The following is a 144179-nucleotide window of genomic DNA, read 5'->3' as shown; positions in this document are numbered from 1 at the left end:
ACTAGTTACGTTAAAAACTTCTCAGAAGCTTTACGGTACATGTTTATATTGGAAAGGTGACGGAAATCGTCATAAATGTTATGAGGTTCCCACACATGGTAGTCTTCAATAATTATACTAGTCAGCTGCCATTACAGTACTCCATGTCTTCGTTCTCCTCTTGTCCATCTTTGTCGTCTGTGTTATCGGTTCATCCCGGATGACTACATCCTCCCGAGCTTCTATTACCTCTCCTGGGATGATATTGAAGAATATTAGCGATAGACGCCTCTTCTCTTTTTCCTCGGGGTCCTTGATCGTACACGATCTTCAGAATCCCTTGATGCTTTGCTGTTTTCAATACTGAATATGGGCCTATAAAGTGGCACTTTGAATCCAACCCCTTTCGGACCAGCACCATGTCTCCTGGTTCAATATCGGGCATCGTAGACTGGTGACGTTTGTTCAAGATCTTTTTTATTGTTTTACGAAACTTTTCTTTCTGGTTCAACTGCAGTCGGCCTAGTTGGAACAGATTCATTTTTTTTTAACTTTTTGTGCGCAAACAAACAGGGACAAAGAAGAGGAGCAACACAAGGACGAGCGCTTTCTAAGAACTGGTTTTATTATCGAAGAACTTCCCGCTTAATTACCCGCAGATCTGCGCGATCTAGTCAACAGAGTTCGCCTATATAGCGCATATAACACTTGAGATAAAATGCCGTGGACCAAAGCCACCCGGTCAACATAAAAAACAGCAAGACGCATGTAACAAGCACTTACGATGAAAATGCGTTAAAGATGTGATGACAGAAGGGAATTTTCCTTATCCAGCAATGAAACAGAAGGATGGCTGATGCATTTTTCTTTTCGTTGGGGCATGTTTCTTTTTGCAGGGATGGCTGATGCCTTGGAAGTTGGGGCATAGAGCTAGGAATGGCCTTCAAGTCCCGAAACACCCTTTCTGCAAAAGGATTCGCCTCTGGGAGATAGGGTGCTGGAAAACGCAGCTCGACGCCTCTTGCTTCATCCCAACGGCGAAGTTTTACGCTTCTGAATGCCGGTCGATTGTCCGCAACGATGACCTTAACATTGAAGAGGATATTCCTCTCTAGAAAAGAAGTTACGGAATTTGCATTCTCCTTGGCAGCTTTAGCAGCCACAAAATGCTCCTTCATTGCAACTAGCAATGCTTACGTCTTTTCGACTCCTTCGCGCTTTTTTTTGAATTCAGCAAAATCAAGATGTAGTATTTCGAAAGATACATTTGAATATACCGGCGTGACCATTTTGTTTCCACTTGGCCTGAACTTGACTTTGCAAAGTTGACAGTTGTGACAGGTTTTTGTGTTTAGCGACATCTGTCTTCATGCCTTTCCAAGTGAATCTTTGCGTTAGTTTTCTGTAAGTTTTAGTGAATCAGTCATGGTCTCTAGACTCCGGTCTGTCGTGGTAGAGTGGCAGTATAGAAGGTTTTTCTGTTTCGGAGACTTCTAACTTTCCGTTTTGTATCTTCATTTCTTGCGTTCCTTCCCACAATTCGCTCCTATTCACTCCTTCGTGGGTAACTTCTTTTGCTGCATAAGGATAGACAAAGCATCTGCGTCCTGGGGCGTTTGTCCTGCACGATGCACTACCTCGAAAGTCTACTGTTGAATTTCACTCACCCATCTTGTTACTCTATCTTTTGGCTGTGTGAGTTGCCAGAGGTGAGTTAGGGCTTCATTATCCGTAAAAAATTTGAAGCTTCTTTCTTCCAGATATCTTCTAAAATATTTGAGGACCATGACTACGGCCAATGCTTCTTTTTTCTGTCGTAGCATAGTTTATTTGGACCTTGGTAAATGTGTAAGAAAAATATCCTATCACTTGTAGTTGTTTCGCAACAGGCTTGTTAACATGTCTTTGATAAAGAGTGGCTCCCGTACCATAATGAGAGGCGTCAGTGTACAGATTAAAAGGCAGGTTAAAATCTGGGAGCGTCAGGACAGGGCCTGAAGAAATAATGTCAACAAGGTCTCCATAACACCGCTTGCAGTGTTCAGACCACATAAATGGGGCCTCTTTTGGGTAAGGGCTGTGAGACATTTTGTCTTTGTTGCATAATCCCTTATGAAGGCCCGGTAATGTCCGGCAAAGCTTAAGAAGAGAGTGCAGATCAAGGGGCTTGGGAAGACTCTTGATACGCTGAACACTTTCTTCTTTCGTCTTCCCATCAAATATTCTGCCGAGAAAAACAATCCTCTGGCAGAAGAATTCACTCTTTCTGACGGTGAGCTTAAGCTGTCCCTGCTCAATGCACCTAGAACCATTGATGGATGATTAATGTGGTCAGCTCAAGTTCTTGAATAGACGAGTAATGTCGTAGACATACACACTGCAAAATTTACCAATAAATTCTTTGAGCAGAGAGTTCATCATTTTCCGGAGCCATGCGCCTGTGTTTTCTCGGGCCAAATGCAGCCGGTTATATTTGCAGATGTCGAAAGGCGTAATAAACGCACTGAACATCTTGGTTTCCTATTTGAGTGGGCTTGCCAACACCCTTTACATAGGTCTATCCTGGAAAAGCACTGTTAGCCACCGTTTTCATAAATTATTTCGTCAATTCGTAGCATCGGGAAAGAGAACAAGTATGTTTGTCGGTTGATAAGTCAGTAATCTTTACACAAGTGATAGGATCCGTCTTCTTTTGGTACTATGGTAATGGGTGAGGCAAACGGAGAGGTCGAAGGTCTGATGGTACCAGAATCCAACATTCCTTGTAGCTTCTGTTTAAGCCATACTTTCTTTTCATAGCTTAGCCCATGGCCTTTCTTCCTCACAACACTTTTGTCTCGAAGTTGCAGCTGTCGCGGGAGGATAGGCGCCGACACACAAAAGTTCCGAAAATTTCAACGAAACCTCCTCAGAGTTTCTGACTGTCCTATCCTATGGCTGAATGAGGCTGGAATTCTCGGTGGTGATGATGTCGTTCTAAAGTATGTTCATCTTGAATAGTTTCATGTCAGGACAGCATAAAAGAAAACCAGACTCCACTCCTGACATGACAAGTTTCCTCACGGTGACCTCTAGATCTCTTAATTCCACTTTTGCATCCGTCCATTTTGCTAGCTCTCGACAGTTTCCGTCGTAACCTTGAACTTTCAGAGCTCTTTTGGAAAAGATTTCGTCTTTGTCAACTCTTTTCTCATTAATCAGACTGACCGAGACCTTGTATTGATGACCGCGGGCATCTCGATATTATTCACGATAATTAGGACAAACAAAACGTTGGATTTCACAAGGAATATTGTCTCCTGCGCCTCAGATGTCCTGATCTTCGCGGATTTTCCGAACACATTCTTAGCGAATTCCACTTGACTAGGGATGTGACAACTCATGTTGGCAGAGTAACCGTCTCTTCTGTTCTGCGTCCATCCCCTTTTCGGTTTGTGTTGCACTCGCGTATTGACGGATGTTGAGGCCAGGATTCAAACGACGCATACTTTAAACAGTAGAGCAGCTCCTCGGAAGTGGACGGTGCCTTAACCTGGGCTTGTCTCTGGCAATCTTTTGTCTTCCCGTGTAGTGACACAACACAGGAACCTGGAAGCGTGGGATCCGCCAATCGCAGTAGACGCCTCTTCTCAAGCAGTACAGAAAATTGCTGTCTCTCTGCTTGTAAAAAATTGTTTTGTCCCACAAGTAGACTAGGTTCGATTGAAATGCCTGAAAAAAACTTTATTCCCCCGTTTCCCAGGTTTCTTTCATATATCCTGTGATGCGCAGATCATGCCACTTTTTAGCGTTGCCACATATAGGTATAGCCGCATGTTAAGTATCCGATAGGAGTCGCTTAACGAGTGATTCCGCTCACACGCCTACTGCGAAAAAAATCCAGCCAGAGAGCGGCACCAGCTGTGCCACCATCAAACATTTCCGGCTTCACTGTCTCTCGGCGTATCGCACCAGCGGCAAGTGTACTCAAAATTGTTTGCTGTTGTTCCATGCGCTGCATTTTCGCTTGAATTAGTCGTGCCTTGGCATTTACTATGCCATCAAGATGCGGCAGTTCGTTCTGATCTGTATCGCCTTGAGCGATACACTTATTTGCGATCTGGTTCCTCAAGACTCAAGTTCTGCCAGTTCTACGTCAATATTGACGATACCTCTTTCGGTCACGTCTCTAATCGGTGCCTTGGCTTTGTTGGGGATGGTTTCGAGTAGGCGTGGTGTAGTCAGTTCTTCCGGCGCCCCAACGAAGTTCTCACGTTCCAAAGCATAGCCCGTGACGAGGTCTTGCAAGGTGGGAGGTCACCCAGATCTGGATCCTATCGGCTGTGCCAAATGCAAAGTTCCCACACACGGTAAAAGTCTGCAATACTTTAATTATACTAGTAATCGGCCATTACAGTCCTCTATGTCTTCGTTCTCCTCTTCTTCTCCATCTTTGTCGTCTTTGTTATCGGTTTATCCCGGATCACTACAAAGGTCTAGCTTCGTGCTTCAATATTTCAAAACGGACATTTAAGCCATAATTATTAGCCTCAGATTATGTGTTGAATTTACCTGAGTACCCACGCAGCACTGCGAAGCGCAGCTCGCGGTGCAACCCTCCTTTGACGTAGGAGGGCGGCTTAAAATGAAGCTGGGCTATGCGGGACTGTGAAGCGGTGTTTGTGGTCCCTGCTGCTAAAGCGACTATGCATCCAATCGAGAATGTCGCAGACCGCCAATTGCAACACGATCGTGAGAAGGGGGAAGTGCGACGGCAGCTTCTTTTTTTTTCGTTTTTTTTTTTTACACCGCTCTGCTACGTCGAAGCATGGTTGCACTGTGAGGCGCGCTTCGCAGTGCAGCATGTGTAATCAGGAAAATTCAACGAATAATTTGAGGCCAACACTTTCCGCTTACGTGGCCCTTTTGAAATGTTGAAGCAGGAAACTAGACCTTTATGACGACAGTCTTCGAGTTTCCAATATAGACATGTGCCGTAATGTTTGTGACTGAGAAGTTATTATAATTAGCTTAATAAGTGAATTGACTGATTTCGCTTTCCTTGCAAATGATGTCTGCTTGGGCACGTAATCAATCGGTAACGACGTGATTCGAGTAACCTTCATGGGCTTTCTTTTTTTTTCCAGAGTGTTCGAAGTAACAAAAAAAAAAAAAGAACACTGTATATGCAGACGTCCTTTACTATAGCGTCAATGAAATGAGGCAAGTGCAAGCAGATCACTGTGTCACGGCTACAGGATTAAAAAAAGAAAAAAAAAAGTGCGGCCTGCCGCGTCTGGCGGGCTGCAATAGGAGCGAACGTGACAGCAGTAATTGCATTCCTGGCCGCTTGGCTGGGCCAAACAGCACTAGTTGCGGCTAGCAAGATGCGTCGGGCATCGGGGTTCTATGCACATTTCCCGACATGTTTTGTACGCTGGTCGCAGACAAACAGTCCCGGCTGGTGGTGCCACAGCGGAAGACAGCGTTTTCGATGCACGTGACAGGCCGGATCCTTTTATATTATTTTTTTTATCCAGCGGCCGTGGCAGTGTAAATTTTTGTGAGAGCTAAACGTATACAGCATGTGCAGTCGCAGCTAAAGAAGAAATAAATAGCAGAATGTGTGTCAAAGGGCAAAAAAATAAGACATGGAAATGAAAAATTTATCCAATGGCCTTGCTTTTTATGTGGCCCTTGTTTACAGCACCACTCCCCCTACTTTTTTTTTTTCCTGAAGCGAGAAGCAGCTGCCCAATTAATGATGAATCAAGCTTTTGAGGACCTCTGCGACAGCGTAATTAAATACAGTGTCGAGTCTTATGGTGACAAATACCTAGAATTCACCCCTCAAAGAATGCATGCACACGCTCTCACGAAGTCCGAGCAGGTGATAACGGCAAGCACATAACAGTCAGTGCTCCAGGATACACGTCCAGGAAAAGGTGCCGCTGTTGCACCTGGCTTGCACGGATTCGACACAGCAGCCGCCAACTACGCCTTGAAGGGCATCATCACGGACGTCAACACGGAAAACAAGTTTAACGTCGTTGGTTTGGAGTCCGGCAGAAAGCACAACCGGAACACCGCATTGGAAGTGTGCGTAACGCCTCGAGATGCGGTCCCGCTATAGCCACACGTGAGAGAAAACGGGGTAGACGACCGACAACGTTCTGCAAGGGTTGCGCAAGTGCGTTCCGGCGAAGCCGTATCCGAGGGCTCGAAAACCCAAGTGAGCGGCTTTGGAGGAAGCTATGTTCGCGAGTTGGGAATAGCCAAGCGGAGCTGAACTAGTCATTTCTGACAGGAGAGGAGTCAACGGAGGAATATACGAGTGAAGCGAAAGGCTAATGGGTATGGGCCGACGGCCGTTGCCTTCACCGATTCAACGAGTCAAGGCCACGACGGAGAGCTTCTTTTTCGTGGAGTGGGAGGTGTCGGGGGGGATATGCGATAGCACGTAAGCACATGATTGACTGCACGTGCCGACGGCTTTCCCCGCTCGATCGCGACGCAGCTAAGAGTGCGGTCGACCGCTCATTCAAAAATCGGCGAACCATCGCGCATGCGCAGTGAAGTACTCACGTTGCAGCGACGGCAGCAATACGTGGAGAAACTGGGGTACCAGCGCAGCAAGCTCGGTGGCCGTGCCATAGCGAAGTGTAGTGTCCATTGTGTTGGAACGCTTTCGCGGACATTTGTCCGACTTCAACTTATTTATTAATTTATTTAATTACCACGTTTCCTCTTGGTACTCGAGGGTGGCAAAGTATTCTGTTCCGGGAACCCGAACCGAAGAGACGACGTTCAAATGTAAGTGCCCTTTTGCGGAGCCTTGACTGACGTCCTGGCTAATTCTGCAAACTTCGACATTTTGCTGGATTGATTGATCGCCCAGCTGGAGGCAAAACGATTGATCATCAAGAATACAGAGCTAGGTATAAGGAAGGAAGGAACCTATCATTCCCTTTATATTGATATCATAATAAGCCTGGTGCTCTCATTTCTCATATTCTCAGTGCTATTACTATGCAGTAATGAGAACGTGCTCACACTTTGCATCCTGGAAGGCACCGAATTGTGATTATGTGTTAGCGAGGTAAGGGGTTTCGAAAGAGCCAATGCGTTCAAAGGGAACGAGGTCCTACCCTGTGAGAGTTATAATAAGACAAGGGAGGAAAATGTAACCCCATCTGGGAAATATTTATTGCATTGCTGAAATAGCAGACAAGAGAATTTAAGCAGTGGCGAAGGATTGACATGACTGAAAATGACCTGAAAGCGAGGAACCTGGAGGCGGTCGGTGTCCATGTTAAATGCATGCAGGGGGGTGGGAGTTTTCATGAAGTTATAAATGGAGGCAACGTCTAGCTTCGTCTAGTATATTGTCGTTATTATTGTAAAAGAGATTTCATTACCCGCAAAAGTTATTTAAAAAATGAAGCCATCTTCCTCAAAATGTTTCTGCGCGAGGATAACCTTATTCGGCGAAATTAAAAAAGAAAGCGACCCACAAATTTGGTGCAGCGTAATAAATTGTGCATTGTACACTGAATTGTACAAGCGAAGATGGACCTTCGTATTCATAGTTAACAGGCCTTATTTCTCGGCTGTCATATTTCTCCGCAGTATAAGGCACAAATATATTTGAAAGAGCGATTTTCCCATCCACTGCCTCATTTAGCGCTTTTTTTATGTGTCCAGTTTGGCATAATATACTGATTAACAGCCAGCTTTGTAAAAAAGAAATTATTGTCTCTGGACAATCTCCTTTCAAAATGGTTCACCGATAAAAAAGCAGTATTTCCTGCAGCCGCTTCCGGCGTGCGTCGAACATGGCGGTAACGTCAAAAGCAAAGAGCTGTTAGCAACTGTGCCTTTAATGAAAACTGCCAGCACAAGTCCTGCAGAGCTGATACAACAGTGCTTGCTACGAAACATGTGCGCGTCGCAGCAGGGAAACTTTTTTTTTTTTCGTCTGGCACCTCTGTGGGAACGAAAGGTACGGTTAAGAGGCATTTGGTCCGCGCATTTAAGCACGCCAGACTTCCAGCTGAAGCTCTTTTCCACATTTGCGCCCGAGGGCTGCGCAACAGCTTCGGCGGCGTAGCGGAGCGAGCCAAATTTAGAGTTCCAATCGGACTCTGTATGCATTGTGTGCCGCATTGTGTTCACTGTGTGCCGTTCAAATGCACCGCGCTAACATTGTGCAACGTTCCAGCCTAGATGAACTGCGACGACTCTAATTCAAACTTTGCAGATAAGCCCGCTTCGTCATGTCGATTTCTTCAGCCACGAGAAGCGGACGATCGTCACAAGCGCCCCAAGAAGGGACGCCTTCGGCCGGGGACGCAACTGGGTCTATGGAGTTCGAGAAGGTGCTCGAGGAAGTCGGTGGCTTTGGCCTCTTCAACAAGAGCGTCATGACGCTGGCTCTGGTGATAGCCACGGGAAATGCCGCAATGGCCTACTTCTTTCACGTTTTTTTGCTCATCGCGCCAACCAGCCAGTGGTGCTTCGTGAACGGCACTTCTCTCGAAGACTTTGCCGACCTCACGGCGCTGCCGCAGAAGCGCTGTCAGCTTGTGAGCCTGTCCGACGACGGTGCAAATGTTACCACGGTCGACGGCAGTGCCCACACATGCCGAACTGGATGGAAGTTCAACCCAGACGAGTTCTTCACATCAGTTGCGATGGAGGTGCGTGAGTAGTTGCAGTGATACACATGTCCTATTCAGATCCGAAGTCAGTTGAGAACATGATCACTTTTCAAGTGGGTGCACGAAAAATGTATGTGCACCACCTTTCTTTTTAAATCTCACACTGCGTTTCTTTTCGCAATTTTCTAAGTTGGATAGCTGCGAAAAGTGTAGCAATAGCCCGAATGAAAATAAAGGTGGCGTGCCCTACATCTCTGCTAGGCAATGTATACTCTTGCGCGACACGGATAGCGCACAGATCATTTTTAAAAAAACATCTCGCCTGATACAAACACCTTACCTGTATGACAAAATTGGAGTATTGCGTTTATGGTCTCTTGTATATGGGTTGTAGTGGGTAAATCGAGGTAGATAGGTCGGCTACACCGTTCGTGTCTTTTCTACAGCGTGTGCCGTTGTAAGCAATAGCTTTGATCTCCCTGCCTGGAACATAAGGCGCCGTCACGCGGCAACGCCATAGACTAACTGCTTAGGCTTTCTACGCACAAACTTAGCATCCCCCCCTCCAAATTGGTCTATACCCTATCTTTCCGGTCTGAAGGCTCACAAAGTCTAAAGAAAAATATGTAACGCAGATAAACATTTTTTGAATAAAAACAATTGCTAATCTAAAGGAAATAATTTGAGTATGAAATGTAATCTAATAGCAACAGTTTTAAGTGCGACCACAAGATTATTAGGCCTGGAAGCTAAGGTCACGTGAGCGCAAATCGTCTGGTCCATGCCCGTGCAGGTCAACCCTGTATTGTGTAGGTCGTTAGGACGTTCATGGTGGCTCAATGTTTTCACCAATTTCTTTTTTTCGACTGTGCCCGACAGGTAGCAGTTCATTTTGCTTGTAATCGCAGCCGATGGACGGTTGAAGTCGTCACGGGACAAATCTTAAAGGACCAGAGCTGATACCTACGCCCGAACACACATTGATTTCCTGCAGCCTCCTCGTTGAGAGCCTTCTTGTTTTAACAAACTTGAAAAGAAACAATAAGCTTCCACATTTGCCACGATCATCATGTATATTAGTCGATATGTTATTGAGGTAACGGTTTGAGTGGCAACCATGCGCTGTTGAAGCACAAATCCTCTGGAGTACCACTGCATTCTTTTTGGTCATTTGCTTACGAAGCAATAACTTGTCTTGTCATTATCATTTCATACCTTGAAAATATATTATGAAAATATTTCTGTTTGCGCCCTCTGTGACGGACATCTATTGCGGGTTTCAAGACGGACGGAAAGCTCGCGGATATTTCTTGACAATCTGCTCTACGTCGCATATTTTGGACTGCCTTATTATTTTTCTTAAGGTTATTACATATTCATTTATTCATTCCATCTCCGATTACATGTGACGGCTCTCGCTAGTTTCTTGAGGAGCAGTTGAAGTAGATAAGAGTTTACCTTTTTGATGCTTGCCGGCAGATAATAAACCTACCGGTTAATATACCCGATGCCACAACGGCAACAGCGTGTCGTGCTTCGATATTGGTAGATTATGTTATACGACAGTGCCTGTCGTTGCTTCTATGTCTAGTACAGGTATAGTATATTGTTTTTAACGGCCTTCGTAAAGAGTGCTTAATGGCCTCGTTCGCCATGAATGAGTAACCACAGCCCACTACTGCATGCATAATTCAGATTTTGCAGTGGCAGTTACGTCTGCCTCTATCATTCTGCCTCATACCTTGGCAACAACATTCATTTTGCCGAAATACGCAGCATGGCATGTACAATTTTTGTAGTGAAATGGTAATTTGAGAGATTTCATTGATTATTCTTTAATGGCCATGACGTTTTTAGCGTTGCCTTCTGTCATCATCTGACATTTTCTCCTCAATGGCCTTAATGAGGAGAATATCTCGGCCTCGTTCGCCATGTAGTAAGCATTTCGATAAGCAGTGCCTCCGACAGCAGCTTCACTTGAGTGAAGCTCGGCATGTCGAAACACTACACCAGCCGGAATGAAAAGTGCATGGATGTGTCTATAATGTCAAATACAGGGGTTTATGTCGTGAAGAGGCACCTTTATTAAGGGAGGCGCGTTGTTGTGAACCACTCAGAATTAACTTAAGCTAGCTTTAGTATTCAATGTCACGCATAACACACTATCTGCCAGACATGGAGGGTTGAGCTGCAAGAAAAGGCACAGAGGATTTGGCGGCGCCATTTCACAAGTACTGTTTGCAGTTCTAGCCTTGCGCAGCACAGCGTCTTCTCTGTGACGTTTATTTGTCTTTCTTTTTGCAGCATGGCTGGGTATGTGCTGAGAGCTGGAGAACGTACACCGTTCATACAGTTTTCTGGGCGGGATCAATGACGAGCTACTTTGTCTCCGGATTTCTGGCCGATAGGTATGGACGACATTCACAGGTGTTTGCCATGACACATATTCCGGAAGTGAGGCGGTTTTCGCAGCCTCCTATTTTGCGCAGTTGTAGTTTTTCTTTTGCACGTGAGGCTGACTGACGTCCGTGAATAGCTGCATTTATGAATTTCATTTCATATTTTATTTTTCACGACATGTGTTCTGTAGGGTTATTAATAGCCCACCACCATATTTTCCACGCACGAATACAGTCATGCGAGAAGCTAAATTTGCTGTAACATCAGCGGAGCTTCGATAAATCGAGGAAAGAGTCCTGGTAGATCAGTCACCTAAAACAAGCAACATGCAAAGAAGAGTGGAAGAGAAAGAAAGCACATCTCGTTGTGCTGATGCTCAAATAATTCCTGATCATATCTTTAGGGCTAGTTTGCATGGCGATGCAAATGTTAGTAAAAAATGAATGAGCTGGATACCTCTTTTTAAAATAAACTTGTCACACGACGAATATGAAATTCACTTTCCGTGAAGTATTCGCTCACTTGCTACTGATTGCCTATTATCTGCCAATAGGAAATACCAATACTAATTAATCATACATTGCGATGAATGCTGAAAACGGCACGTTTTTTAATTGTCGGCTACCGGGTTTCTGCTGTTAGAACAAAAAGAAGTAAGAATATTAGTGTTATTCGCACAAAAGGCGCGAATAGCAATGCTGCATGGTTGACTGTCACTTGTTTTGACTTACTTCTATTTGAAAACTCTCCTTTACGTAAAGTATACAATATTCGATTCCGCAAGGCTTAAGGCTAAAGTGAACCTGGAAATTTTGGCTGCTTTCGATAATGTATTCGCGTAGCGGCTTGAACGCACATTTCCTGGCGCATTGTTTTCGACCATAGTGCTTGACCGTAGCAGGTGATTTTCTTTGCAACTGGTTTTATCCCCTTTCGCAGCGTTGTTCACAGTAACATTCTGCATTCGTGACAACCATAAGAATTCAGCACAACCTTCGCCAACGAAATCGCAACGGCACCTCTCCTTTGTATTACCTCCGTGCTTAAAAGCCACTTCCAGATGGATGCCGGTATATTCAAATAAGTCGACCTATCCCGTGACGTCACAGAAGTGGCAAATGCCATTGGCTGGCGTATCTATAGAAATTATCTTTGAGATGGACAGCGGTTCATTTGCGACTGTATTCTTAAGTTGTCATCGACTATAGCGGTCTGTTAGTTATTGAAGGACAAAGGGCGACGGGTAATGAACACAAACTCGTTCGCAGTCTCGTCGGAAGTAGCATTATTTCTTTCGGTGCTCGGTTGTCATCAGATGTATTATGAATCGCGAAGGAAGTCACTCAACGTTACGCTTAATGTGGATCTTCGGATTTTCTGCTCCTATGGTGGGCAGCCATGTAACAACTTGATATTATACAACGAATGACTGCTGAACACGGTGTTTCTCGTTCACTTTCAGATAATACTAGAAATTTCTGTTTTACTTTACTGAAAAGTAGAGGTGGGACAATATCAATTTTAAATGCGTAGCGGTACATAGCATTTCGGTCGAAAACTTCCCAATACAGGCCGAGAATACGCATTTTAAGCCCACTGTGTGCGCGGTTGATAGCTGCCATCCGGAGTGGAGTGACAAACGACCCATTGTCCGCGGTAACAAAAGGCGCGCGCAGGTGCAGAGCATTGTACGAGCTCGTCTGCTTTCGCCGTTCCCCATACGTCACACGCAGAAATGATACGCTAAACCTTGATCGTAAATTCTAGGCCTATGCTGAAAGGGCAGTGGCAAGCAGTATGGGATGCCATGGTAGACACACGACTAGTAAGGATGGAAGGTGAATATAAGGGGGACCCAAATCGAGGGGATGCGCCACTCGTGCACTTATTACGCATGCACTCGCAGCCATTCCTCCTCCGCTGCCGATGACGGCATTAACGCGTTGGTTATGTCGCAAACAAATTAAGCCGAACCACCCTGAACGGGAACTGTCGAAGAATTGCGTAGCATTATATGGCGATCGGCGTGGTGCGGAATGTATATGTTCGGCCATGTAAATATATGCATCTCTCTGCTCGTACTTCTGACGCATATATCTATAGGAAAGCTGTTGCCCCAATTTTTTTTAGCCAAATTACGACTGTAAATGCGAAGTCAACATATCCATTCTCAGCGGTGGAGCTTTCTTGGACCGGCCCGGCTTTATCTTCCGGTAGCTCTGCGGCACGGCACTGCTGTCAGTTGTTGAAGATGGCGGTTGTGCTTCGCACGTTCACGGCATACGAGCAACGAAGTGTAATTCATTTTCTATGGAGCAAGGGGCGAACGCCCATCGAAATCCACAGGGAAATGCAGCCCACGTATGGGGAAAGGTGTCTTGCATTGAGAAGTGTGAGGTGGTGGTGTTGTGAGTTCGCAAAAGGTCGTAAGACTTGCATGACAATGAGCGTTCGGGGTGGCCGCGTGTTTCGCTGACTGACGACAATATGGCACAGGGGCATCTGAAATTTAGTGCTGAGATGGGACAAATGTCTGAACCGGTGCAGGGACTATGAGGAAAAATATTGTAATATACGTAGAATAGTACGTATATTTGTAATTACCTGTCTGTGCCTTATTTTGGCTTATAAAAAATAGGGACAAATACTTTCTGATTCGCCCTCGTAGTTCCCGTTCAGGGTGGTTCCGCTTAATTTGTTCAAGTACGAATGAAATACGAATAGTAGGTACCGAATATCTATTCAAATAACTAAATCCAGACGCATATACTCACAACAGAAATATTTTTCGGAATAATAAGGTGCAACGCCTGTACTGACCCGTGCAAGAAAGACAGCAAACTACCAGGAACAGAGGATCAATTCTAAGCAGAAAATCATTCATTGTCATTAAATAATTGCGCAGTTTCGGCCAAAGCGCGAGACATTGCAGGCTATAGCAAAGTTTATCGTCGTGCTTGAGCTCCTCGGACGTTGTCGCAATTGAACAACGTGTTCATTTGGGCTGTTTGGTACATCTTGTCAAACCGCAGAAAGTTGAACAGCGTGACATAGGATGACGAAAAAAGGCACAGGAGAAAGCACTGACTAACAACCAAATGCTTTATTCACATAAGTGGCATATCAAGACGTGAGGAAAGTAAAAATAAAGTGTTTCGCCCGAAAGACGAAACATCGATTGCGATAGCAAACTATTAGACAGCTGTGCGAAGTAAGGATAGCAGTTTTATCGGCCATATAATCGTGTAAACATTCATTTACTAACTGAATTAAGAAGCATGGTGTCACGCGCACACAGTAAAGCATAAACACATCCAACTCGATGACCGCGGACAGCCGCTGTCAAAACGCTGGCGTGAGGAAGCGCGGCAGCGGCAGCGAGCGAAGTGACCTTTGTGCTGCCTCTCGCTTAAACGCAAGCTTAGCGGCCAGAACACAGCGAAGCTATCAGCACTCGGCGCCCCTAGACTGTGTCCCCATCGCAGATCGCTTTCAAGATAGGGCCCGCCATAAGCAGCCCCTGCCGGAGTGGAACGCCCCCCAATCACCCTCCCCCCTCCGGTGCACCAGTGTACGTGTTCACAGGTGAACACCTACACTGAGGGCTGGGACCAATGCAGTCGCTCTGCACGTGCGCACAACTGGATCATATGAACGTATTAATGGGCCACTATAATCAGCAAATGGCCTTCAACGCACAAGTTTAGAACACAGTATACGGAATTCTCAAGATGCTGGCGAACCAATGGCAAAACAGAGAAACAACTAAATATTGAAACTGCTTTTTCTTTCCCTCCATAACTCTAGGTATCATCGAATGATAGCGCATCATTTGGTACCCATCTGCACAGCTAAGCGATAACAGTATAACGTCTTGATCCACCTTTTGTCTTCTATATATATCCGGTGATAAAGGAGCCGTAGCCTGCTGTTGCAAGGCTTGTTTGTCTAGGATCCTGCACGGTTTCTGCTATTATCGTCCGCGGTTCAGCAGACAAAAATGTGCCGCATGAAACGAAACATTCACAATGTAGTCCTGCGCCAAAACGATTTATGCTCTTGATTTTATCATCAAACTTCATCGGTCAGTAATAAACAGCAGGGACAGCTGTGGCGGTACTCTGAAAGCAAAGCTATCCGGTTTGTTTCGCGAGATTCGTATCTATTGTTACTATTAATTTTTCGAACAATACAAGGCATTGACGGCGGGTCAGGACAAAAAGAGATGATTAACCTTTTGACGGGGTCCTGCTCGCGCTGGGCGCGACAGCAACAGCGTTGATGTTACAAAAGAAAAAAAAACTTTTTTTCATATATGTGAGCCGCCAGAGTAGAACGCATTCCACCAGGTGCCTTGCACGTCATGGAAGACGGCGTGTTTGCACCCCGCCTTCCTCCGTCGCGCGCGCGAGATCGAGCCAACATCATCGGCTCACCCTTGCACGCTTTCACTCGCACGCACAGCGTACGCCGCACTGCCACGATTACCACCGACGCCGACGAGGACGGTGGTAATGAGTGTCCTGAAGTGTCCACATTATTACTATCACAATAAGAACCGAAAACAGTTTGACAGTAGGGCAGGCACGTGGACACGCAAAAATTGACGATTTGTGCTTTCTTTTCCCGTTCGTGTTTGTGTAAGATTCATGCGTTTATATGTCACGCTTGTACATAAGCGGTTTCGTTGTTAGTCAGCGCTCTGTGCTGTGCCTCTTCCTGTTGTGGCATGCTGTTTAAAATTTTGATGTGTGGTAGCTATACTTGGTTGCGACGTGCTGGCGCTAAGCAATAGAGTGTAAAACAGGGTTAGTTGATTTATCATCTTAGAAAGAGCAACGCAAAAGCAACTGCAACGCAAGACAGAGAAGTACACAGGACAGGCGCTGATAAACCAGTCAATTGTTAGTTCAGTGCCTGTCCTGTGCACTTTTCTATCATGCGTTGCCGTTCTTCTTGCGCTAAGCGGCACGCAAGGCAACTCCTACTGTGCGGAAGGAACAGCGCCCCGGCAGCTGCCAGGCGTCCGAGAACGCTAGCGTTATGAGCGCCACCGGTGGTGTTGCAGGCATTGCAACTCGACGCTGAACGATAAAGAGACCGGTGAGAAACAGCCGTCGCATTAGACTCCGCCTAGAGAAAAATTAGATCCTAAAAATCACTGGTACCGTTACCCGTGAAATTCCATCAGTTTCAGATTGGGGGAGCTAATGTTATTTTGCATTTCTTTATTATTTAAGATAGCCGGCATACGCGGTGATTACATAGTTTTATTACTGTTCTTTAAGCGCTGCAATAGCCCAAATTCTCATGAATAAATGAGTCAAGACCATAAAATGCGGTCAGAGCAACGTTGGCGTTTCAGTAATATAACATCAACCTATCATACGGAAGCGTCAATACCAACCACCACATTAACGGCTATGTCGACTGCTGCAACAACACCGACCACAAAAAATTTGGAGGACGCTTAACCTTCATCTTTAAGAGTGGAACAGGATAGATTTCAAAGCTTTCTGACTGCTTGTCACGCTTTCCGGCCATCGCAGCTTTTCTTGCGGTTGCGCGACGGCGAGCGCGATGGTGCTGTCGCAAGGAACCGAGCGGGCCGCGCCGTTCGGAAAAGGGGTTTCTGTTTGAGTTTACGCGCAACAGAATTATGTTTTCTGGTATATTCGAATTAAACTCCGACGCTATCATTTCTGTAGGTTGTGTTTAGGTCGTACTTTACGACTTCTCTGCGTATTTTGCGTTGAGGAGTTTGTTTAGTTCAGTAACGAACTTGCGCCACGCATAGGGCCTGCGTGGTTGTGGCTCGGAATGATTTTAGGCGAAGCGACGTCGATGTCGTTTTTTTCCCCTGTGCCCATAGAATTGCGCAATTGCTACAGCAATAAAACTGCATGAGTAGCCTCTAAACAGCATTAAAGCCTCCATTGCAAACAAGTTCTCGAAATAATAATTACTGTTATATGACTTCCTTTCGATAAACGCTAACTAAATGGTTGCCGAAAAAAGATGAGAAATTCTGAAAAAATTCCGAGGACTTCTAAGTACTTATTATTAGTTGTGACAGACGTCAAAAGTGACAGACGTCAAAAGCAAATCACAGGTTGTCATGTAGGCTTCCGCCGCGAAACCGAAAACAAAGCTTGCATTGCCCATGTTGTTTCTTCATGGCTTCGAAAACGTTTGTCGTTGTCACCCTTCTGATAATTTGCGATACCTTGTTTGGCAGATGGAAAACAGTCGGCTGTTGAGAAACGTTTAGTCAAATTCGAATATTCGAAAATAGTGCCTCTTGAATAGTGCCTACCGAATAGTGCCTCTTGAAAAACGAAAAGCTAGTGTGCAATATTCGATTCGTATGCGAAACTTCGAATATTCGCCCATCCCTACTGAAACGATTTTGTGGCGTGCGTTGCGCATCCGTCTGGGGGAGCAAGACAGAAACAGCGTCCCTGTCACGATCGCCGCTTCTCTAGTTGCAAGAAACCTTGTACAAGTTCTGTTCTCCACCTTAGTGTTCCATATGAAATCTTGCCATAACGTCGTGTCAAACTATCGATCGTACGTGATGTGCCAGAAAGTATTTATGTTCTCTAAGCCACAGCTTCAGTTCTTACATCAGGAGGGCCTGCATATGCTTTCTCTTAAATATTCGTATATGACGCAGGACAAGCTGTTCGAGTTATACAATACATAAGCGTAATATTTATGACATGGAGTCTAACAGTCTAAACCCTCATTATGTATAATAAATAAAAGGACAAACCGTACAACATGCCACGTTGAAATGGCAGAAAAACCTAGGCCTACGCGAACCACTGGTAGACTGTGGCTGCGATGGGTCAAGCTCGCACGCACTATGGCCATAACTCCTTTTGCCGACTTGTGTTCCTTTCTCAGCTTGTGTTCCTCGGTTCTCTGACACTGTAAAGTGAGTTTGTTCTATTTAGTGCATTTTCTTTTCCTTTTTTTTTTGTCATGTTGAGGAGACCTTGTTGGCACTTCCTACGCATTGAACAGACAACCGGTAACAACACGGATAGAAAAGACACGAGAAACCCATCGAAAAGTCTTTGAAAAAACTTATTCCTGCAGGAACACTACATTTGCAGGGAGAAATCGATCAGATGACTTTCACGAATAATTAATGGTCACAGGAAGAACTCGAGCACATGACCTTTAAGAATGAGAGACCATGCGGCCACAAAAACGGCCATCCATCACGAGACACCTTTGCAAGGGTTGCTCATTCAAAACTACACCAACCTCTAAATCTCGTCGTTGTTAGTTTCCTACACGACCTAAGTGACTCGAAAATACCATGAATTAACGCGGATAAATTGGTATTTCTCTACCATCTGCGAAAACTAAAAAAAAAAAAAAAAATAAACAAGTCGGTGACGTTGGTGGCGGAATGTGTATGCAGAACTCTTGCCAGAGCAGCATTATTTCACGTTGGCAACAATTAATGCCTAAAACATTAACAAAAGCATATATACGTAAGCCGCTTTCCTCGGAAAACATAACTTATTGGAAGTCAGAAAGATGAAAACATTTGAAAAAAATATAGTGGGAATAGAAAAACGAAACGGTCTTGTGTGGACGTACAGAGTAAGGCAGCATCATGCCCGTAGAGCGCCGGGAGATCCCTGCGTTTAATGTGTGTGCGTTGTTATGTAGGACATGCCATTTATTACACGCCCACACAAAGGCACTCGCACCTGCGAAGGGAGTTTGTGTCATGGGCACATTCGTGACTCCAGATCCAATGCGTCATTCTTTTTTCGTACACAGGCCAGACGCTCGAAGCTAAGCGTTTCAATGGAGTTGCTTTTCTGGTTGGGCTAACTAACTATAATGTTAATGACGCGTCCATAAAAAAAGTGCTATTTATTAAACTCTTCCTTAAGGGGTGAAGTTCTCTCTTTCCTCGTCAGTTAAGCGAAGGATGGTGGAACAGCTGTTGCCAATTCTTTGCGTCATCCTGCTCAGAAAAGGCATTTTAGCGAATATCTGCGGCAACCCTGTGCTGAAGAAGCATGACAGCTGTCTCGCAAGTAAAGCTTAAAACTAACGCACGCTGTCATAATAATTATCATCAGTATAATGTAGGCAAACCGAGCAGTCATAGCTGCGGATGCAGACGACGCCATCGGTCTCGCATTCGCTGTTTTCGTTCTTTGCTTGCGTTTACTTCTGGCGGAGTTTAGAATGTGCTACCACTGTGTGGTCTTGATGTTTGTGCCGTTTGAGGAGCAGTTCTGTATTTCTCCTACTATACTGTGGCGGGGAGCTCGTTGAACTAGGCTCAATCAAAAAGCAGATTCGAATAGTATTCGGTCACACATTGTTTAGCATAGTTGTTGACGGTGCCACTTTGTAGATGCCTCGTAATACTCGTACACGTGCTCAACCGCTGGATAAACGACTACTTGCAGGAGAAAAAATAAAGGATAGAAAGGCAGGTTAATGGCATAACTGGTTAATAAGTTCGTATTATTGGGGACTTTCTTGTTACCCTGTACAACTGGAAGAGCAAGTTCCGTAGTTGGTAATTCACAGAGCTTTCACATGACCCAACGCAAAATTATATGTAAGAGAAACTCCCTGCGTTAAAAGTAAAGAAACCTCCGTGCTCATTGTTGCCTTGCTTTAGTCATGCGATCCTTTTCTCCCTCTTTTATTGTTTGATTGAAAAGATGGGAACGGGCAAGCGCCTGTCGCAAGTTGAAATGGCAGAAGCGGCTTCGTACCGCGATGTGCCTTGAGGGAAAAGCATTCTGTTAAAGTTTAATTAAAATATCCTGGTAATTTTTATCCTGAATCCTGTATTGATACGCTTAAAGTCGGCTCTGCTATATTTGTTTACAATTTCAGGCAATATTGATGCCATGTGGCGTATGGCCTTACGCTCGACGCTGCGTAAAACGCGCTAATCGCTTCCCCAAATCAATTTTTTTGCTGTTCCAAGATGTGCTCCAAAAGGGCAAATGGCCGTTCCACTAAAGCTTTTCCGGAAACCACTTTATAGAATATTTTTTGTTACTACAGATATGCATACAGTGGAGACGTTGCCTTTAAGACGATTGATGTTGTTCGGCGTGCTCTATGTCTTTCATGACACCAAGAACACCATTCTTCAAGGGTTGGTATTAGTTTGCAGGATTTCGATTTCGTAGAAAACAATTTTTGTTGGCTGAGACGCGCGTTCGTTTTATAAGTGACCGTGTTGGTACGACGAAGACAGTTGCTGGATACCGTGTATCATCCATTCATGAGCGAAACTACTTGGGAGGTCGAATGAAATTTTATCGATTCTCTTGATTATATACGCTTCGCAAACCCGCAAACTAAAGGGATGTAGTAATGAAAGGCACCAGACAAATTTTCATGGTGTGAGGTGTAAGGCTGTGCGCTTTTACCCCACATATACAGATCTATACAGCTTGGAAATGACAAGCTTAACAATTACGTGCCGAGGCACGCACGAATATTCTGCAATAGCGTCTTTTATGTCTCCCATTTTGATTTTGGCGCTTGAGAGCGAGATGCGCCATGAAGTCATAACATGCTAGATCACGTGGGCTTCAGGTCAAGTGGGCGGATCGTATACGCCTGAACTTCATATGCCACCGTTGCACCGCCTCTTCGCTTCTGAACAGTTAAGAACGGAGTGACTAGACACGCAGTGTGGTGAGAGAGAAATACCGTACATTACAATGAACTATTGCAACCATGCAAGAACACTCAGAAGCTGGTTAACGGAAACAATGTCTTCCACAAACGACTCATGCACTGTTTCGATATCAGGCAAGCATCATTTGTTTGCACGATATCAGCACAACGAGAACACGATTGCGACGCGAGCTCCACTTAGCTTGCGTTGCTTCCACTTGACCAAAGGCAGAAAATATATACGGTTGTTTACGGCTCAACTGCGCAAATCTGCATGCTACTCGTAAGCAGTTTCTCGGTATTCGGGTACCTGCACTCGGTGCTGGGATCTGCGCAATCGACTTGTACGTGCGCACAGCTCGATCATTTGAACTTATTAATGGGCCATTGGAATCACCGAATGGCCTTCAACGTGTTCTAAACATGTGATTTTAACACGGATTTCTCAAGATGCTGGCGAACCAAAGGCAAAAAAAGGAACAACTTGATTAATTAAATATTAATTTGCACCATGAAATTTTTTATTTCTTTTGCTTCCATAACTCTAGGTATCATCGAATGATAGCGTATCGTTGAATACCCATCTGCGCAGCTAAGCGATAACAGTAAAAACTTCTTGGTTCACCTTTTGTCTTCAACATATATCAGGTGATGAAGGAGCCGTAGCCTGCTGCAGCATAGCTTATTCGACTAGGATCCTGCCCGCTTTCTGCGATTATCATCCTTGGTCCAGTAGGCAGAAGTATGCCGCATGAAACGAAATACGAGTAATGTACTCCTGCGCGAAAACAACTTAAAATAAATCCCATGCTCTTAACCTTATCAACGAAATTTGTTTCGTCGGTCAGTTGAAAACAACACGGCAGCTGTAGCGGTAGTCTGAAAGCACAAGTATCCTGTTTGTTTCGTAACATTCCTGTCTGTTGTCGTTAATTCTTTTGACAATACAAGGCATTGCCCGCGGGCCAATGCAAAAAGGGGCAATTACCCTCTAGACGGGGACCTGCTCGCACTGGGCACAACAACAGTGCTCCTGTTAAAAAATAAAATATTGTTTTATATATATGAACACTATACGTAGTTATTCCTATCACACAAGAATGTCAAAATTTTCATCACATAATTTCCTGTTACACCATAAAGAAGCACTAATATTAACATTTCACACATTTAGTAGACATTTTTTCATGAAATTGTACGGAAATGTCTAACAAGTAAAATTGGCAAACGTCACGATAAGTTCAATATGTATCAGAGACGATAGTACACACATTTAGCTGTAACCGAACTAAACCTTATGTTTTACTCGATTTCTTAAAAATTGAAAAGTGAGACAACATGAAATTTGTAATCTTGAGCAGTTGCACTTGTTTTGCTTTACGCTGGAAGCAATATGCAGTCTTACTCACATTCGATATTGCTAAAGCTTATGACAGCGTAGCGCATGTCGTTTTAATAAAAACACTCCAGAAAACAGGCCTATAAAAGTATGTTATAGTGTGGATATACGCATTTTTAAGCGGCAGAAATATTTACTTCTCTCAGTGCGGATTGTCATCTTTAAAATGAAAACAAACTCAAGGCTTCCCTTAATGTCAGTCCCATCATAATTATTGCTTAACGTTTTCCTAAGCTCTCTCAAATCTCAATAGGAGATGCAGGTGTATGATCACGCCGATCAGATAGTGTTTTTTGCTGCATCAATAGACATACATACTCTCTACCAAATTCTGCAGGGCTATACGAGTAACGTTGAAAAGGGCTTGATGGCATTAACCTCTCTTCTAATGTCAGCACAAGTGCGATCCTTGTTTTTCCTAAAACCAATCCCGCACACATTTCGCCGGTATACCGACAAGAAGTTTTCCCACAGGTGGAGTCACTCCACAGGTGGAGTCACTTAAATATTTGACAGTTATGTACATCGAGAAACTGAACTCGAGTCCACACACAGAACGCTTTGCATCCCAAGGGAGCACGTGCAGTAGGCGCGCTGCGTAGTCTTTGCAACAGTCGCTACAGATTGGGCAGGGACGTCCTTGTAATGATTTATTGCTTGTATGTTCGTCCAATATTAGAGTTTAGCTCCGTTTTACTCTCAGGCTGACCTGCTTAAAAAATTCACCCCCTTGTTCTTTTACAACGAGAACCATTTCGTTTATGTCGTGGTCCCCTTAAATTTCTCGCGATGAACCTTTTATATCAAGAAGTACGCATGCCTTCTCATTCGATTTCATAATCTACTCGTGCAAACCTTTTCAAAGGTCTATGCATCCCACACAGGAGATCTCAGTAGGCTTTCATTAATGAGTCAGACTTATGTTTTAAAAGATAAGTGGCCTCGTTTACGGTGCTTCAATTTTTGTTTTGTGAATCTCTGTTAGACAAGTCGCAAGTTCATCTTTGTGAGATAGACTAATTAAGCAGCGCTGCTCTGATAGCTAGAATTGAGTTCGATTACATTTTTCCAAGTAATGCCAACATTTGCCCTTTCAATTCCTAAATAGTATCTTAAGTAAATACATTGCCCCACTAGAAATAAAAGCTGTGATATAGCGACTGACGCTTCCGTTTGTGAAGAGAAGGCAGGTGTGGGCATTGTATTGCCATCTCTTAATTATCATTTCAATCCCACTGCCTGACTTCACACCTGTATTTCAGGCTGAATTATCAGTAATTATTATAGCTTTACGTAAATTGCCATCATCGTTGTCAGCAACCCTAATTTTAAGAGATTGTCTCTCTGTTCTTTCCCAACCATTTCTACTTCATCAAACGCACTAGAAGTGTTAAATTTGTTCGTCCCAAGACATTTACGCCTCGTTCGTAAGGTGTGGGTGCCGGGACAGAAAGGTCTAATAATAACTTAATCTGCTGATAAATTCGCAGTAGCATCACATGGTGGCCCGATAATCCCTATTTTAGCCTAACGAATAACTTTCACAAATCTTCATCGTCTACCTCTGAATTTTGGCATCTAAATTCTTTCATATAAAATAGATGATATTCTACTAGAAAGGCTAAAGTGTCGCTTACGAGACTTCGTTGTCGAGCCTCCGAATAAGCTGTTGTCGTCACCGGCGTGGTCTGGCGATTTCAGCATTGTGTCATTTCTGTAGCAAGAGGGAAACTCTGGAACATATCTTTTTAGCGTGTCGCCGTTTTAACGTTCAGAGACAAGTCGCGGGATCGAATTCCGGCCACGGCGGCCGCATTTCGATGGGGACGAAATGCGAAAACACCCGTGCACTTAGATTTAGATGCACGCTAAAGAACCCCAGGTGGTCAAAATTTTCGGAGCCCCCACTACGGCGTGCCTCATAATCAGATCGTGGTTTTGGCACGTAAAACCTCACAATTTGATTTTTAGGTTCAAAGAAAAAGATTGTCAGAAGAACCATTACGCAAGCTTTACTTGATGTTTACTCTCTTGGTGGTCCTTTCCTTTGGCGCTTCCAAAATGGGTTTTAGCCATTTGAACGTTTGTGATGCCCTCTGCAACTTTTGTGCGAAACAAAAACAATTCAATGCTTAACTTTCCGCTCTATTTCCCCTTTTTAATTGCAATTTCGAATTGTTCACTATGAAGTTTATATCTACGTCACATAATTTTTGCTTAACACAATTTCAACTTACCGGTTTCATTTAAATAATATTCGTCAGAACTAGTATACGTATATTTTCGAATCTTTGCACCGCCCGATTCAGGGCCGACATTCCCGCGTGGGGCACACCACGTCATTGAGGAAGAAGAAAAACTTATTTACAAGTGCCAGTTCAGTTATAGTAGGGTATGAGAAAAATCACAATGTTACATTCTTTGAGCGCATAGCCACGTCGCTGTGATGTCGATCGCCACGTGTGCGCTGGCTTGAACCTGCTCGCACGTGCCCACTTTCAATTTAAAACAGAAACAAAAAAACGTTTTAATGGTTTCCTGACGCCCCCGCACACTCCCATTATAAGCTGACTGAGTGCATAGGTGCCACGTGCCGCACGTTTCACAGCAATGAGAATTTTTACCACTACCCTTCCAAAAACGTGCATCGAATCTATGTACGCAGGAAATCTTCTTTTTATTTTTTTATGCTGCCCCTGTAATGTAGAAGGTCACGATGAAAACAGAACACCGTGTGACGTGGGGATCTGACTCATCAATAATCTTAGAAGGGCTCACGTGCCCAATCTATCACATACCTCTAGAGACTGTTCTGGAGAGTGGGACTTGGATAATGATCGAAAACAAAGGTCAAGCAGGGATTTTATTTACTTTCACAACGGGGAGTTGTGGATAAATGTTTACCAAGCGTCTACGAGGTGACGTTTACTCCAGATTTCCGGGACGGAAACATGAACATACAGACTTATGAAGCGCATCGAAATGTTTCACGTGCGAAGAGATCGATGTCATTCGAACGTGCGAAGCGTGAGTTCTTTCCTGGTGAGAAGACTGGCAGCATTGGTTTCCTTGGTCAAGCAAGGCAGCTTTTCAGAATGCGCTCCGCCACTGGAAGCCCATCCCTGTAAGGTTAACTTCGTAGACGAGAACCCTAGTCCCACTGTTTACCGACTATAATACTGGGAAGCCTTGTCGAGCTCGAAGGTGAGCTTCATTATAAGTTTTTGGTGCTACATTTAAAGCAGACGACAGTTCGGGTGCCTGGAAGTTGGCGGTGCAAATGTGGAAGCTGATCCGGACACCGATTTTAATATCGCCGAAACGGAGCGGGGCGATGTCACTGACAAGTATTAACAAAAACAAGTTCCACTCAAAAAGGATAGAAGTTCAATTCGCACAGAAGCCCTTATAGGATCGGTCGAAGTAATCAAAAGTGAAGAATGGAAGTACTGTCAGCTTGAAAACTATAGATATGTGTATGCACACATGCTGTGAAGCATGTGCATCAAGATAAAAATCCTTATAAAAAAAAAGCGAAGGTAACCTTGCCCCATAAATGAAACGTAAGACACGTATTATTCGCAGATTATTCTGTGGCGACATAAAGCTTAGTACTTCACCGTAGCTGGCAGTTATTGCAAGTTGCGTAGCTGCACTAAAAAACACGAGGAAGATAACGCGCGCATTGCATTGTGCCCAATTCTTGCTTAACCAACCGTTAACAATTATCGATGATATAACCAAAGTTTGTTACTGTGATTTGTATTCCCTATCTTTCGCAGAATTGGACGAAGGAAAACAGCGTTGCTGCTCATAGCAGTGGGTTCCATTTGCAATCTGCTCAGCGCCTTTTTCTCAGATTTTCTTAGTTACACGGCTCTGAGGTTCTTCGCCGCCGCAGGAACGTACCCGGTGACGACAACGATATTCGTGTTGGGTAGGCCTCAGTTTTCCCCGTAGTCTCTCTTTCGGCAAGCGCCTGTCTCTCTTTCCTCCTTGCTCTTTATTCTCGCTATGCCCTGTCTTTGTCCTTCTCTAAAGCAAACCGAATTTGACACTCAGTTAAATAATTTTGCATTCACGGGCGTGGATCTCGGAACAAGGCCCAGCCCCATGGTGAGGTAGCTCACTGCGTGTGGCGCAACGATTACAAGCTGAGCGAAGCTGATAACAGCTACGACCCTACTCTCGGCTGCCGAAAACAGGCAACGACCGACTTTTACGTTTCCATGACGTTGGCATTCCCTCACGGCTTGACGTTGTGTCGAGAGCCACACCCCTGAATGCAAAATTAACTGCCCGAGTTTCAAGTTTAATTATGAATATGCTGGAAGGCAAGCGCTCCAGAAGAATTAAACAAAGTGAAGTTGACCTCAAACATGATTGTCCTAACGCATCAAATACAAACATGTATAGTAATCGTGAAAGCAAACAAATAATAATTAAGAAGCTTTTGTTTAGTTATTCCAATTTGTCGCGATAACTGCGTCCGACAATGTGCATAAACTGCCCATGCGAGCAATTTCTGCGTAGTTAGCATAGCATTTTTATTAAAATTAGCGTTACTTTACCTTGAATGCCCTGTATATTTGTGCGTGAATGGCAAGAGCAATAAACTTACAACGCAAAGCAGCTGTGGTGATTTGTTGAAGGATAAGGAAACAATATCGCTGTTAATTTCTTTTGTAACGACGCTATTCCGAAAATAATATTTCAAGACGGCAGAATGAAGTCGGCGGGCTGATGTGTATGCGTTAATAATAAGCTCTCTTATGTTGAGGTGAGAACAAAGGTTGAGATGGAACGCATTTTCACCAATGAGTTCCTCACCTGTGGAATTCCGCAATTATGCAAATTCCTAGTAGCTGGTAAGGTTGCGTGTGACCACCTGCTAAGTTCTGTGCATCAAGAATTAAGGTCTGTGGCACAGATGATACAACACTCCGTAATTCTCACCAGACCGTAGTGTTATGCAGCGAAAAAAAAATGCCCGTATATGTAAAACAGCTTTGAGAAAAACAAAAAGGAAAGAAGATAAATATACAGCTGCAGCAACAAAAGTTTTAAACGAATGAACCTTGCATAACGTGTCGATGGGCTAGCTGGCGAATTTACTTAGATGTATTTAAGATGCTTTGCATCGATTCAATTGTTTTTATATTATCGCTGCGGCTACACTTACGTAATTGTCAGTAAAAAACTGCCCATTAATACATGTAAGTCGAAGGTTTCAAGTGAGGTTAGACTTGAAAGAAAGTCGCTGTTCCACCCGAAAGGCGAAGCATCGATTGCCATAGCAAATTAGTAGATAGCTGTACAAAGTAAGAATAGTAGATTTATCGGCCGTATAAATTTGTTAACATTCGCTGACTAACTAAATTAACAATGATATAATATGCAAACGCGACTGAACGAAGACGTAGAATGAAATAGATACACATATATAGCGCTGTCTTTGTGTATCTTCTTTCTACGTCCTTGTTCAGTCGCGCTTACACAGTCTATCATGGATTGAAGTCAACTAGCCGGCCAACGTGTTTTAACTAAATTAACAAGCAAGGCGTCACGAGCGCGCAGGTAAACATGGACACATCTCGCTGAACGAGAAACTCGCTGTCAAAATGCTCGAGTGAGGAATCGCGGCAGTAGCAAGTGTATTGACCTTCGTCATCTGTCGCTTTAACGCGAACGAAACGTCAAAAGCACAGCGCATACGACGCTACCGGCACTACGCACACTCTGCAAACATCGCAGATCGTTTTGAAGATGAGGCTCGCGCGGGCGCGCACTTTGGCCATGTCGCAGATCGCTTTCAAGACACACGAGCGCCGGCAACGCGTTTCTACGGTGTCCGCCATTCGGGCGCCCAACACCGTAGTAGACGCCGCGGATGTCTCCACTCTGCACGGAGTCGCAGGCGAGAACATCGAGCCGTGGAAGAACCCCCCTCCCTCCCTCTCCTGACCTCCGGGCCTCGCGTGCGACAGGAAAGGGCACGCTTCTGGCACGTGTTCCTCGCTTGCGTACGCGAAACTGAACCGCGTTAGTTCGCCGGCTCACCCTCGCATGTTTTCACTAGCGCATACAGCATACGGCGCGCGGCGACGGTTTTATTGCCCTTGGACTTTAAACAGGACCCCGCTGCGACGACGATGCCGACAGTAGAAATGTGCCTAGAGTGTCGAATTCAATAATAATACAGCCACCAAGGGAAAAAATAAATTTCAGTTACCTATAGTGAGCCTTCGTGTAGTCCATGCTGCAAGGTACTTGCTTCATCTTCACGTTGATGTGTTACAGAGACTGAATAGAGAGCAACAGAATAGAGTCAGGTCGATGCTTTTAAATATTCACACGTAAATTACTCCTGCTCAGTGTCCACCTCTTCGTCTGCACATTCGAACGGTCTCATATGTGTCTTCATATCTGGCCCTGGACCCGGAGAACGGCAGCCAGTTAGATTACGTAAATGTCTGATCGAGCTTTTGAAGAAAGAAAATGCTGTGGGCTCCGCAGAAAAATGTTTTTGGCCGCACTGGTGCTTTCTTTTCCTTGGCCTGTCATACTAGCTAAAGTAGATGAAAAGGAATTCTTTGCGAGTCAAACGCGACATAAAAACAAATTGGTTTAAAAAAATAAACATTGTTAATTTACTTCTCCTGCAGTAAAGGCCTGCGTGGGAAGTTGTCAATCCCCTTTTTTATGTTGGTAAGCGTTCTTTGAATGCACACGTACAGCTGTGCACAGCAACACAGTCAATTGTCACCGACGCCAGGAATGACCACTTATAATGTTCCACACCGAATGACAGCATTAGTAGCGTTACGATGTCAACGCGAGACCCATAAATGTTCGTTTGTCATTGCAGATTCACACGAGGCCACCGTCGGAATTTGGCTACAGTGTGCAATCTAAACAAAATATATACCTGATTCCGTCACATCTGTTTCCTAATTTAACAATAGCCGTGGCAAGTTCGAAGGCATCCATTAGAAATACTGGGTACTATAAGAACAAGCAACTAGTTGGTCATTCTATATACTATTCAGGGAAGCAGTGCTCAAGACTGTTCTTATCTGTTGTTCTTTTACGTGTCGTAAGTGCATTCTGCGCGTCACCGACGCAGTCATGGAGTACACCGTAGCTGAAAGGAGGACGCTGGTCGCCTTCGTATGGAGCGTCGCCTGGACTGCCTTCGGCGCGCTGTCACCCTGGTACGCCTACCTGGTGCAGAATTCCAGGACACTCATCGAAACCAGCGTGTGTTTCAGCGCTGTCCTCTTTATATTAACACTGTGAGTGATCCACGCTTGCTGTTGAATCCCCGCTTCAGCCGTACGCAGGCGTAATACGCTTAAATTAGGCCTGTGCGATGATAACGTTGAAATCATACAAATATCAGATTTCAGCTGCTTTGTGGTAATCGATTATACACCGATCCAAGGCGTTTGCAACGAAGATTATTCTACGATAATCGCTGTTGCTTCGGCGTGCAGGATTAAAGCTATCTCGCTTGAACACTGAAGCAATGGTTTATTGGACCACAAATCCTAACGAAGGAAATCTTGCTAACCAAACAATATGCTTCAACTGCGCAGCCAACAGCAGACAAGTTCAACCTTAAATCAAATCGTTTACTTTCATTCTGGTCAAGTACCTGAAGGACTGTAAGAAGTAGCGACCAGTTCATAGCCCCATAATAAATTTAGGAGGAAATTTCGTAATAATTTCACAGCCCCGTGATAAATTCCTGAGTGTAGATATCGCTCCTATAGAGACACACGTGTGGACGAAAGCGATGAAAGGGTTCAGATTCAAAAGTAGACTGCACAACTTCGATTCTTATATCCACGATACGCTCAACTACATTACGCGAAGTGCGGCACATTTTCGTCCCGGAAGAAGACACAGATGGGAAAACATCGGTCTTTCCACACTGCACAAGTCAGCCAAGCATAGGAACACAGCCATGAGCACTGCCGGAAGGAAGGAAACAATGAATCCTGCGCTCTGCGATTCTGTAATGCGGAGATATGCGTTATTTCAACATTTTTGTTTGTTTCACCTGGCGGCTGTGCTACCGCTCACCTGAAATACTAAATCCCTTATAACCCCATATGCTGCATACAGTTACAACGTCACTGCTTAAGGTATTCTGGCTGATCATGCGCGTAGCTTCGCTTCTCGTTCTTTTCATTTTGCCGATTATTTTAAATGCGTAAGCATCTCTATTTCGACTCACCGAGGAAAACCGTCGTTGACGCTTGACGCCATCACTCCATAGCGAAAATGGCATATTGATAAAAATAAATAAGCGAAATAAGATGGCTATAAGCGTAAATGAGCTACAATGAGTTCCGAGCCTGCGACTTCTTGATTGAAAGTCAGGTACCTTAGTCACTGCGCTACCAATCCGTTACCGCAAAGCGGCGCAAAACCACGTGTCTATCGTGTTTCGCAGACGAAGCGACGCGGCCGCGCAGGTGACGTGATTTCGCCACTGCAACAAACGTGCTACTTGCATTTGTGTACTTGGGTTTCTGGCGAAGGTTCAAGAACACGTTTGACCCCCCAATTTATTTGTTCGTTTATTCGGATGATCTGTTGCTTTATTGGCAATCAATTTATCGCGGATTTGAGATATAGGCAACTTCGCCACTTTATTATCGTACTATAGATAATAATTGAGCCTATATGATTCCTGGTAATTAAGACATTTTACTCGTATACACACGCCGATGACCCATTTTGTGCCGCTTGAAATTCCTCGTATGTCTCGCTTAGATACTTCAAATTCTAATCGAGCAATTTAGCTGTAGCAGGTGCTTAATTTATGCGTTACTGATAGCGTTTACGGTTTATCTACAAGCGTCCCCTAAGAACCTTCTCTAGGAGGAAAATTTGCATACTATTCATTTCAAGATGCGACGCAACTGGCAGAAAATCACAGAACCTTTATGCTATAGATTACGGCGCTCATCGACTTCAATGACATTGCAGCAATAAAGCCAGATGAGCGATTTGTCCACACGTCTTCGGTTTGCAGGTGCAAACGGTACGTTGGGTAGTGTTCTGTTCCTTTATGTTCGAAAACGCGGCAAAAAGTGGAGTATAGGTAAGAATTTACAAACACTCCAATGTCATCAACGCGAAAAAATTTGTAGATCGTGTGTATGCATGATTGAATTCATATTCTGTGTGTATGTGCGTGCGTGCGTGTTTGTGCGCGTTACAGACATCAACAAGGAATATCTAGTGCACCAGGAATCACCTTGCTTAATGCAGCTGAAACATTGGCGTCATGGGCGATGGAAAACTTTCAAGATGCTGTCGTGTCTAGGGCTAAACATGTTTTCCTCACAGTTTGCCTATGGTTAAACGGGTACTCACTAGGGTCATTCACTGCCCGGGCTTTCGCTCTGAGTTAATACTTTCCACAAATTGGTACTCATGGCGTTTATAGCTACTTTCTTGTTTTCATATCCTCAGGTGGCTTCCCGAGTCCTCCAGCTGGCTATTGTCGGTAAACCGCAATGAAGAAGCTTTCGCCACTCTTCAGAGGATCGCGCGCATCAACGGCAAGGACGTATCTCAAGAAAAACTGAGCAAGTTACTACAGGTGAGTTAATTGTGCTTTAGCTACAGGCCCGTGACCATACACGATAACATTTAGGTGAGGTGTTGCTACGTTAAGTATTAGGAGAAATTTGGTGCATGGCTTGTCACGTGACTTCTACCTAAATACCAATATAATTTTCCATTGGTCAAATATAGCAGTCGTATACGTTCTTCCCCAGCAAGGGGTAGCCAGCCAGTACTTACGCTGGTTATAGCCTCCCTTTCTTTTCTTCCTGTTCTCCTTTTCTCTATCACTTTATGTTACATTGGTAACGTTTTGGAACTCGATGAATTCAATTTGGAGTATGTATGGGAAAAAAAACGAAATCAGGAAAGAAACAATTTATGATAACTCAAAAGGAAGCTCATTACTTCTCAAAGTGAGAGCAGGACGCCTTAGAACACGAACTTATAAAGCGAGATACAACAAGGAAGAAAGAGCATGTGCATGCTGCGGTAAAGCTAGGGAAACGACGGAGCATGTTTTATTAGAAGGTGAAGATATATGCCCAGTGGTTGATTTAGGCACCTCTGGCCTCCTTGAAGCCATTCGGTTCAGCGAGAGCAGGGGGACAGTAAACATGTCCGCAACAGAGATTAGCAAGCGGCAACTGAAATATTGGCAGAAGAAAGGTAGACAAATGACAAACGGAGGTTTACAAAAACAAAGTTCCCAATAGAGTTTCAGAAAGTTTAGTGATGGGAATTATTCGTGGTTTCTTTTCTTTCTTTTTCTTTAACATAGGTGGGACATTAGGCAATATAATAACAATAGCTTGGTAGCACAACCTACCGCCCCGTTCCAAAGGGGCGCTCATAGCATCCATTCATCCATCCATATGCGACCAATAAGTGCGTATTTGCACTAGATATTTGTTCTTAATAGTCCCAATAGGTTTGTTTGGTGCCACTAGGGTGCAATAGGGTTCAATAAGCAGGAGCTTTTATTGCCTAGTTATTTTTATTGCGAAGCTTAGGTCGCACTTCAGCCCGTTCCGTGGCGAGGCGGTGGTAGGCACCATTGACCTTTAGCGTGACCTCGCTGCGTGACGTCACACCTCGTGACCTAGAGTGACGTCACACCAGCTGTGTAAAAACGGGGCCCCATCTCACGCCGTCGCGAGGCGAGGCGGTAGCCACCAACGGCGGCCTAACTCCCGCTCCTCTCACCAGGGGCGCTACGGTCGGTGTGACGTCACACCAGCTGTGTAAAAACGGGGCCCCATCTCACGCCGTCGCGAGGCGAGGCGGTAGCCACCAACGGCGGCCCAACTCCCGCTCCTCTCACCAGGGGCGCTACGGTCAGAGTGACGTTACACCAGCTGTATAAAACAGCTCCGCTCCTCTCGCCAAGGCAGTCATACAGCCAGATGTTACGATGGTGCCTACGAACAAGGCAGCTCGGCAGAATGCAAAGAGGAAGCATCAGCGAGCTACGGAGACGGAAGAACGAGAAGAACGACTTTCTAAGCGGCGTGCCCAGTATGCAGCTCGGCGACAACGTGCAACCTCCTCTGTGGAAACAGCAGAAGCAAAGGAAGAAATTATGAGTTTGCCCGACAGTGAGTCCGCACCGTCGGCCAATCGATACTGGAAAATTTTGTAATGGGCACGCTGGTGAGGGAAATGTTTGTCGGCATACACGTATTCGACGGATGACTTCCTCTTAGATTATTCACTGTAAGCCGTAAGACTAGCATAACCCAAGACTACCACCAGCCATACTACCAGCTGATCCGAGAATAACACACTATTGCTTCGCAATCACCAGGCTTAACCAAGCTAAGCCACGGCCGTTTTTTGTTGGACCGATAGGTACTGGAAATATAGGAATGACGCAGCGGAAATGCAGTTATCCGCGCAATTTCCTGAATTATTTCATTCTAACGATTGGAAAACCATAAGATAGCGCGGTCTGCAGGGACCGCCTTCGGGACGGACTCCGGTTGTAACGGAACGGGTTATGACGTTTCTGCCAGGCGTGAAGAAAAAAATATCGTAACACCGTCACTGTCATATTATCGTCGAACTCGTCATCTTCCTTCTGTCGTCATACACAGGCTTGCGTCCAATACAGCTGCTTGATCTGCACAAGCACGCTGGTTCATCCAATAACTATTCGAAAAACTTCGAACGTTTAGAAAAAGACAGCTACCTGCAAAATGCTTTGCATAATTACGATCCCCACAGTCCTCGGAATTTGCATTATTATCCCCTCATGTGTTTTCGTTACAATGTTTGCTGTTATTTATGCCGTCGATTCGCGATTTTTGTGTGCGGTCCCTAATTGCACAGGAGCACCATTTCGGCACTCTTACGGCGAATACAGCCTGAAGCGTCGGCCACACCGAACCCGAAGTAGAACCGGCATAATGTATGCCTAATGACTGCGATGACACTGCCCATAAATTGTGTGCTGACTTATCATGTAATCCTCCTTGGACGTGTTCTATTACTGCAAATGTTTGCCTGGAGTACGGAAATAGACCGCATGTTGTAATAGGCGATGTGTTGACGTGACTTGACGTCAACGATCTTTTGGAAAGGTAGACGGGGTGCCATGTGATAAGCAGCGACATATCAGCATGTACTTCAAGTTTGTTACAAATAGTTTCAGCGCTTCGTAGCCGCAGTGCTCTTTCCTTCTTTTTGCTGGGGGAGGAGGGTGTCTTTCTGTACGGCGTATACCCTAAGCTGTAAGAAGGCTCGTAACAGAGTTGTGCCACAAACAAGCACAATTCTTAACCCTTTCATACGCTACTTTCCTTCACCTTGCTTCACCAAACCTTGCTTTCACCACATTTCTTGCATCTTCAGAATCATAGACAGTGTACTGTTGCAGTAACGATTAAGAATTTTCAGTTGTTTAGTGAGTTGTGTTAAGATCACAGAATGTGAACTTCATGCGAACACTCACTACAGGAACATCAAATATGAGAGTATAACATATTCCGCGTTTGTAAAATATTGAAAACCGCTTATCCAGCAAGTTGAAAATTATGGCTGGTGCTTGACATTCTGAAAACCATTGACAGAAGTGAACACTCAACAACCAACATACTGACACCGAGTAAAAGCACCGAAGCGTCTGCTTTCTCACTTATTTTGCTAAATCCTTCTGTACATTATTCAAAATTGGCTCCAATAATAAATGTTTCGATATGTACAGGCGACACATCTTAAATATCATTATATTGTCACGAAGACAACTAAGACGGACTCGTCGAAACCGAACAGCCTTCTTTCAATGATGGCCGACACCCAAAACACCCCGGTGCACAACTCCGCCCTTCGTCGCCTTCTCTATGGCGACCGGTTCCTGTAGTGTGCAGCTGACTTCTGGTGATCGGGACTCGTAGTGGGCAGCTTACTTCTCGTCATTACTCCCCACGTGAAAAGCGACCTTCCCGGTCACTGATCGGCGGGAGTAAAGGGCGACAGAGGGCGCAGGAGAAAGTCTATGAGATGGACACGTCTTCGCGGGCGTAGTACGGCTTGATCCGTACTACATGGACAATCTCGGCTCGTGGCGGTCGTCGGCTCGAGTTCATAGTAGTACTCTGAGGGACTACTTCGTAGTCCACGACGCTGAGCCGCCGGACGACCTTATACGGGCAGTATCTATGCAGTAATTTCTCCGACAGCCCTTGATGATGGATGGGTGCCCAGACCCAAGCGTAGTCGCCGGGTTCGTACTGGATGTTCCTTCGGCCACTGTTGTAATGACGAACGTCAGTACACTGCTGGAGGCGGATGCGGTTGCGAGCAAGCTGTCGAGCTTCTTCGGCTTTCACGACGATGTCGCCAGCATTGTTGCTTCTTTTTTCGTTGTCGACCGGGAGCATGTCGTCTAAAGGTGTTGTTACGAAGCACCCATAAACCAGATCAAATGGTGTGAATTGGGTGGTTTCCTGAATAGCCCTATTGTATGCGAATGTTACGTCCGGTAAAATTTGGTCCCATAACTTGTGCTCCATGTCAACGTACATCGAGATCAAATCGGCGATAGTTCTGTTGAGGCGCTCCGTAAGTCCATTAGTTTGTGGGTGATAGGCCGTAGTTTTCCAATGATTGGTGCGGATCAGTATGACGATATCCTGTATTAAGTCGGCAGTAAATGTAGTCCCTCGATCGGTTATTAAGATGGAAGGGGCCCCGTGACGTAATAAGATGTCATGGACAAAGAACATGGTGACTTCTGTAGATGTTCCACGGGGTATAGCTTTTGTTTCTGCGTACCGAGTTAGGTAGTCCGTTGCGACGACTATACATTTGTTGCCTGCGGACGACGTAGGGAATGGACCGAGAAGATCCATTCCAACCTGTTGAAACGGTGCTGGAGGAGAGTCCAGGGGTTTCAGAAGACCAGCACGTTTCAAAGTTGGAACCTTGCGCCGCTGACAATCACGGCAGCTCCTTACGTAGCGTTGAACGGACGAGAACGGCCGTGGCCAGTAGTACTTCAGGCGTATGCGCGCTAACGTCCTGGCGAGCCTAAGTGGCCGGCACACGGGTCGTCATGACACGCTTGCAAGACTTTTTCACGCAGTGAAACTGGGACGACGAGAAGGAACGTTATCTTTATTTTTTTTTTGCTGTTTTCCAAGTTCTTTTTGTAGAGAACGTTGTTGCGGAGGCAGTAGGAAGTCAGCGCTCGTGATATCGGTCGTGGGACAACAATGTCGGCTCCCTGGAGGTGTAGGATGAGAGGAAGCAATGCACTGTCTGCACGTTGGAGGTCAGCCATCTCGACAGTGTCTACTACAGCGACAAACGCGAAGTCTTGCTCTAAATCACTTGGCTTGAAAGGTATAGGTGCACGTGAGAGGCAGTTGGCGTCGCGGTGCTTCTGTCCGGATCAATAAACCACTGTGACGTCGTACTCCTGAAGGCGGAGGCTCCAACGAGCGAGGCGGCCTGAAGGGTCCCTAAGACTCGCAAGCCAGCACAGTGACTGGTACTCATTTACTACTCGAAAAGGTCGGCCGTACAGGTAGGGTCGGAACTTGCCGATGGCGCAAACGACGGCGAGACACTCCTTTTCGGTCGTGGAATAGTTGACCTCCGCCTTTCTCAGACCACGGCTCGCGTAGGCTATCACTCGTTCGGCGCCGTCTTGCCACTGCACGAATATGGCACCGAGCCCCACGTTGCTGTCGTCTGTGTGGATTTGTGTTTCAACCAAGTCGTCGAAATGCGCGAGTACGGGGGCTGTTTGCAGTCCCTTCCGCAATTCTGTAAATGATGTTTGTTGCTCGCCGGTCCAGTCGTCGAAGGGTACATCTTGCATGGTATGTTAATATAGTTAATTGTTCAGCAATCCTTGAAGATCCTTCGACAAAACGACGATAGTAAGCACAGAGACCTATGAAGCGTTGAACTGCCTTCTTGTCAGTTGGACGCGGAACTCTGCGACGGCAGCTAACTTCTCGGGGTCTGGCCGAACACCGCGGGGGCTGACTACGCATCCGAGAAACTTGAGCTCCAGAAAGCCAAAATGACATTTCTCAGGCTTGATAGTCATATTTACTTTGCTGATCGCGATGAGTACGTGCTTGAGTCGTTCTAGATGTTCGTTAAACGTCCTAGAAAACACCACGTCGTCTAAGTAAACTAAGCACGTCTGCCATTTCAGTCCAGACAGAACAATGTCCATCATCCGCTGAAATGTGGCAGGTGCGGAACACAGGCTCAATTGGAGGAATTTCATTTCACATAATCCATCAGGCATCAAAAATGCTGTTTTTTCGCGGTCGCGCCTATCTACTTCGATCTGCAAGTACCCTGACTTAAGATCCAAAGAGGTGAGAAATTGGGCGTGGCGTAGACGGTCCAGAGCGCCATCCATGCGCGCTAGGGGATAAACGTCGCGTTCGGTGACACGGTTAACACGTCGATAGTCTACACAGAAGCGTAGTGTATTGTCGTTCTTTATAACCACCATGACGGGGGACGCCCATGGACTTATGGACGGCTGAATCACGTCATCATTGATCAACTCTTGAACCTGGCGCTTTATCACGTCCCTTTCCGTAGGCGAAACGCGATACGGATGTTGACGAACGGGGCGTGCTGACTCGTCCATGGGAATATGAAGTTTCGCAACGGAGGTGCGCCGTATTTTACACTTGGTAAAGAAACAGGCAGAGAAGTCATTGACGACGTCTAGTAGTTGCTGCTTCTGTTCTTCAGATAAGCCGGAGTTAATCTGAATGCGATCGCTCAGGTTGACCGATTCCAATGAATTAGGCGAAGAAGTTCCGAGCGAGGTGACATCGTGAGGGCAGCAATTTCATGGTGGAAAGCCACAGCTGTGCCTTGCGGTAAGAGCTGATATTCGCCACTGAGGTTGGTCAGCAGGACAAATGAGTGTCCGTTCTGAAGCTGGGCGAGGCCCTGTGCAATGCAGATGTTCCGCTCAAGCATTAACGGAATGTTTCCCTCGGCGATGCCCGCATAGCCGTCAAATGCGTCGCACGTTAGCGGGGTCAGTAGGCTGCTTCTTGGCAGTACCACTATCCTGTCATCGACGGTGCGCAAGCGTTTCCGGTGTGGTTTTCGTTGCCAGCGTCGCTTGCCATGGCTTTCTTCGTAGAGAACGTCACACTCGATTTTTCCAGGTTAATTATGGCTCCATTCGCCTGTAGAAAGTCCATGCCGAGTATCAAGTGCCTCGAGCAACTGGGCAGAATAATGAAGACCCCGACGTACGTAAATCCGCGAATATTTACTCTAGCAGTGCATCTGCCCACGGGAATTAGTATATGACCTCCAGCATTACGGATCTGCGACCCAGTCCCCTGTGTAAAAACTTTCTTTAACTTTGACGCAAGCTCTCTGCTCATAACCGAGCTATCAGCACCAGTGAGAATTAAAGCAATGACTTCTTCGCCGTCTATGGTAACCGCTATGTCCGACGTTACAACTTGTCATTGATCACCGAAATGCGCCTGAACACCGTTTCGTTGTCGTCGTTGTCGTCGTGATGGAGGATATTCGATGCGCTCGGCGTCAGTGGCCTCACCTCCGGAGGTCGCTTGACTCAGTTTTCCGGGATTGTAGGGCTGGGCGAACGACGACTACGACCGTCTCGAGGAAACACGGGACTGGGCAATCGGTATCGAGCAGGCGATGGAGAACGGGGCTCGTGCCTTCGCTGCTCGAGTGAATTACCACGACGCGCGATGAAGTTCTGAAATAAACGCCGTCCCGCAGAGTGCGCAGTTCTTTAAGCTTTAACCCGGTTTAAATGTTCTTATCGCGCTAGCATGCGTGCTGCGGGGTCGCTCCTGCCAGAGTATCTCATCGTACCAATACGTCTATTAGATCGATAGGACTACTGAACCAATACGCTTGTAGGCCTCTATTACGCCTATAGGACGAATAACATATGCTGTAGTGTAGCCACGGATGAGGGAGAGGCACACGGTGCACGTGCATTCCCCTCCTCCTCCCTCTCCTCCATCTCTGCACCCAGTCCCCGGTCAAGGGTGTGCCCACTTCCTGGAAAAATAATATGCTGGCTAGGCCATTGCAAACATATAGAACCGATACACCTACCGGAGTCAGTAATTGGGTTGGCTATTCACTCATATTACTCTCTGAAGCACTTGGACAAGCAAGACGGGCAGCTGGGCTACTTGAATATAGTTCACGTTAGAAAATGCAGCGCCAGAATATGGCTAGGACGAAAGAGGAAAGAATGGGATGGCGCTGGACGAGTGTCGCGCACTTGGGTCCATGACGTTGTTATGCGTATCTTGCGCGAGTTAGTCCTAGGTGTATACATACACCGGCTTCCGTGTAAGAAAACTTTCATTTGATACATTAGAGCGCTATCCCGTTTCTCTTTCGTCCACTGCTGTTGTCGCGCTGAACATTGAAGCATTAGTACAAGACGTAGAGAGAACGTCACAGATCCACACACTGTGACTGTTAACTAGCATTGCACTTTCCTGCCTCCTATGTCTCTCTCGCTCTCTCGCGCAGGCAACGGCTAGCGGTGCACAGACACAGATGGTTGCTGACAAGGCTCCAAGTTTCTGGAGTGGCACCATGGTCATGCTGACGTCTCCTAACATCCGCAAGATCTCGCTGCTGATATATGTCGCCTGGTGCGTTTTCAATTCACCAAGCTATGAACCAGAGAATGATTGTGCGTGGCTGAGTGATGTGATTTGAAAATTCTTTTAATGATGAGTAGAGATTGGAGAGCTGGGAAAACACAATATGTTAGCTGACTCGCCGAGTTATGTCGCATTTTGCATAGTTCCCTTCGAAGTTCTCTACAAGGCGAGCGCTTAGGGTTAACAGGAGCATGTCTTACGCTTCGAATTCTTAATAATTTCATTGACTATTCAATAAGACGGCTATAAAGGAGTATACTTTCGGAAATACTCGGCAATATCGGCGGGATTGGTCAGTTTGTTTCTCAAGAATGTAATGCGGTTTCATGTAAACGGGTTACGCAAAGAAAGCGTTAACGGGTGTACACTAGAAGAGAATATTAAGTTTTGAGTATGAGCGTTAAACTTATTTTGAGAAATTGATTATTAAATCTCCCTATTTTCCGCCATGGTCGCTCCAGCACATAAGTTTGAATCTCAAGCACAGAGTAGAACTATCGTGCTTACGAAACCTTTCAGGCTTTGAAGCTAAACGCCCTAAAACCCTTAGGCTACCATTTCGTGCTGTAAACTCAAATGCGAACTGGCCAGTGCACACAATTGACATACTTTAGCGCCTTTAAAGAGGCGTTTATCAGTTCAGGGTAAACCTCCAATGATGCATACATGTATAGTTGAAGTAACATTTTTTATTTCTTTTGAACATACGAAAAAAAAAAGCTTTCTCTCCTTTTCTGAAAGCGCGGCACATAAAATGCAGGTTATCAGTGTCTCGCCCATATTCGATATTTCACGCCCCCCCCCCCCCCCCCAATATGCCGAAAGTATTACAACAGCTTCAACTTATTAGCAAAAATGAAATATAACGCACATCATTTTTTTTTTTTCAGTCAGAAAAGCAACACTCGTCTCACTAATGACAAATCTAGTTGTGGTACGCGTATGCCGAACAAGTGAAGAAACCAAAACCACTAATTAACTTTGTGCTCGACCCTTCACCCCCCCCCCCTTCCCCCGCGCTTTCTCTGCCGTGCGTAGGTTCGCGATCTGCATCTGCTACAACGGGACCAGTGTGCAGATAGGAGCACTGAGCCTGGACATTTACACTGCCTATTCGGTTGCCTTAGCATTCGAGCTTCCCGTGAACCTCTTCTGCATCTTTTCACTGGACGTACTGGGACGACGCTGGCCCAATAGCATGTTTATGCTCACTGGTGGAATTATCTGCCTTCTTATGTGGGCCATTAGAAAAGGTGAGTGAAGGTATTCGTTGGCGAAACTTTCCTTCTTTCTTTCTTTCTTTCTTTCTTTCTTTCTTTCTTTCTTTCTTTCTTTCTTTCTTTCTTTCTTTCTTTCTTCCTTTCTTTCTTTCTTCCCTTTTTCTTTCTTTCTTTCTTTCTTTGTGTCAAGAAAGCGTACGGCTCTTCGAGGCTCTTTTGAGCACTTGTAAATTGTGCAGAAGACACAGAGAAAATATTTGGCGCTAAATAAATTTATTATTTGTATCAAAATAACACAAAATGTTCACCGGCATAGTCATTTGCCAGCTGTTAAACAAAACAAAACAAGAAACAAAGAGGAAGCGTTGTATGCTAACATTAAGTATCAAAGGTCGACAAACAGATCAATGTAGCAGTTCCAAATTAATAGAATTTTATTATTGAGAATGTTCGTGGATGCCCTGGGATTGCAAGCAACGTACAACAGTAAAGAAGCCGCCCCTCTTGCCTCCACCCAACCTCCCCAACTATCACTTTGGTTTGTTTGGTTTAGTGGCAGTACTGATGGCAAACATACACATCAAAAGGAATTGGCGAAAATTCGGAAAGAATTAGAATAAGCTTAAATCTGACTGGAAAGCAACAAGAACTTCTGAAAAATCATCAAAGGAACGGAAAATAACAGAGTGGGTTAAGAATATAGCATTAAGAACGTTTTGAAACGAATAGGAATTCCTCAATGGTAGAACAAGCATGCCTATGTCATTGTCCACGAGAGTGCAGACTCGTCCTAACAGTTTGAATGGTTTGTTTACTTATTAATTTCACCCGCAACCTGTCACTTGCAGAGTCAGAAACTTGGACTCTCATCATGGTGGCCTTGCTGACAATGTCCTTCGCTGGCGCCTACAACATCACGTACCAGGTAGCATCCGAGGTGTTCCCCACCATGATCCGGGGCCGCGCTGTCCTGCTTCAGAGGATGTTGGGAGATGTGGGCAGCCAGCTGGGAGCCCAGATCGCCTCACTGGTATGTCAACTGTTGGAAATGCTCCACTGTGTAACTATTTTAACTTTACTAATAATATTTCTTCATGGACCTATCTATATAAGCCAAGCTACGCGCACCAATGGCATTTAATTTAAATTCCCGGGAGGCCTTCGACCTTAATTTCTTTAGTTTCTGGGTTACTGCAGGATGCCGTTGGAATACGGTCACGTACGATATTAAGTCCAAAGAACGAGAATCAACCGTTTCAGTTATTGTATAGTGGAGGACATGGCGCTCCGCCGCTACGCACGAGGTTACGGGTTCGGTTCTCGATATCGGCCACCGCACTCCGATTAGGGTGGAACGTAAAAAGCCTTACTTACAGGCATTTCAGTCCTCGGTATATAGAACCCAGGTGGTTCGTGTTATTCGTGTTCATTGCTTACGAGATAGAAGGATCGATCCATAATCAGTCAGTCAGTGAGCCAAACAATGAATGAATGAATGAATGAATGAATGAATCAATCAATCAATCAATCAATCAATCAATCAATCAATCAATCAATCAATCAATCAATCAATCAATCAATCAATCAATCAATCAATCAATTAATCAATCAATTGTGTGTTCAATCAATCAAGCAAGCAATCAAATCACTATTTACTTTTGACAAGAGTAAGCAAGAATGCAATACCCTGCGCATCCTATCCACGTCTTTCTAGGCTGTGCTGGACGAGTACTCCCCCTTCCTGGTGACGGGAAGTTTGGCCCTGGTGGCCAGCGTGCTCTTGTTCCTGCTGCCGGAAACCGCGGGAACAGTCGTTCCGCAGACAATCGAGGACGGTGAGAGCTTCGGAAAGGGACAGGGCATCTGCTACTGCCCGCTCTTTGCCAGTGAATCACAGACGCCGGAGAAGAAGCCTTCCTTGAGTGAATGGTGAGTGAACACCCGAAACATTGGCGCTGCTGCCCGGCTTGCAGAAGTGCGCATCATCTGTGCAGTAATGCAAGCTATATATATATATATATATATATATATATATATATAAGCGAGAAGAAAGGGTACCGAGGGGCCCGAATTTATTAATCATATTGGAAGAAGCTTCTTATATGACAATATTTATATTTATTTATTTACAAATACCTCACAGGCTCCATGCGGGAGTATTACGTGAGGGGGACTCGACAATAATTTCTAACAGCAACACGAGAAGAAACAAAAGAAATTCAAGCACTAGGTATTATACAATGGTAAAATATAGTAGAAATGGTGTAACATTGTAATAATAGACTACTTAATAGGTTTTATACAAAATTGGTCGGCCTACAGGATATCCCTATAAAATCTATAAACATGACTTCAAGTGATCATGTGGTTCGCAAAAACATTCACAGATGGTCAGTATTTTATTTATGAATGCCATATGGTCACGAACAGAGACGACATCACCAGGGAACCAGGGAGAGGTCATCCCATATATATATACATATATATATACATGCCGTTTCTCTGATCTTGTGCCAAGCCGTAAATTTGGAGTTAACGTTAACTGTTTGCTCATTGTTATCATAAACACGCATCGTACCTTAGAGTTACCCGGCTTTTTGTCCGTTGGTTTTGAAGGCGTATAGACAACGGCAAGAATTTAAGTCTTGAGAACAGTCAAGCTGAGTATTAAGTTGCGGCGGCCCCTGCAGCACACTTTGGCCACTAACACGTCTCTCTGCTGTTTTCTTGCAGGACTGGCATCCTTTCATTCCACAAGAAACTGCCAGTCACCCAAAAGCCTGCCGTCAACAAAGCATTTGAACACGACTTAGTTATACCAACAATATACAGTTCAATTAGGTGAAACCTCTATAGTGTGCATTCGTATGTACCATGCGCGGCGACGTGCGGCCGGCGTTTTGGGAGTTTGCGTCAACGAGGAAAGTAAGCTAATGTCACCTTAGAGATCTACAGACACTGTAATTCGCTTACTGCAAACGTTCAAGGGTAATGTTGAGAGCAAATGCATTACTACTGCCATATCTTTCATACGATGCGGGCAGCCTTTGCGAGCTTGAGAGAAGTTTAGGGGGTTCAAACAAAACAATATAATCATGCCATTATGAGCAGTACAGCATGCCGAAAATCAGGTCCCAGAAGTGAAAACACAATCCCTCAGAGAGACTCTATACAGCCGAAAGCAGTTTAAGCAGTATAAGTCTTTTCTGTAGAGCTATATGTACCCAGGTGCAGTAAAATCTAAGCGAAATGAGATGTCCTCGTGTTTCCGCGCCGATGCAGGATGTTCTGCATTTAACCAAGCGTGGTAATTAACATGATTTTATTGTAAAGCACATCCGCTGCATTTGCGCAAAAGTATATACTGTGAACAAGCACTTCGCTTGTCTTGGATAGCATATGTCAGCTAGTCCATTGTTCGTTGCATTGCACGTCCAAGAAATGAAGAGGAGTATATTCACCACCAGTTAGACCCTGAGCTTCTGCGCCGCCATTGACACCCTGTTACAACATTTCACCTCGGAGCTGCCTGCACAAAATAAATTTTATTTCGAATAAAGCCTACGACTTCTCCGACACGTTCGTGCGGCCAAGAGGACGAGGATGTATACCGCCTACTCCTCAACTGTCCGAGACATATTAAGCATAGACAGCGTCTCAAACAAGAACTCCGTCCAGTTGATTCGCACCGATCCCTTAATGCGTTAGCATTCGGGTACTTCACGCACTTTATGGGGGTATCACCGACCTATGTATGTATGTATGTATGTATGTATGTATTTCTAACCGTTTTTTCCGCCTAGCTGGGTAACAGGGTAGTCCACGGTCGAATGGGTAGCGCGTCGGGTTGCTGGGCTAGGGAGCAATTTGAAACCAACCGTCGACCGAACTTGGGTCACTGAGTATATGGAAATGTGTACAGATGTTCTGCTCTTCAACGAACCTCTTTCATGCCGACATGGGTCACTGTAGTCGCGGGACTGGATAAACACCGCTATGCGAAGAAGCTCTTTGACATCGACTTGGAGCATTGGGTATCTGCCACTCGCTCTGTGCTAGTCTTCAATGAATCTCTGAGACGCCAACTTGGGTCATCGGCTATGTGCCAGTAGGTATTTTGCCTCTCTTCAATTAATGTACTTCACAAAACAATGGCAAAAAAGATCCTTTAATTTTCACCGATGATAAGCGGAATCGAAACCACATCACAAGGGTTCCTCAAGGATAGCAACTCGACGCTTTAACAGGCTGCGCCACATGTGCACTGGGTTACGTTGCCACTTTTCAAGAACCATCTTTCACGTCAACGCTTTAGCGAGCTACGCCGCGAATGCACTGGGTGCGTGCCGTTCTTCTATGGACCGCTTGCCATCTTAAGTCACTGAGCGTGCGGGTGTGCGACAAGCGAGGGAACAATTCTCAGCGTTCGCAAGCACTGGAATACCACGCTTCTCGCCTAGGAGACCACGCGCGAGCTTCTCGGCAACGCCACTAGATGGCGCAGCGTGTCCAGAAAGAAGCGCGAGAGAGGACCCAGGTTGCCGAATGACGCGTTTCTCAGCGTTCGCACGCACCGGGGCGCTATGAATTTCGGAGGCCACGCGCAGGCTTCGCGGCGGCGGCGCTAGATGGCGCTTATTGTTCGTAGGGAAGTGTGAAAGAGCAATTCTGATGCAGTACCCGCCTCATATCTCATTTCCATGGCGGCAACACGTTGTGTCGCTGTATTGATGCAACGCTAACGCATTGCCGTCGACAGTCATCGTGAGATGGGTTCTGCAGCCTTTTTACGTGTCACGTAATGAAGAAACTTAGCCCTTCTTAAAACTGCATTCATTAGCCAAATCAAAGGGGGTGGCCATGGGTAGCAAACGTTGACTACTCATTTGGTGATTTTTATGTCAATAAAGAAAATCAGAAGAATATTCTGAGATGTGAGCATGCCACACAGCATTTACAACAACAGCAACAACAACGCACTTGAATGCCACAACTCTGTCACAGGCGATCCTGCTTATGTCATACAATGCGCGCTACGCCATTAGTGACTGACAGAAAGCCATATCTCAGCGTAGGACGTTCATAGGGTTATCGGGTAAAAAACGATATTAAAGGTGCAAAGCATGGTCCCTCATGAGAAATCACGTACTGGAGCGGCATACGTGCTACACCGTGCGCTGAACTAGTGCACAAAACTATGGTAATATCTTTATCAGCTAGCTCATAAAGTAAGCTGGGTAAATATTTGCATGAACACCAAATAAGTCAGGTAGGGATGCCTGAATGATGTCATGAAGGTAATTCCCTATTAGCAGCTAAGTTGCTTAATAGAGAAATGGAAAGGTACCTGAAGCGCCTTGCTGTTAATAAGGAAGGAGTGGAACGTTGTTGGCATTTGGAAGAATCAACGTCTTCACGGCAACATACTGCTTGTTCCTTAAGCTGGTAGTTTCTTCTTTATTTTTGACACCTTACGTCTCTTTTTTTTTTATTCAGGAGCATTTAGTTTACACGTCTCGAACTACGTGATAATTAGGAGCGATTCGATTTCTCTTTGGGAGCTCTTTTGTATGCATTAGAGGAATGCTGTCACACAGTAAAAGTTGTAGAAACGCTGGTATTTTACAGTATTCTTTCCCCAGTGTACCAATGCCATCTACGGCCGCTAGCTGGTACTTCTACTCAGAAACTAGACACTAGATTATGTTTAGGCCTCCCATCGGAGGCCACCATACGAGTTACTCGTTTTATTTCTGTCTCGTTCGTTCAATAAACGTGTTGCATTCCCTGTCGCTTTTCTGTATTGCTAATGTTATCTGTATAGTAGGACACCCTCCCGAACTATTATATTTGTTTGGTTTCCTGGAGCACTGCGGCGTCTAGTAACTCTATACAGTGGGGTCTCTTTGATAAAATTTGCATGGGAACCGAAAAATGTAACGTATCATCCGAATATTGTATTATACAAAGCAAGCTCCAGAAAGTATGAAAACAGGTGCACTCGGTGACAAACTCAATATCAAAGGTTCCTATGGCATCACTCGACGCACCTTTATTGAGCAACGTTGAAATAGAGCTCGTCAAATGGTGCTGAACATTTTTTCTTTTCAATGCCCGTAAGAAAGCTTCTTTTTTAAGGTAAAGGAAAGATGCCGGCGTTTCTTTACTCAAGTGAACAGCGGCGCCGCCTGCCGGTGGGGCTGCACTGCCGCAGCAGTGTTTTGCGGCCGGCGGCGTGCAGCGTTCGCTGTTCCTCCAGTGTGGCTGGGGCTTAACACGCTGTGCGACGGTCGTTGGGATGTTATTTAAGCCATTACTCCGAAATATAAAGCTGCTAGTTTTACTAATACCAGTAAAAGCACATTTCTGCAGTCGTATTATCATATTTCAGGTGAAAACGCAATTGCAATAACGGCATGGAAATACATTGCTCCTACACGTTGGCGGGAAAAGAAAACGTATTGCACAGAATCGTGTCAACGATATTCCACTGAATAGTAATGCTGCAGTGGGAGCTAGTTGGTCAAACATCATGGCTAGGGGCGCTGCTTAAGGCGTAATTTTCTGTCTTCTATAGTCGCTCCTAACCTGCAATTTGTGACGCCTGAAGCAGCGAACGCGCCAAGCCACAATGTCCAATAATGCAGGAAATGCATCTATGTCAGCAAAAAAGAGACTTGCTTCTTCACTCACGCGTTAAACTTGTTGTTCATTTTAAAGGTAAAACAAAGTATCTTGATTACATCGAAGTATGAGAAGCCAAACTCAAAGATATTGTAAGCAAACGGCGCTTTTATATAGCCTCATGAATTATTGAGGTTAATCGAGCCGTTCCGTGACCCACTTCGCCCGTAAGCGACCCCATTTTCAGGAAATTGGGGACAAAGTATGCTGCGCCGCAGAAGCCATAATATCCGACGATCGTGGCACTGGATTTCTGATGCAGCGTCAAGAACAGTTGCTGCGTGTAAGCGTTCTGTTTTGCAGCTGCATCTACTCACATGCGCAACATTTGGGACGATACAAATAAGTGAGGAAGAGTTGTGCGGCAGCTGAGTCACCTTTCCGCCCTGAAATAATCATACATCCTACGAACAGAATTTTCCTACAGTTGCGAAACAGCAAGCTCTTTTTATTACTGAACAGAACAAAGAAATAGGTCATGGCCGCAGAGTCTCATAAGCCATGCCAGCAACGAGTGCCATCTCTACAGACCACGTACGGGATTCAGACGCACGTAGCTCTCGACTCTCTCAGAGCGCACATATTCGCCACCTTTCAAGGATTCCCGCCCACTACGTAGCTTTTCTGTCGGCAGGGAGACCTCAAACAACCATTTGAAGAGTAATCAGCGTTCACCATTTATAAAGGAAGCCATTCATTCGTCCTTAGCTCTAAAGCGGCTGGCGCTGCTATTACTGCACCACACATATCGAGAAGCGCATGTACATTGTTACGTAGGATCAGAGATGGAATCAACATGTATTTACAATATACTCACAAAAATCAAGCGCGGAACAACATGGTTGAGAGCGCGTGCATGAACATGGCTTCGTCAAGAAAGGCACTCTTCCCGTTGCCTTAGGATATCGGTGCATAATACCTTAATAACATATATATCGACGCTTCAACTTCGGTTACAAACTCAGCAGCAGTTTTCGTAATTGCAACAAAGCAGGTAAAAAATAAATTCAGGTTGTCACACATAACATCTACGGCGGCATAACTTGCAACCCTCCATGCCCATTTAGCCACGTCACCGATGAACCGGCACAGAAATGAGTCGTGTTTTGTTACTAAACAGTTCAAAATATTCAGCCTGCTTTGCGTGACAGAGCATACAAGAAGATGGTATTTGACATTAGGAAAATGGGCCGTTATTTTCTGGAAAGAGAGCACGGCATCATCCCTCAGGCTTGTGGCCCACTGTGGAATTGTCAGCAGTGACTTTGCTCATAAAACTGCGCTGTATGTCCACCGCAAATGCCAAGGTGCTTCCAATTCATTTGGCGAGTATGGACGCTGTCAAGGAACTTCGTCTGGCGGCCAGCGCAAACACGCAAGTGTTCTGGAGTTCTCCGAGTGTCTCCAGTTGGCGGCTACGTAATCTGGACCCTTCGCTACGGTTACAGCTAGCCTTTCCCGATGCCAAGCAACATTGCTGTACCGCTTATGGCTGGGTTCGGTGTTTACGAACACTTGCTCCTACTGCATTTCATGAAGTGCCCCGTTTCACGAATCTTGCTTTATATAAATATATATATATATATATATATATATATTGTCGCCCTGTGCTTCCTCTGTTTTCCTCTTTTTGTTCCCCCTCTGCATTATGCCCCAGCTTTGGACAGCAAACCACATGCTCGTCTGGTTGTCCTTCCCGCCTTTCTCTCCCTGCCTTCTCTCTCAAACTGAAGTCTTGTTTAAGAGAAAGAGAAAGCTTAAGCTCGGGGCTGACTGCGATTCCCCTATGAAAAAATACACGTTTATCGCAGTAATGTTTTTATTAGACAACTACTGGCCCTATTTGACTAAAATACGGTTCATTTCCCAGAGAAAGTTAAATTCTAGTGACTCTACAAAGCAGAACTTTCATTTAGGCCTGAAATTCTTTATAAGAATTCTCGACATTGGTAGGTTTAAAAAAATTTGAAGCACGAAGTTTACGAATCCGTAACTCCGCACCGAAGATAGGTATCTCAGTTCTGTAAACTGCATCCATTAGAACATCTAAAGTCGACAAATTTTATATGTGAACTTACAGCTTACGTTAAATTGGTACAGTGTTTACAAGCGTTCTGCAAAATTCCTACTAGAAATTAGTAGTGCACTTCAGATAGGTTTATAATACATCAACTATGTCCTATGTACATTTGTTATTAAGTGTAATTAGGAGAATTGTGATATCGCTTTTTATTGCTGAGCCACAGAGGTAGTTGTAAGCTTACTACTTGAGTCTTCTTTGACTTTAAATTTGGCAATCTTCAAGAGCCTTTTTTTTTTCATTTGTTTACCTAAATAAATAATTCGCTTCCTACTGTCACTAGATTTTTAACTTTTTCTTTTCAGTAAAAAACTTCATCAAGTTCAACGCAGTGGTTGCCGAAAAAAGCGATTTCTCCGTTACCATGTATTTCGATTGGAGATCCCGAGCTAAAGCATCCTCTTAACGGATGTAAGTTTATTGCGCGCTTGATAACTTACTATTTGCGGTAATTGTGCTTCAAGTCTATTACATCAGCTGCACCAACTTCATCCTCTTGAAGACTTATTTTTACAGCGAACCTATTAGCCTCTCGATGGTCGGAATTTCAACCCGATACCATTAGGGACCCCGCGTCGCAGAAAATCCGGTGTCGGCGTACGGCGTCCCTTTGAGCGAATATTCCCGTATGTATTTAACTATTCGTATATACCACGAATTGCTATATGACTTGCGGTATATGCGGGCTATATTGCCACATCATTCTATCATTAATGTTGCTCATACCTTGTGTTGCATTCTCGACAAAGTTATTCCTCTGAATTTTGAGAATGACAGTCCGCGAACAAATAAAACGAAACAAAACACCGACAGCGCATGCCTTTTATGGTAAAAGTTCTCATACCGAAATATTGAAAGTGCGAAACAATAACAGGAACCTGAAAATGGTATAATTTTTGGGTGCGGCTGTGGGCTACCTCCGGGATCGGCCCACGCAAGAGGCCGCCTTTCTACCAGAAAGCTCGCCTTGGTGCATAGCGTTTGCCACCAGCGCTTCCCGGTAAACATTACGATTACATAAGCTGCAGTTACCGGAAACGTGAGAAGCAGCCAGCGAACTTTGAATGATATCGCGTTCCACTCGTAAAAGTGAAGCTTAAGCGTCCTTAGAATTTTTTGGTGTGCTTCCGTGAACAAAAATTATCATCAGCAATGACTCATACTCCCCTAAGCAAAAAATGCAATGGCTCATCCCCCTCCTAATACAGAGGCTACAAACACTCAGCAAAGTGAAGCGAACAGGGCCTGCATTTATTGGAATCACGCATACAACGTACAGAACGGCGTACGTTTCAATAAAGAACAAGCTCAAAGCAAGCATTTATCATTATCAGCAATGGTTCATACCCCCTTAGACAAATGATATATACAAGCGCTCAGCAATGTGAAGCGAACACTGCATACATTCATTGAAGTCACACATACAACACACATAACAGCATACGTTTCAATAAAGAACAAGCTCAATAAAAGCATCCGAACCATCAATAAAGCATTGCGTAACCCCTCAGCAGTTGTAGTGGTGGTTTTGCAACAGCATCGCTGGACATTTACTTTCGCAAGACCGGGATGGCGAGTAATTGTCTTTTTGTCGTTGTTACTCATATCACAGTTCGTTCCTAACTCCCTATTCTATATGGTGGCGCACCCAGACCACTCCTTGAAGCAACTGAATGCTTTCAGAATCGAGTTCTCCACTAACATACATCTAGCGTTTTGATGACAAGCAAGAACCAAATTGTTACTGAAAAGGCTGTTCTACCTGCTCAACGCCTTGGCGTTCTGTAAATGTCATCGAGCGACCGCCTAGCGAAAAGCCGGGAGACGTTCTCGCGCGTTTCGCAGCCTCGACAACAGGGAGACGTGAAAGGCACGGTATTCTAGTGAAGGTTTTCTAATACAGGTATCATCCAAAGTGAACAGTTCTTGGGGCACGTAATGGAAGTGTCGAGGATTAGTAGTGGAAGAGTCGCGAATTACTCATACATAAAGTGAACATAAATTCCCAGTTATCATTTCGACCTGTTTCTACCTACACACAGGGCAAAACGAGATGCAAAACGAATGTTCTCAGACAATTAGCTAACTTAAACTTATCTGGCTCAACGGTCTCAATGGTCTTATCATTTAAGTGTACTAAATAAACTACTGGCATTCAATATTACGTGGAACACCACTTGTGAATGTGGTTTCATTTTCGTGTGAACTCGATATTATTTCACGAACTTTTTGAAATCGCATAAATAGCAGTCCCCCTCAATAGTCAAGCTTATTATTCCTAATATTTGTTTCGTTTTATTAAGTCCAGAAACAAAGGGCAAGGCTCTTGAAGGTCAGTGAAGGCGCACGCATAATCCCGGGGAAGTGATAAAAATTGTGCGGAAACCACTGACCATAATTGTCACCGTAAGCGAATAGCCCGAACGAGTGCCCCAACGAGCGAACAAACGAGCAAATGAAAGAGCGGGAGAGAGAGCGAGAGAGCGAACGAATGAACGTTTTCCATTCCGAGTTCCTCCACCAACCACCGATCACCGACCGCCGACCAACAACGAAAATGGCCGAAAGAGCCTAAGGAAATTTTTCGCTTTAAAAAGCTCTTGTCCATGCATGTATCGCTTAAACGGACGGACGGACGCACGGACGGATGGATGAAAAGGGGGATACACAAAAGAGCTGATTTGCGAGTTTATCAGTTCTGAAGATTGGGGAATGAAAGAGTTGGCAAGTGGTTGGGGAATGCAAGAGGAACTTTAACTAAATTTTAGTAAGGAATAGCTGAGGTGAAGTGGGGTAATAGCACAAGAAACCACAACGAGAAATATTTCTTCAGAGTAAATACTACCATTTACAGACAACTTTTGATGTTCAAGAATAGGATTGCCCCTGATTTAAACAAATAGCCTATTTCACAGAGATATCTGTTCTCTGCAAATAACTGCCATGTCGTTGCAAAAAATAAAAGCCATAAGGGCAATGTCAATTTAAGTCTAGCAGACGTATTCTGCGACGGTCACTTTCGGCGAAAGCATTGCCGTCAGGCGCGCTGATTGGCTAGTTGAATAAAATCGGATGAGCTGATTGGCTGGTTGAGCACTACGTCACGCGAAGGCAACAGTGTCACCTAAGTGATCCTCGCAGAATATCTCCCTGAACAGGAGTCCGCCAGACTTTTTCGACGGCGCAAAAATGCTCCTCGATGCAGGTGGCTAAAAACTGGCACAAAGACTTAGTCTGCGAGGCAGAGTTTCGACTTCGTTGGCCCGTCCGTAATGGCTCTTGATTGACTAATTTTTCAATAATTTGTGTATTATTAGTAACGAAGCCAAGTCTAGAAACTTTTACGCAACTTTGTAATGTAAAACACGGAAACGATTATGACGAAATGCAGCTTTGGTTGGCCAGGAGCGTGACACGAGAGACCAAGTCCTACAGCGGAGGTTAAAGAGGTGGGACAAGAAAATGCGCAATCGTTGTGTATTGCTTATATTCATTGACTCGGGGCTGTTGAGTATTCCTGTGTCTTAGATGACGTGCGGGTTTGTACAAGGTATTACTATCATTAGTAGAGAAATGCATTTTTGCACAGTACAGAAGTATTTAAGCGTCGTGTAAGGCGCCGTAACGCGGCTTGCTGCAGCGAAAAATTTAAAGGGGGGGGGGGGGGGAGGCGAGTTCTCAGCGAAAATTGACTAACTGTGATGTCGTGAGTGATCGTGAGATATTGGCGGTATCACTACGTCGTTTTCTTGTACGGAGTAAAGACACTGAAAATTTTAGGCAGTGATTGCGCAGAGAGCCAGCCTCGCCTGATGGTCCCCTTGTTACACGAATTTCGCTTCACGTGAATCCCACATGCAGAAAGTCAGGTTGAATTTACAGTTGTCACTTAGACCTGTTTTTCTCTATACGGACGTGACCAGATGACACGCAGAGAGAATGTTCTCGTACAAAATGCATGTTACAGGCCAGCATTTCATATCCTATCCTCATGTACCTCACTCGTAAAATGGATGTGAAAACTGTGGCGCGGTAGCTCAATTGGTAAGAGCATCGCACACGTAACGCGAAGTCGTGGGTTCGTGCCCCATCTGCGGCCAGTTGTTTTCTCATCCACTTTCATTTCCACTGATTTATCATTTCTTCTATTCAATTATTAAGTACGTGTAATTTCCCCTATGCTGTCCTTGTCGTCTTTGTTTGTTGGTTTTTATGATACGACTAATAAGAAACGGGCCCTAAATATTTATTGCAACGAAAAGAAATATCTTACGCCTGTTGCCGAGAACGGCCGCGAGGGCACACGTCATCCCTAGCGAAATTCAATTCCGGCGATGCATCCACGATTGTGCCGTCCATTTAGACGGGCGGTCTTTCGTTCGGGATCCCTTTCGCGTCTTTGTCGGCATGTGAAACGCCCTCCTCTCCTCCCCTCCCCCGGTCTGTCAATCGGTCGAGAGCGCGCCTCCCGTGCAGGGCAGCACAGCCACCGTGAAAGTAAGAAAACGCTCGCCATGCCCGTACGACAGCGTGGCTCAAATCGGAGCCGTCACGCGGCGTTTAACCCGAGACGCCGCTGGAGCGACGCGCACGTCACCGCTTCGACCTCATCTACCGGGGCAACATTGAAATGCCGCAAGGTACGCACAGGTGCGCTGTAAATTGCATTTTACGATTTAATTATTTGATAGGGGAAACGGAATTGTGGGGTTTAACTCGTCGACGTAGGACAGTGGGCTATGAAGGCCGCTGTAGTGCAAGGAGGTTAATGTTAATGCTGGCTAATGCTGGCCACCTGGATTTCTCTAACGTGCACCAAATAAAATACGGTACGCAGGCGTTACGAGTTCTGTGTCCATCAGGATGTGGCGTCCACGGCTTGAAATTAAACCCGCGACCTCGTGCTCAGTAGCAGAACATCATATCCGCTGAGCCACCGCGGCGGGTAATTATCTGGAAGCAGCTGAAACAGCTCAATCAGTCGATGACAAGCAATTATGCAGAGAAGGGAATCTCGTAGGAGAACGAATTATTATTTACATATGCTATGTTGCATATAATTTGAATTAGCCAAGAAGAATTCGCATTTAAGGTTTTTTTTTTTTTTCAATGGACAGCCCATTCGCTATTGAACGTCTGGTTGCTTACTTCGTTGCACTTTACTCTCCGAGAGAAAGAGAGGGAAAAATTCGACAGAGACACTTAAGGTTGCTTACTTGTGGGAATGCGAAAGCATTGTGCTGTTTATAGACTTCGGAAAGCCACGAACGCAATCATGTTATACACTCATGACCGGGCGCCACCATTGGATGCGCCATCACGTGCTCAATGACGCACGCACTAGGCACACATCCAGTCATCCAGCACCGTGGAGCCACCGTGGCATAGGGGAAGCGTGGTCGTATCGCAACACCCGGAGGCCCAGGTTCACCCAGACAAAAGGTTACGAATTAAAAAAAAGGTAATTATTTACTTTGTTTACAAAAGCCTCCTTTATAATTTTGACGCCAATCCGATCATTCTTTGACGTGTTTTTACTCTTTGCGCCGTCGGCCATTTTCGGTACCATCTTTCGGTCACGCTGACTACCCGGACGGATTTTCACGTAAGGGAGCATAGAATGATTTCGCATTAAAAATAAAAGCCAAAGAAATGCGGGGAGGCTAACCAGAGCACATCTCCTGTTTGCTACCCTGTACTGCGGACGGGAAAAGGTTTGCGAAAGATGGGAGAAAAAGCAAAAAAAAAAGGAACAATATAGATGTCACACACAGCCTGTGTAGGTGCCATAAAGTCAAATGCAATGTCAACGTCCCAGTAATACATTCAACGTCCCGCAGTGTACCTTCCAAAGGGCGGGCACACTAAACTGATCTTCTGTCTTTCTGATCATAAAATTTTAAGGAGATTCCCGTTGACTTGTTGCAGACAATCGCTTTCGTATAATTAGAACATTTTGACGCTTTATGCTTGTAATCACCGCTATACTTTTTTATCATGCAACGTAGATGCTTGTTCGGCAGCATAGTCTCTTTTACGAAAACACGTAAAATGTTCGAAGCAGCATTCACTATTTCTAAGTCAATTGAGACTGGCGAACATACTCTTTCAACGCCTTTTCTGCGCTTATTAGGGTAAAATATGGCTTAGTTATCCACGGAGTACAGGCCGCCGAACTACCCGCTCAAAATTTCGCGTCCAGGCCGCACCATTTACGTCATCATGCATGATAGAATTTGAGCCCTTTCATGCAGTTGAGGAAAAATTTTAAAGAGTTGCGACGTGGTTTACTTCTCAGGTTTTTCTTTGTTCTTTGTTGCAATGTATAGTTATTTCCTCTTAACGAATAGATAAGTAGCCTCAGCGAGATGTTACCGAAAGTTGTGAACCCAGAGGAGGTTGAGGCGGGGACTCAAAAGTGGTGCTGGTGGCCGTTTTTTTCTTTTAATTCGCCGGTTTCTGGCGTCTGAAAGTTTTTAACACTCCCGGTAAAGTTGAAACATTTCGTATAAGTTAAATTTTTTGTCTGCGTTGCCGCTCATGAATTATTGAAGGATTCTCACTCTATACTGCTTCACGAAAGCTGCTACGGCCAAACTGGGAGGGCCTGAACAGCATTAAACATTTGTATGCATGCCGAAACACATTCTAAGAGACCAGCGTAGGCCAAGACAGTGGTGACCGTAGAAAGTGTAACGGCCCATCGAAGCTCCAGAATCGATTTAGATAGAGGCAGTTCCTTGCCGTGCGACCGCTTCGACACAAAAGAATTTGGTTGTTATAAGGCTACGTTTTACAATATTAACCTTGCACAGGCCTTGGTGTTCGAGATTGTGCTCGTTAGTAAGCTAACGACGCCCTGACGCAAAGGCACGCCTTGCGCAAGGCCACGTGTGTACGGAGCATCGTGCTCCTAACTGATTGATGTTAGAGTTAGCTTCCAATTTAGCGCGAAACTTATGTCAGGAAAAGCGCACGTGCCTGAACATCTCAGCGCCTCTCAGCATAAGCGAAGAAGGCTGAAGCTGAAGTGATCGCTGGCTCAGATTTAAGCCACTGAAGTAATGGTGGTGATGTGTGCATACATGTGGCTTTAGCTCCGATTGAGGCCGGCAATTGCGGTGGCTGCGCATCTCTCGGCGCGCGTCACGTGGATAAGTTAACATATGTCCAGTGAGCGAGTGTCTCTTGGGAATGTAAAAGGATGAAATCACTCAGGAAAATATCAATAAAGTAAGGCCTATCGGAAGAGAAGGCTTCATGTCGACTGTGATGCTGTCTCCACGGATTCAATCGTGGCACTCTTGGCCAGTGTCTTAGCTAAAGGCTACGGCAACAGTTCTTTTTTGTTTTGTTTATTGCATTGAAGTTGCCATCTCTAACAAAGAAAGATGCACAAGACCGATCAAAAATGACACAGACGTTACAAAAAGAATGACCTTGTCAGCTTTAGCATGTATTTCAGCAGCCGTGGTCATTGCACTTGGAATATTCGATTTGCCTGCAGACGTGGGAACAATTAAAGGTTATCTGTTTTGTGAACCAAACTATAGCCGAGCGCGGAAGCTGAGGCTGGTGAGCGCTGCAGAAGCAACGAATATGATCGTCGTTTCGTAATTCAAGCCTCAGAAAAGTACTCGTGTACTGATTTCGTTTCAACATCATTTAAGGCCAACCGTCATACCGAATATTTTCACACTCAGAACTTTATTGCGAACAATTTGTTGAGCGTCCTTCTGGCGAAAAGCTGTTTCAAACAGCTTGAAAGTGCCTGAAGGCCCTTCATGGCAGCACAACAGTCAGCGTGCAGGAAAAGAAAGCGAACATTTTGGTGTACATTCTATAAGACAATTCCAACGTATTAGAATTAACTCGTGTGAACGAAACAGCGCTAATTTCACCGAGTTATAATGTGATGAGAAATAAACGCACATTGCCACTGCACACCACGAGAAAACTAGCATAAACGCATTAAGTATATCAAAGACGGAATGGAACTGTGTTGTAGTAACGTCTGTATAACATTACTGAAAATCCATCCTCGGGTTCTCGCGTAGTCTCAGATCAGAAAAAAAAAAAAAACACACACACACAGAGCAGCTTTATGTACAAAAATGCGGTCGCTTCTCCCCCCCGGGTAAAAGCAGCAATATTGATGCCTTGGTTTTCATACTTACTAATAAATGAAGGCACATTGTAGGTTAGTAATTGCATTAAATAATTAAGACGCCTAGATGGCACGAGCCACCGTTCCTGGCTGCAGGTATACGAGTCATTTAACTGTCGTTGCAGCTCTGACAACTACTTCAGGAATGATGGGAATTTATTTGAGGAAAAAAGTATTAATACAATAAGCGAAACACGTAAACATCAGTCACTCTGACAATGCTAAATTTGGTGAAAAGATGTGCTGTTTTGTGAAAGCAGGGAACGGTAACTAGCAGTCAAAGTGCACGTTTCTGAAGAAGAAAAAGTTTATCCGTGTTAGTCTTCGTTGTGGTGCCCCATACAAGCGCGCAACAGTTGATGCGCGACGCAAATTGTACCTGATAAATTTGTAATTTAACTTTCCCGAAAATAAATCACGACAGCATGACAGTGCACCCGTTGCTGATGCAAGGACTTAGCCAACACGTCAGCATGAGGTTTTCAATTCATTTCTGCAATAAACATGGCACCAACTACGTAATTTTATGACACCAACGGGTTGCGTGTGAGCAGGTAGTGTAATTTCAGACGGCTCACAATATTCGTGATACATTTTTATGCTTCGCAAAAAGAAACAAAGGAAACGTCACAACCACAGATATTGTCATCTTACACATTTTTGTTGCAAGTCACTCTCTGACTGAATGCGCACTACCGTAGCTGCTTTGTACTTGCGGGCAATCTTCCCATTTTTCGTCCATGCAAACCGCCACTGACAATCGCGTTTCGTTGCTATGGTCAACGAAACAAGCTCTTTCAGAGCTGGGCAAAGAGGCTCGTTTATGACTATTTGCACATGTTCATGGATTCTAATTTGACCGTTTCTTGTTCTTGCCTTCTGTGCCTTTTCTAAAGAACATTGTGTTTTTCTGTAGGCTTCCGAATTGCGCGACAACATAAGATTTACCTGCTTCTCTTGTAGGCACCCGGTGATATCTTTCTACGTCTGAGGCAGCAGTACCACTTCAACCACTTCACCGATTTTCGTCACATGTTCATTTCCCTTATCTGCAACCCCTTTTATCTCTATGTTGGAGTTGCGCAAATACTGCTCACACAGAGAACAAGTCATTTTTGCAGCTGCTCAATTTAACTTTCATTTTCCTTGTACTTTGCACAGAGGCTGTCGTTATCTTTTCTCAAGGCTTCTCTCTCCTGACGAGCTTCTCTCTGTTTTCTTTTTTTTCCATATCCTCGAACACAGCGCTAATTAATGTCATACTGTCCGTCACCGCCTTCAATTCAGCGCGAAGTTCTCGCGCGTCGTTTAGGCTCGCTCTACCTGTCTTTAAATTAGCCATAGTTTAGCAGACAGTAAGAGCGTAAACAGTCGAAAATTTATTAGCACTCAATGGCAGCAACCACAGCAAGAAATGAGGGAACAGAGTTCAGGCGAACGAGGTCAGTAAACCAACTTGCAGTGTAGACGAACACGCGCTTAAGGCGGTGTGTGCGTTGGCTGTCGCGGCTGTGAAATGGGGTTCCAGCGCAGGCGCGCTCCTTATTATACGCCGGTCCAGATGATGTCCTGAGAGGCGAGACGTGTGGGGCCTGTGTCACTTACGCGACAGAGCCTACCGCGCGCTGTTCTGTACTATGCGGTGGGAGAGAGAGAGAGAAAAACTTTATTGATGCTATCAAGGGGTTTAGCGGTGAGCCGTCTTGCGCTTGCTGCCTGGCTCTTCAGCACGGGTGTGCCCCTATTCCAGGGCTCCACTGAGCCTGGCCACTTCGCACGCGTGCTGCACCATTGCCCTTTGGGCGGTGAGCTCGCTACTGGTGAGCAGGCCCTCCCATTGCTCCGCACTCGGGTTTTTATGTTTATGGAATGTGTAGTTATGCTTACATTCCCATGTTATGTGGTAAAGAGTTGGTATTTCTCCGCACCATGGGCAGGAGTTTCTGTATTGTGTCGGGTACATTTTACTTAGTATGTGTAGATTATAGAAAGTTCCGGTTTGTAGCCTTCTCCAGTCGGCTGCTTCCTGTTGTGTAAGTAGTGTGTGTGGCGGAGGATATTTGATTCTCTGCCCTCTATAGTAGTTTAATATTTCCGCACACGTCGGCTCCACCGTTGTAGGGTTCTCGAGAGGCTCTATCTGTCCAGCTCGGTATGTGATCTCGCGAACTAGACTGTCTGCTCTCACGTTCCCTTCTATCCCGGTATGGGCCGGTATCCAGAAAAGTTTGTGTTTAACTTTATTTCCGAGGGTTCCTGCTCCGAGGAGGATTCGCAGGGCCTCTTTACAGACTCTCCCCTGCATGTAATGCCTGCATGCAGCTTTGGAGTCTGTTAATATGGTTAGTGATCTGTTACTTCGGTAGCCTTCGGTCGCTGCAAGCGCTATGGCGACCTCTTCCCCCTCCGCTACCGCGCAATTCCTTATGGTTGCGCAGCTGATTGTCTCTCCCATGTAGTCTACTACAGCCGTAGCTACTCTGTGTGTTCTAGTGTGCTTTTCCCACGGGTATAGCCCTGCATCCGTGTACACCGTGTTTTCCTGTGTTGCCAGGTGGCCTTCCACGTAATCTGCCCTTGCCTGCCTTCTGGCTGCGTGTAGGTTCGCATCCATGTTGCGTGGAATTGGACTTATTCTGAGGGTTTGTCTGACGTTGTCTGGGATGTCTGCCTCTCGATCTATTGCCCCTTTCGTATCGTATCCTAGTCTCTTTAGGAGCATTCTTCCTGTAGCCGACTGCCAAAGTCTCGCTATTTGTGTGTTTAGTTGCGCTTCTGCCAGCTCGCTGAACGTGTTGTGTATTCCTAGCTGCAGTAGCTTGCCGTTCGAAGTATTCCTCGGTAGGTGTAGTGCCGTTTTGTATGCCTTCCTTAGTATGGTTTCTGCTTGTTCTCTTTCTAGCTTGTTCATCAAGTGGTAAGGTAGCGAGTATGTGACTCTGCTGACCACTAAACTTTTAACCAACTTGATCGTGTCTGCCTCTTTCATGCCATGTCTTCTATTTGAAACTCTCGTAATCATCCTGCTTACTTGATCTGTCGATTTTTGGAGTAAGCTAATTGTGTGACTGCATTTTCCGCTGCTTTGCAGCCACATTCCTAGAATTCTTAACATGTTCTTTTCCGCTATAAGCTGGCCCTCTAAGTTTATTTCGATTTCGGCCTTGGTGGGGTTCTTTCCAATTCTGAGTATTTCCGATTTCTCTGTGGAGCAAGCCAGGCCTCTTGCCTTAACATAGTTTTCTACGCGGTTTGCTGCCTCTTGCAGTTTCTCTTGCTTTTGTCCTAGCGTTCCTTGGTTGGCCCATATTGTGATATGGGCATAGTTCGACATGCAATTTATGCGGACTATGCGGTGAAGTGCGCTGCTATCAGCGGTGTAGGCAGCGGGATGTCTGCAGTGCAGAAGAACCCGTGCCTTACGTGGTGTGTGCATTGGCTGTCGCTGCTGGCAAAATCTACAACCCATAAGAGCCCAGTACCATTAACACGACCTCAATTTAGAAGCGAGGGTGACTGGACGTAACCGTGGACGTGTTGTGGGCCAGCAGCGGTCATCGTCGCTTTCAAGAGTTTCATTCAGCGTTTACGTGAACGGAAAGCTACGGCAAAGTCCATGCTGAGCAACGCAACATATGTGCGTGTTAGTCATGAGTGACAGCGACCTTCAATGGCCCAAATTTGCTGGAGAACTATCAAGCCGCCTTTCTCTGAAAAAAAAGAACATTCGTTGATGCCAGACGCTGATGAGATGTGATGAAAAAGCTAGACATAAGCGAAGCCAAAAGTGTGAAATAAAACGAGGGCGAGCAAGTACAAAAAAAAACTTATCCAGAGCTGCAGAAAACAGGAAAGAGAATCAGCACAGAGCTGTGGGTGAGAGACTGAGGTAAGGGAAAGTGTTAGCGATTATCCAATTCCAGCTGGAGGCAGCTTTTTACGGAGTCATACGATGGATGTAGTCCACTACACAAGGGCGGCGTTCACCGGCCAGGTGTTCATGTTTACAACGAGAATTCCGAATTTGTTCTACCCTTCCGTTCTTCTGCCTCTCGCATCGCTTGATCTGTTTGCCTCCCCTGCTCTTTTAAGTTCGGTCATGTGCACTGCATGCTATATTCGTTTCTTTTAGCCTTTAGTCTCCTATACGAATAGGTTTCATGTGGCCTTGTGAAATTTATACCAGCCGAACTTCGTAAGAATTTCAGTAGCAGGGGTCGTCGCATTTGGCACATCTGAACTGGCCTAGTTTGATTCAGAAAAGAAATAGTGCGATGTGACAAAGCTTTGCTCAAATAATTACCAATAACAAACAAAAGTAAAATGATCCTTGGAGTATAAAATCGTCAACTAACAGCAAATCATCTTTTTTTCTTCAAGAGCGGCGTTCTTTGCGAAAATTAAAAGGGTACCTGAACCTTCAAGGACCAATTATCTTCCCATTTAAAAATGTTTTGCGTCGCTGATAGCGCTTCTGCAGGCGAAAGACAAATTCAGCTCACGGGAAACATCGTAGCCTCTTTTTGGCATCCGTTATTTTTATGAACTGGTGGTTGGAAGTGACTGGGTACTGTCATTTTTCATAAGGCGAACTTTAACGCGCGAGCGAAGGTTTCGCCGTCCACACACAGCCCGAAATTTTCTCGTGACCATGGTAGCTTCGTACAAATTCGAGGCAACACTCCGCAATCGTCTCTGACTGTTTCTTTCTTTTTAATTCCTGGGCTACTAGTCAACTGTCTTGCCCTGAGGTAGCTTTTAGATATATGTAAAGCACGCAAGAAGCACAACCCCTATAATATTTCAAACCTTTCGTTATATTCGACGTCTTTATGCATCTTGCAGAGCCTTCGGAATGTCATGGAAATCGACAAAGTGAAAGTTCGATCAATGATCCCTACATGCAGTAACGGAACTGTTGGCGTCATTTATGGCATCCACGTAACCCACAGTAAGTCTGGCTTTGGCCAAGCTGTGCAAATCATGCACCTTCCTCCGATTATTCAGCCACAGAAATTACTGCCTCTGACCTTTTCTCCCTGGACACTTTCACCTCTATATACAAACCAGTTTGTACCCGGTGTAAACAGGACAAAGGATCACATGCCACAGGCCGCGCTGCTGCAGACCACTCTCCTCTACTTAGCCGAGAAATATACTCAGCACACCCACATCTACACTGATGCCTCAACCACTCTGGAGACTTCCTCCTGTGGCCTTTATGTGCCCTCAACAGGACAAATGCTTTCTTATCGGCTGCAGCGTAGGAGTTCCTCAACGACAGCAGAGCTTCACGGCATCAAAGAAGCTCTCTCTCTCTCTCTCTCTCTCTCTATGACATCGACGTTTCCATTCTGGCCGATGACTTGCCAATATTAATAAAGCCAACAACAGAAGACACTGTCATCACGCATCTCACCAGACTCGGAAACACACGCTGCGTGAAGCCTGTGTTTGAGGGAGACTGCCTTCCCTCTCACGTCAAAGCTGGCCATGTCCACCATCCTGTTCGACCTTACATACCGAAGCCCCTGCAATGCCACAAGTGCTTCAAGATTGGCCATGTAAAGAGCGCCTGTGTAAGCAATGCTGCGGGGCCTCGGTGTGCTGACTCCCATTCAGAAGACGCCTGCCGCGCGACTGTTCTGAAGTACCCTAATTGCCGTAGTTCCCACGAAGCCTCATCGAAGGACTGCCCGCCGGTTCGGAAGGAATTCGCGGTTCTAAAGCACATGGTTCGGGACCATTCGACACACAGCGAGGCTACCGCTACACTTAGGCGGTGATGGCATCGCCACCGAAGAGAGCAACGAAACGCCGCAACGAGCAACACACTGTCTCCCGCCAAGGCGGCTGCTGCATCAACGCGGAGCGCCACCATGAAAGATACCGCGCAAACGAAGCAAATGGCAAGACTCGCGCAAGCTGCAGAGTGGCCAGCACTTCCAAGTGCACAATCTGCCAAGGAGACAAGTCGAATACCGCCGCAATCGTCACTCTCACAAACCACTGATGCAACGACGCCTGATGATCGCAAATTTATAGTAATGTTGCGGTCACTGATGAATGCTATGCGTGCTCTACTAATGGCGTTTTTTCGCTGGTCGATTTGAAGCAGGATTTCTTGCTCCGTGGCTACGATTTGGAATTTTATTGGTCGATCTGGAGCGGGTTCGCGTTTTCCGCTGGTCGTTTCAGATCAACTCGCTCCGCGCCGGATCGCTCTCACTTGCTCCGCCACCGAGGCGCGGATTCGGGCGGAAGTAGATCGCGTCACTTCCGTCCTCAAGTGAAATCGGCACCTGGTCGGTAAGGACAACATCGTGTTGCTTCGCAAAATGGCTGCGTTCTGTGCTACTAGCTCGCGTTTAACGATGAGAGCTCGGACGACAGCGATTACGAGGTGACGCAAGCGCTGTACGAAGCCTTCTATGTTCGTTGTCCACGCACAATCCTTGCGGGCGCGACATGGAAATGACAGATTCTGCGAATGCCGCAGTCAAATTACACACGGGGAATGGTGACTTTGGTTCCCGTGGAAACGTAAAGAGCGGAAATCGGGCGTGTTTTCCGGAACCGGTTTGTGTGACGTGTACGCAGACTTCCTGTGTGATCCCCCGCCGAGAGTTTTTGCGCTCCGCTGGCGGATTCGTATTTGCGAAACCCGAGCGCTCGCTTTACGATTTCACTTTACTTAGCAAGTGGCCAAGTAAAGAATGGGAATATGATGAGCTTCTAAGTGTAATAACGACAGAAGTACCGAAAGAGGAACAACATGTTCGTTGGAAAGGAAAAAAGAAACCGAAAAGCTGGTGGAACAAGGAGATACGAGAAACGATCGCCGAACGACAGAAAGCATCTCGAGAGCACAGGCAGGCAAAGAAGGCGCAGTTGCCGCAGGATGAAGTAACCAGTAAATGGGAAATATACCGGGAGAAAAAGGCTATAGTTCAAATACTGGTGCAAGCAAAATTAAAAGGTGAAAGTGAACGTTAGTTGTCAGAAATACGTGAGAAAAAGAAGGCCGCACCTAGAATATTTTGGAACCACCTAAAATGATTAGGTAGGAAGTCAACAACAATACAACAACATATCCTAGACGAAGATGAAACCAGACTGGAAGGAGAAGCAGCAATAAATTACATCCGAAAAGTAACAGCCGAATCTTTCCAAGGCAATGACGAGGTTGTATTTGAAGAAAAAAAGAGCATGAAAGAGACCCAAGTGGAAAAGGAGCTCGTGGTGACAAATTTAAACTGGAAGAAAGCGGGAGAGAAAATTCCTAAGCGCACAACCACAGGGCTCGACGAGGTTCCCGTTAGGCTGATAAATGAACTAGGACCAAAAAGTAAGGAAGCTCTGGTGAAAGCAGTGGAAAAAACTTTAAAAGATAGACGAATACCAGACAGTTGGCGACAAAGTAGAATGAATTTAATTTATAAAGGTAAGGGGGAGAAAGACAGAATTCACTCGTAAGACCGTTGACCATTACATCGGTAATATACAGGCTAGCAATACAGGCAATCAAATTAAAGCTTCAAGCATGGGCAGAGAATAATGGCATTTTGGGAGAGCTTCAGTATGGCTTCAGAATAGGAAGGCGTTTGGATGATAACTTGTTTGTTCTTACTCAGTGTATTGAAATATCAAAAGCAGAAAGCAGACCGTTGTATGTGGCTTTTTAGATATTACAGGAGCCTACGACAACGTAGACCGCAATATTTTGTCGGATATTCTGGAAAGGGAAGGCTTAGGTAACGATTGTCTACAGCTTCTGAGAGAGATTTACCTAGAAAATACCGTTTGCGTTGAATGGGAAAGAATGAGGAGCGAGGAGAAAGTTCATATCAACAAGGGACTGAGGCAGGGGTGCCCTCTATACCCGTTGCTGTTTATGATGTACATGGTGAGGATGGAGAGGGCACTAGAAGGAAGTAATATCGGGTTTAATCTCTCATTCAAACAGGCGGGTACAGTAATAAAGCAGCAACTCCCAGGTTTATTTTATGCGGACGACATTGTGTTGCTAGCTAACAAGCAAAGTGATTTGCAACGTCTAGCTAATATCTGTGGACAGGAAGGCAGCAATTTATGTTTGAAATTTAGTGTTAGAAAATCAGGTGTTATGGTATTCAATGAAAACAGTGAACAGGCAGTGGAGATACAGGGCCAAGAAATACCTTGGGTAACAGAATATAAATACCTTGGTATATGGATAAACGAAGGCAATGGATATACGGAAACACACAAAAAAAGCCATAACAGTAAAGGGGAAGAGAAATGCAGCCATAATGAAGCACAGAGCCCTATGGGGATACAATAGGTACGAGGTCCTCCGAGGTATGTGGAAAGGTGTAATGGTTCCAGGACTTACTTTTGGAAATGCGGTTGTTTGCTATAAATCAGGGGTATAATCAGGACTCGACGGGAACCAGAGGTCAGTGGGTCGCCTCGCTTTGGGCGCTCACGGGAAAACTACAAATGAAGCTGTGCAGGGTGATATGGGCTGGACTAGTTTTGAAGTGAGGGAAGCTCGCAGTAAAATTGAGTATGAAGAACGGCTGAGGAATATGGAAGAAAGTCAATGGGCTGGGAGAGTGTTCAGGTATCGGTACAAGAAAAAAATTGATTCAAAGTGGAGGAAAAGAACTAGGAAGCTTACCAGCAAGTATGCGGCCTGTAGGGTGGGCAACACAGCAACAAAGAAGGTAAAGCGGAAAGTCAGAGAGGCTGAAATAATCTCATGGGTGGCGGCAATGGAAAAGAAAGCTGCCATGAGTAACTACCTAAGAGGAAAAAACAAAATCAGGAAAGAAACCATTTATGATAACTCAAAGGGAAGCTCATTACTTTTCGAAGCGAGATCGGGATGCCTTAAAACACGCACCTATAAAGCGAGATATAAGAAGGAAGAAGAAGCATGTGCTTGCTGCGGTAAAGCTAGGGAAACGACGGAGCATATTTTCTTAGAATGTGAAGACGTCTACCCAGCGGTCAATTTAGGCACCACTGGCTTCCTTGAAGCCCTTGGGTTCTGCGGGAGCAGTGGTAAAGCAAATATGTCCACAATAGACATTAGTAAGAGGCGATTGGAGGATTGGTGGAAGAAAAGTAGGGAAACGACAAAAGACGGAGACGTACAAAAGCACAGTTCGCAATAGGGGATCAGAAAATTTGCGCGTGGAAGTTCATGGTGTCTTTTGTTTTTTCATTGTTAAACCTAGGTAGGACATTAGGCAGTATCGTAGCAAGAGCTTGGTGGCGCAACCCACCACCCCGTTCCAAAGGGGACGCTCATAACATCCATCCATCCATCCATCCATCCATCCATCCATCCATCCATCCATCCATCCATCCATCCATCCATCCATCCATCCATCCATCCATCCATCCATCCATCCATCCATCCATCCATCCATCCATCCATCCATCCATCCATCCATCCATCCATCCATCCATCCATCCATCCATCCATCCATCCATCCATCCATCCATCCATCCATCCATCCATCCATCCATCCATCCATCCATCCATCCATCCATCCATCCATCCATCCATCCATCCATCCATCCATCCATCCATCCATCCATCCATCCATCCATCCATCCATCCATCCATCCATCCATCCATCCATCCATCCATCCATCCATCCATCCATCCATCCATCCATCCATCCATCCATCCATCCATCCATCCATCCATCCATCCATCCATCCATCCATCCATCCATCCATCCATCCATCCATCCATCCATCCATCCATCCATCCATCCATCCATCCATCCATCCATCCATCCATCCATCCATCCATCCATCCATCCATCCATCCATCCATCCATCCATCCATCCATCCATCCATCCATCCATCCATCCATCCATCCATCCATCCATCCATCCATCCATCCATCCATCCATCCATCCATCCATCCATCCATCCATCCATCCATCCATCCATCCATCCATCCATCCATCCATCCATCCATCCATCCATCCATCCATCCATCCATCCATCCATCCATCCATCCATCCATCCATCCATCCATCCATCCATCCATCCATCCATCCATCCATCCATCCATCCATCCATCCATCCATCCATCCATCCATCCATCCATCCATCCATCCATCCATCCATCCATCCATCCATCCATCCATCCATCCATCCATCCATCCATCCATCCATCCATCCATCCATCCATCCATCCATCCATCCATCCATCCATCCATCCATCCATCCATCCATCCATCCATCCATCCATCCATCCATCCATCCATCCATCCATCCATCCATCCATCCATCCATCCATCCATCCATCCATCCATCCATCCATCCATCCATCCATCCATCCATCCATCCATCCATCCATCCATCCATCCATCCATCCATCCATCCATCCATCCATCCATCCATCCATCCATCCATCCATCCATCCATCCATCCATCCATCCATCCATCCATCCATCCATCCATCCATCCATCCATCCATCCATCCATCCATCCATCCATCCATCCATCCATCCATCCATCCATCCATCCATCCATCCATCCATCCATCCATCCATCCATCCATCCATCCATCCATCCATCCATCCATCCATCCATCCATCCATCCATCCATCCATCCATCCATCCATCCATCCATCCATCCATCCATCCATCCATCCATCCATCCATCCATCCATCCATCCATCCATCCATCCATCCATCCATCCATCCATCCATCCATCCATCCATCCATCCATCCATCCATCCATCCATCCATCCATCCATCCATCCATCCATCCATCCATCCATCCATCCATCCATCCATCCATCCATCCATCCATCCATCCATCCATCCATCCATCCATCCATCCATCCATCCATCCATCCATCCATCCATCCATCCATCCATCCATCCATCCATCCATCCATCCATCCATCCATCCATCCATCCATCCATCCATCCATCCATCCATCCATCCATCCATCCATCCATCCATCCATCCATCCATCCATCCATCCATCCATCCATCCATCCATCCATCCATCCATCCATCCATCCATCCATCCATCCATCCATCCATCCATCCATCCATCCATCCATCCATCCATCCATCCATCCATCCATCCATCCATCCATCCATCCATCCATCCATCCATCCATCCATCCATCCATCCATCCATCCATCCATCCATCCATCCATCCATCCATCCATCCATCCATCCATCCATCCATCCATCCATCCATCCATCCATCCATCCATCCATCCATCCATCCATCCATCCATCCATCCATCCATCCATCCATCCATCCATCCATCCATCCATCCATCCATCCATCCATCCATCCATCCATCCATCCATCCATCCATCCATCCATCCATCCATCCATCCATCCATCCATCCATCCATCCATCCATCCATCCATCCATCCATCCATCCATCCATCCATCCATCCATCCATCCATCCATCCATCCATCCATCCATCCATCCATCCATCCATCCATCCATCCATCCATCCATCCATCCATCCATCCATCCATCCATCCATCCATCCATCCATCCATCCATCCATCCATCCATCCATCCATCCATCCATCCATCCATCCATCCATCCATCCATCCATCCATCCATCCATCCAGCTCCGCACATCGCGGGGGCGCAATTGCAAAGAGAAGAATCAAGAGCTAGTGGATTGCTTGAGTTCTCATAACAAGGGCATCTATAATGACGCCTAACATCATCCTGTTAGCTGACATGAATGCCCACATATATGATCTAGATGGTTATACCGACAAAAACGGAAATATCTCTGTGAGGAACGCAACCTCATTATCGTGAATACGGTGCCTAAATGCGGGGGTCAGATCAATGGAAGTCGGAAATATACAATCGACCATTTATTAGGGTCTGATGACAGCAAGAACTTATGAAAAGTTGTTAGAAGTGGTCATTGACGAGGAAGCATATAGCAACATAGGGAGTGACCATAAGCGCATCATATTCAAAATGGGATATGTAGTTAGGAAAGAGAACAAGGAGCGAAGAATGACCACTCCAAATCTGAACGCTGAACAAATAACAAATATAGTCACAACAGCCGAGTGTTAGATATGGAGCTGTTTCTTGTGCCTACTTCGAGTTCCCCAGACCACATCGAATCGCGCCACTGCTAAGTAAGGAATGCAGAAACACGGAAAGCACATTCCAGAGAAGCGCACGTGCAAACAAGTTGAAGGCCCCCACTTCGTTCACCGCCGGTAGCTATTCCCTGCTTGGTTCTTCCAGAAAGCGAGGGGATAGCCCGGCACTGTTCCAGGTAACGTGAGTCCCGAAGCCAAACGGCTGTGATGTACCGGGAAGGCCTGGCAGCGTCGCACCGGTCGCCTTTGAAGAAGGCATTTGCCACCACAGCGGGGACGTACCACCGGGAGCAAGTGAGCCCTCGGACAATGGAGCCCAATCGTCCCCCCTTCGCCGCCTTTGAAGAGAGCATTGCACCACAGCAAGGCAAGACCGCGGGGAGCCGCCGGGTGTGGCATCACCGCACGGGTGCCTACCATTGGCCGAAGGTGGCGTCATCGGAGCGGGCTCTCCCATTGGCCGAACATGACGCGACTTCCAGTCTTCGAAGGGTTTAAAAAGAGGATTCCAGAGAGACCAGAGCATTCCCGGATTCACCTCTCTCGAACTTCTTGCCGCGGGCCGCAGCGTCCGAGTTGCTGCCGGCCCGTAATGACTGTACGACTGTTACTTGACCCTCACCTCTCTGTATATAATGTAAAATAAACCCTCCCAAGTTTGTTTTTCATCCCGAAGTCCGTCCCTCAACCCCTACACGAGAAAGAACATGGCAAATCGTCAAGCAAAGATCGGGAATATAGTGAGCTTGTAAGTGTAATTACAAGAGAAATGAGGAAAGAGATGTAGCACGTTTGTTGGAAAGGAAAGGGGAAACTGAAAAGCTGGTGGAACAGCAAGATACGGGAAGCGATCAGTGAACGAGAGAAAGCATGAAGAGAGTATAGGCACACTAAGAAAGCGCACTTGCCGCAGGGTGAAGTAGACAGAAAATGGGAAATATACCAGGAGAAAAAAAAATATGGCTCAAACGCTGTCGCGGAGCACGGAGAAGCTTCATCTCCATTGGGCTCTATCGGTGCGAAGCAAGGTTTAGTAAACATTTTTCTTGATGTGCGAAACTATTTCGGATAAACGGCAGGAGGAGGAGGAGGAAAGAAAGAAAGAAAGAAAGAGGGAAGGCAGGGATGTTAACCAGAACTCCGCACGAACTGATCTGTCTTGGTAGGCTCGATCTTATCCCAGTGGCATGTAAGGCATGTAAGTACACGAGGACAGACGGATGAATTTTCTCTCATTGAAAAGCTTCTCGACCCCGTTATATCACGCCGCCCCGCGAATCAGCGAAGGAGATGAAGTTCTTTTTAAAAATGCTGTCTTTTCGGAAGAAGAAAAGAGATGCCACCTGGTCCACGGCAATCCTGTCTGCAAATGGTGTTATGATGTGTGGCAGTGCTGCAGACACCAAAACCATACATGATTTTAGGTGCGCAAGTCGCTTTCTCGGAATTTTCTTCACCATAGCCGGGTATAGCACTCACGACTACAGCTAAAGTCGGCGTCAAAGATTACGGACCATGGTATCTGAGAAAACATTGACTTTCAGAGTCCTTCGTGACCGTAGGCAAGCAAAACCCTACAGCACTACGTGGTTCGTGTGCTCTAGTACAAGCAGGAAATCTGAATAGCAGGCGCCGTGCCCAGGCTGCTTAACTATATTCTGCTTCTTCTCAGATGTCCCGATCCTTAAACATTTGCCGCTGATTGTACACTACAAGGCCTCGATATAGTTTGAGTCGCCGCAGCATCGGGCAGCGCTTTCTCGAAGTAGGTAGTATACGTGCAGGTCGGCTTACTTGTCAACGTTCCTTATTATTTCCTGTCGATGTTTCGTTGCGCGATTAAACGGGAACGCCCGCTCTGTTCGCGTGCAGCTGATGACCCGACACCAGTCACATTTTGCATTTTGTTCCTGGCCTGCGCTTTGAGAAAGAGCGCCCGTTCTTTTATTGGGGGCAATACGCTCGTGTCGACGCCACCGTTGTCACGGTGTCCTCTGCACGAGCGTCTGAGGGCTGCCCTTCCGCAAAGGCGGTCAGAGAATCTGCTTGTTGCGCTTTAGGCCTTTAGGACGTTCTCGCGTATTCTCGCGGGTGCACTTATGTATACATATTGAGTAACTATATTTACGCAATTGCCGGATTTCGCAATCAGAAACTATATAAATGGAAACGCCAGATACGTGTTTGCCCAATGGGAACAAATATATCTATATTTTGAAAGAACAAACTGCAGCACGAACAAGTGTTCTTTTGGTGTTGCTGCAATAGTCTGAAGCTTTTCTTGTTTGTTTACGTGTAGAAACTTAGCTCTATTACGACTGATCAAGTTATTACTTTTTTATAAAGCGATCCACTGCGGCACATATCTTTCGTGGATGTAAGAAATTACTGTGCGTCCGAAGTAAACGCTTTCCGTCAATGGAGATGGAGTTGTAGGGCACAAAACAGGGGCGCTCATCTGTATATATATACTGCATAGTGACAAAGATGACATTGGTAGGGTTCTTCCTCGAACTGTCGAACAACCATAACTTAAAATCTTCCAGAGGTTTCTTGCTATAGGGTAGAAGTTTGCGTGACCAAGCACGACTGCGCGGTCCATAATCTGCGTCTGGACGTTGGCCAACCTATAACTGTGCCGATGTGTGGGTGCTTCATGTCACGATCTGATAATGGCCAAGCGTTCTCACAATGGTAATAAAAACGAAAATTAGTAAGCTTAATGCACAATTAATGTCCTTATTTGCGACGTCGAGCACTGCCTGGTGTTGATGAACCAACGTGAACTTCCCAAACATCTCTCTCCGTCTTTTATCGAGAAATAATGTCCGGTTAAATTGACAAGTTGTAGAATGTCCTCTGGTAACAAATTTGCTCTCCACATTTTTACTACAATGCTGCCATAGAACTCCAATTATTTCTTTCCAAATCAGCCTTTATGTTTGTATTGAAATACGATGTGCCCTGGCGATCGGATCCTATGGCAAAGTATCAGGCTAACTTCTTGAACCTCTGCCCAGGTCAGCGTTGCACTGTTCACAAAGTGGCAGCCCAGTGTGGCTGTTATGGGTTCAACTCCAGGACAACGAAGAATTTGACCTCAACCACGAAGATTCGCGTTAAAAGAACCGAGCGTTTTTTTTTTCAGTTTGGCATTTGGATACTGTCACGAAAAGGGGAAATTTCCTTTCCACCCGCTATTCTGCATGGACTCCCACGCTGAAACGTGACGCCATGCTCAGCGAACCGATTTCAGACACAACACCGGATTGTTTATTTGTGGGCTTTGCGATATCACACGTAAGCAGTCGACTTACAAAATATTGGTTTTGCCAACATTTACAGCGAAAGTCTCCTGCGACAAACAGCTCACGATGCGCCGTGGCGCAGAACGATGTTTTCAGCCAAACTAACCGACAGATACGTCGCCATGATGTATAGTAGCTTTGTTAGCGGCACATGGCGGGGGAAATTTAGAACATTTAGGCTAACAGAGGTCTCAACGTACGATGTATAATATAAAAGGGATATCATGTTTTGAACTGTATGCTGAAGATGATCGCCGCCGTGCATCCGACGTAACACGCAATACCAGGAAAGAGGCATAGGGAGAGATTCAGTAAGTAGTACACTGGAAACCAACGAGGCGCCCAGGTCATAAGAGGAAAGAGAGAAAGAGAGACAGAAAGGCCTTTTTTGGAACGAGGAGAATTCGTATATGTGCGCTATGCGCTACTCACCTATGCGCTACTCTGCATAGGCAAGAAGACCGAGGACAGAAAGGCCCTAGAGGAGAAGGGCGGCGGTTAAAGGGAAAGGAGTCAAAGAAATATATTATCATGATAGCCCGATGTATATATATATATATATATATATATATATATATATATATATATATATGTTGAGTCAAAATACAGCTTATCAACGTCCGTGATGGCGCTGTCTTGAGCTTGCTCGCAATTTTTGACAATTAACTCTCAATCCGTCTTTGGTTTCCGACTTGTTTGCTTTATTCTCTTTTTTTGCTAAGGAGCCTCGGAAACATTACAGTAGGTTTTGTCTCCGCAAGCGGCCGGCTGTGGACAAGCTTCGAAATCATGACAGGACACTAATTAAAATACACCTACAGCCAGAAGAAACGATTAATCTGTATTTCTGTTGGTTCTGCTTTTCCTGCAGGGTGACATCATGAACCCTTACGTTGAGAAGAGACGCAGGTTAGCTCAAAAACAGCTAGCGCCGAAAACCCAGAAGGGTTTGACCTAAAGTAAAGAACCTCAAACACTAGCGAAAGCAAACTCAGCGAACGTTGCGGTTTCCAGAGTGTCGCGTAACGTAGGAATTCGGTGGGCTACGTGATAACAACACAGGTATTACGATCCGAAAACCTGCTACCCCTGAATTGGCTACGAGCCAGACCACAGCTGATGTTAAGAACGGCCTGCTGAGGTGCAAGTTTTGCCAGTCAGGTGCGATAGCGGCGTCGACTTTCCTGGAAAGCCACCGTCCTCCTCAAGCCACACGGCGTCACTAAGTCCACTGTGTGCGGAGAACAATACACCGCGTCCTCGACCCTTCGTCGCGGGATTGCCGAGATGAGTTCGACGAACCAGGCTTTGTGACGAACATGCCACCGCCGACCCGGTCTGCTGTGAGCAAGGGAGTTCCCGAGGGAACGTAGTTGGAGGCCCCTTCCCACGAACCGTTCCTGACGTAAGCCCCGAGCTCTGCGAAGACCGTCTGTGCTCGGTGAGGTCCGTGAAACCGGTGCGGAAGCTCTCTCGCTGAAAGGCGGCTCGTCTACTGGTCGAACGTTTCCCTCACCTAGGGATCGAGGGAAGACCGAGTGTTTATAAACCGCTGTTGTGTGGCTGCTCAGTGTACTTTCTCTCGCAGTCATGCTAGAGTGATGAACTGCTACGTGCTTATGTAGATACTGTAAATAAACCCATATTCCTCGTTCTCGATGAGAAGCAGTCCTTCCCTTCAACAACGTCCTCAGCGTGGATAAGTTGGACGACGGCATGGGCCAGCTACCATCTAATTCATGCCCGACTCCAATCTTGACAACTCGTTACGAACGGTGGGATTGACCTCCCAATCCTCACACTGCCCAGTTGTTGATTTTGGAAGGCCTGTTTGGGGCGATGACAGCGTCGCACTACTCGTACGCGTGTGCCCACATACTAGACGGAATGACTTTTATTAATATCATAAGGATAATAATAATAACCCAATAAAGATCACTGTCAATACACGTACCATTTTTTCAATGACCTCCTATTACCTCTGTTATACGTCAGTCATGCCTGTTATATGTCTGTAGATTATTCAATCTTGTGTTATCTTATATCCACCAGATTGTATCCCCATTTCTATGGTATACGCATTTTCTTGCATCGATAGTCGACCTTATAAGACAGTTATGTCCAGCGTATAAAGCAATTGTTTTCTCTCTTGATCACGACCAGAATATCCCCGGCCCACATTTCTTCTTTGATCTATGCACACGTTGTTAATGCTATCATATTACGTGAGACCTGTACAGTTATTCAATCAATAAGGTCGTTCCGGCGCACTAATGCATTTCTAATTTTCTAATGCACTCATTAGAAAAGCCAGTGGGTTTCCGGGGGTACCGGTATTTGATCCGAGTACCTCCCGCATACGAGGCGGATGGAGTGGGCAACCGCAGCGAACTGGACCACCTTTTCGATTTGTCCATCCATTAGCATCACGTTTAGCCAGACATCAAAACTCTGAATCTTTAACTCCCCATTAGACAAGAACTAACTTTTTAAATACAATAAATTATGGGGCTTTACGTGCCAAAACCACTTTCTGATTATGAGGCACGCCGTAGTGGAGGACTCCGTAAATTGTGATCACCTGGGGTTCTTTAACGTGCACCTAAATCTAAGCACACGGGTGTTCTCGCATTTCGCCTCCATCGAAATGCGGCCGCCGTGGCCGGGATTCGATCCCGCGACCTTGTGCTCAGCAGCCTCAAACCATAGCCACTGAGCAACCACGGCGCGTAACTAACGTTTTCAAATTTTCTCTTCTCTTATTTTTTAATTTTTCTGCGCGCACTCTTGGTGAAAGGAACACTCGAATATTGTGATTGCTAAAGAGCAGTGATTCTTTATAACTCATTAATTGCTGACCTCACAATTTTAGAAGTTCATTGTGATTTTTTGCTTCCTGAATATTTGTATTTATTTTCTCGTTTTGTAGCTGTACCCCTCCATGCATGGACTCAGATGGGCCCATGCAGCCCATGCAAACTTTCAACATGAGACTGAGCCACCGCCAAACCAGCATCTAGTCCTTCGCTGTAGTCGCTTCTCGCACGGAATGACTGCATACGTCTTGAAAGGAACCGAGAAGATTTTAATGGCACTCGCTTTTTTTTTCTTATTACTCTTTTTTAGTGTATCGGAATGCTTACCGGCCAGAGTGTCCAATATTACAGTTGTAACGCGGAAAACTTCGTGGATCATTCATTTTTTTATCAGAATGTTTCGATCTGCAGTCACGATCGTGTTTACCAGGGCGTTTACATGGGGGCGAGGTGACGCCACAAAAGCGGGTAAAGCTTATGAGTAGGAAAATTTACAAGAGCATTTTCGTCCAATTGCTTAGCATGCAGTAATGAAAATTCGGAAATTTTAAATTTTAGGCGGCTTGTGTGATTTCAAAAGAGTTTTGAACGTTGTATCGTTGTTTTATTTTTAATTCTCAATGAAAACCACGGGAAATTTAAAGCTTGTTTCTGACAAATGTAGATCTCGTTTCAGAGAAAGGCTAAGTTAATTGAATGAAGCCGTAGTTGCCTACGACTCAATAGCTTCGAATACTTTGCATACCTCTTCTTCAAGTTCAAGAAACTCTTCTTAGAGGTGAGGCCGGAAGAACTGAATTGCTTAATTATGTGCGTGTGCCACCTTGCCCAATTATCGGTTTTGCCTTACACCGCGCTGAGCACGCGAAAGAACGCAACCGTCCACAAAACGCAAGCTCCTGCTGGTGAAACTGAGGCAAAGAGCTCTCATCGTCTGCAATGACTGCGGAATTACGGTAAACATTATCTTTACAGCGGCCACCATGCACTCGACAAACGACGGTAATAAAGTGGAGGCGGTCGGACGACGCTCCAGCGACTCTCGCACGGGAAAAGACGGCCAGAAGGAACAAGGTGTGTGTGTGTGTGCGTGTGTGTGCGTGTGTGTGTGTGTGTGTGCGTGTGCGTGCGTGTGCGTGCGTGTGCGTGTGCGTGTGTGTGTGTGTGTGTGTGTGTGTGTGTGTGTGTGTGTGTGTGTGTGTGTGTGTGTGTGCGTGTGCGTGTGTGTGTGTGCGTGTGTGTGCAAGTGAGGGCCGCGCAGTTCGCGCATGACTTGGTGCTGAGAAACTGAATAGGCCTCGCCGCTAGCAGCGGCACAAGGCGTGTGTGGTTTCACCACCTGCAGTCTCGTTTCAGGGGATGTGGGCTGCCGCCGTCGCCGCTGTTAAGCCGTCGGAAACGTTCACTCCCACGAGTGGTGAGTTTCTGGTCACATGCATATTTTCGACTTTTTTAAAAATGTTTTTATGAATTCCTGTATTGCTAAACTTAACTCGTAGCCCACGATAAAAAGGTTTTTATGTTAGGCTGAAGGATTGAGTGAATGCAGTGATTTATTCGGATTAAATTGGAACTTTTGGCAGCCATTGAACAGATCTTCATTAAAAAAAGGCACCAACTACAAGGTGGTTAGAAATCATAGTTAGAAACGAAGAAAAATGAAGGTGTGAAGAAACAAGGAGATTCATTACAAAGGAGAAGCTGAGTGGTCGGCCTCAGCAAGTCGTGTTGGTGGTGATAATTATGTTGCTACAAGCAGGGTTTGCCTAGCAGACTTTCCCGTTTATTGCTCCGTCGGAGCGCCTCTTTCGGCATTGTCAGTATGTGTTCACTATGGCTTCATCAATTAACTAGCAGAAATGTGAGTATCACGCTCGACACCTCCACGCACACTATCCAGCGGTTCCTCCGGAAAAACTAACTGTCGGCAAGCTCGCAAGAAAACCGTCTTCTCGTGCTGCCCAGAAGCATCCTCCTCTCAGAAGAGAAGCGCTTGCACTACCAGATCCAGTGTTCTATATCGCCCAGGTCGCTGTGCTAAGTGCAACATGGAGAAGCAGCATGACTTGAAGTATCAAGCTGATTTTAAATGAGCACTAAAGGCAAAATATGATTTCTTGTGAATCATTAAATTGCCCTTCTACAATATCAAAAACATTACTCTCACCACGATAACACGCTGGGTAAGCCAGGAAAAGCGCGATAAAAAAAAAACGGGTGGAGACGCCTTCTTGAAGTTCCCGCAAAAGCTCGCTCTTGCGTCATGTATTATGAAAGCGTCTTCTAAGGCCTAGGTAATTCTTTAGCGGTAAAAATAGGCTACATTGTGTTCTAACGGAGCCAAACATAAAATATGACGTGTTTAGGGAACTTTATGCTGAGCCAACGTAGCCTAAATACGAAAATATACTTCGAAATTCGTGACTTCACGGTGACGTACCGGCGTTGGGGATTCAGCGCGAAATTTAAAAAACTACAAGTTTGACCATTTATTCGTTTAATAATCAACCTGTTACTCCGAAGTTAAACAAAACGAAGTTTTTCAAAGAACGCATACTCCGTCTAAACTGATTTAGTCTTCTGCTTTGCTTTAGTGCCCCTTTAGGAACTCAAGGCATGAAGATACAAGAAAGACATGGACGTTAACCAGGGCGGAACTCGGCTAGTTACCTTGCTTTGAATAAGAGGAAAAGGGGGAGTAAAAATAATGGAGAGATGTAGGCGAGCAATAACAAGGAAAGTTCTGACAATTCCTTTTATATTTAATTCAAATATTCAAAGATTTCGCTCCGAGTTTAGCCAGAGTAAATCAGGGAGCACGAGAACTGCCGAGAAACGGTGGTAAACATAGGACGAGCCGTGAGAGAGAGAGAGAGAAACGGAAGAGAGCAAAGCTGGAAGGTTAACCACACGCACGTCCGGTTTGCTACCCTGCACTGGGAGAAGGGGATACCGGGACAAAAATAGGGAGAGGGAGAGATAGCATACTTTCGCGCACATTTGAAGGTGCGCACTGAGCCTATAAACAGTTGCAGAGACCTTTCTACTTGAAGTACTACAATAACACTTTCCTTGCTTTCTGTGTCATCGACGCGCACGGCCATGGTCTAAGGATCTTCATTTTCGAAAACGACTTAGAGTCCCGCCGTTTTAATGGTGTCCCTAGAGATTCACGTTCGACGTCGTACCGGGGACAATAGAAAAAAATGTGTTGAATAATTTCTGCCGATTCACAAGTGCCACACATGGGCGTAGCACTAATTTCAATGCGGAACGAGTAAGCCCTTGTATGCCTAAATGCCATACAGAGTTACAAGCGGCATAACAATGTCGCCTTAGGGGAGAGGGGTGAGTTTTGACGACACTTGTAGCTTTAGGGATGGATAAAGTGTACGTAGATGGCAGCTAAGGAGTTTATAAAAAACAGTATGTTTGTGACAGCTTTAGTCACCAAATGAAGTTTTCTGCAGGGTCGGTTCTGAATAGGAGGATTGGAACGGTTCGGGCTCTTGCATGGGCGGAGTGGGCGGTCTCGTCGACGAAATCATAACCAGCCCTGCCGGTGTGTCCAGACTGAGGCAAAATTTCAAGCCCTTTATCCAGAGCTTAATGGCGGTGTTCTCTTATCACACGTACCAGTTGCTCATGTGGCCTGTGATACTGGACAAACTGCAGACTCTGATATGCTGCTTTAGAGTCGCAAAATATGGCCCATTTCCAAAGTTGTTCACGCAGGAGGTATGTTACAGCAGCCCGCAGGACAGCAAGCGCGGCCTCCATTGATGTTGTTAGTTTGTGACAGTTTCAATTTGATTGTAGTTTGCGAAGCCAGAAGAGGAGGAAAGAAAAGGGGAAGGCGGGGATGCTAACCACAAGAACATCTAGTTGGCTACGTTACGCTGGAGGGAGGGGAAAAGAGGGAATAGAAAGATGAGTCGTAATGACAGCGACATCTTGTTCAGCTGAAGGCCTTTAGAGAAATGTGGGGAAATGGAGGCCTTAATTGCTACTGTTGTGTTTCCTGATGGAAGACAACCTAGATGGGTGAGGATAATTTCAGACAATGTGGCGCGGAGTTACTGCGAGGGCAGTGACCCCGTGCTACACACCATGCCAAGGGGTGATCTGGGACCCGGGAAAGATAACAATGTGCACCCCGAGGCAATCCACAGCAACGTATGTTTGGATTCGATTATCTGTGGTGAGCGCAATTGTTGCTGATGTTGAAGTACAGTGAGGGAGTCCTAAACGCGTGCGCAATGCTTGGCTCTGTAATCTCTCGATCCAGCGAGCGAGCATTCGACTTGAATGTATTGGACAGCACTGGAAGGCTGTAGCGTAGAAATCCTAGAAATATAGCTCGATCTGTATAACTCAAGCGCGTAACGTACAGATGTGCTCGATGTTTTCCCATAGGCAATCGACAACAGTCTTTTCTTCAGGCACGCGCAGTGGGGGCACTACGAAAGAATTCGCTTGATTATTACACCCAAGAATTGACGGGTCATTCCATATTTTACAATTTGTCCATTAATGGAGACTGGACGAGGAGTCGTGTATACGCTTTTGGTGTGAAGGCAATCAACGTGCATTTCTTGGTGAATACAGTCAAGCCTGACTGCATCGCTGACTGAGTCAAGTTTGAAGGTAGGCTGATGTCAAGCTTACTACTCACTGCAATCTCGCATGCATATGAAGGCGAGTAACCGCAGAAGTCAAAAGTCGAATGCCATTTGCGTACAATGAAGCTTCAGCTAGACCAATCAGGGTTACATTGAACAACATGGGGCTCCCTGAGGCACGCCGCAGTACGTATAATGTTCGGCTGTGGGGCCGTCTTCTGCTTGCATAAAAAATGAAATGCAACTTATATAGTCAGACAACCTACGAAGCATGCGGCCACTGATTTCAATAGCCTGCAGAAAGTTGGAGACGGCGTAATTGGCAACGTTGTCATATGCGCCTTTCAAGTAGAGGAAGAGCGCAGCTGATATGCGCTTACAGATTTTCTCCTGTTGAAGAAACGTTGTGAAGTCAATGACGTTGACTATGGAGAAAATACCCGACAACAAAAACCTGCCATATAGCCGGGGTAGATATTGTAACGCTCGAGTTATCATTCTATACGTGCAAGGTACCACCACTTAGGGCATGGGGTTGCCGGCCAGGGAAATGGTACTTACTATATAGAGCCGAGGCTAGCCTGGTGGTCTAGGCCGCACATTGTTCTCCCGGAGCGTCTCTCATAATGCCGTTGAAGCATGTAGCCTAGTGTTGTGCAAACAAGTGTCAGAGGTAAGCGTCAACACTCAAATGCCTTTATAGCGTGCAGCTAATGCCCCCAGTCATCGATGGTTCACTCGAAAGTTCACTGTTGTGCCACAGCGTCACAGACAGTTACTCTGTGTCGATGGCTTCAGAAACCACTGCCGAACGTTTGCGAATTTCTGAATCTGAGAGTGAGCATAGGAGAAAATAGAAAGGCGACGGAGTCGGTTCAGAATCGAGCTGCCAGTTTTTTCGAATTACTCATATAACACAAATTTATGATCTTTAATATCCCAGCTGTGTCTTCCCTTGCACACCTTCTGCGAAAAACTGCTCTTTTTAAAATGAAGCTTTCTGTGCCCCTTTGGCTTTCTCAGTGATGTTGCTGCTGTTGCTGCTGTGGCGATCTTGCACTCCGCGTCGGGGGCTGGATCAGAGTGCGTATATACATGGAAAGAACATGGCAGAGAAGAAAGGAGAGGAGAGAAAAGTGTTTGACCTTTGGTGCTTCTTGGGCGTCGCTACATTACCTTCTTGACAACTGTAATTATTTGTGACCCTCCGCAAAGGCATCGCAGAAATTGCAGCGATTACTTTTGTACTAGCGTGCAAGTCCAGAGGGAAGCTAGATAGAATGGCAGAGAAGAGGGAGCAGAGGGGGTACAGAATGGGTAGACCCAACGGAGTCGCGAAATGAGTGAATAATAAACAGCCTTGCCACTCTTCGCTCGCAGTTCCCCCCAAAATATGGGGGGAAGGGATTGGCAAAAGGTGACGTGAGAAGGCTAGGAGACACTACTGCTAGCACGACAGCGGTTGCGGGGAAACGGCATAAACTTAAGTTCATCCTCCGTACGCTTCTGCAATTTCTGAAAAAATAAACACCATGCAAATATCTCAAGCGGACAACTTACGCAGGGCATGCAGAAGCAGAGCCGCACAAATAAAAGCTCACCGCAGGGTCTAGGCGACACTATGGAAGTGGTCGCATGTCAAATCAACACTTCTGTGCCCACCGTGGTAGCTTTGCGTTTATGTCATTGCTCGAGGTCACGGATTTGATCCCGACTGCGGCAGCCGCATTTCGACAGAGCCGAAATAAAAAGATGCTCATGCACTCATATTTAGAGACATGTTAAAGGACACCATGGTGTCAAACATAATCCGGAGTCCACCACTACAGCGTGCCTCATAATCCAATTGTTATTTTGGCACGTAAAACGCCATAATGCAATTCAATTTTAATGCTTCTGCTCCCATGCGATGTGCCATGTGAGGGCATGACAATAATGAACCCTCTCAGATGCAATGAAATAGGGCGCATAACAATGCCTTAAGCAAGCACTTTTCCCCGTGTGGTCTGTGTACTACGCCGACAAACAGCAGTGATGCACGCAAGGTAACATTTAAGATCAACTCACCCCTCTCGTGTTGGACTGAACGTTTAAGAAATTAAACATTTGCCGTCAACGTCACCGCTAATTATCGTCAGTGTACGCGAACAGCACGGAAAGCTTCGCTTACGTCGATTCCAACCTTGCGTGAGAAGCGTATATATTTATTTATCTGGTTATTTGATTCACCGCGGCGCTGCTATGTCCATCGGGCTAAAGCCCCTCAATTTTAAGGGGCTTTACATCGGGCTAAACATCGGGCACCTGCTTTGAAGGTGCATCGAGTGAAGTCAATCTTCGCCCTCACTCTCGTGCGGCCAAGTCACGCGCCTGAGAAGTTTCAAGTGCGCGGTGTTCGGCTGTTTCGCCGCTGACGGCGAGTTGGAAAGAGGAATCTTCAGTGTGCGCTTGCCTTCCTTCCCGCGCCAGGTCTCGTTCGGCCGTTCGGCTAAGCGCACGGAACGTATGCCAGGCAGTGTCCGACTTGGTTTCACGTTTCTTGTTTACGTGCGCCTCGCGCGTGTGTGTGCCACGCTTCCGTGCCTGGCGTTTGAACGGACGGCGCACGTGCATGCAGGCTCTCAACGAAAGACGCCATGGCAAGGCGTTGGTGCATAGTAGTAGCAAGCAAAGAGCCACCACTTCGTTGGTGTCAACGCCCGTCCTGACTAATGTTCCATTCTCGTTTAAGGCGAAAGTGTTACTAGGCTCACATTGCAGAGACCGTCCGAATCTGCCAGCCGTGTCCGGAAGCCGTCCACCGCCGTCGTGCCAAGAACTGCGGCAGCACGGCAAACTGAACTCAACAACTCAGCTCCTTGCCTCTACTGCGTTCTTAAGAATAACATAGTCTTCGTTGAAGCATCGGGTGTAAATTAATCCGTTATAGTCATCCATGCAGTCGAACGTCGATGTCCATTAGCACATCCACTCTCAATGCGAATAATGCAGGAGTGCAAGTGATATAAGTATAACCGCAAAGTGCTAATACTTGTTATCTGTCTCGCTGCCAGCAAGGCCTGTAAATTCTGCAGTTCCTGCCTCTTCTTCCAGACACGAGGTCGCATTCCCCAGATAAGGCGCCTAACCTTCACTACGCTTCATTGAAGAATAAAGTGGGTTCAACACTTTGTCGCTGTAGTCGCCTCTGTGTTGCCGAGGCGGGTCTGCCTCCGACAACAACGGGCCATAATTTTTAGGGCATAATGATACGCACACATCCTGATCATGTAATTAATCGTCAAAGAGATAGCACAGAGGAAACAGAGAAAGAAAGGAGCTATTTAGGCGTAAAAAAAAAAAGAACGACCACCTTCTGCTTACTGCTAAAGGGGATGAATGCAGAGTCCGACCAAATCACTTTTAAGAACTTAAAAAAATAGTATTTGATATTAAATACTTAAAGTCTGAATTCTCGGAATCCGTCTTATGTATCTACTTACGATCACCGCCTGCCCACTGCTTTATATCCCCAGCGGGCCAAAAGCGAACAGCAGTCGAAGCTGCAGACAATGAGTCCCGCTCTGCTAGCGATGTCTCGGCCATTTATGTTATTCGATCACGATGGCGACGTCCCGCCCCATGTTGCGATTGCAACAGCCTATTACCCGACTGCATAAGCGTCGATGACCTGTCCCGTAACGGTAGTATTGTGCGACTCATGATATTCCTCGAGGATTGCGCTTACTTTTTAGCCCGCCACTCATACCTTGGCCACGTGTTACTTCATGCATCGCATGTTTTGTATGCGATAATAGCTGGAGTTTGCGATTATAAACACTTGCCTTCAAGCTCATAAAAAGACGAATGGAATTTCAATCGCCTACAATGAGTGTATTAACCGTTAGAGCGCTCTTCAAGCTATTTAGCTATTTGTGAGCTCTGGCACTCCCCTTACATTATCTCGCTGTCTCGCTGTTATAGCCTTATTGCTATCATCACTCTTCCCCAGTTTCGCAATGCGGACCATCAGACCAGACCTCGTCGCCCTATCTGCCATCACAGCACATCTAACACACTTCTATATCCTGTTAGGTAGCCTAAACGCGAAGAGCATTCACCGGCGTGCTGTTAATTGCAACTGAGCCTCTGTTATTGCTGTTAAGCTATTGCTTATCATGGAGGAAATTAGGGCAGTTAAGCTTTGCTGCGTATGTTTCCCCACCTTACGCAACCCTACACACCATTTCACAGGGATTGCCGGCCAGCGCATTTAGCGAATCGCTCGTCTGGGGTAAGAGCTGTGTGTTCTTTCCGATATGAAATGGTGGCGTCTAAACGCGCCATGAATAGCCCACACACTCTCAAATAATTGACGCGCTTGTCTTAACACATCGAGATCGGCAGCATAGGCAATCTTCAGAGGGGTTAAATGCTGGCACGGCTATGCGTGCAAGCGGAATTGGCCGTACTCTAGTAACGCTGCTCGAACGTACTCTAATGGCACAGTGGCGATGTACAGGCAAAATTGCACAGTTAAGAGAGGAAGAATATGAAGTAGAAAAGAAAGGAACTTGGGAACATTGTGCCTTACTTCTAAGTCGTGAAAGTTAGTCTGTAGGGACATGCTACTCTAGTAGAAATACTCGTTATAGATAAGTATGGCTGTAGGGCTTTGAATAGATTCGGGTGTCCCAGACTAGACGGGAATACTATATTTTCGGTCCTACTGTTGCCGAATATGCTGGCAGTTTTACAGAAAGTGGTGTGAGTATCAAGGAAGGACGCAAGTAATCCAGAACGCAGTTAGGGTTCGAGCTTATTTTAGTGCGAAAGCACTGCTGGCCTACCAACCTGGATTTCGCTCTGTCTGGGTCTGGATGGATCCGCTTTAAAAACAGCCCCGCGCAAACCAAAAAAAAAAATAATACAAACTTGACAGTGTCTTTAGCATACGCCAAAGGGGGTAAAGACGAAAGCCTGGGCGCTCAAGATACAGTAATCAAATAAACTTGACATTCTCCGTTTAATGCGTTGTTACTTCTTACTTTTCTCCCACCAAAGGTCGTGGGTTCGAGTGACTTAATTGACGCTACCTCAATTAACTTCTTGGGTTCGACTCCTATAAGCTCCAGTGTTCGAGTGCCTGAATTATCTTTGCCTTTCTTTTTCTGGCAAGATGAGCGGCATCGCGGCCACCTGTGGAAGACGACGACGAACGCGCGAGCAGTGGCGCGAGCGCGTGTGTGCGCGAGGCAAACTCGCACGACTTTCTGTACCGCACGCCGCGTTTTCCAGACCACACAGGGGGTGTGAGCCACTTAGGCCTCTCGCCTTAATAATGTGCGACCGACGGTGGAATGGAACCTCGGCCGTCGAGCACAGCAGCCCGGTGCTCCAACCATTAGGATCAGATCCCATGCATGCTCCTCTTGTTCCAAAGCCAGCCAGCTCATTGAAACGCTTGGCGTGTGCGCCACATGCCCCTTCCTCCTCTCCTCTCTTTGTGACATCTCGCGCGGGACGTCATGAAAGCAACCGTGCTTCCTATAATGTGCACGTGTGTCGTGCTGCTTAGTCACTCTTCCCTTACGCCTCGCCTTGTGCGCAACGACGCCCGCTGGCGTATGTGCGAAAAGAAAAAAAAAATCAAACAAATATCAAGATGAAAAAAAAAACAGATAAACAAGATATCTGATCCATGCCGGCTGGCGCAAAGCTACGAGTGGTCACATGGGGTGGTGTTTTTGTCGAAGTAGCGCAGCCTTACCAGCACCTCGTTTGCCGCCAGCGTTGAGAACGATGTGCGATGCGCCAACGAAAGATAATCGAGCTGTGATAACCACGGCTGACTTGCGAATTTCTTTCCAGCGTTAGTCGGACGCGTCTAGGGTAGCGGCGCGTAATCTAGCTCCGGTGCGCCAGTGTAAGGCGCAAGTGGCATCTCTGGTCGTGCTTTCGCCCGTTATTACGAGCGGTTGCGAAGTGTACGTGGGAGGCATGAGCACGCCGTCGATGCCGATAGAAACTCGTGCAACGACACACCGTGCAAATCACCACCACACAGGCACATCAGCTACACATATCGGCCCTGTGAGCGGCTAGACGAATTGACAAGCAAGCACTGGCAGGCGACTCGGCTACACATTTTAATTTCATAGGAGCGAAAAAGGAAGCTACGCCGTTCACTTGCATGCCCAGAAAGAATGACGACGGCTGATCGTCACAAAAGCACTCGCATGAGGTCTAGAATATTAACCTATAGCAAGGAAGCGTGCCATATAGAAAGGCAGGCGCACGGGTAGGCAGTGGATCAGTGATTCGTACTTGAACAGCTTTCTGACACAACAAAGATTTTAAGTTATTTTTCGAGCTTACCGTGCAATAGTTTTACAGGAACCGGAAAATCCACAACGCTGCACGGTTGGACCTTGCAGCAGCCAAAAACGTGGGAAATGATGAAACCCGGGGCAAAGTCACCGCTGCTCGCACATCCGAAACCACCACAGAAACCACGCCGCAGGGGTGAATCTCCGCATGGCTGCCATTGGCTGTTTTTAAGCACACGCTCTTTCGACGCTAGCGCCAAGGTCCCCTTCAGTTACGGCCGTAGCAGGAGGGCGATACTTCGGCAAAATGGCGGCGCGCACGATCGTTTACGTTGCCATGGCAACAGGAATAGCGGCCGTGCGGCGCCTCTTCACCCTAGCGCTCTTTGTTTGTTTTTTTCTTTTTGTTTCCATTATGATGACCCGCTCCGCTCCCTTTCCACCATTCATGCCTGAAGGAAAAAAACCAGTGACACAAGGTAAAAGACAAGAAGAGAGGTTCACACCAAAACGACTGGTTAGAAAGACGCCCTAAGAAGAAATGCATTGCAAAAGAGTTGAAATCTGGGCCAGACTTGGCACAGAAAAGCAAGTCATAGACCAGGTGACAATGAGGAGGAACATCTATTTGTCAACCTTCTCTACCGGTAAGAGGGATGTATAACACAATCAAGGCGCAACGACATCCCGAAACTCATGGAGCACACACGTGCATAGGGCTGCGTTCATGTACTACATGCGTCTTCTTATGTCCTTGAGTCTGCGCGCTCACCTGTTGCCTTCAGGCACCCGGAATAAACTTGCAGGGCTTGTTTTTGAGGTATTCGTGCACCACTGCATGATGCACGAGCGGTGCGAGTCGTGAAACGGGTGAAACATCGCGGAGAACAAACACACAGCTATCGAGGACCACGAAACTGCCCACGCCGGTCGACGCACAGCAACGCACGCTTCCCGATAACAGCAGATAACAAAACATGAAACTTCACGCAGCAAGCTAAGCTGGCGCCGGGCCGGCGGACGCGCGCGGAGACAGTCGAAAGTGAGGGAGTTACGAGGGAGGGTAAGGGGAGAGGAGTTGAAAGGAGGGCGAAAGGGCACGGCCTCCTGGATCAACGCGCGCCCGCGCGCACCAATCTAGGAGGCCGTGCAAGAGAAGCGGAGTTGCTTTCCCGCTCTCCTGATGGAAGGCGCCAATTACCTCTGCCACATACAACCCCTAAATGATGTAAAGGTAATGACATCTCCTCTCTCCTTCTCCTATACCGGCACCCTTTCTCTCGGCTCCTCCTGGGCGTCGACGGTGGCGGCACCTCGGTCGGATACATCTAGCAGACGCTCCCAACGTTCGCCCCTTTGGCGCGCAGTGCAATGTGCGCCTGGAGGATTTGGTTGTTGCGCTTATGACAGGAGAGATTCATAAATGAGTTACTAGAATAACCGACGTTGCGCTGCTTTATCGAAGCTCCTTCCACTGCGATCACTTTGCGCTGTAAACGGTGGAGGTGGTGTGTGCAAGGGCGCTAGCGGAGTGCTTTTTTTTTTTCTCGAAAGGCGCGTTTTGATACAAAGCTTCACTCCTCCTCTGCCTGCCTGGCTTCCGACGGTGAAAACGCGGTGGAAGGAAAAAGTGGAGAAGGAAGGCAGGGAGGTTAACCAGTTTAGCCTAACCGGTTTGCTACCCTACACATGGGAGCGGGATGGGGGGGATGAAAGATGGGAGGAGAGAGAGAGAGAGAGAGAGCACATAACACAGCAAACACATCGTCAGTTACAGCCCGTCACTCTTGCGCGGTACGCGACATCACTGTCACAGCCGCTTGTCCAAGCCCGTATCCTTCATAAACCGAAGTAGTCCCTTCGTCGCCTTCAGCTGCGATGTCTTCTGTCGGCGATATGTGAAAATGGTTGCAACTGACAATGGTCTATTGTCCAGGTGCGCTAGAACGGACGCCATGGACTGTCTCTGAACATTATATTCAGGACAGTCGCACAGAATGTGTGCCATCGTCTCCTCGCAAAGACGGGCATTGCAGAGAGCGTTGTCGGCCATTCCAATGCGAAACGAGTAGGATTTCGTGAAGGCCACCCCTAGCCATAAGCGATAAAGCAGGGTGGCCTCACTTCGGCGGAGTCCAGTTGGCATACAGAGATGCATCAATGAGGGCAGGTCGTGTTGATGATTGCTGCGGTTGGTCTGGCTGCTTGGTGTGCACCATAGAGAGAGCGTGATCTCCCGTGCGGGGGTATGGCTTATGGTATGGTGAGAGAACGCGGTGGTATGGCTTATGAACTTTGGTACGTGGAATTCGAGCGCAGGCTCCAAGGAGCTGGACGGCGTAAAGTCCTTTAGAGCCCGGCCGGCTGCCCGAGACGAGACGTTCGGCCACGGATAGTTTTACATTTCGTCAGAGCATCTGATTCGCCAGTCGCGGGCGCCGGGCTGCCCTGGGACGTGATGAGAGAGAAAAATGACACACAGGTGCTCCGGAATGCGTGGCAATGCAGTCGAGGTGAAGATTTTCGTAGTGGCGGCGTGCTAGCTCACTATGGAGTGCCAGCAGAGAAGCGATCGGCTCGTCGCTATGTGCGTATCCAGCAAGGAACCACTCCGTGGAACCGACATCGACAGCCCGACGCTCATCTCATACCGGTCCTCAACCTCCCCGAACATCTAAGCTCTCGCCACTCTCCGTTCTTACGAATTGTTATGGCCTTTGACCATACGTGGGCATAAAAAACTCACGCTACAACTTGCCTGCAGTTACACCTTGAAGAGGAATGCGAGTAGGTTTCCAAACGTCAGATTTTCATAAACAGCTTGACTGAAGTTATTCATCTTTTATTGAAATATCCAAGAATATGTTTAAAATAGGCAACGACGTACTTAGCTGCTTAATGCAACAGATTCCCTATCATACTTTTCAGGCAAAAAAACTCAAACGCGCGGAGTAGTGCAGGGTGTACGTAATAGGTAAAGTAAACTTGAAAAGAACTTAATGAGAGCAGCATTCCGGGCAAGTTGGTAATCCATTACTTAAATGATATTGCGCGACAAAAAACGGCACGGACGTGAGAAACGACACACCAAGCGCAAATGCGAAAAGAAAAGACACACCAAGCGAAAAGAAAATGTACAGCTTCCTCTAACCCCGAGAACTACTTGCTGTTATTTTACATTGCTAATTGCAATCTTTTTTCCGATGCTGCGGCTTTTATCGCGGTTCAATTTTATCAACATTTTATCGCGGTTCAATTTTCATCTGCTCGTTGGTTTTGCTTCCCGAGAAGGATGTGCATCCTTGTTCGTAAAAACACTCGCAGTATTTGGTCGGCAACCTTGTGGCATTCAGGAAATCAGTTAACTGCCATTACACCTTGCAAAGCAAAAGCTTCTATTTGCGCAAGAGTTGTATGATTCTGAATAAGTGCATCGCTATTCGCTCGAAATAAGCCTTCTGTTGTCTCTAACTGTATAAGAGCTGGTGATGGTACACCCAGCTGCATCGTTTCTGAATATGATTTCAGCTGCGTGAGCTTTCTAGCTTTGTTGCATGTCATCGCTTCCATGCACGCGAAACATGCAGATGCACTCTTCTGCGCGTTCTTTACTACGTAGCCAGCTAAACATTCTAATGATTTTTGTTCTGGCACACTTAGTAGTGTGATGTCGTCAGGGAGGTTTATTTCAGCTTCTTCGTTAGTGGTGGAGTGCTCGCGTTCTTTTCTCACACTAAGAAGAAAAAAAACCCGAATCGGGAGCATAACTGCCATTCTTGTTTGGTTTAAGGAACTGCGCCATTGTTGCCGCCTTAAGTGCAGAGCGAAACTCAAGCGGCCTCGGAACTGGGTTTCTTGACTTCAGTGTAGAGAAAACGTTTTCTAGCGCGTCTTGGCCAAAACGGCTCAACAGAACGCGGAGAAACCCTTTGGTGTCCAGGTATGTCACAGACCGGCGCCAACCATGTTATATATATATTTCTTTTAGAGTGCGTTTTTCGGGCATCCCGTTCCGAGGCTACGGGAAGAGGCCGCGAGAGAGGGCGGAGAGGACTGCCCAGGGTCGAGGGGCATCTGGAGACGGTCGGCTTTGTGAATCGCGCAAGCGGCTGTTCTTCGGAGGCGGCTTCGCTCTCCCCTTCGACGGAGTCGGGGCTTGGCCGCGGTGTAAGATTACCAGAGTGGAGCAGGCAAAGCGCACGGTGAAGCGAGTTGTGCGCCCTGTGTCCACTGTTCGGTCGCTTCCGCTGGTCGGGATCGCGGAGACGGCCGGGCCATAAATCGACAGTGCACATGCTGTCTTCGGTGGCGCCGAGAAAAACGCCCGTAAATAACCGCTGGGCACAGCACTGTCTTCCCCCAGCGTCTTCCGCCCGCTCGTTAGCAGTTCGGTGGGAAGGGACACAGTCGGTTGGAAAGAGGCAGCGAAGAAGGTTGTGTGAGTCTTTGCGGCGTGCGGGGCCGAATTCCGGACGGCGAGGCGCGCGCTTCATCGCACCGGGCCCGCCGCCTTCGAGCCATCGCCGCAACGACTGCCACACGAGCCGTCCCCGTTCTTCGCCGCGCTCCGATATGGTCTGTCCGCCGGCTTGTCCTCTTCTTCTTTGTTCTGTTAACTCTCAATGGCTCCTGTGCCTCTAAACTCCTTTGTTTACTGTTGTTGTAACGCTGCCTGATTATTGAATGTTCTGGTCGTGTTTCCAATTGTGTGTGCTTCTCGCCAATTCTGTTCGTTCCTACTTTGAGTTCTTTGTTCCCTTATTGTCCGTGATCAGTTTTGTGTATGATTAAATGCTTGTTATCCCCCTTCAACGAGTTGCTTCGTGATTGCCGACGCACCGATACACGGGCGCCTTGCTCGGGCTGACCAACCCTGAATAAATAAATGTTGCACAGAGACCTCTCGCTTGTAGGCCAGGGCGAAGCGTAAAGCGGACCCCTGTGTTCCGTCGGCTTGCGCCTGGCAGCCGGATCGGCGAGCGACTTGTAGGTTTTTGTGACAATAATTGGCGTCCGCGACAGGACTTGGTCAGCCGCGTGTCGGTGCTGAGGATACGAAGGAACTCGTTTGAGGGGTCGTGCTAGTGGCAAGAAGTCCACTGTTTCTTTGAGCACGATGGCTGAGGCCGAGTTTGATAAACTCGTTGATCAGGGACGGAGCTTCGGCTTCGAAGGTAAAGAATTGTTTTCCTGGATAGAGCAAGAGAGAGCTAGACGTCGAGAAGAGCGCAATGCAGAACGCACTTGGCGGAGGGAAGAAGCTGAACGCGAAAAGACTATGAGAGAGGAGGAGTCCAAATTAAAGCTCGAGAGGGAAAGAGAAGAGTCCAGCTTAAGAATGGCTCTGCTTGAAAAAGAAAAGGAGGTGTTGTTGCTGAGGCAGCAACTCGGCAGTTCCTCGGAAACGGACACTAGGTCCGGGTCGGAAGAGAGGGGGGCTATGCCGGGAAGCAAAGTGAACCCGCACAAAGTTATGCCTGTGTTCAATGAGCAACGTGATGACCTCGACGCGTATTTGATGCGTTTTGAGCGTGTGGCTCGAGGTCAAGGTTGGCCACGAGACCAGTGGTCCACTACATTGAGCCTGTGTTTGAGCGGTGAGGCACTGAGCGTTTTCAGCAGGATGTCCGCGCCAGATTGCACGGATTATGATAAGTTAAAGCAAGCATTGATGCTACGTTTTAGAATGACCGAGGAAGGGTTTAGAGAAAAGTTTAAGGGTGCATCCCCTATGAACGGGGAAACGTGCTCCCAGTTTGTTACTCGGCTCACGAATTTCCTTGAGCGGTGGGTCGAGCTATCCAACACCAAGAAGGAATACAATGATCTGTTCGAGCTGATGGTGAAGGACCAGTTCCTTTCAAGCTGCGCGGCACCACTGGAACTCTTCCTAAAAGAGAAAAAAGATGCTACTCTTCACGAAATGATAGAAAGAGCGGAGCATTACGTAGACGCGCATGGATGGTGGAATTTCGCAAGACGTCCAGCTGCGAGGAAAGAGCCGTCAGCTACAACAGATGCGGAACAAAGAGCTGAAAGGAAAGACAGGAGCCAGTCAGCTGTGCAGGTGAGGGATCAGGAAGTGCAGAAATGCTTCCTTTGCTCTCGTATCGGCCATCGAGCCGAAAACTGTCGCGTGGGCAGAGCGGAGGGCAACAACCAACCTCTGAAATGTTTCAAGTGTGGCAAAAGCGGCCACACTAGTTGGAAGTGTTGGCAGAAGGGTCCAAACAAGCCAAAGGGCACGGCAGAAGAATCAGCGTCGTTGTGCATTGAGAACGGATACATTGAGCTGAAGAATGGGGAAAAGGTCCCGGTCGTTGGCGTGGGCCTGACAGATGAGCCCGTAAATGTTAATGAGAAACTTCCAGTAGTCACCGGAGTGGTCGGTAACCAAAGGGTTCGGGTCCTTAGAGACACAGGATGCAGCACAGTAATAGTAAGGAGGAGTCTGGTCAAGGAGGCTGATCTCATAGGATCCAACTCTCCCGTGTACCTCCTCGATCGGTCGGTTCTCCTGCTTCCAGAGGCTTGGATCAGCGTGGACACACCTTATTTCAAGGGCCGCCTTCGGGCGAAGTGTATGAAGGATCCCCTTTATGACCTGGTACTCGGCAACGTTGAAGGAGTTAGAAATGCCGCCGATCCGGATCTCGACTGGAGATTGGATACGATGGCCGCGACTGTGCCCTCCTCGAAAGAAGTACAACCCTCAAGGAGTATTAGCGCTGAGCAGGAGTGCAACACTGCTGGAGGCGAGCGCTCGGCTATCACAGACTCGTATGGTGACCATGCAAACGCCGTAGTGACGAGATCGCAAGCCCGTGAGAAAAGACCGTTAAGGGACCTTCGGGTGTCGGAGAATTCAGATAACGTAAGCCGGGAAGGCCTAATCAAGGAGCAGACTATAGGAGTCGGATAGACTAATTCGCGGAGGCGTGTTGTTATCACTGTATAATGATGTTTGTTTTTCTCAATGTCAGGGCTTCTGTGTATCCATGCCACTGACGACCTCATGCAGTGTTCTGTATTATGTTCTTCCATGTGTTCTGTATGGAGGCATTAGGTCTAGCTTTGTGCAGCTATGATATAGTACGATGTGGCTGCTGTCTTTTTGCCGTGCGTTATCATGTGCTTCTTAGTATGGACAATACTGTGGACTTCGCGAGTGCAGTGGGTGCGCGTCAGCTGACAGTGCCAGAGAACTGACAGTGCCCATGAGACTGGGTCCAGATCCTCATGCCATTGGGATTGGACTATCTTTTTTTTTCTTGGACAATGCAACCGTGAAGTGTGCATATCCACCTGTGCGTCCGTAGATTCTACACTAGTTTTGAGAGTACCTTCCTGCTCTGACGTTCGACGCTCATAGGTTTCCTGTTGTTATTGTGTGTGATTTGTCGCTGGCCTGTGGCTAGTAAAATATTACGCTGTAATATTCTTGAGCGGCGAGCAGTGTCACAGACCGGCGCCAACCATGCTGTATATATATTTCTTTAGAGTGCGTTTTTCGGGCATCCCGTTCCGAGGCTACGGGAAGAGGCCGCGAGAGAGGGCGGAGAGGACTGCCCAGGGTCGAGGGGCATCTGGAGACGGTCGGCTTTGTGAATCGCGCAAGCGGCTGTTCTTCGGAGGCGGCTTCGCTCTCCCCTTCGACGGAGTCGGGGCTTGGCCGCGGTGTAAGATTACCAGAGTGGAGCAGGCAAAGCGCACGGTGAAGCGAGTTGTGCGCCCTGTGTCCACTGTTCGGTCGCTTCCGCTGGTCGGGATCGCGGAGACGGCCGGGCCATAAATCGACAGTGCACATGCTGTCTTCGGTGGCGCCGAGAAAAACGCCCGTAAATAACCGCTGGGCACAGCGCTGTCTTTAACCAGCGTCTTCCCTCCGCCAGCTCGTTAGCAGTTCGGTGGGAAGGGACACAGTCGGTTGGAAAGAGGCAGCGAAGAAGGTTGTGTGAGTCTTTGCGGCGTGCGGGGCCGAATTCCTGACGGCGAGGCGCGCGCTTCATCGCACCGGGCCTGCCGCCTTCGAGCCATCGCCGCAACGACTGCCACACGAGCCGTCCCCGTTCTTCGCCGCGCTCCGATATGGTCTGTCCGCCGGCTTGTCCTCTTCTTCTTTGTTCTGTTAACTCTCAATGACTCCTGTGCCTCTAAACTCCTTTGTTTACTGTTGTTGTAACCCTGCCTGATTATTGTATGTTCTGGTCGTGTTTCCAATTGTGTGTGCTTCTCGCCAATTCTGTTCGTTCCTACTTTGAGTTCTTTGTTCCCTTATTGTCCGTGATCAGTTTTGTGTATGATTAAATGCTTGTTATCCCCCTTCAACGGGTTGCTTCGTGATTGCCGACGCACCGATACACGGGCGCCTTGCTCGGGCTGACCAACCCTGAATAAATAAATGTTGCACAGAGACCTCTCGCTTGTAGGCCAGGGCGAAGCGTAAAGCGGACCCCTGTGTTCCGTCGGCTTGCGCCTGGCAGCCGGATCGGCGAGCGACTTGTAGGTTTTTGTGACAAGGTAATAACGCTGAAGTTCTAGGGGAACTGTACTGCGTAGGATGATGCCAGTCCGGAATGGCTTCCAGGCGCATTTCTTAGCGTCACCAATGCGGATGCACTCCAAGAGAACAATAATTTCCCTTAGGAACACAAGTATTTCATCGTACTTTTGCTCGTCAAATTTGCTAACAGCGAGTTTCGTAGTTCGGGATGTCATCACTTTGAACCATTTGAAGACCACTTCAAAAAACCAAACTGTTATGAATGCATCCTTTGGCAAGTCGCCTCTATCCACTAGAAAACGCAAGGCCGTGGCTGTGTCATAGTTAAATAAAAAAAAATGCAAATACCACTTTCATTTTTTTTTTTTCGAAATGGCCTGGATCCAGACAAGCTGACTCCAGATGTGGCGCAATATTCAGCTGTAGTTCTGAGTGAACCTGCACTAGTTGCTTTACGTATTCGAGGTTCACTTCAGTGGATGGCAAGCGGTTCTTTTGGGCAATCTTTTCGGGCAATGACAAGGACTACCCACGAGTGAGGTGATTCCGTAAATTCTTAAGCAAATGTGCAGTGTCTGCCATGAAATATCGACTTCGGTTGGGATCACAACGGTGTTTACAAGAAACTCTGCGTCTAGAATGCTTGCCAACGACAATAACAAACAGTTTCCACAAGCCTTGGTTGCCGCCTCCCATGTCACTAACTACAGCGTCGACAATTATGCCAATTTCCTCGCAAGCACCAATGATATCAAAAATGATACTTTCTACACTCGCACTGCAAAAAGAGTTTCCTGAAAAATGGTACGCGACTGTCTGCTTCCAGCGAGTGGTCACGCCTCCCATCATAAAAACAAGAGCATGCGTAGCCATGGTGTCCTATGGAAGCGACCCATCGCTCAATGGAACAGTGGGCTTTCCGATCACAGTGCCTGTTGTCGGATCAAAAGCAAGGCCAGGTGCGATTTGCATTTCATCGATCATCAGGACTGCGTGGCCCTCATAGTTCTGCGTGTTTTCCACCTGATAAAATTAAAGGAAACGCTGCAGAAAAGTTTTGTTCTTTGTTGTAACCTGTCAAATATAGGTCAGCGCGGCAGTGTTTGTGGGAAAAAACGTATAAATTATAGCGTGCGCCCGAGCAGCTCACTATGTTTAAATAAAACTTATTTAAAATTGATGTGACTGTAGGGCTCTCTTCCACTAAAGAGAGCCGGAGATTTCAAATTTGGCTTGCCGCCTACAGGCCTACTACTTTTTACAAACATCATCTTTTGAATTCTCCTTCTACTGTCCACCACCAAAAGCGCCTAGAAGAATGTAACCTATCACAGAACGTGAACATACCTTGTCACGAAGCGCACGAAGGATGTCCTGAAGTATTCTGGGAAGGAGCTTGAACCCCTCAAGGTGCCTCTGGAGGGTCCTCTCTGTAGTCAACGGTGCGCCGATTTCTTTGACAACATTGTAGCCTCTTGAACAGCAGGAAAGTCGTATTTTTAGGCCCTTTTCAATTGTTGCCTCCTTCCACCGTGTTCCTTTCATGGTCTCTCGTTCCATAGCTTCGAGTTTATCAGGGGCAATAAACTGCTTCAACTGCCTCTTCAGTACAAGGTTCTCCTTCAGCATTCTGTTTTTCTCTCGTCGTGACAGGAACATCTGCCGTTTTGTGCTTTGTAGCTTGGTTTTTATGTCGCTAATCTCGGCTTGGAGAGCGGCGATGGTTTGTGCATAGATGAGACCGTTCGAGCAAAGTCCTGAAGAAATAAATAACTATATTTAGTAAGAAATCTTGAGAAACGTCAATACAAAAAGATTTCCGTCATTAGGGCTGATGTCTTGGCCATAGGCAGGCCTTGCGTTACGCGGTGAAGAACTATGTTGCACGTAAACCGCGCAGCCGCTACCTGTTAAACAAATATACTAAATGTGGGATGAATTTAAAACAACAAGTTGCCTAAAACGAAAGTTTTCTTTTCCCGCTGTCCTTTACCTTGCTGATAGCAGGACTGAATGTCTACACTGGAAGCTGTAAAAAAAATAAAAATTCAACATCGTATAGATACGTTAATTTGCAAAAAGTAGGTAGTGTAGGGACCGGACTAACGGCTTCAACTCCATAAGGCTACCGGCAGGGAATGGTGCACTGGAGAGGCACTGTGTGACGGCCCAGTATCCGTGGGCCACATACAAAGGCATACACATGAAACAAGCCACAGCAGGTATTTAAAACGGCACCAGTGCCCAACTCTCCGTCGGCATGTTCCGCTTGTGCGGGATGCAGTTCGACGTCCGAAAAGGCTGTGTTTTGTTCGCGGTCTGTGCTTAGCCGGATTGTCGACGAGAGAGCAACAGTGAAAAAAAATATTTTAGCTCCAACCAGAAAATGCGTTTTTTTCTTTAAGCTTACAATCCTCAGAGCAGTACTCCGTGTCAACAGTAGCGGCTTCTCCGGATCTTCCCCTCTGGTTAACATCCCTGCCTTTCCCCTTTCCTCTGTCTCTCTCTCTCTCTGTCAACAAATCGAGACGTGAGATTGGCGGTATGGCGTCGTCTTAGGCAGTACTCACAGCTGGAGCTGTATGAAGATGTGGACGGGTCCTGGTCTAGCTGAGGTTCACAAGGTACGCTTGGCATGTTGTGTGGCGGTATTCTATCTGCTCATTTCGTGAAATGTTCATGTCATTTACTGAGGTGCAGGTCGTACTGAATAATTCAAGAGTGCAGCAAAACCCATCTTCGGCACATTCCGCTGCTGTTAGAAGCTGTGCGAGGCCAGAACACGAATAGAGGCTTGTGTAGAGGCCACCTATCGAAAATGGACAGTAACAGTGAACAAGACCGCTAATTGGATCGGATTGGATTGGAGCAAACTTTGTTTGCGCCTGCAGCTGGGCGCTCGCGCGCCCCGACGAGGGCCTACGTCCTCCTGGAGGTTGCCGTTGCTCGGCGCGGGTCTCCGCTCGCCGTTGCCGGCTCCCTGGGTCATTGCCTTTCGAGCGCCCCGAGGACCAGCTGGACGGCCCAGAGCTGTTGGTCTTGGTCGTAGCTCTTCACGACTGCCTCGAGCCGCTGTGGGATTGTTCTTGATCTTGCTTCTTCTGGACTTTTTTTTTTGCTGTCTCAAAAGGTGTGCGTGTAATCTGCCGTCTCCCTCCGGCAGACTCTATCGGTCGGGTATCTCTCGGGGTACATCGCGATCCATCAGTCCCGGGCTCGGTAGCGATCCGTTCTGGAGCTGTCTCAGTAGTACCGCCTCCACTCGACTCAGCCTCGGATGCGGGGGTGGGAGAGTCCTGCGAGCCAGGCGGTAGGCCTTCGTGACGTCGTTATAGTTCATAATGCGGTCCTTGGCTCCAAAGCACGTCGGACGGTCTGTCGCTTGGGCGCGGTTGGTTAGCGCTCGCGCCGCTGCGTGTGCCGTCTCATTGTGGTTCTCATTGCGTTCCGACGCGTCGCCCGCGTGCGCCGAGAACCACTTGAGTCTTACTTTTCTGTCTTGCAGTTTGGCCTGTCGCAGTACGCGCTCGGCCTCGCTGCAGATTTGGCCTTTGACGAAGTTTCGCACCGCCTGTCTCGAGTCACTCAGTACCGTGTGGCAGTCTGGGTCGGCGATGGCCAGGGCGATTGCTACCTCCTCCGCTTGTTCCGCTCCGGCTCTTCTCACACTCGCTGTTGTCCTCGTGACGCCGGTTGACGCCTCTATGACGACCGTTGCAAAGACGCTCCGTTAGTATTCGGCCGCGTCCACGTACCGCGCGTGCTCGTCGTTGGCGTGCAGGTCGATGAGAGCCTTGGCCCTCGCCGCTCTTGTTCCCTTGTTGAAGTCGAGATTCATGTTCCTGGGTATGGGGTGGATGCCGGTCTGGCGTCGGACCTCTTCGGGGACGGGGAGCTTCATCTCCGCCTCGTTCGAGCGTCCTATTCCCAGGTCATCCAGTAACTTCCTCCCGGCTTTCGTCATGTACAGCCGCTCCATTTGAGAGGTCCGTTGCGCTTCGGCTATTTCTTCAAGCTGAATGTGTGTTCCGAGTTGTAAAAAGCGGGTCGTGCTCGTGGACTCAAACAGGCCCCGCGCCGTCTTGTACGCACTTCTGATGATCACGTTGATTTTGTTACGTTCATGTTGCAGCCATCTGTGGTAGGCTGCAACGTCCACGACGTGGCTGATGATGAAGGATTGAACTCCTCTCTCATGCCAGCCTTCCGGGAAGTGACTCGTTTGAGAGGTCGAATCGCGTTGGCCGCCTTTGCAGTGAGACGGGTGATGGTTTCGCCGTTTATTCTGTGCTTTTCGATGGCCATGCCTAGGATCCTAATTTTGCCGACCTCGGGGATAAAGGACTATATACTACGGGGAGAGAAAGATTGCGTGTCATGAGTGGCACCTGAGAAAAAATGAGAGGCAAATAAGTTATGGTGTCCAATCGTACAAAGTGCAGTACTCACAGATGGAGCATCCTGCGGCTGCCAACAGGTCCAGGTGAGGTGCGCACGGTGGACTTAGTAATGATATTTAATCTGCAAACCACCGTGAAATGTGCATGACATAAAGCGAGACACAGCTAGCGTTTAACAGTGTGAGAGCGCAGCAGGATTCACCGTCAGTATGTTCTCCTTGTGCGATATCTGCTCCGAGGCAGGACGGAATTGGAGCTTGTTCGTTATTTATACCGGTCAGTACACCTGGTAAAGATTAACAGTAGCAGTAAAGAAAACGGGAGACTGCTACTCTAAACCAAGTTGTTGACCTTGTGTTCCCAGCTTTATCTGATGTGAACAGTACTGTTGAGGACGGAGTTCACGATTTGCACACGAGTTACCACAGCATTACATATAACAACATTTTACAGTAATGACTAAATGGCACAGAAGCTCAGTAACAGTGTTGTCACCCCCCCCCCCCCCACCTTTATTTATCTTTTATTGGAACGCACTGCGGGAAATCTCACTCCAATGAACTTAGCATGCAGGGGCTTAGCCATGGGGGGGGGGGGGGGGAGGCTTATGGGGCTTCAGCCACCCCCACCCCCCAACAAAAGATTTTGATCGTGCTGTCGTGCGCCGCCGACCAAAACAAACCCCGGCGCCGGAAATCATGCTGGATTTTGTCTAAAATGTTCTTTTCACGCTCGAAAAGGCATTTCAGCGCGAACATTGTGAAATCGGGCTGGATTTCGCGGCAACGTCCATGCACCGGGAGTCACATATCGTAACGCAAGGAGCCCCATCCAAGCACAACGTTTCAAGGGCGTTCTGATGGCGAGCGGGCTCGTCGCGGCATATTGCGAAGGCCGCGGAATCTACGGAGCGCACGGATTTCAATTCTGAAACTTTATGGGTAGAAAGTTCTCATAAACTTTTGATGCGAATGGTGCATCGACATTTCCAAAGTAGTGCTTTAGATTTTCAACTCCGGAACATTGTGGGTTTAATGTTGTTATAAACTTTTGACGTCAAAGGTTCACTGACTTTTCTAAAGTCGTACATCGGACCATACAACGAGACAAGCCAAATTAACACACTATCAGACAAGTTGACAAAGCACGCAGCGAGCTTCGATGAGACGAGCGTCGTGGTGGTTCATTTGTGCCATTATGTCACATAAAAGAATATCAACATTTTTTTTCACTTGCCCCAAATCATCCCTGTCAAGTCACTAAAGCCAGCAAAGGTAACTATGATCTTATTTATTTTTCTACATTTACTTTTATTCGCGAGGACACATTGAGGCTCTTAAGTTTCTTTTTCTTTCTTTTTGTTTTGTTTTGTTCTCGCTACCCGCGTGCTGCCGTCCCCAGCCTGAGCGCATGCGTTTTTCTTTTGTTGCCCCGACCACCGCGCGGCGCGCTTCGGTGCGCGTTCGTTTTTCTCTGGCCTAGTGGATTTTCGCCTGGCATAGTTTTGGACGCGTTCTGGCTAGCAGACGCCGCCCCCACTGCGGGGAATCGACGGATTGCAACGCGTTCGCTTGCGCGCAACCTCTCAGCAAACTTTTTTCTCGCCGGTGTAGAAAACCGAGCAGTATGCCTATGGTTCTCTGTGGACCAAGCGTCTCACGTGTTCTTCGGGAAGACTTATATTTCAAATGACTCCGCACGATGAGGTGCCGGTACAGATTGTAGCGATCTTGCTACCGATGAATACACATGACATTGCCGAATAAGTGCCGTCAAAGTCTCCTCGAGCAGAGTAATAACGAACTTGTTTCGTAATTGTGAAGCCACATCAGGTGCACAAAGAAGGCATTAGATTATGGCCAACGTGCTTTCCTTGCGTTTCTTTTTTTCATTTGCGGGCCTCCGCCCCACAAAAGAAAAAAAAAGGCATTGTTGCGGCGCAGCAAATTGTCGCATGGTGAAAGTTCAGTTTTATTACTTCATCTTTAGCGGAAAATAATGGGCCACGGGATGCTTCAGTTGCCGGATACTCTTCTGTTATTGCGATAGCAATTATATGGACACTCTAGGCGCATTCCTGCCGTCAACGTCACCCTCATGTTCCGTATAAAGTCCAAGGGCGATAACATCGCGACCGCGCGCGACCTGCTGTATGTGCGAGTGAAAGCGTAAGGGGGCGGGGGTGGCATGGGTGAACCTATTATGGTGGCTCAGTTTTCTGTGCGCAAAGGAGAAAAGCGGGGAGGAAGTTCGCCGCCTCCTGTCGCGCGCGGTACATCAAGGGGAGTCGAGTGAAATGGGTCTGTGATCTGTGAATTTGTTGTTGCGCAAGATGTTTATTTGTCTTGTTTGACGCATTATATGCAGTGACTTTTCCTTAGATACGTAGATTTACTGGAGACTTATACGCATACTTAAACCTCTTGTTGCGAGGTTTTCTGTATACGTACAGTGAACTTTGTTTCCAGTGACACTTTTTTGCCCTTTTTTGTATATTTCATGGTATATTCGCATTCATAATGTACGAGGGCGAGTCAAATGAAAGTGAGCCAACCCACCCCGCGCAATAATGGTTCGGTTCATTATGCGCGAGGCATGCGCGTGACACAGAGTCATCTGTCATTTACAAAAGTGACACTCAGGTGTGAGGATAAAGGTTCTTCAAAGGGCCCCTCACCAGACCTGGCCAGTTTGAGCCGACGAGCGCACATCATACATTGCGCCAAAACGATCGTGTTTGCAAAGAATTACATTGCTATACGCGCCGCGGAAAGATCTCAAATTTCAAACCGCAACGCCGTTTTTCCTTCTCCTCGCGGCCGCCGCGCTCTAAGCCGGAGGATGACGAAACCGTGAAGCGTTGAAGACAATGGTTCAAAGGACATGAACGTTGCAAAGACGATTCAAGACCGCGCCATAGCCACCGTGCAGGCACCCCAGCACAAGTGCAAAGGCTGATTAGACAAGAACGGAGGACAAGCATCGATAAATTGGCAGGGCGTGTGAACATCAGTCACGGTTCAGGTCACACCATAATTCATGAACACCTCGGTTATCGGATATTGTGTGCGCAATGGATGCTCAAGATTTGGAATCCCCACCAGACGACGGAGAGGTTCGGCGCTGCCTTGACTCATCCAATCCGGTATCACAATGAGGGTGACGACTTTTTGTCTGCAATTTAACCGGAGTAGTATCATTGTGCCACTATTACGAGCCTGAAACAGGACTGCAAAGCTAACAGTGGGAACGTCTGAATTCACCCCCCCCCCAAGGAAAGCAAAGGCCGTCATTTCCGCCGAAAAGGTGTTGTTGACTTTTTTTAGTTGTCAGCGGCCATTTGCTAAACCTGGAGAGACTATCAATCGTTTCTGATATTGTAGAATGTCGGATTGGCTGCGTGTCCCAATCAAGAACAAACGACATGGAAACTTGAGGAATGGGGTCGTCTTGCTCCACGACAATGCCCGTCCCACGTCGCTGATGTGGCTAACACAAAACTGGCAAAGATCAAGTGGGAAACGCTACAACATCCGCCATACAGCCCAGACCTGTCGCCTTGTGACTTCCAAATCTTGGATCATTTGAAAAGGAAAACAGCCCAAGGGAACCAGATTCGTGTCGGATTATGACGTGAAAGAGTCAGTTACAGTCTTTTGAAGCAGCAACCCAAGGAGTTTTGGGAGACGGAAATCACGTGACTCGTTAGTCAGTGGGACAAATGTCTAAATGCTCATGGATACTACTTTTGAATGAAGTACGCCGTTATCATAAATTCACATTGGCTCACTTTCATTTCACTCGCCCTCGAATATGTTGCAGAACTCCTGCTTTTTATTGCACTCACTGTTGCGACTTTAATTTCGGTGCGGTTGCTCCCAATACACAACCGATGACAGCAGCTCCTGCGCAATACATTCTAACAAAGGACAGCGTCATTGAGATCTTCCCCTGGTCGTTGCATGTGTACAAAAATGTAAACAAGGTTCTTGAATGGCACAGAGCGAAAGGTGCAAACGAGAGAAAAGCAGGGCGGTTAACAAAGTTTCATTAAAATATTTGTCCTAAACTTGTTCATTTCATGGCATTTACATTTTTCATATCAGCGTCATGCACTGCTTTGCTGGTTTCAAACCGATATAATTCTAAAATTCGTGTGATATTTTCTTTATGTATTAAATAGACAGAAAACATGGAAGCACTCATAAGTTATTTCGAGCACAATTTTTGAGACATACGAGCATGTGCTTTTATGAAGAATGACATATTTTACAAGCGTTGACGATGCGTAACGTTCAAGAATTCGTTTGCAGAATCTTTTGCAATGGCAATGCGGTTATTATTAATGTACTTGATCCCTCGACAAATTCTATAAGGAGGAGGCCGATGCAGAAAAGTTCTGCAACGATGCAGAAAAGTACGGCGGCCGCCTGCCTCCGTTCCCGAGTGCATTTAGCAAGTCCGCCGCCAGTGGCGCGTCCGTCTGCGCGCACTTAAAACCCCTTAAACTTCGTAAAGCAGCGACACTCTCCTCCTCCGCCTCCACTCCTCCTCGTTTCTCCTCTCTTTCACGTTCCCTCCTTGACCGTGGCGCCGCCTACACTGCTCGAGCGTAGCAACGGCGCCAAATGCGCTCTTCGCCACTCCGTAGACGCTTCTCGAGCGAAAATGGCGCTGAGGCACGGCGCGAGGGCCCACGTGATGCTATTAGGCCAATAGCGACGCGGTGTTGGCCTAGGCCAGCGCGCGAGGAGGAAGCGGCATTCTTCAAAGCGGGGCAGTACTTTACGAAGTTTAAGGGGCTTTACGCGCACTACGCCTATAGCTTTCCAGGAAAACTCTCGCCCCGGAGAGGAAATCGACTTGCACCTCGTTTGTGGTCAACATCAAGTGGCATGCTTTTGTGAGAACAATAGTCCGCATTTGGTCTACACACTATAACATCGGAACATTAGTAAGAACCAAGTGGATTGTAGGCTTGCCGCTTCTAAAGACAGTGTGCACAAGCGCTACTTATCGTGTGCCACATGCCTTCGCCTACTGGCCTAGCTTTAAGTAGCTCAGTTTTACCATCTTCATACAATAGGCAGCTTCCTATAGAAACGCTTGGCGTAAAAGATAAAAAATACAAAAGCGATTGATGCGCTGTGTATTCTTCTAATTTCCAAATATTTCATTTTCATAAGCGTTACGAAACAATGAAACGTAAGGAATTCGGAGAGCAAGGAGCGGAGAACAAGGATGCGTGGTCTGTTACATGGTTGCCGTACTCTTCTTATCAATCCCTTTCGTAGCTCCCAGTTTCATTTCACCTCGATTGGCTAAGCGACCGGAAACGAGTATGATGGAAAAAATGACCAACTTTGTTTCCCCATTGCGATGTCATTGTTTTCACTGACAGCATCTGCAGGTGAAACATAGCTACTTCAACAAATGCATGTAGTCATATTGGGGCAAAGCTTCACGTATAATCATGCTAGATAAGGTTCCCTTGAAACTTACCTATAGGGCTTACGTTTCGGTGAGTCACCCAATTTAGTGATGCGTAAGGACGCGCACATTATCGCGAAAACATTACCCTTAGCCTAAATTCATTGAGCGGCCTTCGTTTCTACTTCACCCATGCAGTCTAGTACCGAAGAACGAAGTGGATCGCTCAGGTGACAGTGAGGGGCGACCATGGAGTTCGAGAAGGTTCTGCGTGAAATTGGAGGCTATGGTCTCTTTAACAAGACCATCGTCACCGCAGCGCTGATGCTGTCCGCATGGCACGCGACACTTTGCTACTTCGGTCAAGTGTTCATCCACATCACGCCAGCCAGCCAGTGGTGCTTCCTCAATTACACCGGCGACGGCTCGACACCACCCGTGGACTTAGAGCAGCTTCCCCGAGGCCGCTGCCAAGTGAGTATGCACACTCAACGTAGCGCTGGCGCCGCCTATGCAGCACGCTTGAGAACGTAACACATTAATAGAAAGTAAGGTGATACGTCACATTTATCACTCATAGCGCCATAGTGCTCTCCTTTCCGGGATCTGGAATTTCTTGCATCCGGTTAGGTGTCGTATTGTCGAGTCCATCGAGAAAGCGACGTTGAATCGCAAGATGCAAACATTTCCAGCCCCTCCACTAGGTTCCGTAGCTAACGAAGTTCTCAGAAGTTACTTAGCATAATTGCGAGAGACGGCAATCTTGTCGCCATTCAGTCAGCAATATTTAGGATGTCTGAGTGCTTACATAGGAACATTTAAAACAAATATACGAAGCACCTTACGGATCCTCTTGCGTGCTCGAGATATTTGACAAAATACAAAAGTGAAGCCAATGAAGCAGTCGGAGCCCTCGCTAAATGTTAGGGTGTGCCCTTCTTAAATCCCCAGTGCTGTGAAACAAATCCTCACAATTCGCTTTCAACCTTTACAGATACTCCGGCAACAGCCCGATGGCCAATACAGTAGCAATGATTCGGCGGTCACTGACAGCGGCAGCGAGTGGATCACCTGCCCCACGAGATGGTACTACGACAACAACGAGATATACACCACTGTCACCATGGAGGTGGGTTAACGTTTCCGGACGTTTCCAATACGTCGTTTGTTTGAGCTCGCAAACCATTCTGGTTTCTCGCGTGCGCCCTGGATGAACGTTGTACAGCCATCCGTCACGAAAGGCAACCGAGGAAATGCCATCACTACCCACTCATTCGGTTGATGAAGCGGTCGTGTCAGCCGGCTGGCTCGAATGAGCCTTTGATCCCTTCTCGGTTACCTCAGGTCCCCTAAGTAAATGGCAAGTTGGCTTGATTACACGCTCGAGAAATTCATTAAATAGACAATAGAGACTACGAATTCTTGTGTTGTGTAAAAAATGTGTTATAAGGCTTCTTTTCTCTGCTTGAAGCGACGCTAAAGACAACAAAAATATTTTAACTGTATTACTAAATTAAATTTCTGTTTTTACGTTCGATTGGGCTATATTAGAGAGACTCTAGTTCGCACGGGCATTTCCAACCGGCTCTATTTATTTTTTGTCTGCTTTTTCTCCGCTCATCTTTCCGTCTTTCATTCCTCTTAGCATCCCCCCAGTGCAGGGCAGTAAACCAGAATACTCTCCGGTTAACCTCCCTGCCTTTCCCACCCCATTTATCTCTCTCTCTCTCTCACTCTCTCCATAATACCACGGAAGTCATCTTTCAGTGAGATGAGACTTGACAGGCCAGAAGAAGAAAAAAAAAACACGCTCCGAAAAAAGTTTCCGCAACATCTAACCAAGGCGTCATAGATTTTGACGATGCCTGCTCTGGTATAGCTAATTCTTTATCCGTAAAGACAGACTACATTGTGTACTAAATATAGCCAACCATTAAACTAAACAAGCTCCATTAACAGCGGTTAAAATAAGCAATTTTACTTCGAAAGTCATGATATCACATTGACGTAGCAGTGCTGGAGCTCTAGCGCCAAATTCGAAATAACATGACACATTGGTGTTCCTTTTATTCTAATAAGAGTTATGAAAGTAAGCTTTATCAGTCTAGATTGATTTAGTGTTTCCTTTACTGCCACACTAATGTTTGCATCAATTTGCCAATAATTTTCACTCTTTGTCCTTAAGTTACAATAGGAAGTGCATGATATAGTCAAACAATAAAGCATAGGTTACCGTTCTTCTGGGTGCGCCGCCGCCTTTGCTCCTTAAACGCCCTTGAGGTAGTCGTCATCGGACTGCGAGCCAACAACAAAAGGGAGTTAAAAAAACATGCTATTGGAGACAAAAGCTGTTTGCTTTGCATCAATATATTTATATTACTCTGTTTATATATGGAAGCTTCTTTCTCTTTCTCTTTCTTTTTTTTTTTTGGGGGGGGGGGGCGTTTAACAACGGTACCCATCGCTTACGCATTGAATTATACCATAGATGTAACGGCCACCGCTCCGCCTCTCACTTGGTCTTAGAGGCTATCGAAGCGTTATGCACAGTAAACCGCGTTCGCATTCTCGGCCTCCATATACAACAGGACGGCGGAGGCGCATACACCATCCAGCGTCTCAAGCAAACCACCTTCCAAATGATGCGAATGGTCAGCCGCATCACCACCAAACAATACGGACTGAAAGAAGACATAATACAGCTCGTCCAGGCCCTGATAATCAACCGCATTGCCTACGCTGCCCCGTACTTGCCCCTCACTCCCAAGGAGATAGATCAATTAGACGTACTTCTTCGGAAAGCCTACAAGCACGCGCTCGGCCTACCACCAGGAACAGCGACACTCAAGCTTGAAGCCCTAGGAGTCCATAATACTATAAGAGAAATTATGGAAGCCAACCTCACAAGCCAACGGGAACGCCTAGCCCTCACACCAACAGGAAGAACAGTCCTAGCACCTAGGCTACCCCACACATGGCCAAGGCCACGAACGAGCAATTGATCTGGCCCCCAACTTCCGGGAGCACATCAAGGTAGCCCCTATCCCCAGAAGCATGCACCTGGAACATCATGCCGATCGTCGCCAAGCTCGCGCAAAAGCTCTACAGACAAAATATGGCAGTCTCCCCACCACACTATACGCAGATGCCACGCAGTACCCCCAAAAAGCAGCCATGACGGCCAGCGTTGTCGACTATAACCTACAAGAGGTGGTCTCGATGACGGTCCGCACTGCCAGCGCCCTTGTAGCGGAGGAGACAGCCACCGCCTTGGCCATCACCTCTAGTCTGACCAACGAGTACGTCACAATTATTACTGACTCCCAGGCATCTTGCCGTAGCTACGGGAGAGGCAGAATATCTTCAATCGCCCACCGACTCCTCAAACAAGCCTCCCAATTCCCGGACATAGTGTGTTGAAATAGTGTGGACTCCAGGACACGAGTCCCTCTGTGGAAATCAGCGTGCGCACGCTGTAGCCCCAGCTCATGCCTCCCGGGCGCCACAGGAGAGGGATGCGGCCGCATCCATGGAGCCCGTGCCTTTACAATACAACGCCATTCTACAACACCACAGGTTGAACAGACGACAATACCCACCTCCACACAAGACCCTCTCACGTGAAGACGGCGTAACATGGCGAGAATTACAAACCAATACATACCCCCATTTAAGCAGACTACACGCGTGCAGACACACCCTACACTATATTCATACAAATGTCCCCTTTGTAATGATTACGCCTCTCTCACTTCCCCCAGCGTAGGGTAGCCAACCAGATTATTGACTGGTCCAGTGACTCAACCGCAGGATTTATCCTCCGCCTCACAGAAAGCTCAGCACTGAAGATGCCGTAGCTCTCCGACTTATTCAGACAAACACATTTCCTAACCTACACAAATACAGTAAAATGTTCCCACATACATATCGCGGCATCTGCCCCTGGTGCGGCGACACACGCCCTACACTCTTCCACATCTCGTGGGGGTGCGAGGGCAAACCTCAACACTTAAAGACGCCTAGCACGTCATTTGAGCGGTGGGAGGTACAGCTGACCGGCGATACCCTGGCGGGACAAGAAGCTCTCGTCCAGCAAGTACGTCGAGCAGCCATGGCCAGTGGAGTCCTGGAATGAGGACACCACCCACTCGACCTCAAGAGCAACCACCTCGATGGTTCGAATAAATGTTTTTTCTCTCTCTCTCTCTCTCTGGTTAACATCCCTGCCTTCCTATATTACTCTCTCTCTATATGTATATGTATCACACCACATGGGCGTGCCCCAACGTGAAGGCGGCCGCGCAAATACCCAACCCCACACCCGAGCAGTGGGAGGCCGTGCTGACTAGTTCGGACCCTCGTAACCAGCAGCAACTGGTGCGGCGGGCCCGGGAGACAGCAAGAGCCGCAGGAGCCCTGGACTAAGGGAGCCTCCCGCACAAGCAGAAAGACACCTGCTTGTCCTTTATTTTTTTTAAATAAATGTTTCTCCTCCTCCTTATGCAACCTCTTCTTTCTCGCCGATCGTACTCACTCAAGGCTTCCTTTCTGAGCCGTGCGCAGGCAGCATAGCAGCATAGCATATCGTTAGTCTTTCCTTCTCATCGGCGGGTGTAGAATTTTCGCGAATCATAGTGCAACTTTGATGACGCGCTGCCTTTGTACGATATAACTTGGTCAAATTAAGCGTTGTACTGGCCGCCTACATATGGCGAACCATTTGCTAATCGTCGGGCGTTGTGGAGACATGAGTAACTATATAGACTTCGACATGGCTCTGAAGGATTTCTCCGAAATACAGCGCATATCGAAGTCGATTAGATATTTACGATGGCCGACATTTCGTATATGTTGAACCAAAGCACCACACGCCTCGCTCAGTCCATGTACTTTTTTTTCGAGCGGCCACTGAGACGTGCACCTCTGAAACACTTAAGGCATATTCGGCTGGTCGTTTCAGAGTGCTTGGCCGCTCTACGAAAGTCGTGAAGAACAGCTTTATAACTGTTTGACGATAATAAGTGGGTCTAGCAGTCATAATCTGGCTCAATCATAACGAGTGCATCCTGTTTATGCTAGCATAAGAGCTTAATGGTTGTCCTACACGATTTCTTAGCGCTGCCTATGCATTCAGAAGTGACTTCACGTTCGTAAAATACCCCATTGCATTCTGCGCTTTATGAACGCAATGAAAGCACGTGCGTCTCACGAAATTCATCTGCAGTAAAAGAAGTCGCCCATTCAATTTAAATATTACTACAATAAAACGCAACCTAAAAATTAAAAACAAAGTGAGTTCGCTCTTCCACAGCATATCTTGTCTCGGTGCAGCGCACCCCGTCAATAAAGACAGAACCACTTTCGCCTCATGTTCATTTCTCGGTTAATGATTCTTTTTTTTTTTGTAGATGTCATTATGTCTTTTGAGAAGTGTGTGCAGCTGGGGCACTCGGCATGTATACAGCCTATTGCAAAAATCTTAAGACCAGCCGGCCGCTGCTGGCGACGACCGGTTTGCCTTTATTATTTTTTTTACACGGTGCTGCACTATAGTTCTCAGCAAAACTAAGTAAGCGCTTGCGTACTAAGTGTCGCATTTGGCATGATTTCTTCTTTTTTTTCGCCGCCATGTTGAATATTTACAGAACCAATGGGTGTGCGGAGACAGCTGGAAGATGTACGCCGTCCACACAGCATACTTCACTGGGTCCATTGTCTCCTATTTATTGTCTGGATTCCTTGCCGACAGGTGAGATATCTGCACACCCAAACAGGTTGCTTAAATAGATTGTCTGCATAACGTTTCGATGATATCCAAGAGGTTTAAAACTTTCTTTGGAACTTTCGGAACAGAGCAATTTTATGACTATGCGGTGTTTTCTTCTTTCTACATTTTACTTATTCCAGAATAGGCAGGAAGAAGACAGTAATCCTAGTCATGCTCATCGGCGCCACCGGAAACTTGCTGGGGACATTCTTTCCCACTTTCACAACTTTCCCAATTTGGAGGTTTCTGACGTCTATGGGATCTGACACTGTATGCACCACCATTTACGTCATCGGTAAGACGATCATGTGGTTGTTTGAAGAGACGGCAGAGGGGAGTAATTTTTATAATGAGGCTAAGACGCCGCCATAACTGCGAAATACGTTGCGGACGTTTTTGCAGACAAGAATGAATGCCTAAGAGAAAGGCGCTGTACTTTGCGCTGAGTATCCAGCAGACTTACCCGTATGGCTACTGTTGTATAACTTGTCGTTTCGACAGCAGTGAGAAATTGCGACGCGATAGGAAGATGGACAGAATGAAAGTGTCCCCTGACGGTTTTCATCAGCATTGCCACTTTGAGCTTTTCTGCTTGGTCACCTGTACAACAGTTTGCTCTCTTTGGTGTTGCTGAATCCACAGACAAGGTATCGCACTGTCTCCGAACACCGGCTTATTACGGCGCAAAGCGGCCTACATAAATGTGTCGAGGCGTAAGAACACATACTTACACTTTCCACTGATTTAATGAATGTCTGTCATGCCCGCTGCGTGCAACTTTCACCTGGAACGAATGCTATGACATGACTATATAGATAAGATGATTATTTGCAAGGTTCAATGTACAGCACTAAAGAAAATGATACGCCAACAGCAACGAACGCCTTTTACGAGTAACTATTCTAGACGTGAGCTTATGTTTTGGAGTCTTTAGGCTGCTGTTATAAATGGAGGAGAACCTGGAAACGAAACGACGTATTAGAGTAGTTTCTGAATTGTTGGCGTTTCGATTATTAAGTGCTGTACTTACCGGGGAACTACAAAACTCGTTTATGTAACATTAGCACATGTGTGTCCTTATTTTAGTTCTTTATCTTGATGAGGAACCATGGGGATGAGAGAAACTGCGTGTACGAAAGGGATCACAAAGCCGTCGTCACAACATATCGGTTCGGGAAACTTTCTTGCTGCATCCTTCTTTTTCTGTCTTTGTACCATCCTGTGCCCCACTGCAGCCCTGGAGTACACGGTGAAGGAGCGGCGAACGCTCGTCGCCTTCCTGTGGGCTATCAACTGGTCCGTGCTGGCCACTGCGCTGCCTTGGTACACTTATCTCATTCAGAGCTGGAGGGGCCTCCTTATCACCAACACCGCTGTCGACGCTGTCCTGCTTCTGTCCCTCTGGTGGGTGCCATTCGGACGGATTTTATTGGCCGTAAAAAGGCTGTTACACTTTGCGTGATCGAGTGTACAGCTCACTCATACACAGCACGGCACGCCGCTGAGTAAACATGTTATTCACGCCCGCCGCTAAGAATGCAAAGGCACCTTCTGGGTCCCCTTGTCCCTGCTAGGTAATCTTGGAGGCTTTGAAAGTCTGACTTAGAATTTGAGCTTTATACCGCATATTCGCAGGACGAATGTCAACCGGCAGATTTGTCAGCGTCGTGGCCACCTTACAGGCCGTGGACCGTACTCCCAGAAAGCTAGCTCTAGCGTTGAAGTTGCTCGTAAGAAAAAAAAAGTCCTGGCTCTCCCGTAATCCAGAGTAGATGTGAGCATGAAATGCTTGAAGCCGGTGAGGCAGATTTGTCGGGGATGATACTATAGCCACAATCTTAAAATGGGTGTAGCGCATGTTCGTAACGGCACACACCACCACACCCCACCGCACCACAGCGCACCACGCTATACTGGGCGCTGGTCCATGTGGACGCAGTTGTTTCCTGTCACAGACAGAACCGCACTGCGAATCTCGTCTCGGTCAAACAGCCATTCGCGGCGCTCCGGATGCTGCCGACGCGCCGCAGAACTCACGGACCGCTGGCGTACTCAGCACTCGGTGCCGAAAGGTGACACTCAAGTGTATATCCCCTGTATCCTGTATCTGCCTTTTGAACGTCACTATTGGAAATAACAAATAAAACTTCAGCGTACTAGGAGTTCCAGATTGAACGATATCGTAAACAAACATTAGAAAGAACTCGGTAGTAATATTTTTTGTAGCTTGTTTGGGAAGTAACTAGCGCATTAGCGTATGCAATGCGGTCTTGTCTGGTTACCAGGATGATTTTATTTATTAATTTTGTTTATTTATTTATACATACTGCAACCCTAAGAGGGTTATCGCAGGAAGGGGGTACAAAATTAAGGGTACCACACACACACACACAGCAAAAGGAGGTAAACAAGTCAAGGGTACAAGGCACACAGCAAGCACTAGTGAACAAAATATGAGAAAGAAAAAAAAATGGTCTCAATACATACATATATGCATGTAAACATGATATATAATACATGGCCCTAGGAATCATGGGCGTGAACCAGTGATTGCCTTAACAAAGTTATGAGGTGTCAGTTTTCGTATGTTAGGGGGAAGCTGGTTCCACATTTCAATGGATCGGGGGAAAAAACAACTACATTTGAATTTGTCAGTGCGGGCGTACAGGAGTGCTATATTTAGAGGGTGAAAATTCCGTGTGTTAGACACTTTAGCAAGCATAATGTATTCCAAGGATGCGCAATGTTCAGAGTTAACAGTGGTGTAAAACAGTTTAAGACTTTCTACATTATGCCGCTCCACTAGCAAAGAGAGGTTCAAGCAGGAAAGGTTAGAAAACGGGGGAGAAGCCCTTGTAACGCCGGTATATAAATCTAATAGCTTTATTTTTTGGACGGATTCGAGTTTTTTTATGTCGGATTTCAGGTATGGACTCCAAATTTCTAGGTCAAGTTCGTGGCAGATGTCATGAGCAAATTCAGATGTTTTGCGTAGTGGTGCTGAGACCACTGCGAAATCCATGCTGGAAGACTGTTAAAATATTGTTGGCTTCAAGAAACTCAATAATATGTTTGTAGACGACATGTTCTAAAAGTTTACTGCAACTAGAGGCTTAGGAAATCGGTCTGTAGTTGGATAGGTCTTGTTTACTCCCAGTCTTGTGCAAAGGAATAACTTTCGCAACTTTCCATGCTGATGGAACGGTACTTGCTTGCAACGATTTATTAAATATCACTGTAAGAAACCTTCTAGACCAGACAGCATACCGTATGAGAAAGGAATTGTGAATGTTATTGTGAATGAATTGTGAATTGTGAATATTACTGATAGTCTGGTCGTCAGCGTGTGTAAAGTCATAAAAAAGTGCGAAGAACAAATTTAGCTATCTCGTTTTCTTGTCATAACTTGCCCGGATTTTCTGGTTTGAATGCCCGGATAACGGCTTTGGCTTTCGGCTAAAGGTCACTTGAAGGTCGCCGACAACGGAGGCTAAAAGCATTGCATGCTTAAAAAAATGTAGTCAATCGTGACGTTGGATATATCATTAGCGGAAGTGGCTATAAAGAATGGCAAAAAAAAGCACTTAGGAAAGAAACACTTTGTGAATTCGGCACTGTGGACCCATAGAAGTCAAAAGGCTTTGATTTTGATAATGATCAGTCGTTTTGAGCGAAGTACAGTCCCTGCAGACCGAAACATATCCGGGCAAACGCAGATTGCAATTTCGTGTTTCCGCGAATTCGGTCCTTCTCCGCTTTTATAGTGCTCACAAAGTGACAGAAATATTGCCTTGTCTCCGCATATCGTGCTCCCCGTTCGTCGACCAAGGCATAGGGCAACAATGTAGACGGGACACGACGATTCTGCGGTTACCTCCTTTTCCTTACGACAGGGGCGCGATCGGAGATATTTTGTTCGATACGCGTTCTGTTCAGTTGCTGCAACGTCACAAAGTTGCAGTATGCAAAATTTGTGACAGTGGGGCGGAGAGAGCAGCCAATCAGGAAGCGGTGACCTCCCCGGAAGTTTACTTCCGTCGTTTGTCGTCTGCTTGCAAACAGTATACTACAAAACCAAATGTTTCTCGTCTTCCAAATGAATTAAATCTTTATCTAAAAAAATGTATTTTTTCTTCTCAAGCCCAAACACGTTTTCAAATAGTAGTACGTGTGACTACTGCAATTTATATCTATTAGGTTATTTGCGTCGTCCCTAGGTGGTGTCGCGCACAGCGAGAAGGAAAAAGAAAAAAAAAAACGACGGGAAGAGTGGCGCACTTTTCAAGAGGCAGCGACATCCCAGTGGCTAGCTGGCACCGATGATGTTGTCGATTTCTCTGTACAACCAACGAATTATTTCTTTCGAGAAACAAAAACGACGCCGGAGTTCACTTTCTGCCATTTCTTCAAACGCGTTTCGCACCGCCACCCGCTCGCCTCCTTCCTCTAGAAACGCCAGCGCAACAACATAAGTTTCCAACGGAAGCGCCATTTTCTAGAAATAAACTATGGATTGGATTCAAACCTGCCATTCCGCAGCCGAAAAGGCCGCCTGTTGGATCCAATCCAATCCACCAGACGCGCCATGCGAAGCCGTATGATCGCTCCAAACTTCTCAACTCCCGTCGCGTTCGGACGAAATGCTCGGTGGGCGGATGATTGACAGGAGCGTATCGTCATTTTGACGTCACCAAAAACGGGGCGGCGCCCCGCGGCTGGCGACGTCGGCGCGGAGTAGGCCAATCGCGCGCGCCGGTAACCGAACGAACGCGCCGAACAACCATCTCCGATCGCACCCCTGATATACTTTGTAGCATCTTTTTTTGTTTTTGCGATGCACGTGCCAAAATTGGGTAATTTCAAATTTTGAGTTCTCTTTTGTAGGATTTCCCAAAAAGGGCTAATTGTCATCCTGAAAGGGCCTAGAGTTCCCTCAATAGAATTAGCTCAGGGCCAACTCGGATTTCCATGTTTAAATACACGTAAAGCACAGCAATGCGTTTATGAAAAAAAAATCGCTTCATCAGTTTGAATCATACTGTGGCATTTGAAAAATATAGTTAAATTCTAGTGACTCAAGGAACGATTTCAACCACGTTAGCGATGAGTGAAATTCTCCCCATCGCCCTGGCTTTGGCGAACCTGCGCGAAGCTCGAGCCTTGACTTTTGCTTCGTCCAACCTGGTCTGCACATGCCGCCGGTGGCGACTATAGGAAGGAGAATTTCAATGTAGCACCTGGAATGTCCTACAAAAAGAAAAATTCTAAATTGTGGTAAGCTTCAGGAAAATTGAAGCACTAAGTTTACAAATCCGTAATTCTGCACCAAAACAGACATCACAGATTTGTAATGTGCATCTGTAAGAGTATGAGAAGCGGATAAATTTGATATATTAATTTACCGCCTACGCAAAATCGCTACGATTATTATGAGGTTTCTCCCGTACTCTCAAATTCGTGCTAAACTTCAGAACGGTATAATAAGAAGTACATCAATTTTGACTGCTTTATACGTGTTAGGTGCATGTACACAATTGTGATATCGTTTTTTTTTTTACTGCTGAGTTACAGAGTTGTAACTTGATACTTGGGCATTATTTTTTTCAGCTTTGCTATTTCCAACAACTAGTATAAAAACAGTACCAGCCTAATACAAAATCCACTTCCTACATTCACTAGATTTTACCTCCTTTCTTTAACGCCACAAACCTCATCAAAATCAATGCGGTAGTCGCAGAGAAAAACTATTTTTCCCTTCCTATGTATTTAGAATAGGAGCCGTTGGACTAAAGCTTCCTCTTTTCCTGTAGAGCTTCCTCTTCAACTTATTGAGTGTTTCTCTTTAGTGGCTCTCTAAGGATTCCTGTAACATGGTTGTAGCCCTTAAAACTCAACACCCCGAACCCCAACACTCTGAACCACGACAACATTGCAGACGCTGGCACAAGAGCAAACTCAAATTCACTCACTTTTTTTTACTTGTTTGAGAACCATCTTGAAATAACGCGCAACGGGACGGCACAACAGAAAGGAAGGCGAACACAAACTCAACCTAACAATGCTTTGATTGAACCCAAACCCACAGGTATGTATACCTACAAGCTACGCAGACGCGCCGTTACAAAGCAAAACGGAATTCGTTCTCATGTCAAAAATACCAACTAACCTAGCATAAAACACTTTGAAAACTGACTTGTTTGCTTTCTTTATTACCGACAGTATTTGCATGGCAGTAAGCATGAGTACATTCAAGGATTATTTCGTAACCTTGCACGTGTCTCACTCGCTTGCACACTCCCTTTGCCTTTCTGCTTGCACCAACAAAACAGGTGGCTTCCAGAGTCTTCTGGATGGCTGCTCTCCGTTGGTAAGAAGAAGAAGGCCCTCCAGACGTTTCAGAAAATTGCCCGATTCAACGGGAAGGAAGTCAGCGAGGAGCGCCTCAACGAACTATTACAGGTACAAGCTTCTTTTCAGAGTATTTTGTGGTGTTATATGTACGTCAGTGATTAAAGGCCGCACTCAATTCGAAAGCAATTTGCTGCTCCTACGACAACAGCGAATCGCCCCCCTCCCCCCCCCCCCCCCCATAAGCCTCTTCGGAAGGGTAACTGAAACAACAATTGAAGGGCAACGAAACAACATTTTACACACGTTTAATTTACTGAATATTCGAGTTCTTTTAAAAAAGTCAACAGACTAGAGCGATTTCTCCGGCTCTCACTAATCTACTGCGACAGCAGCAATATATGCTCTTGCCGCGGACGCCACGATCGTTTGAACCATTTCTTAGCGACACACCCATCTCATGGTCTTTGCCTGAGACAGTATTGCCGGCTGTGGACACCAAAACGCATGCATAGACGCCGAAACCCTTAGTGTCTGTATGGTTCACGGGGGTGCCGGTTTTGGCGTTTCGGTATTCCATGAAGTTTTCTTGAATTAACGCGACTAACTATGAGTGAAGGCCAGAAGAACAAACAGGAAACAGGCAATCGCCTCCATGTCCACTGCTTTTAAAGCGAAAGCTTTGCTGGCCGCGAACTTGCGATTTCGCCGTGGCCGTGCTCCGAGGAGGCACATGACGTCACACCGCGTTCCTCGTCACACCGCGTTCCTCGTCGTTGCGTTCGCCTCCGCTAGCTTCGCCAGCTGCGTCGCATGCCTGATAACATGTCAGAGGATTGAAAAGGAGAGCTCCCGTGCACCGCAATCACAGTTGAGGCGGCAGTGTGGACGGCGACAATTCTGATAAGCAGGAGGAGGCCTGGAATTGACATCGGAACGAGATGAACAGGAAACGAATCGCCCAGGAAACAGACGAACAGTGCGCCTAACGACTGGCTAAACGCCGCAACATAGCTAGACAACCAGACTAACCTGGACTTGCAATCAAGATTAACCAAGGCTAACCATGTTATGCCTTAGCTTTCGCTACGTATATCCTGGCATAGCCGAGCTAAACCACTGCCAATTTTTTCTATTGTGTCTTGTTTCCTTCACTCATTTTCAGTAGAGCTAAGCTCTGTACGGTTCACCTGGGGTTCTTTAACGTGCACCTAAATCTAAGTACTTTTTTTTTTGCATTTCGCCCCATCTAAATTCCGAGTTCGAACCCGGGACATCAATCTCTCTAGCGCAGCGCAATAGCCAATAAGGTAAACCGCGGTGGGTACCATATGGCGAGGGTGAAGTTGACAACTACGGGGAGTGACTTAACGACGACTGCTTGAGGACAACGGCGCAAGGTAAAGAACGAACGAACGCATTCAGCGAGCCATGTTTCGCATTTATAGCTGCTGTCGCAGTGAAGTGGCCTGCGTATTTCTAGGTTGCTGTGAAACGGCGAACACTAGTTTTAATTTAGGTGGTACGACATGTGTGTCACCAGCTATTAAAATGCCTTGCAAAGTGAGATAGCATATGTGTTATGCTTGCTCATGACGACGCTGTTCGAAGGTACCGGCTTCAACCGATCTCCGACCCGTTTCTTAATTAAGTGGTACGCTCACGAGATCTACTGTTGGCGGAATCGCCGAATTCCTGCCGTCTATTACTAAAGGAGTACTGTGACAAAATGTTTCTTTCTCGACTTATATTCTTTGATTAGCAGACGTGCGTCCAATAATCCCCTGAATGAAAGTGAAGATTATCTCAACGTCACAAATAATTAATAATAGAATTGCTAATTCTCACCTGTCGTTGCTTTACTTCAAAACGAGTGGCATTCGGTCTATAGCTAGCCAAGCGGCGTTGCGCTGCCATCAGTGCTCCTTTAAAATGTCGCGAAGTTTGATTTAAAATTAAAACAGTATTTGTCTGACTGACTGTGGCCAACATTATAGCCCTCGCTCAACGATATGTGCTCAACTCGGCTCGTTCGTGCGTGTCATCAGGGCTAAAAACTGCTTCAAAGATGCGAGAACGCGGCTTACTTGGCAGCCAAAACAAGGCAGCTACGTCCTTGCGTTGCATGGCAACGCCTCTGTGACGCAGGCTCACTGCAACGCAGTATATATTGTTAAACGGTACAAAACTCCCTACACACGCGGGTATGCATGAATTTAGATCACAACTGAAGCTCCATATGTGTCAGTTCATCTCATGATAATCTACCGGATAAAGAGGTGGCCTATAGCTAGTTGTGTCTCCGTCTGACCTGGGCTTCATAACATTGTTATGGCGCAATGTTTTTTGCTTATTCGCATCACCTTCTTTCCTTTTTTTCTAGTAACTGCATTTGCAAATATTTCTTTTCTGTTTCATAAACACGTAGCGGGAATAAACTATGAGAGATAAGGTATCCTCCTTACCGGATAGATAATTCAAGGCACTTCTGTTTTCCTGTATGATACATGGTCATAAACGCATGCTTGTGCGATAAAGAGAGCCTCCCTCGCTGAGTTCAGGCAGGCGTCGTGGCTATCGCGGTGCACATTGATGGCACTTTTATGTTGACTGCTAAGATTCAGAGAAGTTGCAACGTTGCTGGCATATGTATCCCCTCAGGACCCAGCGTCCAAAGATCCCCAGGGCGACGACCAAAAACAGAAGACCGGATTCTGGAAGACAACGGTCGCGGTGGTCAAGTATCCCAGGCTACGCAAAATAGTCATTCTATCGTATCTTGGTTGGTAAGTGCGTTACTCTACTTTGTCATGTTCGTCTTATCTTTACGGTTGAGTTTATGGATGCAGTTCGACTGCATCCGCTGCACACACTTAGTTTCAGAACCAAATTTACATTCTAAAGATATCCTTGCGTTTTATTCGTCAGTAACCTCCCACTCGGACGCCACAGCACTTAGTGAGGTACGCTGACGATGCCGCGATAGTCACTGGGCATAACCTATTCTGTATGAACTGCAGAGCTTAGCCAAAAATTGATGCTGTCAAAGCGCCACACTGGTTTTCGTGAAACAGAACAGCGTTAGAGAGAGATAAACGGGGTGGGAAAGGCAGGGAGGTTAACAGGATGAGATTCTGGTCCGCTACCCTGCACTGGGGGAAGAGGAAAAGGAAAGACAGAAAATACAGCGGAGACAAAGAGCAAATTATTGGGAAAAAATGTAGGGAAGGTCGTGAACGTCCATGAGAATTAGTCTCTCCAAAAGGCCACACGAACGTAAAAATTTCAAGAGTGCCTTCAGTCTCTTTTGGTGTGACGACTGTATAGGTCGCCGTTCCAGGACTGTCTGCTCCGAAAACGGCAGGTCGTCAAAACGCGCCAGCGCGGTCGCGAGTGCCTGCCTGTGTGCTCTGTATCGGGGACAATGACACAGAACAACGTTGAATATCTGAAAAACAAAGTATATCGTACTTTCCGGCTCAGTCGAATTCTAAGCAGCTCCATTTCCCTATCCATCCAATTCAATCGACCAGCTTGGCGCACATATATATTTTGGTGTTGTGCTGGACTCTCCCCGACATTACAAGGCTCATATTTCCCATATGTGCACAAAATTAAGTAGCGCGTGCTACGCCCTATTGAAAGCCAGAGGCCAATTTCCTATGAGCAGGCTTAAAGTTGAATGCCATTTTCTTTTCTTTTACAGTAACATGACTTATGGCATGCAGATGTCCAGGAACTTTTGACAATGCCCCTTCCGCAATCTATTGAACTTCACCGCAATACACCCGCGTAACTCAGCGTCAAGAACCTTTAAAAGCTTACATTTCAAAAGATCGGCCAAGTTGCACATTGCAACAAGTTGCAAAAAGCAACGTCGAGAAGGTGCTTTCTTTTATTAGCATACGCATTTATGGCACTTAGTCGGCACTTAGTGCTGCGTTATAACAGCGTTTTGGTCCTGACCAATGGACTGGTTAACTCAGCACTAAGCGCCGACTAAGTGTCGAAAATGAAGGAAGTGCCCTGTCCCCGTTGCTAACAAAAACTTGTTGAAACGAGGCTGATCTCTTGAAATATGGCCTTCGAAACTGCTGCCCATTGAGTTATGCTGGTGTGTTATGGTGAAGTTCAGCAGATTACCGAAAGGGCAATGTCCAAGATCCCTTGCTATGACATGGGGATTTAGAGACGCAGTTTCTTTGAGTCCAGTCATGGTTCACAGAAAAGAGCCCACCACATCATTACGCACTCTAAACAGCATGAAAGAGCGGATGCCACTTTACGAATGTTATACCCCTGTCAAGCGGGCAAGTTAAGTGCACTTATGGGGAGTGCACTTCGGGACCTTGAGTCACACTTTAGGCAACGCGCTTCTTAACGGGAAAACAGAGTGCACTCGCAGTAAAAAAAAAATGGCGACAGACTAAGAGCGCGTTTTTAAACAGGTAAGTTAACAAGAGAAAGCTGCTAAAAAGCGATTGTTTTAAGTAGAATTATATATAACAACAAACTTCATCTATTTGTCTCAACAAGAAACGAAGATGTTTTTATAATAAGTGTGTTGCAAGTCAATGCTGGCCAAGACGAATGCCTAGCCAATCCAAAACAACACGGCGGCGTGCGGCAGTTGATTCTGCTCATGATCCTGCTAGAACAGAATATGAGCGAGTATATATGAGCAAAGACGGCGAGTTCGATATTTAGCTACACTGCAAAATGCCACGCACACGGCTCAAAGCACGACTGGCGTGGTCAGCACGCTTTCACACCAAAATAAACACGTACTGAATAAACATGGCGGCGCCGCAGTGCCGCATCATTCTGGCGCCGTTAGTTGCTTACATGATAAATTCGTTTCTTAATTGTGCTGTTTCGCTTGTCGCTAAACACAAATTATATTGTTAAAAGCTGCTCAATAACTGAAATGAACTTTTGTGTCCTTTTTCTATGCATTACATTTTGCGTCGTTGAAAGCGTTGGTGGCGAGGCTAGGCACTCCTCCAAACCGTTGGCGGCGAGGCTACGCACTTGGCCAGCGAAGTGCGTTCCGTAAACGTACTCCGACTTGAGTGCACTCATCTGAGAGTACACTCCGCTGCGACGTTAAGATTTGGGAAAGTACACTTAAAAACCGAGTGCACTCGCCGTAAGTGCACTTAACTTGCCCGCTTGACAGGGGTATTAAACCTCACGCCTTTTTTTTCATGCGCGCTACATTAAGATTGCCAGCGCAGTGAACAGATGCTTCAAAGGAACTTCACCTTCCCTTCATCCTAAATTATTCAGCCAGCTCGACAGAATCGGCATTAGTATAACCTGCAGTTTAATTTTCCGGGAATTTCCAAGTATTACAAAAATTCACAGGAAAGAGTATTCCGAAACTAAACTATAGAGCACCTTACCTTATAATGTCAAAATAGACTTGTGGTTTACCCTTGTCATAATTAAAGAAAGTTTTCTCTCGGCCAAATATATATATCTTCATTGTAGCTAGTGCTTAATTCACTTTATCCGTGTGTGTTGCATCCGTATGATTTAGTTTAATCTTATTCATCTGGCACTTTTTTCGTGTATGGGCTGTTGAGTATGTGTGGCATATGACCACGTTTTTTAATGCATGTATATGTTGCTGTACCCATGTACAGCTCGTAGTACTTTGCCGGAGATTCATTCATGCGACAATGCCTAGCCTGGGGTTGCCAACTCTCAAGTGAACAAAGTCGGGATGAGAGAGAGAAGGGGGAGGGGAAAGCGGGGGAGCGGCTGGTGCATACTGACCCTGTCAGCGCCAGAAGCCGCCAGTCTGTACGCGCAACAAAGTTGCACAGTTTTGTTTAGTCCTACCATGTCGCGATTTACGTCTACAAAGGTGCTGTAGTTGCCTAGCTAACACACCTAATCCTGCAGATAGAAGTACGCTGAAATGTCAGGGCCTACAGCAAAACTATAATCACGACAAAGGCGAAACCGCCTTTATGCAACCTAAGACAAAAGAGAAGAACACACAGCCAAGTTGTCACTCATTATAAAAAGGAAATTTGGTTTATTGACTATATATAATAGCAAAAGAAAACCAAAGTCGGGCCATTCGGCCGTCCAGACTGGGTCATGTCTAAACTCGGGACTCATTCTCAAAAGTCGAGATGGTCCCGCTAGAGCCAGAATGGTTGGCAACCCTAATCTTGTCATGGTGGTTAACCCTTTCAGACTTTGTGATTCCATTTGGAAACAGTTCATTTAATTGCCTTTGCAAGTGTACCAAATATATTCTACACTATAAAACGACTTTAACATTTTTAGGCTTTTATTTTCATATCCTGAGAAAGCTATACACGCCAGTCAAGTTACGACGTCTGCGTAACTCAACGAAATGTCTACTTGGGAAGGTTCTCACAGCGCGTTCTTCATGAATATCATGTCAGAAACAACTTTTTGAATTATTTCTTTTCAGCACATTCATACTTATTCAGTTAAAAAGACAACGCAAAGTTTAGCATCTTAGAAACAAACACGCCTACTTTTCATAAAGATGTTCTGTTTGTACGATTCTACTTAAATTTAGCGGGACCTCCTGGGCTTCTGCAGTACGTGTACCTCTGTGGATATCAATGGGGAGCACCAGCTACTTTCCTGGAAAAGGAGGAGAAACTCGACTTCCTTGTTCTTATCGTTACGCAACGTGTCAGAGAAGCACGTGGAATGCTCATATGACTAGAGGAAAATTAAATTACAGAAAAAAAAGTATGCTGACAACCACGCCTGACATAATATTGCTTTTATAACAGACATTGATTATTATTATTATTATTATTATTATTATTATTATTATTATTATTATTATTATTATTATTATTATTAAGTGTAAGGTCATGGTCCGCGCGGCGGAATCGAAATCCCCCAAATCGCAAGCACTTCACCGGCCGCCATCTATAGGCAGAAAAACGTCAAATGTGGAAAGCATTGCGCAGAAGATGCGGTAGTAGAAGCCACGCTAATTTAGATTTCATACAAAGCACTGGGCCGCAGAGCCTTGTGAAGTTGTGTCGTCTGAGCGCTGCTTTGTGAGGATACGGTGTTTTTATAACGTTGCTTCAAGACAAACCTGTCCTCTGCTGTCTGCAGACACCCAGCACTTATGTGAAGATGACTGAAAAGAGGAAATAGCAAATTTTCGTAATTAGAGTGTTATCCGGTGCCTCCAAATTTTCGCCATACAAGTTATACTGGATTCTTCCGGCAGTTCTCCTTACTGTTGCTGTCACAACGATAACAGAGGAAGTTCCAGTAGAGATCGTAAATGGTTTCATGTAGATGGCAACAGTATCTATATAAAGCTAGCTACAGATGCCTGTCTGGTGTCTCCAAGCACCATGTTTGAACTCTCCTTTGGCGCCACATACATTCCATGATCTCGTTCGCGCAGCTTTATCGTGTGTCTGTGCTACAACTCGAACGCTCTCGGCCTGGGCCGATTGGGGCTCAACCTGTACGCCATCTACTCGATCGCCATCGCCTTCGAGATGCCCGTCAACATCCTGTGCATCACGGCGCTGGATATCCTGGGCCGGCGTTGGCCCAACGCTGGGTTCATGCTGCTCGGAGGAGCCGTGTGCCTGCTCATGGCCATCGTGCGAACTGGTACGACTGCACCAGGTGGTGTTTCTTTAGCTGCGCCAACTTTTTTTTAAAGATTGGCTGTGGCAGATAGCGCAGTTGAAGTAAATTACACGATGAGGTAGCCATTACTTCTATGAGAAATTGAAACGCTTAATTGAATATTTAACGCTATTACACTATTTAGTTTTTTTAATTAGTTACTTTAACGCGCATATTTCAATATGCGAAATTTAGCCGGTGAGTTCGCAATGCGTATCCGCTTGCTCAGGGCTACACGAGTTTTGAGATATTAAATTTTAATGCGCTGGAAGGAATGCATTGGCGTTCCAGTGGCTTTTGTGCTTAGTTGCATAAAATATCGTTTTCATCAAAAAGCAAGTGGAACAGTGCATTTTTATCGTAAGTTTGACGGCGCATATCTGGAAACCGTTGCCATCGACAGAATTGGTTCCAAGTCAATATAGCTTGCAAACTCACTAGCTACAATTCGTAGATTCAAATATGTGCCGTAAGGTAATTTATTAAAATGTCAAATATAATAATTATGTTAATTACTGAATTAGTCATCTTAACTTCTCCTAATGGCCGCCTCAACGGGCAATTTAGCTCCAGAGTTAAAATCGTGCTATCTGGCTCAAGCAATTTTTAAAACTTTGGTGCAGATAACAAAAACACCCTATAGGCACGCTTGCTTCAGACAGATGGAGTATAAACATAACAGGCGCATATTACACTCGCAGTGGTTTCGTTGCATACAAGGCTTATACATAATACGTGGATTGCGACAATATTCCATGCTGCAATTATCCTTCCTTTCCCATGTGTTTTCCAGTTTTTACTGGTTATTCTATTGACTGACAATAGTTTCAGTTTTATCTATTTTTTCGTTAAACATAGGAATCTGTAGATGCAGTCTTCATCCTTTGCAGAATTAAGTTTGCTGTTAGGGTACAACTCTCATTGAGTAACATGCAGTTTTCAAGCCTTTGTGGGTGTATTCTATTGTCAGGCTGGAGAGAAACTGGGAGTGGTGCTTCCCCTACGTCTTCTATTTCGCCCAGCGAAATCCTCGCGTTCCTAGCTCTTTGGTAATTTAGTAAGACAGTGTCATCTCCTCTTTTGCCACATTCGGTATTTGTGTCTGCCTCCCGGGACGCTGATGCTTGGCTCTAGTCTTGTGCAACAAAGCGCATGAAAATTTAATGCCAACCTAAAGTTGAAAGAGAACGAGCATCGCCAATGGGCAGCGGATGGCTATAAAAGCAAGACGGATCTTCTATTAATCGGGGCACCAATTGGGACGTCACTTCAGACATGTGTCTAACTGACTAGTTAAGGTTCGCTAGCAATGTCAGCAATTAAGGCTACGCCTTTTGGTATACGAGTCTTGTTCTAGCAGCAAGTATCCTTGATGTATGGCGTAATCATTCTATTTTACATAGTCACACATGGAAAACTCGGTGAAGGCGGGATATGGAAATTCAAAACGGTGAGCAAAACGAGAACAAAGTAAAAGCGGGAGCCAACATTTCTACAAGAGGGCTTGTCTTTTTCAAGGCCAAAAAGAGAAGTCCACTTGTCGAAACCTTGGCTCCCGCTTTTACTTTGTTCTTGTTTTGCTCATAGTGAGCAAAACGAGAACGAGTGAGCTCACACATGAGCATACGAATCACGCCTGTGCGCGATTTTGTAGGCGTTTGCACCACGGATTCTTCGCATTTGTTCTGACTGTGGACTGTACCCCTCAAAGTAAACACAGCGTGCAATAGAAGCAACAGCAGCGTTTCTTGACTTACACCCTTGAATTTTGGGATGCACATTTCAAGCGCGCGAAGGCCCTAACGTTGCCCTCCTCCTCTCTACGTGACAGAGAACCAGACCTGGACGTTGGTGATGGGCGTCATCTCGATGATGTCTTTCGCTGGAGGCTACAACATCACGTTCCAAACGTCGTCGGAGCTGTATCCCACCGTGATCCGCGGTCGCATTCTCTTCCTTCAGCGCCTCGTGGGCGACATCGGCAGCCTCCTTGGGGCGCAAGTCGCGTCCTTGGTAAGCGTTCTGTGCTTCCCTTTCTGGCATACAGACTTACGCCTGCCTGCGTTACACATAACTTTACCGCGTTTCAAACGAATATTTGCCTTTAAATTATCAGGTTTGCCGCAAATAAGTTGCCATTCCATTCGGGCGTGTCCCAACCAGACCTTCGTTACAAACATTACGCCCACTCGGACATAGCAGAAAACAGACAGCGAAAGCTAATTTAATGAACGTTCAGGACATTTTGGCAGTTGCAGCTGGCTCACTGTATTCAACGAAAGATCGTCGTGGCAGAATGCTCAGCTAGTCGTCAAATTGCAACACAAATGATTGTCCCTACAAGGGGAAGTTCAGAATCGTGGCTCTATATAGTCATGATTCTTTCAGGCAAGATCACGAGACTCTCAGGTAATATCGTCTGAGAGTCCTGGGATACGTGGGTCCGTTGTAAGCGTAACGTGAAATATAGACACAGTCGGATGTACAGCGTCACAGTATCACAATTACCGCAAGTGAGGACAATGTTCTGTACTGTGTGCACACTCCCGATTAGCAAGATAACTCAAATTGTGTGATTCCCGTGTCTCCTGCAGACCGAGTACGACAAGTACCTGCCCATGATGGTGATGGGTGTGTTGAGCCTGATCGCCGGTGTGCTGCTCTTCTGCCTACCCGAGACCCTGAACCAGGCGCTGCCTCAGAGCATCGAAGACAGCGAGAACTTCGCCCTGGGACAGTCGTTCTGCTTCTGCCCGCTCGTGTCCGCCCGAAGGAACCGCCGCAGGGCACGACAGACAGAAGCGAATGGGATGGTGTGATACGATTCTTCGCTTCCTTCCACAACTAATAAACAGACAAACGAGCAAAGGAAGCAGCAAGCAAAGAAATAAGTTAACAAACAACTAAACAAACATCGCTATGGTCGTTTGCAACTTTAGCCTGTAGTTATTTTTTTAAACTTATTATTGCGGTCGGAAAGCATTCATAGAAGGCAACATATTATACCCTGTCCGAGGCCTTGATTTTTAAAAATGGTGAGGGAAAGGCAAGCGGTTCCGCATTAGAGAATAATAAAACACGGCTCATGGATTGTTGCTATGAATGTAGGAGACACACAGTAGGAAATGAAAAATATTCTTTAGTTCAATAATATGTTTTTTTGGATTTGGTGGGTTAACACGAAGCACTGATATGCAGAGGTCGAGAACAGACTCAGAAGGAAATAACGAGCTTGATTGCACCAGACACCAGCCCTTCTTAAAGGGGATGCCTATCTAATATATCCAAATCCATCCATGCCGACAACATTTACGAGTCAGATTACACTGCCGGCCACATTCTTTATCTTTGCTCAAAGAGTCGCTCAGCTACATTCTTACTTTCTACTCAGCAATAGGTAAACGTTGGCTGCGTATGATTAACGCCCACCTGTAAAGGGTTAGTTAGACCTTACCTCTGCAGCATGTCAGACGACTTTGTCACATTATTGAAAACGTGAGACAATAAGAAAAGAAGAAAAAAGGATGTGCTGATCAACAATATTGGTGCAGGAACTTACAACGAACTTGTGTCACGGCCGCTTGATAGTACTTGTATTATCCCGCTCTTATGATTCTTGTTCGTATACTTCGCACAATGGCGGACAGATGGCGCTCGTAACTTTAAAACGAGTGAAGCAGCTAGAACTGAGGCCAAGGAGCTCGAAGTCTTGCGACTGCGCTTTGAGCATGGAATTGATGACACCGAACGTCAGCTTGTGATTCACAAAGATCGAACCCTAATGTTGCTACTAAAGAACACACACTTCTAAGCAGAATGAGCCGCTTTGCGCTCTTTAACGTGGTCATTACGCTGAGAGACCATATGACTGTTGGCGATTGTCAAGCGCCGTCTTAATGACACCGGTGCCTGTTCGCAAGATATGGGGTGGTGTTCCCGCAATTTGGGGGAAAAAACCAGCGTGCACGAGTATCGTCTCATGATGGGCAGACACGTCGCACATAATGAGCTCTGGTTGCCTGAAGGCGCGAACATGCCATTTCTTATAAAACAGAAAGAATGAAAGAAAAAAAATAGAGAGAGAGAGAGAGAAAGAAACATACGAATATGTGCTCTTCATAGTAGCGTAGATAAGGTGGGTTTCGTTTGCGTCGGAACCTGCAGGATGATGCGTCAGTAAACGAGGCCTGCTCATGGTATTGTCACGTGCTTCATCGACTTTCCTGTGAAAACACGTCCCATGCACTGCACTCTCGATGGTGCAACCTGGCGGACTGTAGGAAATTAACGATCCGGGACTTAGCAATGATATTTGCTGCATCGTAAAAATGCAATGCGATGTATACTAATGACCCTTTTAATGATCATTAAATCATGTGCGTTGCCTCACACTGCTTCTTTTCTTTTTTTATTTGTCTCTTCCTCCAGGAGGCGAAATCCTCACCCAACAACAGCGTTTTGCAAGCACGCTTGTGAAGTTATCTAAGCAACGAAGCCGTCGGTGCCAGCAGGGACGAAACAGGCGCCAAGCAACAGCCAGAACACGCGCCCGGGAACCGAGTCTTCACCGCTCGACGACGTCAGGGTGGGCTTTAATTTAGGACAAGTGCCAACTGACAAAAGATGACCACTAATAACTGAAGGTATCCTGAAAATAGGCTCTTCCTCTTTCCGGATGTTTCACCGAGAGGTAGTTTTTTTCTTTTTCTTTGTTTTTCGATTGGCGGGAATCGTAAGCCGTCACTGACTTCGGCAGCGCTGTTTGTGTGGCAGAATCCCTGATCGGGTAAAACGGAACACGTTCCGATCACAAGTGCAGAGTCGAGAAAAAATTGACAAGAAATCTGTGCCGTCGCCACACGTATGTCTAGCCGAGCATAGCTGGCATTGCGAATGCTGCCACGGGCTGACCTTGCTTGAATGATAAAGGTCGCTGTGAAAATAGAAGATGCAAAGCCGCCGACACCAAGAAGCTGTTACACATCGCTGAAGGGTTCTTCAGAACTATTTTACTTCTACCAAACACGAATCCGCTCGCACGTGCAACAACTAGTGCGCTTTCTCAAGGAGCCGTTGTTTACGACGGAAAGAATGAGTACACGTGTGAAATGCCAGGGGACCAGACACGCTGCGAGCACGTCACATCAGGGACTCATCAGGCTGCGAGTGAAAACACCTTGACAAGGCCACACGTTTGTCTCTCTTCCTCATCGCTGTTCGGCTGATCGTTGGCTGGCAGCGTCTGATGACGCGCATCGTGATTTCGTACGACTCAGCACAAACGTCACGAAGCTGCTGCGACGCGCATGTCTTCGTCATCGTGCTGAATCGTACAGCTCTCAGCTCTCAGTCCCAGCCGAACAAAAGAATCTTGTGCCGTGCCAAATGTTTTGTGACTAAAAGCAAGCCCGTACCTTCGAAACAATGGGCTGCTTTCTTCTTGGCCATTGGTGGAGTGAGAAAAAAGAAAGAAAAATAGCTGTGGTCACGCCAACGTACCTAACATGCAATCTATCTTTGGTGGTGTTAGTTAGAAATCGCATTCAAAAAAGCACGAGAGCCTTTTTCATTTCTTTTTTTTTAAATTTAAACTAAAGAGTGGAGAACGGGGAGCAGATGGGATACTTACCATGTGTTGGAAATGTTTATGTCTCGAGAATCTTCAAGAAGAGCCCGGCTTGGAAGACATTTATTCTTTCTAGTGTGAATTTTGCTTTGTCGTGTCATTTTGTTCTCGTTTTTTGATATTGTTCACGTATCCGCTAGTGAATTTTATTACATAAAATGCCTTTTTAATGACTCTTTATTTTGGTGAATGTTGTGTTATGTTGTACTACTCATGCATCATTCCTGTGCCGGGTTGACAGCCTAATGTTGAAACCTGAAAGTAAGTTTCTTTTCTTTTACTTTTTGAGAGACTGAGAAGACAGTTAATCTTGTGAAAGCTGCTTTCCTTATCATTATCCTCACCGTCTGCCCTAGCGAACTTCTAGGTTCAACTAACCGCTGCACGAGCTGTACGACCGTGACCCCAGGATCGCGGAGTGCAATATTATCGACACAACTGGAGCTGGATGAGTGGAAAGCATATGAGAACCACGGCGCCTTTAGGGCGTTGCGCACCTCATTGCCATCGTAAATTGCCGTCGCCAGACCCCGCAGCTGCGTAACTTGACAAAATGCTGTTTCTCCTCATCCGAAAAAGAAAGGAAAAGAAAAAAATAATAAATACAACGAAAATAATTTGATTTGCTTAGTTAGGACATATTCCTGTATTGCCAAACGAAAAAAGAAAAGAATATGAAAGCCAAGTTGCGAGAGCTTCGGGATTTTCGCAGAAGGCACAAGAGAAACTTTCAGTAGTCGATGAAGAGCTTCTCCTGGTGGATATGGGATTAAAGAAAAAATAATAAAATAATCGTGAACCAAGAGAAAGAAACAGCAAGGACTATTCGCAGTGTAATTTTCGATTACGATAACCGCTAAGGTTTATTTTAGATCCGATAGTACAATTATCCCTCCCAAGCTTCCTCGACTTCCCAGACTTCCTCGACGTGAAGCTACGCTTCTCTGTCGCCTATGGTTAGGAGTTGCCTTCACAAAGGCATACTCTACATTAATTGGAGTGACTGACAGTGCAGCATGCGAGGTCTGTGGCACCGAAGAAAACATCGACCACCTGCTGTGCCGCTGTCCACGATACACCCCAGAGAGACAAGAACTTGCCAAAGCTTTCCAAAACTGGACAATTGGCCGCTTTCTGTGCAGGTGCTGCTGGAACACCGCCCCCATCGCCCGTCGGCCCATAAAGCGGTGAAGGCGCTTTCGTGCTTCTTAAGGACGACGGGTTTGTGCGACCATCTGTGACTATTAATGCAATTTCTGTAAGACCCCACACGTCAGCGAACTCACCGCAATTTCCTTCTCTCCTTCCCTCCTCTCTCTCCCTGTTATCTTTGTTTTCCCCCTTACCCATTCCCCCGGTGTAGGGTACCCAACCGCACGTTATTCTGGTTAACCTCCCGGCCTTCTACTTATCTCTTTTCCCCCCTCCCAAGCTATATACTGAGTTTCCTTCCATTTATCTTTCCTTCTTTCTTTCTTTCTTTCTTTCCTTCCTTCTTTCTTTCTTTCTTTCTTTCTTTCAACGGCGGACATTCTGGCAACACATCCAGGGAGAGCAGCATTCGAAGGTGGCCTGCCGGAAAGGGCGCTCGTGATTGGTCGGCGCTAGGGATAGGGTTGACCTCATCGCACGCGCTTTGGCAACCAGTGAAAAGAAAGCGATAAACGTTGTTAATCGGTTAAACATTGTTAAGAAAGGAGAGAGAGAGAAATCAGGCGCACACTCAAGCAAAGAACGACGAGAACAAGGTGACGCAGGTGGGGAACGGCATACGATGGACCAAAAATATTGAGGCAGCCTGCTAGAGAGAGAGAAGCTCATTTCTTCGCTCTAATTGCAAATTAATGTATTGACTAAACCCTGGCTACCATGTTTATTTCAATTTCAAACACCTTGATCACGTGCTGCCGTAAACGCAGAAGGTTACTCGCATTACTCTTGTGTATCCGGAGAAATCTGGGGCATGATGAGGTGCGCGTAGTCTTCGCCTGTCGCCCTCTCTCGGGGGTCGTCCTCTCGACGCTGCGTCACTCAATGTATATCGGAGTTCAAAAAAATCACATCCCTTGAAGAACCGTACTTAATTATCAATTAGAATTTAATTACCGTATGAAAAAGGCCGCTCGGCAATTAACTTCGGAAAATTTCAGCTATATGGTTATTACTGCATAGGTTCCTCTCTAATAAGGAAACGGCCCCGGAACCTAGGGTATTAAAAACCAAATCTAATTGACAGTTACGGTTCTTGGTGAGATAGATTTCTCTGAACTGCGATGCCGATTCAGTTACGCAGCACCGAGCGGACGACAACCAAGAGAGGACGCCGGGCATTCCGCGCACCTGCGAGCGCCTCATGTCCAGGGGTTCTGGCCATGCCCAGAGTCCACTTAGCAGAACAAATTGCCAAACTCCACGTTTCTTCCTATGGACGCTAAGGGGGACACTAAAGTGAAACAATAAATTAGTTTAGACTAATAAAGCATCGTTTTAGAACTCTGCAGGTGGTCATATCAAAATAATTGTTTGATTATTAGATGAGAAAATGAACGTCGAAGTATCAGAATTTCAATTTCGCGCCGAAACAACGACGTAGGCACGTAAGTGTGACGTGAGGGATTCCAAAGTATGTTTTCGCATTTGGGCCGCTTTGGCTGAGTAAAGCTTCCCGAAACTTGCCATGTTTAATATTTGGTTCCTCCAGAACACAATGTAGTCAATCTGTACCGCTATATACTTAAGTAGGCCCTAGAAGATGCCATCAAAATCCATGGCGTCACAGCGACCAGGTGCGGGAACTTCAAGGAGGCGTCGCCACCCGTCTTTTGTTCTTACGCTTTTTCTGGCTTACGAAGCTTCTTATCGTGGTAAGAGTGGTGTTTTTGGTGTCGTAGAAAGGTAATTTACTGATGCAGAAGAAATATTTTTTCTATTCAGTCTCCCTTTAAGTAGGTCGTACCACAGTACGGTCTCATTTTTTATTGCAATAGCAATTATATGGCCACTCTAGACGCATTTCTGCATCGCCGTTGCCGTGATGTTCCGTATTAAGTCCAAGGGCGATAACAACCTCGCCGCGCGCCAATTGCTTAATGTGAAAGTGTGCGAGGGTGAAGTGGGATAAGCAGAGAGCATTACCATTTGGTGTTGCCACCATGTGGTGACGGAAGAGGTAACTTACGCATAATCTCAACGGAACGCCTCCATAGCTGTACTTCCATTAGGACTGCCGAAGTATGTGTCATTTCTTCACCTCAACAAATTAGAAACAATTTTTCAAGTCGACTTTCCTGAATTTGCTTTTTTCTCTCCTCCTCCTCCTCCTCCTTCCGGTCAAAGGTGTGTCACGAGAAAATTTAGAATCTTGGCTAACTTTGTGAAAGGCCAACGCAGCCGTAGCTGACAGAGGTTGTAATCCAGGAATAACACTGCATAATGTATTCAGAGGGCCATTTCTAGGATCGTCGATTTCCCACTAAAATGATTTATATATTGTTCAACATGAATGCATTACACCTAAAGAGCTGCAGTTTTTGCAACCCCAGAGGTACGATGTTTTCGCTTTCTTGAGTTTTCCTGTCACCGTCACTCGGCTAGACACTGCATGGACGCCAGAAACAGCGCTTCGAACATGCGAAGTATCCATCATGCAGTCGTAGTCACGCGATTTGTTCGCTTGAGTTATTTTTACCTTACATTAGGCAACCTACGATTACATTTCTGACGTACACACTGACGGCAAAAAAAAAAAAAATAATAAGACACAGTATCTCGCCCGACAACAACACGGAAACGCTGCCAAAGCGAACTGAGAACTTTTTTTTTTCTTCTATCTTTCAATATAAATAAAGCAAGGAGAACAAGAGAGCAGCAGTGAAACCTGCACTGAACTCGTGCCCAACAAGGTCACGTAAAACACTAACGGAGCTCTTTCCTATAAGACAACGATCAATGCTGCCCCGCTCTAGTCACCGCATGATAGTATCACATGCTGCGAGTGAGACATGAAATGTGTTGTGTTTTTCATACCGTGAATACTTTTTGTTTGAATAAAACAGTTATTCGAAGGGATCAAAGTACAAAAAAGCAGGGTTAGTATTTTGACATTTTGATACACGCATCTTAGGCGGCTGCTGGAGGTCATAGCGTGGACAGATACACAGTACACCTGTCACTGGGAGACACGTACCTGTGTTCACGTTTTTACTCATTGATTCTCGGGGTCTAAAGGCCCGACCACACGGAGCACAGGATAAGCGTCTCGCTAAGCGTAATAGCACAGACGTTAGCGTACGAGTCTCCGAGTCCGTACAGAGGTGACGAAGTGAAAGTCGAGCAGCCACACGATACGCGCACAAGTGAGTGCTTCATTGCGCATAGCCTAATGCTGTTACGTCGCCTTCAGTGGGAACGTTTGAGTTTGAGGAAAGTTTATTCTTGACTTGGCGAAAAAGAGCTAGACAATCGCGATCGAGAAATCTGATCCCGAGCGGGCTAGGCTGTAATTTACCGTGCCCCGGTATGACACCGGAATAAAAATTTTAGTTCTTACCTGTTACGGCAGCGCTGGACATGATATTTCTCGCCACCTCGACCCACAGGCACCTCGTCACTTGCTTATTCTTATGGTGCTTGTGCTTCGCCGGCCAAAGTGCAGGCCGAGCCTCGACGCAGTCGACCAGCGTTTATTATTGATAGCGTCCATCGTCCTTGTGCGACATGGAACCAGCGGTGAGTATACCGGCGTCTCAGCGCAATTCCGAAACCACAGCAACCAGTTTCGAAACCTGCGCAGGAAGTACGCACGCCGGCCACGTCACGGTGGCGCGCAAGGGGTTACTTCCGTCGCTATTACGGTCAAAATCACACGCGAAATCAAACGCTGCGTGACCCGCGAGATTGATGCTCGCATGCGTGTGACGCGTCGCTAGGTGCGCACGATTAGTCCCGTGTGGTTGGGGCTTAATAACATTCCAAATCAGCATTACGGCACTAGCGTTGCAGCGTTGTCGTGACTACGGCTATGAGAGGTACCGTAGTGGACGGCCTCAGATTAAATTTTGGCAATTTGGAATTACTCGACGTTATCCTGATTCTGATTATACACACAAGCATTCTCTTCTTTTTTCTTTCTTTTCACACCATGGGAGTACGGTCGCTGCTGCCGGAAGTCCAACCCACGACCTTGTACTCAGCGGTAGAAAGCAATCGCAACTGAGATGCCGAGGCTGGTATATCACTTTTCATACAATCCCATAATACAGTTGTTTTGTATGATGAAATGCTTGGAACTTGCGTGTCGCGAGCAAAACGGGCACACTTGTTAAGGCGGCCCTTCTCCGGCCGCGCTGTTTTATATAGCTGAGCTCGATGCTGTAGCTCTAGCACGGCCCCAATTCCCAGCATTTTTACACCGGTCATCACATCAGGAATAATAAAATTTAAGTTCCCAAACTTGGTGCAGAACATCGATCTCCACGAGTCTATAATTCCATTGTCTTAACGCGTTTTCTATCCAGAAATTCGTCACGACAACTTCTTGAAGCCTATCACTCACGGTCAACGATCGTTATTGCTAAAACGGGAGATTCTTTATACGCTGGCAAGAAAGGACGCGAACGAAACATTTACACGATGTGTGGTATCTGAGTAGGCTGTCACCTGCTCTCGTGCCACCATTGGCCCTACTACGTAAGTTAGAAAGCTTCTTGGCACGCGTGATGAACGTATTCTTGTATTTTGTTTACCTATTGAACACTCGGAAGCTGTATCTGTTTCTGTACAAAAAGAATGCAGCGGATCCAACGAGTGGGAATCTATATACAGCGAAGCTTTGTGTGAGTGCATAAAGAGTCGAAACACGGGTTTGTGTTTATCGAATTTCCGTACAAAGTGACACGGAAGGCTTTATTCAGGCATTGCAGAGAGGCTAATGCAACGCCGCCGCCGCTGACGTGGATGCGCGAAGGCGAGCTTTCAGGTTCTTTTATTTCTTGCCCCCGCACGGCCTTTGCGCGCCTGCAGCGGATGCACGAAGGCCAGCGCCATCTGTTGGTGGTGCAAGGAACCGAGCAGCGCGTGCGGCACGCGTACTACGCTGTGATTGGTTGGCCTATTCGGCAAGAGAACAGCCAGGCTGCAGCAACCACTGTCACGATTCCCGGCGAGGTTCGCAAAGAAAAGCTTTGCTTTTAAAACATTTCCACGCTTTTCCTGAAAATTGCGTAAATCAGAATTCCAGCATTCATGACAAGATGAGGCAGAGTGTTTGCCGAGTGCTCGAGAGTGTTACAAAAAAAAAGCAGGGCCCCGGTGGTGTCGCTCTTCGTGCTCCAGGAAAACGTTAGGCCTATCAGATTTCTGAAACAAGCTATATAGGTGACCTCAGAAACTGACGGTGGTGGCGCGGGTGAGGGCTACAGGAGCTAGGAATGTAGTCACAAAAATGTGTGCAAGCACCAGATGGTTGGCGATGACCCCATCCAGGGCAGCTAGCATGGTCACAGTGTTCCTTCCCTCTTTAGAAAGCATTAAAAAACTGTGTCGGATGTGCTTCCCACACAGTCGTGCAACCTAAATCAGTCCGTTGAGCTCTTTGCCATAGATTGTACGTTTTCAGTGTTTCAACAGATGCAGCGAAAGTTCGGAAGGCAGCGAAATTTAGAGAACAAAAAGGAAACGAACGGTCGAAGCTCGCGGTTGACAAATGTCAGTCCAATAAACAACAATTCCTAATGAACATACAGAATGTGGAGTTCTGTCGAATTATTCAAGAGTTTGGTTTTTTGGGGGAGGTCGCTTTTATACGAAATTTCGTATCAGCGACACTAAGGTTAGCAAATTTTTGGGGAAGAAAAATTAATGCGCCAGCAACACGCAAGAAACGACACTTTTTTCCCAAATCTTTATTCAAGGGTTCGTAGAGTACTAACAATCGACAGCACAAACCCACATCGTAACATATCCTGCGCTAACGGACGAATTGTGTAAGCAATGCAAGACGCCGCTCTACATACCAAAAAAGAAAAGAATACTAATACAGCTTGCACGAAAAACTATTCAACAAAAGAGTAAAAGGGAGAAAGATGGCTTACAGAACAAAATGGACATACTGCATCACTAGCATAGTGAATGTTCAGTATATGAAGCTCATGAAACTCAACCCTTATAATCACGCAACGAAACTCTATATACATTATCATTTTGTTAAAGTAAGATTATTTATTTTTTCACAGAACATATGAATGCTATGAGCTTCAGTGCTTCGAAAGTGAAGTAATCAGGTAAGATAGAGAAAGAGAGAACTTGCTCTTGTTTTATGTCGAAAATGAAATATGTGGCCTGCTATCTTGAATGTAAAGTGAAAAAAGCTATTGTTGTGGTTAGAAGAGGGTAAAAAGAAAGTGACTCATAACAACAACCTCATTGTGAGCATTGCAGGACGCAGAACGAATGCGTAAGCACAAGATAATTATCTAGACCGAAATAGGTGTACAGCTGAACTCTCGCTTCTATATGTTAAAGAAGTTTCTTATATATACAATATTCGTAGATATGAAGTTTCTTTTATCTACAAAAGGTAACCCGATTTTCAGAATGGGAGTCTACTTCTGCAAAGGCAAAAATAAGTTTAAAGAAGACGTCTAATATTTAAACCTATAGTTGTCTCCGCCAGCAAATTGTGCGAGTACCGTATTGTCCAGTTTATACTCCACCAAGTTAACATGTTTAGAAATTAAAATTTAGAGCGTTACATGCCATAACTGGGTGTGGAATTTTTCTAATTTGATTCTTACAGCCGAACACGCCCAGCGGGACTGTCAGCGTGAAACGTTTTAAATTCCGCACATACGAAAAAAAAAAGAAATATAGAAAACAGCACATAAACACACATTTTGCGCAAATCGCATAGAAAAAAAAAACAATTCTGCAATGTCCTTCGTTGCACAAGGGGGCAAACTTAGAGGCAAGATTCTTCCCGGCTCATTAAGCGTCAGGGACCAGTCTATCCCAGTAAAATACTTTTCTTTTCTGCAAGAAGATTCTACAGCGTAACGGCGTTCGGACTATAGGTAGAAAAATACCGTGCTTGAGTATAACTACGGTGCATGACAAAAGTAATATTCAGCGCTTGCAAATGGCGCCAGGAGTTATAAAGGACATGGGGGACAGCGAGAGCATCACAGTACGTCAGCATTCAATCAGTACTAGAGAACAGCGTTGAACAAGAGATAGCTGATGTATAGGAATGGGCATCTTAAATGGTTGTTGTGAGATTAACGTTTAGCTCAACTTCTGCGGTCCACAATGTGGCACAGGAATCTCGAAAAAAATTTAGTAATACGTAATGTTTCGGGTGACCTATATTCAACTTACTTAGCCGCGTTCTTCAATAAACTTTGCCTTGTGATCTGCAGAGGCGCTGTAGCAATCACGCCTGACTCCAACAAAGAAGAGTCACCCATCGCAATCGAAATTTTAGCACCGTCTTTGGGTCGCGCACACTTTCACGCAGCAACATCATCACCACTGTAAACATTGTGCTTAAGTCTCACGAGCATTTCTGTATGATGGCAACCCGTTCTTGCGAGCTTTAGTCAGACCGCTCAGGCTCGTACTAAGACGAGCACGGGGGCTATTTCCTGCGCTTATCACATTCTCTGCTACCGAACTTGAATCTGTGCTCACCCACCGAAGCCACCTGTCTTTAAACGACAGCCACAGACGTGCAGTTTTCCAAACTGTTAAACGAGTGGCAATGGCCATAAAAACAACACAGCAAGTTTCTATATCAGGTTATTCACAGAGTAGAGCGCGATGCTACAATGTGAAAATAATAAATGATTAATTGCATACACCACGGGCACTATGACGTACCTTGAATATTGACCAGCCCGTTACTTCGGGAAACCTACTGTGAGAAGAAATCGGCTTAACATGAAGCTTGGTGTCTAGGCCAAACTTTTTCCATTTTGCTGAAATTCCCCATTTAGACAACCACTTAACCAATCTAATTTCAATAAATTTTGCCGCATTTAAGGGAAAAATATAATTCTGCCTGCTCTTCGAAGCAGATCTTTTATTTAGGGCCTTAGGTTAAATGCTCGAAATTGATCGAGAAAAATAAAATTTAAGAAATAGAAGCTCCGAGTGTAAAAATTCGCAGATCTGTGCCTAAAATGAATACATAACGATTCAGTAAACGGTATCAGTTACACTATCTAAAGTGCAGAAATATAATTCATATATTTTACCACTTTCGTTAAAAATCAATGTTTGCGTGATTTGCACAAAGTTCTTTCTCTGAAATTGTAGTGGCATATTTCAGAGATTTGCAGAATATATTTACTGTGTCGACTTTAAATATGATGTGGTTCTTGTTTTCGTAATGCTGAGTTACGGAGTTATAAACTTGAAGCTTCTACACCTTTATTCATTTATCAATCTTTGGCAATATCTACAAACATGTGATGACCGAAACCAAGAACATGGTTCCAGCTTTCGGTAGATATCCCAGCCTTCGCATTTCATTCCAACAAACCTCATGAAAAGTGGTTCGGTGGACACTGAACAAAACAATTTCTCCGTTTCCATGCACTTAGAATGTTGCTCACGAGTGAAAGCTTGCTTTAAAGCCAAGAGAAGCCCACTGCGTATGGCGCATCGTGTTTTGCCAGTGTACCTTGCACGTATATTGGCGCCTCCGCTCAGGTGCCTGATATTGTCCGTGATCAACGCTGAACAGCCTGTCAGGTCCTGCCGCCTGTGCGCTCGCGGAGCCAAATTAAAGTGTCTGTCATTACGCATGCGCCAAAAGTATTAAAGCCACACCATGCGCGACAGCAACAGATGCCGATCCACATAGTGAGCTTTTAGCACTGCCGGCGCTTAAACTGCTCGCGATTTTCACGGTCTTGTTCGAGCCACGAGCGCTCCGGAAGACCCTGTTTGCGGCCCTCAGCCCTTGACGTCATGTGCGGAGTGGCACACATTATGCTTACATGAACTCGACAATAACGGGGTGAAATCGGGCTGAAAGTTCCCAGCCAGAGATCATGTAAACAGTATAGTGGATTCGGCGGAGGCGAAGCTTGAGACAGCAAGCGGAGCGGGGCTCTCAAATCTCTACACGACCCGCACTTGCTTTCGGCATCGCGTTACCGTTCTGTTATTACCGTTGCCAATACCGCCTGCGCCCCCGACTGCGAATGCGAGGTGCTTACCGCTCATGTGTAGTGCGGAGGAGGCGGCAGCGGTGACGCTAACGGATCTACACTAAGGCTACACTAAAATGTTCTAGTGGTACCCGTGGAGCCCATGTCCTGCAGAAGCAACGATCACGGTTTGGTGTGGCGCCGCGTCGACGTAGACCGGTACCTCTAGCTGCTCCTTGTGGTGGTGGCCGTCGTGGACCACGTGTTGAGGGGCGTTCGAGTGGTACTGCGCATGCGCGGCGTGGTGCGTCTTCGTGCCGGGTTCATTGGTCTTGATGACGGCGCGGAACCCGAGCTCGTCGGCCACGTACTCGACACGCCGGTAGATTCCGTGCGCATCCGTGAATCCGTATGAGCCGCGCTTTGTGTTGTACTCGTCGCCGACCTCGTGCCGGTGTTGTGTGTTGCCCCAGGCGTCCTTCATTTCGTAGCCGAACACGTACGGCTGTGGTTTGTACTGCGCAGATCAAACAAAAATGCCACGATATAGAACAGCTCACAGAGAGGCCGAGATTAGCCACTGAAGGACAAAAAACAAGATTACTTTGTGGATCACACGTACTGCGGGAACCAACGTTATGCAAAGCACTTTATAGGCAGCTGGTTATCTCACATTGTAGGGTGCTCCTCAAAGAGGTACCAGATGGGCTATTCTGATTGTGTAAAGCAAGCAGTTGTGTGTGTTATGAGAATCTCTGTGTGACGACAGAAGTAACACGACGACATGATGTCTTTTCGTTAATGTCGTGTCATATGCATGCATGTCCTTCATGTCATATCAATTATGCCCGATATAAATGCATGCCACGTCTTACGTGTTATGTGGTGCATGCATGCCACACATATTCTGATGTAATCCAGCTCAAACAATGACTAAGATGGCATTACGGGTATTCGTGTCACTGATGTCATTAATGCCCTGCCATGTCATTCAAGGGATCTCATGCATCCATGTCAGTTTTATATTGATTAAAACCAGTTAAAGTTCATCTAATTAAACTAACGACCACGACAGCGTAAGAAGATAGATAGATAGATAGATAGATAGATAGATAGATAGATAGATAGATAGATAGATAGATAGATAGATAGATAGATAGATAGATAGATAGATAGATAGATAGATAGATAGATAGATAGATAGATAGATAGATAGATAGATAGATAGATAGATAGATAGATGTCCGAAGTTCATTGCAGGTTGCGACGTGTGGAGCTGAGGCGGCACCACTGTACATGCGTGAACTTCTTGGAACTGCTTATACACGATACACCACCATCCTCAACTTTTCTGCGAGATTATTGAGGGGGCACACGCATTTTAATTTAACCATTAATTCAAAAACACTCTACAAGTTGGATTATCATTGAAAACATGACAGAAACGGAGGGCTGAAATGGAAGATGAAGAATGCGGACCAAGGGGTGAGGCGATGGCCGGAATAACAGGACGATCGTGCTAAGGCAGATACTTATATAGAGAAGCGTCAACGCGATACGTCGGAGCAGCACAAAAAGGTTAATTCAATGCGAATGTATGGGGGGAGATGGTGTAATGATAGAATCACGCAAATGCTCTCGCATTACACCTTTGCCAGGTGATAAAATGAAGATCGCATGAGTTGTTTGTACAATTGGCGGATTCCTGGAGATGCGATTATGTTTAGAAGCGCAGGAGATTTATTTCAAGAGCGCACTGCAGCGTTTTGTGGAGATGAGGTTAGCCACGTGTTTGCAAAGCCACGCAGCTCGTCCTCGTGCAGAAAGAGATGAACAAAGCACTCAAACAAGTGCGAACATATCTGCTGGCAAAACATGGCGCAGTGATCACTTCTGTGAATTTTCTCTCGGGTTAATTATTATCGTGCGTTGCGTCGTACGTTGCAAAGCACCCGCTGATTGAAGCGCTACAAGAGCTTGCGCGCGTGGCCAATGAACACGCCTTTCCATTTTTCCTGCGATAAGGTGGACTGCATTATCGATTTGCTTATTGCCATTTCAACATATTTACTCGCATAATACCCCTTTTGTTGCTTTTAGAGATAGAGACTGCTTAAGGCGGCGTTCGCAATGACGAGTCGCAGAAGTCATGTGATCTTGTGATGGTCGCATATGGTCAGTTTGACCGAGAAGTGGCCAACATTTCGCGAAGTCATTAACTGGGTGATTTTTTAGCTCCATTGCTAGAGCCGTTAAGCTGCTGGATCAATAAGCGGCACTCGAGGAGGGGGTCGGTGTGTGCTCACGGTTATTTTACGTGCCCTTGGCGGTGGGAGAAAATGTGTGCCGACGTGAATGCCACCAATCGACGACACATTTCAATGTCGTGCTGCCCGGTGTGAACTTCAGTCTCTGTTGTCATTTGCACTACTTTTGCAATCGCCGGTGTCAGTTCGCCCTAGAGGTCTTACCTCACTGAGTCGTGTAAAACTTTTTTCATATTTTGCGCTCCCCTCAACTGTGAGACAGTCAGGCACTGCGCATGTGAACCAGCAAGTCTCTGTGCACAGCCATCGGAACATTTATTGGAACAACTTACTGATCTGCTATCCGCTGGTACCCGAACGATTCGAGTCTCCATGGCACCTATATAGTCTAGATGCCAGAGGGCTTGAGGACCACTCAATGCACTACCGGAGCTGCACAACATGGCCATGGTAGCGAGAAGTCTGAACGGAGTGAGTGACTTTCCGTCAAAGGTTTTCGACTAAAAAGAAGTGATGCGCCTTATAGTCTGCCTAAATGATTCCAGGCAACGCGTTTTACTCAAAAGTTTCAGACCTCGAGACTTGCCCTTGGACCGCTTTTTGAGGACCCTACAGACCCTTCACAACACAAAAAACACATAAGGTGCACCAAGTAACTTGAGCCAAACCTTAAAAATATGCAAATGCCGCGTATACCTGGATAGAACCAAGGTAACCAAGGTTTTCCGTCGCTTGGAGATACTCCGATTATTTTTTGCATGCTACCTAATTACGTAATTACTGCTAATTAATTAATTAACTCCTCAAATATTATATTTCACGAAAAGTGACAATGAGAGAATTGTAGTGC

At 46.2% G+C, this 144179-nt stretch overlaps 3 protein-coding genes across 3 annotated transcripts in view; 2 read left to right on the top strand and 1 right to left on the bottom strand.

Moving 5' to 3' along the window:
• The first annotated feature begins 6540 nt into the window (after positions 1–6540).
• On the top strand, positions 6541–46857 carry LOC126541539 (solute carrier family 22 member 7-like). The gene is made up of 11 exons (XM_050188344.3): positions 6541–6771; positions 8219–8657; positions 10923–11026; positions 25884–26038; positions 29228–29396; positions 31591–31720; positions 39709–39833; positions 40884–41098; positions 41914–42095; positions 42780–42994; positions 43799–46857. Exons 2-11 carry the CDS (start codon positions 8235–8237, stop codon positions 43908–43910), a joined length of 1830 nt encoding a protein of 609 aa, XP_050044301.2. The 5' UTR covers positions 6541–6771; positions 8219–8234; the 3' UTR covers positions 43911–46857.
• A 30651-nt stretch (positions 46858–77508) lies between these two features.
• On the top strand, positions 77509–131091 carry LOC126541540 (organic anion transporter 3-like). Its single transcript, XM_050188345.3, has 12 exons — positions 77509–77665; positions 105710–105985; positions 106506–106640; positions 111157–111260; positions 111419–111573; positions 112514–112682; positions 117608–117737; positions 120288–120412; positions 125053–125267; positions 127117–127298; positions 127880–128098; positions 129714–131091. The coding sequence occupies exons 2-12, from the start codon at positions 105761–105763 to the stop codon at positions 129759–129761; spliced, it is 1707 nt and encodes a 568-aa protein (XP_050044302.2). The 5' UTR covers positions 77509–77665; positions 105710–105760; the 3' UTR covers positions 129762–131091.
• A 9229-nt stretch (positions 131092–140320) lies between these two features.
• The window catches only part of LOC126541942 (uncharacterized), a 13580-nt gene continuing 9721 nt past the window's right edge, over positions 140321–144179 (bottom strand). Inside the window, exon 3 of the mRNA XM_050188913.3 lies at positions 140321–141579. Within this exon, the coding sequence (XP_050044870.2) occupies positions 141205–141579 (375 nt within the window). The 3' untranslated portion in view covers positions 140321–141204. The remainder of the gene's footprint in view (positions 141580–144179) is intronic.

Source organism: Dermacentor andersoni, chromosome 2, assembly GCF_023375885.2.
Source record: "Dermacentor andersoni chromosome 2, qqDerAnde1_hic_scaffold, whole genome shotgun sequence".
Taxonomy (NCBI): Eukaryota; Metazoa; Arthropoda; class Arachnida; order Ixodida; family Ixodidae; genus Dermacentor; species Dermacentor andersoni.
Note: the sequence above shows the minus strand (reverse complement) of the source record. Positions and strands in the feature narration are given on the sequence as shown.

What these genes read in the sequence shown, in the direction of transcription:
- LOC126541539 (XM_050188344.3), top strand. Translation starts at nt 8,235, where the DNA reads ATGTCGATTTCTTCAGCCACGAGAAGCGGACGATCGTCACAAGCGCCC. An exon ending in GACAACGATATTCGTGTTGG is followed by an intron (nt 26,039 to 29,227) that starts GTAGGCCTCAGT and finishes TCACCGACGCAG; the next exon opens with TCATGGAGTACACCGTAGCT. An exon ending in AAGCCTTCCTTGAGTGAATG is followed by an intron (nt 42,995 to 43,798) that starts GTGAGTGAACAC and finishes GTTTTCTTGCAG; the next exon opens with GACTGGCATCCTTTCATTCC.
- LOC126541540 (XM_050188345.3), top strand. Translation starts at nt 105,761, where the DNA reads ATGGAGTTCGAGAAGGTTCTGCGTGAAATTGGAGGCTATGGTCTCTTT. An exon ending in ACACCACTGTCACCATGGAG is followed by an intron (nt 106,641 to 111,156) that starts GTGGGTTAACGT and finishes GAATATTTACAG; the next exon opens with AACCAATGGGTGTGCGGAGA. An exon ending in GGGCGCAAGTCGCGTCCTTG is followed by an intron (nt 127,299 to 127,879) that starts GTAAGCGTTCTG and finishes TGTCTCCTGCAG; the next exon opens with ACCGAGTACGACAAGTACCT.